General features: G+C 38.2%; 1 long non-coding RNA gene and 1 other non-coding gene across 2 annotated transcripts; both read left to right on the top strand.

Moving 5' to 3' along the window:
• The first annotated feature begins 17,342 nt into the window (after positions 1-17,342).
• LOC122690953 lies at positions 17,343-17,449 on the top strand. The gene has a single exon (XR_006340206.1). It is a non-coding gene; the product is annotated as a U6 spliceosomal RNA (small nuclear RNA).
• A 41,880-nt stretch (positions 17,450-59,329) lies between these two features.
• LOC122690178 lies at positions 59,330-80,567 on the top strand. The gene is made up of 3 exons (XR_006340000.1): positions 59,330-59,342; positions 60,071-60,076; positions 80,425-80,567. It is a non-coding gene; the product is annotated as an uncharacterized LOC122690178 (long non-coding RNA).
• Positions 80,568-144,179: the final 63,612 nt, after the last annotated feature.

Genomic DNA, 144,179 nt, shown 5'->3' with positions numbered 1-144,179 from the left:
TATTAGCCATCTGTATGTTTTCTTTGAGGAGGTGTCTATTTAGGTCTTCTTCCCATTTCTTGATTGGACTGTTTATTTTTTTGATACTGAGTTCCATGAGCTGTTTATTTAAGAGGTGAGTCCTTTGTCCATTGCTTCATTTGTAAATATGTTATCCTATTATAAGGGTTATTTTTTTTTCTCTTGTTTATTGTTTCCTTTGCTGTGCAAAAGTTTTTAAGTTTAACTAGGTCCCATTTGTTTTTGTTATTGTTGTTGTTGTTGCCATTGCAAGGGAAAAGTAAAGGAATAAAATACATAGAAAGAAACCTACCTAAGAACTTCTCTGGTTGCTCAGATGGTAAAGAATCTGCCTGCAATGCAGGAAACCCAGGTTCAATCCCCAGGTTGGGAAGATCCCCTGAAGAAGGAAACAGCAACTCACTGTAGTATTTTTGTCTGGAAAATCCCATGGACAGAGAAGCCTGGCAGACTATAGCCCATGGGTTGCAAAGAGTCAGACACAACTGAGTGACTAACACACATAAATCTACCTAAAGAGGCAAAAGACTTTTACTCAGAAAACTACAAAACACTGATGAAAGAATTCAAGGGTGACATAAATGGGTGGGGAAATATACCATGTTCTTGGATTGGAAGAAACAATGTTGTGAAAATGACTATACTACCCAAAGCAATTTACAGATTCAATGTAATCTCTATTAAAGGCATTCTTCACAGAATTTGAACAAAAATTTTATAATTTGTATGGAAACACAAAGACCCCAAATATCCACAGCAATCTTGAGAAAGAAAATGAAAATGAAAGAAACAAGCTCCCTGATTTCTGACTATACTACAAAGCTACAGTAACCAAACAGTACAAAGACTTCCTCAGTAATCCAGTGGTTAAGAATCTGACTTGCAATGCAGGTGATATGGGCTCAATCACTATTTGGAGAACTAAGATTCCACATACGATGGAACAACTAAGCCCGTGCTCCACAACATGCTCCAGAGACTATGTGTCACAACTAAAGAGTCTGTGCACAACAAAGAAAGATCCCATATTTTTCAGCAAAGATTCCACATGCCAAAACTAAGATCTGACACAATCAAATTAAGAAATAATGGTACTGGCACAAAAGCAGAAGTATACATGGTACAGGATAGAAATCCCAGAGATAAACCCACACATCTATGGCCACCTTATCTATGACAAAGGAGGTAAGAATATACAGTAGAGAAAAGACAGACTCTTTAATAAGTGGTGTTGGGGAAACTGGACAGATTCATGTAAAAGAATGAAATTAGAATACTACCTAATGCTAAACACAAAAATAAACTCAAAATGAATCAAAACCTAAATGTCAGATTATATAATATAAAACTTTTAGAAGAAAACATAGGAAAAACACTCTTTGATATAAACCACAGCAAGGTCAGAATGACTGCCATCAAAAAGTCTACAAATAATAAAAGTTGGAGAGGGTGCAGAGAAAAGGGAACCCTCTTACACAGTTGGTAGGAATGCAAACTAGTACAGCCACTATGGAGACAGTGTAGAGATTCCTCGAAAAACTGGAAATAGAACTGCCATATGACTCAGCAATCCCAGTGCTGGGCATACACACTGAGGAAAACAGAATTGAAATAGACTCATGTACCCCAACGTACACTGCAGCACTATTTACAATAGCTAGGACATGGAAGCAACCTAGAAGTCCAGTTGCAGATGAATGGCTAAGGAAGTTGTGGTACAAAAACACAATGGACTATCACTCAGCTATTAAAAAAAATGCATTTGAGTCAGTTCAAATGAAGTGGATGAAACTGGAGACTATTATACAGAATGAAGTTAAGTCAGAAAAAGAAACACCAATACAGTATATTAATGCATGTATATGGAATTTAGGAAGTCAACAATGACAACCCTATATTCAAGACAGCAAAAGAGACACCAGTGTAAAGAACACACTTTTGGTCTATGTGGGAGAAGGTGAGAGTGGGACGATATGAGAAAATAGCACTAAAACATGTATATTTCCATATTTAAAATAGATGACCAGTGCAAATTTGATACATTAAGCAGGGCACCCAAAGCTGGTGCTCTGGGACAACCCAAAGGGATGGGGTGGGGAGGGAGATGCAAGGGGTGTTTCAGGATGGTGGAACACATGTACACCCATGTCTGATTCATGTCAATGTATGGCAAATACCACCACAATATTGTAAAGTAATTAGCCTCCAATTAAAATAAATTAATTAATTTAAAATAAATAAAAATACCTTAAATCATTTAAGAAAAAAAAAAAAAAAACAGCAAGGTATTTTTAAATAAAAACAAAAATAGGGCAGTCCTAAGATGGCAGAGGAATAAGACAGGGAGACCACTTTCTCCCCCACAAACTCATCAAAAGGTCATTTGAACACTGAGAAAATTCCACAAAACAACTTCTGAATGCTGGCAGAGGACACCAGGCACCCAGAAAGGTGGCCCATTATCTTTGAAAGGAGGTAGGACAAAATATAAAAGTTAAAAAGAGAGACAAAAGAGTTAGGGGTGGAGACCTGTTCTGGGGAGGGAGCCATGAAGGAGGAGATGTTTCCAAACACCAGGAAATCCTCTCCCCAGCGGGTCTGTGGGGAGTTTTGGAAACTCAGAGAGCAACATAACCGGGAGGAAAAAAACAAAAAACAAAAAACCCACAGATTATGCGCCTAACCACAACTCCCAGTGGAGAGGTAGCCCAGGTGCTCCTGTCCACCAGCAGCGAGCAGGGGCTGAACAGGGAGGCACGGGCTGCATGCTTAGAGTAAGGACCAGGCCTGAATGCCCTGAGGACAATCGGAAGGAGCTAACATAAATGGCAACCCAAACTGTAGGATAGCCAGAGAGAGAGAGAGAGAAAAAAAAAGAGAGAGAGAGAGAGAGAGGGAACTTTCCTGCAAAAAGCTCTAAGGCACAGCCTGGCCCGCTCACTGAACAAAGGATTGAGCGAATACCATAGGAGAGCTAGCCGGCTGCAGACTGGCCCCCTCCTCCGCCAAAGCCAGAGAGGAAGGTGGTGACAGCAAGAGCCAGAAGGTGAGGTGCAATCTCGATCCCAGAAATGGCATCCTCCGCCAAACTATGAGCAGGCTCCCAGGTGCTAACCAATTCTTCCTGGGATACTGGACAGTTGACATCCACCAAGAGGGTCGCAGTCAGAGATCAGCTCCCAAGAGGAGACACAGCGCATACCTGAGACAGTGCTCTCGCTGCACACCCAGGAAAACAAGGGGCTGGGACTGGGGAGGTGATAAGACACATCACACACCTGGAAGAGTGTGCTCACAAAGCACCTGGTCGCCTGAGCTGCTCGGACCTGAGAAGAACAAAAAACACAGACCCAACCGAGTCTGTGCCTTTGTGGAGTACCCAAGAACATGAGGCTGAGTGGGTTAGCCCTGGGAAGTGCACACAACCCAGGACCTGCTTTATACAGTTCCCCTGCAGAGCAACCTGGAGCCTGAGCAGTGTAGACCAGGAAAGCACACATGCCGTGAGCAGGGGCAAACACAGTGTGGCCCAGACGCTGCGAACATTCCCCTCACATGCCAGTGATATTTGTTTACAGTGTTCCCCCCTCCTCCAGCACAGCTGAACAAGCAAGCCTAAATAAGTGACCAATCCGACCCCTTGTGTGAGGGTGGAAATTAGACCCTGAGAGACTTGCAAACAGAGGAAGCCAAAATAAACAAAGAAGAGTGAACAGCATTGGAAGTGACAGGTGCAACAGATTAAAACCCTGTAGCTAGCACTGACTACATTGGAAGGGACTTATAAACTATGAGAAGTATAAGGTGGAACAATGAATTATCTGAAACTGAACTGACCCCACACTGCCCTCAAGAGCTCCAGAGAAATTCCTAGATATATTTTACTATTACCATTTTTAATTTTTAACTTTTTTTATTTTAAGTTCTTTATTATTTCTTTAATTTTCATTTTTATAATCTACTATTATCTTGCCAAAAAGACCCTATCTTTAAAGCAAATTTCATATATATATATAATACTTTTTTGTGACTTTTTAATATTGTATTTTTGAGAGTCTAACCTCTACTCTAGATTTTTAATCATTGCTTTTGGGTATTTATTATCAATTTTGTACCTTTAAGAAACCAATCTTCAGTACACATTTTTACTTAGGAGTGTAAAACTGGCTTGATTGCTCTCTCCCCTTTTGACTCTCCTTTTTCTCCCTCAGATCACCTCAATCTCCCCCCTCCCCCCTCTCTTCTCTACCCAACTCTGTGAATCTCTTTGGGTGTTCCGTGCTGGTTAGAACACTTAGGGAACCGATTACTGGCTAAATGTGTCTCTCTCCTTTTGACTCCCCCTCTTCTCCTCCTGGTCACCTCTATCTCCCTCCTCCCTCTTCTCTTCTCCATGTAACTGTGTGAACATCTCTGGGTATCTCTCACTGTGAAGAATCTATTAACCACTAACCTAGATGTTTTATCATTGGTGCTGTATGGATGGAGAAGTCTTGAGGCTACTGTAAGAATAAGACTAAAAGCCAGAGGCAGTAGGCTTAAATCCCAAACTTGAGAACACCAGAAAACCCCTGACGCCTGGGAACAGCGAACAAAAAGAGCCCATCCAAAAGCCTCCATACCTACACTGAAACCAAACTCCACCCAAGAGCCAGCAAGTTTCAGAACAAGACATACCAAGCTAATCTTCCAACAACGCAAGAACACAACCCTGAGCATTAACATATAGGCAGCCAAAAGTTCACACCAAACCCATAGACACCTCAAAACTCACTACTGGACACTTCATTGCACTCCAGAGAAAAGAGATCAAGCTCCACCCACCAGAACACAGATGCAGGAAACCTTGACAAGCCACTCGTCCAACCCCACCCACAGGGAGGCATATCCACAATAAAGAGGAAACACACATTTCCAACATACAGAAAGTCCACCCCAAGCACAGCAATCTAAACAAGATGAAAAGGCAAAGAATACTCCACAGGTAAAGGAACATGATAAATGCCCACCAAACCAAACAGAAGAGGAGGAGATAGGGAGTCTACCTGAAAAAAATCAGAATAATGATAGTAAAAATGATCCAAAATCTTGGAAACAAAATGGAATTACAGATAAATAGCCTGGAGACAAGGATTGAGAAGATGCAAGAAATGTTTAACAAGGACCTAGAAGACATATAAAAGAGTCAATCAGTAATTAATAATGCAATAACTGAGATCAAAAGCACTCTGGAGGGAACCAATAGTAGAATAACTGAGGCAGAAAATACAATAAGTGAGGTGGAAGATAGAATGGTGGGAATAGATGAAGCAGAGAGGAAAAGGAAAAGAGAATTTAAAAAATGAGGACAACCTCAGAGACCTCTAGGACAATGTTAAACTCCCCATCATTCAAATCATAGGAGTCCCAGAGGAAGAAAACAAAAAGAAAGGCCATGAGAAAATACTTGAGGAGATAAGAGTTGAAGTCTTCCCTAAAATGGAGAATGCAATAGCGACACAAGTCCAAGAAACCCAGAGAGTCCCAAACAGGATAAATCCAAGGCAAAACACCCCAGGACACATTTTAATCAAATTAATGAGGATAAAACATAAAGAACAAATATTAAAAGCAGCAAGGGAAAAACAACCAATAACACACAAGGGGATTCCCATAAGGATAACAGCTGATCGTTCAATTGAAACTCTTCAGGCCAGAAGGGAATGGCAGGACATACTTAAAGCCATGAAAGAGAAAAAACTACAACCCAGATTACTGTACCCAGCAAGAATCTCATTCAAATATGAAAAAGAAATCAAAAGCTTTACAAAGAAGCAAAAACTGGCAGAATTCAGCACCAACAAACCAGCTCTTCAACAAATGCTAAAGGATCTTCTCAAGACAGGAAACACAGAACAGGTTTATAAACTCGGACCCAAAACAACAAAGTAAATGGCAATTGGATCATACTTATCAATAATTACCTTAAATGTAATTGGGTTGAATGCCCCAACCAAAAGACAAAGACTGGCTGAATGGATGCTAAAACAAGACCCATATATATGTTATCTGCAAGAGACCCACCTCAAAACAAGGGACACATACACACTGAAAGTGAAGGGCTGGAAAAAGATATCTCATGCAAGTGGAAACCAAAAGAAAGCAGGAGTAGCAATACTCATGTCAGATAAAATAGACTGAAATAAAGGCTGTGAAAAGAGACAAAGAAGGACACTACATAACAATCAAGGATGAATCCAAGAAGAAGATATAACAATTATAAATATATATGCACCCAACATAGGAGCACTGCAATATGTAAGGCAAATGCTAACAAGTATGAAAGGGGAAATTTCCAGTACCACAATGATAGTGGGAGACTTTAGTACCCCACTCACACCTATGGATAGATCAACTGAACAGAAAATTAGCAAGGAAACTCAAACTTTAAATGATACAATGGACCAATTAGACCTAATTGATATCTATAGGACATTTCACACCAAAACAATGAGTTTCACCTTTTTCTCAAGTACACACAGAACCTTCTCCAGGATAGACCACAATTTAGGCCATAAAACTAGCCTTGGTAAATTCAAAAACATTGAAATCATTGCAAGCCTCTTTTCTGATCACAATGCAATTAGATTAGATGTCAACTACAGGGAAAAAAAAAACTATTAAAAATACAAACATATGTAGGCTAAACAGCATGCTGCTGAACAACCAACAAATCACATAAGAAATTAAAAAAAAAGAAATCAAAATATACATAAAAACTAATGAAAATGAAAACACAACAACCCAATACCTATGGGATTCAGTAAAAGCAGTGCTAAAGGGAAGGTTCATAACAATACAAGCTTACCTCAAGAAACAAGAGAAAAATCAAATAAATAACCTAACTCTACACCTAAAGCAACTAGAAAAAGAAGAAATTAAGAACCTCAAGGTTAGTAGAAAGAAAGAAATTATAAAAATTAGGACAGAAATAAATGAAAAAGTAACAAAGGAGACCATAGCAATAATCAACAAAGTTAAAAGATGACTCTTTGAGAAGACTAATAAAATTGACAAACCACTATCCAGACTCATCAAGAAACAAAGGGAGAAGAATCAAATCAACAAAATTAGAAATGAAAATGGAAAAATCACAACAGACAGCACAGAAATGCAAAGGATCATGAGACTACTATCAGCAACTATATGACAATAAACTGGACAACTTGGAAGAAATGGACAAATTCTTAGAAAAGTATAACTTTCCAAAACTGAACCAGGAAGAAATATAAAATCTTAACAGAACCATCACAAGCATGTAAATCGAAACCATAATCAGATCTTCCAGCAAACAATAGCCCAGAACCAGACGGCTTCACAGCTGAATTCTACCAAAAATTCAGAGCAGAGCTATCGCCTATCCTACTCAAACTCTTCCAGAAAATTACACAGGAAGGTAAATTTCCAAACTCAATCTATGAGACCACCATCACCCTAATACCAAAACCAAAGATTCCAGAAAAAAATAAAACTACAGGTCAAAATCACTGATGAATATAGATACAAAAATCCTTAACAAAATTCTAGAAAACAGAATCCAACAACACATTACAAAGATCATACATCATGACCCAGTGGGCTTTATCCCAGGGAGGCAAGGATTCTTCAATATTCACAAATCAATCAGTGTGATACACCACATTAACAAATTGAAAGATAAAAAACATATGATTATCTCAGTAAATGCAGAGAAAGCCTTTGACAAAATATAACATCCATTAATGATAAAAACCCTCCAGAAAGCAAGCATAGAAGGAACATACCACAACATAATAAAAGTCATATATGATAAACCCACAGCAAACATTATCCTTAATGGTGAAATATTGAAAGCATTTCCCCTCAAGTCAGACATAAGACAAGGGTGCCCAATCTCACCACTACAATTCAACATAGTTTTGGAAGTTTTAGCCACAGAAATCACAGAAGAAATAGAAATAAATGAAATCCAGATTGGAAAAGAAGAAGTAAAACACTCACTGTTTGCATATGACATGATCCTCTACATAGAAAACCCTAAAGACTCTACCAGAAAATTACTACAGCTAATCAATGAATACAGTAAAGTTGCAGGATTTAAAATTAGCACACAGAAATCCCTTGCATTCCTATGCACTAACAATGAGAAAACAGAAAGAGAAATTAAGGAAACAATTCAATTCACCACTGCAATGAAATGAATAAAATATGGTATAACATACTGATGAAATAAATCAATGATGACACAAATAGATGGACAAATAGATGACACAAATACCATGTTCATGGATCAGAAAAATCAATATGAAAATATGTATACTACCCAAAGCAAGCTATAGATGCAATGCAATCCCTATCAAGTTACCAACGGTAATTTTCACAGAACTAGAACAAATAATTTCACAATTTGTATGGAAATACAAAAAACCTCGAATAACCAAAGCAATCTTGAGAAAGAAGAATGGAACTGGAGGAATCAACCTGCCTGACTTCACAAAGACAGAAATATAGATCAATGGAACAAAATAGAAAGCCCAGAGATAAATCCATGCACCTATGGACACCTTATTTTTGACAAAGGAGACAAGAATATACAATAGAGAAAAGGCAACCTCTTTAACAAGTGGTGCTGGGAAAACTGGTCAGCCACTTGTAAAAGAATGAAACTAGAACACTTTCTAACACCATGCACAAAAATAAACTCAAAATGGATTAAAGATCTAAATGTAAGACCAGAAACTATAATCCTCTTAGAGGAAAACATAGGCAGAACACTCTCTGACCTAAATCACAGCAGAATCCTCTATGGCCCACCTCCCAGAGTAATGGAAATAAAAGCAAGGATAAATAAATGGAACCTAATTAAACTTAAAAGCTTTTGCACAATGAAGGAAAATATAAGCAAGGTGAAAAAGCAGTCTTCAGAATGGGAGAAAATAGTGGCAAACTAAGCAACCGATGAAGAATTAATCTCAAAAATATACAAGCAGCTCATACAGCACAATTCCAGAAAAATAAGCGATCCAATCAAAAAATGGGCCAAAGATCTAAACAGACATTTCTCCAAAGAAGACATACAGATGGCTAACAAACACATGAAAGGATGATCAACATCACTCATTATCAGAGAAATGCAAATCAAAACCACAATGAGGTACCATCTCACACTAGTCAGAATAGCTGCTATCAAAAAGTCTACAAACAATAAATGCTGGAGAAGGTGCAGAGAAATGGGAAACCTCTTACGCTGCTGGTGGGACTGCAAACTAGTACAGCCACTATGGAGAACAGTGTGAAGATTCCTTAAAATACTGGAAATAGAACTGCCAGCAATCCCACTGCTGGGCATACACACCGAGGAAACCAGAATTGAAAGAGACACGTGTACCCCAATGTTCATTGCAGCACTGTTTACAATAGCCAAGACATGGAAGCAACCTAGATGGCCATCGGCAGATAAATGGATAAGAAAGCTGTGGTACATATACATACTGGAATATTACTCAGCTATTAAAAAGAATTCATTTGAATCAGTTCTAATGAGGTGGATGAAACTGGAGCCTATTATAACAGAGTGAAGTAAGTCAGAAAGAAAAACACCAATACAGTATATTAATGCATATATATGGAATTTAGAAAGATGGTAACAATGACCCTATATGCAATACAGCAAAAGAGACAGAGATGTAAAGAACAGACTTTTGGACTCTGTGGGAGAATGCGAAGGTGGGATGATTTGAGAGTATAACATTGAAACATGTATATTATCATATGTGAAATGAATTGTCAGTCCAGGTTCGATGCATGTGACAGGGTGCTCAGGGCTTGTGCACTGGGATGACCCTGAGGGATGGGATGGGGAGGGAGGTGGGAGGGGTTTCAGGATGGGGAACACATGTACACCCATGGATGATTCATGTCAATATATGGCAAAATCCACTACAATATTGTAAAGTAATTAGCCTCTAATTAAACTAAATTAATAAAAATAAATAAATGAAAGCAAAAATAAACAAATGGGACCTCTAAGAGTTTTTGAGTAGTCTTACACTTAGATTATTAATCCATTTTGAGTTTACTGTTTTGTGTGTCATAAAAGAATGTTCTAATTTCACTCTTTTACATGTAGCTGTCCAGCTTTCCCAGCATCATTTATTAAAAAGACTTGTCTTCTCTATTGTATAGTCTTTCCTCCTTTGTCATAAGTTAATTGAGCATAGGTGTATGGGTTTATATCTAGGCTTTCTATCCTTTTCCATAGATCTCTATGGTAAATATTTAGAGAAGAGTTAAGACCTATCCTTATGAAAGTATTTAAAAATTTCGGAGGAAAGAACACTTCCAAACTCATTCAATTAGGTCACCACCACCATGATGCCAAAACCAAAGACACCACAAAATAAAAATTACAGGCCAAAATAACTGTTGAACATAGGCACAAGAATTCTCAACAAAATACTAGCAGGCAGGATCAAACAATACATTATAAGGCATGATCAAATGTGATTTCACCCAGGGATGCAAGGATTTTTCAGTATTCAAAAATCAATTAGTGTGATACACCATATTAGCAAACTGAAGCATAAAAACAATATGATCATTTTAACAGATGCAAAAAAATCTTTTGATAAAATTTAATACTCAATTATGTTAAAAAAAAATCTGCAGAAAGTGGGCATAGAGGGAACATGCATCAACATAAAAGGCCATATATTACAAACCAACAGCTCAGTGATAAAGAGCTGAAAACATTTCCTCTAAGATCAAGAACAAGACAAAGTTATCCACTCTCACCACTTTTATTCAACATTGCTTTGAACTTCCTAGCTATGGCAATGAGAGATGAAAAAGAAATAAAAAGAACCCAAATTGGAAAAGAAGTTAAACTGTCACCGTTTGCAGATGACATGATACTATACATAGAAAATCTTAAAGATGCTACCAGAAAAATACTAGAGCTCAACTATAAATTCAGAAAATTTTCAGGATATAAAATTAATTCACAGAAATCTGTTATATTTTTATACACTAACAACAAAAGATCAGAAAGAGAAATTAAGGAAACAATCCTTAATCCATCAAAAATCCTTTTCCCATCAAAAAGAACAAAATAGAAATAAGCTTACCTAAGGAGGCAAAAGGCCTGTACTCTGAAACTATAAGATTCTGATGAGAGAAACTGAATATGACACAACAGATGTTAAGATATACAATGTTCTTGAATTAGAAGAATCAATATTGTGAAAATTACTATACACACCATAGAAATTTGTAGATTCAGCACCATCCTCATCAAATTGCCAATGGCATTTTTCGCAGAAGTAGAAAAAAAATTTCACAATTTTTATGGAAATAAAATACCCCAAATAGCCAAAGCAATTTTTGGGGAAAAAATGGACCTGCAAGAATCAGGCTCCCTGACTTCAGATGACATGATGAAGCTACAGTAATCAGAGCAGTATGATACTGGCACTAATACACCTATTCATTTTCATACCCTTCTCCTTCTGTCCCCTACAACCTCAGTCCTTAAGATAGAATTAATTTCAAAACAAATGCTCTTATTTTGTTTAGCTTATATTTTTACTAATTTCAAAGGTAGCACATGTACCCTGTACAAAACGTACAAAATATTTATATTATAAAATAATGATCAACTGATGTTTCATTTATTTTGTCTTGGAATTGTTGTTTGTAAATGTATTTTTAATATTAGTCTCCCTCTATCCTAAGTCAATCATCATTTTCAAGAGATTCTCATTGTTAACAATTCAGTACCTTTGTAACATTTTTTATATTTCATTCATTTTATTTTATATTGTTTTTGTTCAGTTGGTAAGTCACGTCCAACTCTTTGCAACCTTATGGACTGCAGTAAGCCAGGTTTCCCTAGTCCTTCACTAACTCCCTAATTTGCCCAAACTCATGTCTACTGAGTCATTGATGCTATCCAACCAGTTCATCCTCTATTACCCTCTTCTTCTGTCCTCAATCTTTCCCAGCATCAAGGTCCTTTCCAATGAGTCAGCTCTTCGCATCAGATGACCAAAGCATTGGAGCTTCAGCATCAGTCCTTCCAATGAATATTCAAGGTTGATTTTTAATAGGATTGACTGATTTGATACCCTTTCAGTCCAAGGGGCTCTCAAGAGTCTTCTCCAGCTCCACAATTCAAAAGCATCAATTCTTTAGCATGCAGCCTTCTTTATGGTCCAACTCTCACATCCTTATGTGACTACTGGAAAAAAAATAAAACAAAACAAAACACATAGCTTTGACTATACAGACCTTTGTTGGCAAAGTGGTATCTCTGCTTTTGAATACACTGTCTAGGTTTGTCATAACTTTCCTTCCAAGGAGTAAACATCCTTTAATTTCATGGCTGCAGTCACAACCCACAGTGATTTTGGAGCCCAAGAAAATAAAATCTGTGACTGCTTCTACTTCTTCCCATTCTATTTGCCATGAAGTGATGAGACTGGATGCCATAATCTTAGTTTCTTGGATGTTGAGCTTTAAGCCAGCTTCTTCAGCCTCCTCTTTTGCCCTCATCAAGAGGTTCTTTAGTTCCTCTTCACTTTCTGCCATTAGACTGGTATCATCAGAATATGTGAGGTTGTTGATATATCTCCCTGAAATCTTGATTCCAGTTTGTGATTCATCCAGCCCAACATTTCTCATGATACATTAGATTATATAGAATATTTCATATATGTCATGGTCAAATGCTGTTAGAAAAGTTGGCTGGCTCAAGGGAGAGCTGAACTGTTTTGAAGACTTGCAACCAATTGTTATAGCCTCAAGACAGAGAAAATTCCTATTGGAGTGGTGGCATTAGTTGATTGGTTAGGGTGGACAGTAGAGTGTGTATTTTACATAATATGGGGTCAGGGAACTGGCTGGTTTAGATCTGGAGGCTCCAGGCAATAGTTGCTATGGGGGTTGTTCAGTTCCAGAGAGTTTTTAATCCTGTGACCTTGGTACAGGGATCCATACCTGTGACCTTTGTATAGGGCTCCACAATATGTTATATATTTTATATTATATTTATCATTCTTGCATATACATAAATGTACATGTAGGCATATACATATCTAATCCTATAAAAATAGGATCATACTATTTTTATGTTGCATGAATTAATTTTTTCACCAAAGTCAAAATACTATGGACATTGTCTCAAGTTACTTCATGTAAATCTACTGCATTTATTTTAATTTAACAGTTTCATAGTATTTGATATATATTTTAACTTATTAATTTATTACCTAACTAGTAAACAAATGACTTTTGGCTAACATCTTGTTGTATTATTTTAGAAAAGAATAGGAATATAACTAAATGGATATGACTTTATAAGATAATAGAATTCCAGAATTAATTATTATTCTGGTTTAGGATTTAAAATTTCTTCTTTCAGGAACTAGCCAATTCATTACTGGTTTCCAAAGATCAGGAAAAACATAGTTTTATTACCTCCTCCCAAAACTGAATAGATGTAAAATTGTTTTCAACTAGTGTTTTATTTTTCCTGTTTTTATTTTATTTATTTTTAATTAATTAATTTATTTTAATTGAAGGCTAATTACTTTACAATATTGTAGTGGTTTTTGCCACATATTGACGTCAATCAGCCATGGGTGTACATGTGGCACCCATCCTGAAACCCCCTTCCATCTCCTTCCCCATCCCATCCCTCAGGGTTGTCCCAGTGCACTGGCTTGAGTGCCCTGTTTCATGCATCAAACTTGGACTGGTGATCTGTTTCACATATGGTCATATACATTTTTCAATGCTATTTTCTCAAATCATCCCACCCTCGCCTTCTCCCACAGAGTCCAAAAGTCTGTTCTTTACATCTCTGTCTCTTTTGCTGTCTCACATATAGGGTCATCGTTACCATCTTTCTAAACTCCATATATATGCATTAATATACTGTATTGGTGTTTTTCTTTCTGACTTACTTCACTCTGCATAATGGGCTCCAGTTTCATCCACCTCATTAGAACTGATTCAAATATATTCTTTTTAATAGCTGAGTAATATTCCATTGTGTATATGTACCACAGCTTTCTTATCTATTTGTCTGCTGATGACCATCTAGGTTGCTTCCATGTCTTGGCTATTGCAAACAGTGCTGCGATGAACATTGGGGTACACGTGTAATTCTACCACTTCATTTTGGCAGGACAGTAGACTGGCTCAAGTTTTTCTGATACTTCAGAGGGTCTGCCACATGCCCTTTAATTTTCAAACAGCAGGATTCTGAATCCCACTGCCATTACAGTAACAAGAGGCACAGTGACTATCTTTTAATGACACCATATAACGAGTTCTATAATGAGACAATAATAATGGTGAGAAATTTCAAGGTCAACAGTGTTTAGTTTGAGAAGCACCCAGCAATAGCTCTGAAGAGCCCTTCAAGTGCATCTGGCATCTATATGCTCTATCTGCAGTTAACCAAGGCTTCCTTTCCTTTTACCTCGTCTTCAGTAATATATGTGAAGCAAAATAATTTTGGTCCCAAAAAAGTGATAACCCCTGATGTTAACATATCAAGTCTGGATTGAAAGGAAAGCTTAAAATAAAACAGACAATATTGCATTCTGACAATTTTCCCAATGATTTAGGGTGTGAACTTGAACCAATAACTTTGTTTTCCACAAAAACAAGAAAAGCATGATCCAGGAACCCTTGGTAGAGAGTCTAAAACTATAGAAATGTTGATTAAAGTCACTTGGAGCTATTCTGTGCAGAGATTTGAAGGCATTCACTGTCGCCAGTGAATCACATCTAAAATTAGAAAACTAGAAGGAAAAAAAAAAAACAAAAAAAAAAGCTAACTACTTCCTGCACAGGGCAATATAGTTTAAAATGAATTTCTAAGAAAACAGCTAATCATGTTAGGCCAATTTCATGAGGAAAATTAAAATGACAAAGAAATAGAATGAGAAAGAATCAATCTTAAATTAAGACTAAAAACTTATTTGCATGGAGAGTAAAGACCAGATAGTCTACAAATTTTCCATGCAGTTAACCATTTTCAATTTTTAAAAGTGCCAGGAAACATCTCTGAATGCATTACATTCATCTCTTAATTTTTTTTTTCTTAAGCATCTACTCAATAGAAACAATAGAATAGGAAAGACTAGAGATCTCTTCAAGAAAATTAGAGATACCAAGGGAATATTTCATGCAAGAATGGACACAATGAAGGATGGAAGCAGTATGGACATAACGAAACAGAAGATACTAAGAAGAGGTGGCAAGAATACACAGAACTATACAAAAATATCTTAATGACCAGATAACCACGATGGTGTGATCACTCACCTAGAGCCAGACATCCTGGAATGTGAAGCCAAGTGGGCCTTAGAAAGCATCACTATGAACAAAGCTAGTGGAGGTGATGGAATTCCAGTTGAGCTATTTCAAATCCTAAAAGATGATGCTGTGAAAGTGCCGCACTCAATATGCCAGGAAATTTGGAAAACTCTGCAGTAGCCACAGGACTGAAAAATGTCTTTTTTCATTCCATTGCCAAAATCGGGCAATGCTAAAGAATGTTCACAGTACTGCACAATTGCTCTCATATCACACACTAGCAAAGTATTTCTCAAAATTTCCCAAGCCAGGCTTCAATAGTACATCAACCAAGAACTTGAGATGTTCAAGCTGGATTTGGAAGTCAGAGGAACCAGAGATCAAATTGCCAATATCTGTTGTATCATAGAGAAAGCAAGAGAGTTCCAGAAAAATATCTACTTTTGCTTTATTGCCTATGCCAAAGCCTTTGACTGTGTGGATCACCACAAACTGTGGGAAATTCTTAAAGAAATGGGAACCCTGGACCACCTTGTCTGCCTCCTGAGAAATCTTTATGCAGGTCAAGAAGCAACAGGTAGAACCGGAAATGGAATAACAGACTGGTTCCAAACTGGGAAAAGAGTACGTCAAAGCTGTATATCGTCACCCTGCTTATTTAACTTATATGCAGAGTACATCATGAGGAATGCTGGGCTGGATGAAGCACAAACTGGAATCAAGATTGCCAGAAGAAATATCAATAACCACAGATACACAGATGACACCACCCTTATGGCAGAAAGCAAAGAAGGATTAATGAGGCTTTGATGAAAGAAAAGAGTAGAAAAAGCTGGCTTGAAACTCAACACAGTAAAAAACAAAGATCATGGCATCCAGTTCTATCACTTCATAGCAAATAGATGGGGAGACAGTGGAAATAGTGTCAGACTTTATTTTATTGGGCTCCAAATCACTGCAGACAGTGACTGCAGCCATGAAATTAAATGATGCTTGCTCCTTGGAAGAAAAGCCATCACAAACCTAGACAGCATATTCAAAAGCAGAGACATTACTTTGCCCACAAAGGTCCATCTAGTCAAAACTATGGTTTTTCCAGTAGTCATGTATGGATTTGAGAGTTGGACTATAAAAGAAAAAAGCCAGGCACTGGATAATTGATTCTTTTGAACTATGGTGTTGGAGAAGATTCTTGAGAATCCCTTGGACTACAAGGAGATCAAACCAGTCAATCCTAATGGAAATCATTCCTGAATGTTCACTGCAGGAAATGATGTTGAAGCTGAAACTCCAATACTTTGGCCACCTGATGCAAAGAACTGACTCATTCAAAAAGACCCTGATGCTGGGAAAGATTGAAGGCAGGAGGTTTAGAGAACGACAGAGGACGTTATGGTTTGATGGCATCACAGACTCAATGGACATGAGTTTGAGCAAGTTCCAGGAGTTGATGGACAGGGAAAGCCTGGCATGCTGCAGTCCATGGGGTCACAGAGTCAGACACAATTGAGTGACGGATCTGAACTGCCTGAAGTATCTACCCAAAGTTACTATGAAGTAGAGAGGGGAAGCAAGTTACTGTGTATTCCTATTCACTCTCTCTCTTTTTTCTCTCTCCCTCACCCATTCTCTTGGTCTTTGTACTTCATTTTTTCTCTCTTTCTCATAAGATAGGACTGAAGCAAAGTGTGTGTGTGTGTTTATGTCTGTTTATCTCCTTACTCTCTCTCTGTCCATAATGCATGCCTTCTTTCAAAAGTGACTGTAGTTGGTTTACATGTGGCTTGCTTGAAGCTATATACCAAGTCAACTCATGATAAAAGACTCAAGAGAGAATAGAGTGTTTTTCAACTATTAAATCTAGACTAATGCACACTACAGCATCAAAAATTATTAGAGAGCAAAAGTACCTTACTGACACTTCTGTTCATTTTATGGATGAAACTGAGGCTCAACCAGTTAAAAACAAGAATCCAGTGCTCGCTTCGGCAGCACATATACTAAAATTGGAACGATACAGAGAAGATTAGCATGGCCCCTGGGCAAGGATGACACGCAAATTCGTGAAGCGTTCCATATTTTTCCAATGATCTTTTCTGACCACAGTGCAGTAAGATTAGATCTCAATTACAGGAAAAAAATTGTTAAAAATTCAAACATATGGAGGCTAAAAAACATGCTTCTGAATAACCAACAAATCATAGAAGAAATCAAAAAAGAAACCAAAATATGTATAGAAATGAATGAAATTGAAAACACAACAACCCAAAACCTATGGGACGCTGTAAAAGCAGTGCTAAGGGGAAGGTTCATAGCATTACAGGCTTACCTCAGGAAACAAGGAAACAGGCAAATAAATAACCTAACTCTACACCTAAAGCAATTAGAGAAGGAAGAAATGAAGAACCCCAGGGTTAGCAGAAGGAAAGAAATCTTAAAAATCAGGGCAGAAATAAATGCAAAAGAAACTAAAGAGACCATAGCAAAAATCAACAAAGATAAAAGCTGGTTTTTTGAAAAGATAAACAAAATTGACAAACCATTAGCAAGACTCATTAAGAAACAAAGAGAGAAGAACCAAATTAACAAAATTAGAAATGAAAATGGAGAGATCACAACAGACAACTCTGAAATACAAAGGATCATAAAAGACTACTACCAGCAGCTATATGCCAATAAAATGGACAACTTGGATGAAATGGACAAATTCTTAGAAAAGTATAACTTTCCAAAACTGAACCAGGAAGAAATAGAAGATCTTAACAGACCCATCACAAGCAAGGAAATCGAAACTGTAATCAGAAATCTTCCAGCAAACAAAAGCCCAGGACCAGATGGCTTCACAGCTGAATTCTACCAAAAATTTAGAGAAGAGCTAACACCTATCTTACTCAACTCTTCCAGAAAATTGCAGAAGAAGGGAAACTTCCAAACTCATTCTATGAGGCCACCATCACCCTAATTCCAAAACCAGACAAAGATGCCACAAAAAAAGAAAACTACAGGCCAATATCACTGATGAACTTAGATGCAAAAATCCTTAACAACATTCTAGCAAACGGAATCCAACAACATATTAAAAAAAAATTATACATCATGACCAAGTGGGGTTTATCCAAGGAATGCAAGGATTCTTTAATATATGCAAATCAATCAATGTAATACTCCACATTAACAAATTGAAAGATAAAAACCATATGATTATCTCAATAGATGCAGAGAAAGCCTTTGACAAAATTCAACATCCTTTTATGATTAAAACTCTCCAGAAAGCAGGAATAGAAGGAACATACCTCAACATAATAAAAGCTATATATGACAAACCCACAGCAAGCATCACCCTCAATGGTGAAAAATTGAAAGCATTTCCCCTGAAATCAGGAACAAGACAAGGGTGCCCACTCTCACCACTACTATTCAACTTAGTTTTGGAAGTATTGGCCACAGCAATCAGAGCAGAAAAAGAAGTAAAAGGAATCCAGATAGGAAAAGAAGAATTGAAACTCTCGCTGTTTGCAGATGACATGATCCTCTACATAGAAAACCCTAAAGACTCTTCCAGAAAATTACTAGAGCTAATCAATGAATATAGTAAAGTTGCAGGATATAAAATTAACACACAGAAATCCCTTGCATTCCTATACACTAACAATGAGAAAAGAGAAAGAGAAATTAAGGAAACAATACCATTCACCATTGCAACAAAAAGAATAAAATACTTAGGAGTATATCTATCTAAAGAAACAAAAGACCTATACATAGAAAACTATAAAACACTGATGAAAGAAATCAAAGAGGACACAGATGGAGAAACATACCGTGTTCATGGATTGGAAGAATCAATATTGTCAAAATCTATAGATTCAATGCAATCCCTATCAAGCTACCAACGGTATTTTTCACAGAACTAGAACAAATAATTTCAAAATTTGTATGGAAATACAAAAAACCTCGAATAGCCAAAATAATCTTGAGAAAGAAGAATGGAACTGGAGGAATCAACCTGCCTGACTTCAGACTCTACTACAAAGCCACAGTCATCAAGACAGTATGGTAGTGGCACAAAAACAGAAATATAGATCAATGGAACAGAAGAGAAAGCCCAGAGATAAATCCACGAACCTATGGACACCTTATCTTTGACAAAGGAGGCAAGGATATACAATGGAAAAAAGACAACCTCTTTAACAAGTGGTGCTGGGAAAACTGGTCAACCACTTGTAAAAGAATGAAACTAGAACACTTTCTAACACCATACACAAAAATAAACTCAAAATGGATTAAAGATCTAAATGTAAGACCAGAAACTATAAAACTCCTAGAGGAGAACATAGGCAAAACACTCTCCGACATAAATCACAGCAAGATCCTCTATGACCCACCTCCCAGAATATTGGAAATAAAAGCAAAAATAAACAAATGGGACCTAATGAAACTTAAAAGCTTTTGCACTACAAAGGAAACTATAAGTAAGGTGAAAAGACAGCCCTCAGATTGGGAGAAAATAATAGCAAATGAAGAAACAGACAAAGGATTAATCTCAAAAATATACAAGCAACTCCTGAAGCTCAACTCCAGAAAAATAAATGACCCAATCAAAAAATGGGCCAAAGAACTAAACAGACATTTCTCCAAAGAAGACATACAGATGGCTAACAAACACCTGAAAAGATGCTCAACATCACTCATCATCAGAGAAATGCAAATCAAAACCACAATGAGGTACCATTACACGCCAGTCAGGATGGCTGCTATCCAAAAGTCTACAAGCAATAAATGCTGGAGAGGGTGTGGAGAAAAGGGAACCCTCTTACACTGTTGGTGGGAATGCAAACTAGTACAGCCGCTATGGAAAACAGTGTGGAGATTTCTTAAAAAACTGGAAATAGAACTGCCATATGACCCAGCAATCCCACTTCTGGGCATACACACTGAGGAAACCAGATCTGAAAGAGACACGTGCACCCCAATGTTCATCGCAGCACTGTTTATAAAAGCCAGGACATGGAAGCAACCTAGATGCCCATCAGCAGACGAATGGATAAGGAAGCTGTGGTACATATACACCATGGAACATTACTCAGCCGTTAAAAAGAATTCATTTGAATCAGTTCTAATGAGATGAATGAAACTGGAGCCCATTATACAGAGTGAACGATAACCCTATATGCAAAACAAAAAAAGAGACGCAGAAGTACAGAAGAGACTTTTGAACTCTGTGGGAGAAGGTGAGGGTGGGATGTTTCGAAAGAACAGCATGTATATTATCTATGGTGAAACAGATCACCAGCCCAGGTGGGATGCATGAGACAAGTGCTCGGGCCTTGTGCACTGGGAAGACCCAGAGGAATCGGGTGGAGAGGGAGGTGGGAGGGGGGATCGGGATGGGGAATACGTGTAACTCTATGGCTGATTCATATCAATGTATGAGAAAACCCACTGAAATGTTGTGAAGTAATTAGCCTCCAACTAATAAAAAAAAAAAAACAAACAGAAATCCAAACTTATACAACTAGTTAATGGAAGATCTGTCCTCGTTTTTTACATGGTAGATTTCAGTGATGCTGCAAGGCCATCTGAAATACTTCTTGCACAGCATTCCAGATGTTTTGAAATTCCAAAGGTCAGAACTTTCATCTGAATTATTAATATTCTGCTGTCCCAAATGTTATCATGGACGAACTATCCAATACTTTTATCTGACATCAGTTCTCTCCACTTTTGTGCAAAATCCCATCTCTTTTCACCTACTTCAGAAATTAAACATCTTTCTCCATTTCTTGTAATCTTCTTTTCTTTCTTTTTTTTTTTTTTTTTTTTTTTCATTTAATGGATCATGACAGCAAGAGTGAACATCAACTTTTTAGGAATCAATGAACTAAAATGGATGGGAATGGGCAAATTTAATTCAAATGACCATTTTTATTTACTACCATAGGCAGGAAACCCTTAGAAGAAATGGAGTAATCCTCATATTCAACAAAAGAGTCCAAAATGCAGTACTTGAGGTTCATTCTCAAAAAAGACAGAATAATCTTGGCTCATTTCCAAGGCAAAATATTCACCATCACAGTAATCCAAGTCTATGCCAAAACCACTCACGCCAAAGAAGCTGAAGTTTCCTGGTCAGGGAACTAGACCCCACGTGCTACTTAGACCCAGTGCAGCCAAGTAAATAAATATTTAAAAAATAAAATCTCTATGTAAATATTACCCGTATTTATATTTCCAGGCCAAACATCTCTTCCAAATTTAAAACTTGTATATCCAACTACCTTTCCACCATCTTCACTTGGGTATCTAACAAATAGTTCATCTCTAAAACTGAATTTCTAACCTTCTTCACATCTTAATTTTCTCCATCCTCAATCTTCCATCATTCATTAAATGCTAAGTCTATCTTTCCAGTCGTTAGACCAAAAACTTTAAAGTCACTTTTTTTTCTCTCTTTCTCTCACATCCCGCATCTAATCAGCCTGAAAGACCTGTTGAAACTACCCTCAAAATTATATCCAGAATCGGACCACTATTCATTAATTTCATCTCTCATCTGTATCACTACACTAATTTCTCTGCTGCTGCCTTTTTTTTTCCTGCTATCATTTCTTTAATACTTATCATTTAATACATTTAATACTTATCTTTAATGCATATCATTTCTTTAACACTATCTGTTTTCTTACCCTGGTTCACTCTATTGTAATCACATTGGCTTCCCTCTCCTTTCTCTCTCTCTTTTTTTTTTTTTTTTTTGTAATCGCCATACATTCACTATTCTTAAAGCCTTTCGTGCTGCTTGGAACACTTTTCCTCCAAATAACCACATGACTCACTTCCTCAGTTCAGTCGCTCAGTCATGTCAGATTCTCACTTCCTCAAGTCCTTCAAGTTCAGTTTTCTCATATCACCTATCCTAATTATTTTAACACCGTTTTTCTTTTTTTTCAATAACACTAATTTTCTATATGATTTATGACTATATGGCTTACTTATTCTATATATTGCTTGCGAATCTTCCACTGTGAATCTAGAAACTCTGTAAGTGGCGGGAGGAATCTTTGTTCACCTTTATATCCCAAGGCCCTAGAATGGTACTTGGCACATTTCAGCCATACAATAAATAGTTGTTAACTGAGTAAGTTAATGACCTTTTCTATGTGTATATAACTTCATAATATTCAAAGTCTTATAAGTACTTCATTTAATCTTTAGCAATCTTGTTAAGAGCACAGATTTTATTTATATGTTTTTATGGATGTGGAAACTGAGGTTCCAAGGTAATGATTCTGATTATGTCCTAAATGCTTCCAGTAAAAAGAGGTATGTTGCCAGGAAAATACAGTAGATTAATAATTTGTCAGCCATTAACTCTTTGGCAAGACTTAATTTATCAGAAGTAATCAAGGCTCTGGGAGAATGAATCCAAGTCAGTTTTGATGGGCCCAATTACAAGGTATACTTTTGCAATAACTGCCTTGAACAATAGGAAAAAATTAAGAAGCAAGGATTAGGAAACAAATATATATATATATGATTTATATGATAGAAAAAAATAATGTAAGTTTTCTAAATTAAGTTCCATATGCAGGTAAATAAAAAGTTCAGGATTGTTTGAATGAACACAGCATTACTTTTATTCCTCTTAAACTGTGTGTGTCGATGTATATTTTTAAGATATTTGTAGAATTTTACTTTTTTAAATCATAATTCAAAATTTTTAATGTGTAGACATCTTGTCATTTACTATAAAAGACCTTTTCAATCTCTAGTCTGTAGATTCTTTCAGCTAAATCTGAAGTGGGAAAGAAAGCCCACGTGGGGAAAATTTTAAACATTGATTTCTGCAATCTGAATTTTAACAGGTTCTGTCAGAATGTACAGATATGTTCATTAATGATGGCAATGCTCACTTAATGAGTGCTTACATTTTAGCATACCTTGTTAAATGCTTTTAGTGGAATATCTATCTAACTATCATGAAGATCTATGAATTAAGTACTACTATTTTGACCATTTAACAGATTAGGAAACTGAGGAACAGAGTGATTTAATAACTTGCTCACATGTAGATTCAAGCCTCATATGTTAAAATCAAAAGCTCAGCTTTTAAACAGTGTATCATGAATGACTGAAGTAGCATAAACCCTCTAATTTCATGTCAAGTAGTTTTGATTACTTTTTCTATACAATATTTACAAGAAACAAAGCAGAATTTTAAAATCAGTATTTAGTAATTAGTCAGTGCTGCTTCATTTATTTATATAATGCCATTTATAAAATGGCACTTGAATATTGTCTGTCCATGTATTTTGACAAAGTGAATTCATGCTCAACATGATTCATACCAATACTTTGTCATCTCTGAAGATAATTCAGAGAAAATTAAATGTTGAGTCAATGGGAATAATCAAATCACATGAGTTATCCTATTTTTTTCTAGTTTGCTGATTGTAAAATTTAACTATTTATTTTTTCTGAGATTTCAGCATTATGCATCTTTTAGTAACTTTAATATACAGTAAAAAGTTGAGAAGTGTAGTTGTTCTTTTCCAACAATAAAAATAAATCACACTATTATGAAACTGTCCCATGATAAAATCTTGCTAAGTAGTTTACCAGTGACACCACATTGAAGATGCATTGGTTTAAGGAGTATAGAAATGATAAGGATAGAAAAAATATAAAACAGTAAAGTTTTATGAAATATATAGTTAAACTCATGAGCTGTGGTGTACACAACTTCTTATTTCAACTAAAACATGTTCCAGTTCTGACTTTCTATTAAGACCTTAGCTGATTCTCCAGTTGGAATTTCAACTCTCTCTCCCCCTTGTAGACTCTAAGTGGCAAACAGGTAAAATATCAACTGAAATGCTGTGCTAACTGGAAAAGCCCAGCTGGGTAGATGACTTCTAGGGTGTGGGGTTTACTTTCAGTAGGTCTTAGTCACAAGGATGTCCTTAAAGCTAAATGAGATATTCAATAAAGTCAAAATATAATACTTTAGTTTTCTAGGCATAAGCAATGGACTTCAAATGAATTCAGACACATTTTCTGTTGAAATGTACCAGTTTAATGTCCTTAAGTCACTCATGGGTCATTATTCATATACTCTTTTGGAACAGTATTTGTCACGTACTTACCCACTTTTAAGACTTTAACCTGATTAATTTCCTTGTCTGCTGTCTTTCATTTCCTATTCTTCATCTTACAGCCACACCTTCAAACTGGACCTTTACCTAGGATACATGGTATTGTCAAAGACATTCTGCTTATGTGTAGTTTCTGACATTAATATTATATATTGCTAAAATATTTGTTGTTTTGTTCAACTAAGACTATGAGACAGGAATGGCAGTGTACATTTGGAAAAAAGTGTGGTCTCCTCCTAGTAGAATCTTAGAGATAAAAGTGTTTTAAGAATCGATCCAGAATAAATAGCTACCCACCAAATGTGCTAATTTCCTCTACAACATGATATGCAGAAGGTCATCCAAACTCAGCTAAATCATTTCCAGGGAAAATGAGGAAGCTGACATGGTATATGCATGTGTAATAAGTCGCTTCATTCATGTCCAAATCTGTGACCCCATGGCATGCTATGAGAAGCAGAATATTCAATTGCTAGGTTTTAGAAATGTGTTCTTGTACTCAACTTAAATCTGGTTTCCTGTACTTTTCTTCTATTTTTCTATGTATGCTCCAATTTTCTTAAAGCAATTCAGACTAAGTCTAAATTTATAATACAGTAGTATAATTTGAATTCCTAAAAATAAACATCAAGTTATCTTCTCAAAATACCTCTTCTCCAGACTAAGCTTTCTCTATTTCTTTAAGTTTCTCTATGGGCTTCTCTATGGGCTTCCCTCATAGCTCAGTTGGTAAAGAATCCACCTACCATGCAGGAGACCCCGGTTTGATCCCTGGGTTGGGAAGATCCCCTGGAGAAGGGAAAGGCTACCAATCCAGTACTCTGACCTGGAGAATTCCATGGACTGTATAGGCCATGGGGTTGCAAAGAGTCAGACATGACTGAGCGACTTTCACTTCACTTAAGTTTCTCAGACAACATTCCTTTTTCTAGCAAGTTTCTCATCTTCCGAACTCAAGTTTTTCACAAAATATGGCACACAAATGCTAACTTTCAATATCCACCACATTATTTATCATGTAAACATAACTTACACGTTTGCTTTAAGGTCTTTATTTTTTAAATTCAGCTTGATAATGTCAAGTACACAGTTTGGGTCATATTACCAGAATTTAGCCTTCATATTGTCAATATCCCATTAATACTTTTAGTATAGAGTAATCTAATCAGTCTTATCAAGCCAAAATACATAAACCTTTCCCACTATAACAAAATATTTTGTCCAATGTATTCCTAAAATCAAGAATAATATAAATCTAGCAAGCTTACCATAAAAGGAAATGAAGTATGGTGTGGCATTAGTAAGATGGTAAAGAGGAAGCCCTGGACCCTGCTTTCTCCAACAACACATCTATTCAGCAACAATTCATGGACAATTCTCTCCCTTTGTGAGAAATCCAGAAATGAATAGAAAGATTCCTGCATACCAGGTAAGCATGAAACCAGACTCACTGAAGTCAGTAGGGAGATTCAGGACACTCTCTCACCAGGATCCTTATTCCTAGCTTAGTGACATATGATCAGGAAGAGATCCCCTAGCAGTCAGGTTCTCCCAGGGTAGAGAAAGAGTTGGTTAACACATGAAGTGTCCAAACTTATCCAAGAAGCCTCCCCAAAGGACTGGATTCTATCTTGCCAGTCCTGGAGCTCTGATAAAAGTAGTAGAAGCTACAGTTCTTCCTTGCTGTTCAGCACAGAACAAGTGGATGAAAATATCCCAGCTTTCAACTTCTCTCTAGGAAGGGAAAAAGTTAATCCATGCATGCAGTGTCCCAATTTTTCTAAGACTGTCCAAAGAACTGGCATCTGTCTTGTCATTTTTGGAGCTCAGACAGGCCCAACACAGTCTATCAATCTTGGGGAGAATTGAAACAGTGGCTTGAGATGCTAAAAGCCATGGCTACTTTCCCTGGCTCAGTACAGAGTAGGCAGACAAAAAACAGAGCTGTCTGCTTCTCCTTGAAGAGGGAAAATGCTGGTTTGATCAAAGCCAAAACTTATCTGAGGGATGCCCAAAAGACTGGGTTTTTACTTTCCTGTATCAGATTGCTAAAGGGACCTGACATAACCTGTAGGAAAGTGAGAGCAGAAATGAATATTTGATATGGCAGTTGACAGCAACCCACCACAACTGCCACAGAGTAAACAGACAAAAGCCCAGATTCTCCCAGGGGAAGTAAAGAGTTGAACGAGGTATCCAATGATCCAACTTTTCTGGGGAACTGGTTTTAGTCTCTCTTGTACCAGTGCACTGATGGGACCTAGCATACCTTGGATGCAAGAAGGGTGCAAAGAAAAAATAAACTGTATTAAACTAAACAGAAAGCTTTGAATGCCTTCCAGAAAGAATCTCTAGCTTAGTTGACTGGTAAAAATCTTCTCCTGCATGATGCCAGAAGAGGTGGCTTCTTTGCCTGATGCACAGGGTCCAACACAGAGATTCAAGGAAAGTGAAGAATCAGCCAAAGATGTTCCAAAAAAAAAAAAAAAAAGAAGAAGAAGAATTGCCAGAAATTGACTCAGTTGGAATACAATTATATGGTTTACCTGACAGAGAATTCAAAATAGCAGTCATAATGATGCTCACTGAAGTCAGGAAACTGCATGTGAAAGTGAAAGTTTCTCAGTCATGCCCGACTCTTTGAGACCCCATGGATTATATAGTTCATGGATTTCTCCAGGCCAGAGTACTGAAGTGGGTAGCCTTTCCTTTCTCCAGGGGATCTTCCCAACCCAGGGATTGAACCCAAGTCTCCTTCATTATGGGCAGATTCCTTACCAACTGAGCTATGAGGGAAGCCCAACAATGCATAAACAAAATGAAAATTTCAAGAAAGAGATTAAAAAAAATTATTTTAAAAGTACCAGACAGAAATCATGGTGCTGAAGAACATAATAACTGAGTCAGTTGAAGTGAGTTGAATTAATCTAGAGTCTCTTATACAGAATGTAGTAAGTCAGAAAGAGAAATAAATATTGTATTGTTGTTGTTGTTCAGTCGCTAAGTCGTGTCCGACTCTTTGCTAAAGAATCTGCCTGCTAATGCAGAAGCCCCAGGAGGTGCTCTGGTTTGATCCCTGAGTCAGGAAGATCCCCTGGAGAAAGAAATGGCAAACTACTCCAGTATTATTGCCTGGAGAATTCTATGGACAGAGGAGCCTGAGGAGTCATGGGATCACAGAGTTGGACAAGACTGAGCGACTAACACACATCCATGCAGGACTACTGGAAAATCCATAGCTTTGCCTATACAGACTTTTGTTGACAAAGTGATGTCTCTGCTTTTTAATATACAATAGATATTGTATATTAATGAATATATGTGAAATCTAAAAAAATGGTACTGATGAACATAGTAGAGAATGGACCTGTGGACACAGTGGAAAAAGGTGAGGGTGGGATGAATTGAGAAAGTAACATTGATCTATATATACTATCATATGTAAAACAGTTAGTGGAAAGTTGCTATAAAACACAGGGAGCCCAGCCTGATGTTCTGTGATGACCTAGAGAACTGGGAAGGGGGTGGAGAGGGAGGCTCAAGAGGAAGGGAATATATGAATAATTATGGCTGTTTCACATTGCCATAAGGCAGAAACCAACACAACATTGTAAAACCATTTTCCACCAATTAAAATATAATGAAAAAAGAAATCATTAATGGGAGAAAAACAGAAATTTACTAATATGTGGAAATTATATGACACATTCCTGAACAATGAATGAATTAAAGATGAATTCAAAAAGGGTATTATTTCAAGACAGAAGTGAAACACAACATAAAAAAAAAAAACTTATAGAAGTTAGCTAAAGTATATCATCACCTTGCTTATTTAACTTATATGCAGAATCCATCATAAGAAACGCTGGTCTGGATTAAGCACAAGCTGGAATCAAGATTGCTGGGAGAAATATCAATAATTTCAGATATGCAGGTGATACCACCCTTATGGCAGAAAGTGAAGAACTAAAGAGCCTCTTGATGAAAGTGAAAGAGGAGAGTGAAAACGTTGGCTTAAAGCTCAACATTCAGAAAACTGAGATTATGGCATCTGGTCCCATCACTTCATAGCAAATAGATGGGGAAACAGTGGAAACAATGGCTGACTGTATTTGGGGGGCCTCCAAAATCACTGCAGATGGTGACTGCAGCCATGAAACTAAAAGATGCTTACTCCTTGGAAGGAAGGTTATGACCAACCTAGATAGCATATTAAAAAGCCAAGACATTACTTTGCCAACAAAGGTCCATCTAGTCAAGTTTTTCCAGTAGTCATGTATGGATGTGAAAGTTGGACTATAAAGAAAGCTGAGCACTGAAGCATTGATGCTTTTGAACTGTGGTGTTGGAGAAGACTCTTGTGAGTCCCTTGGACTGCAAGGAGATCCAACCAGTCCATCCTCAAGGAGATCAGCCCTGGATGTTCATTGGAAGGACTGATGTTGAAGCTGAAACTCCAATATGTTGGCCACCTGATGAGAAGAGCTGACTTGTTTGAAAAGACCCTGATGCTGGGAAAGATTGAGGGCAGGAGGATAAGGGGACGACAGAGGATGAGATGGTTGGATGGCGTCACCGACTTAATGGACGTGAGTTTGGGTAAACTCCGGGAGTTGGTGATGAACAGGGAGGCCTGGCGTGCTGCAGTCCATGGGGTCACAAAGAGTCAGACACGACTGAGCAACTGAACTGAACTGAAAGTAGTATTAAAAGGGAAATTTGTAAGGATAAGCACCTTTACTAAAAAGAAAGAAAGATCTCAAATAGATAATGTAAATTTACACCCAAAGGGGTAGAAAAAGAACAAACTAAGGCCCAATTCAATATTGAAAAGAAACAACAAAGCCTTGGGCAGAAATAAATGAAATAATGAATAGAAAAATAGTAGAAAAAAATCAGTGAATCTAAGAAGCTTACTTTTTGAAAATATAAACAAAATTGAACAACCAATAGTTAGACTAAGTAAAAAGAGATTAAAAATGAGTAAAATCAGATAGTAAAGAAGAAACATTAAGACTGATATCACATAAATAAAAGGATCTTAAAAGACTACTGTGAAAAAAAAAAAGACTACTATGAACAGTTATATGCAAACTGGATAATTGAAAATAAATATAGTCAAACCTACTAAGACTGAATCATAAAGACATAGAAAGTTGAACAGACCTATAACTAATAGGGAGAGCAAATCAGTAATCAAGTATCTCCTGACAAAGAAAAGCCCAGACTAAATGGTTTCACTAGTGAATTCTCCAAAACATTTGAAAAGGAAATATTGCCAATTCTTTTCAAACTCTTCCAAAAGGTAAAGAGGAGTGAACACTTCTAAACTCATTTTACGAAGCCCAAGTTACCCTGATAGCAACATCAGGCAAAAGCACTACAAGAAGAGGACTACAGTCCTATAATCTTGATGAATATAGATGCAGTAATTCTCAATATAATGCTAGCAAACCAAATTCAACAGCACATTAAAAATACTATACACAATGATCAAGTGGGATTTATCCCTGAGAAGCAAGGATATTTAAAAACATGAAAATCAGTTATAGTGAGACACCACAATAACAAAAAAAAGGGAAAAACTTTTTGTTCTCAAAACATGCATGAACACACTTGATAACATTCAACACACTTTCATAATAAAAACTCAACAAACTAGGAATAGAAGGAAACTAGGTCAACATAATAAAGGTCATATATTAAAAGTCAACATCTAATCATACTCAGCCATGTAAAATTGAAAACCTATTCTACAGGTTCAGAAAAAGGCAAGAATGCTCATTCTTGCTACATCTGTTGAATATAATTATGGAACAGCTAGTTAGAGCAATTAGGAAAGAAAAGGAAATTAAAGGCATCCAAATCAGAAAGGAAAAATTGAAATTTTTCCTGTTTGTAGATGACATGGTCTCATATAAAACTGTAAAGTCTCCAATAAAAAAGAAAAAATATTACAACAAATAAATTTAGTAAAGTTTCAGGATAGAAAATCAGCATACAAAAATCAGTTGCATTTTTAAACAACAACAACAAATTATCAGAAAAGGATACTAAGAAAATACACTTACAATAAAATTAAAACACCTAGGAATAAACCCAGGTGGTGATGATTTGTATACTGAAAACTAGAATACATTGATGAAAGAAGTTAAACAAGACACAAAAACCTGAAAGGCAACCTGTGTTCATGGATTGAAAGACCTGATATTGTTAAAGTGTCCATACTGCCCAAAGTAATCTACAGATTAAATGCAATCCCTATCAATAAAGGCCATGAATAACCAAATTAATCTTGAAAAAGAACAACAATATTGGAGGCATTTCACTTACTGATTTCAAAACAGATTATAAAGCTACAGTATAACCAAATCCCTTTGTTATACACCAGAAGCTAACACAACATTGTAAATCAACTATACTTCAATAAAAAATTAAATCAAACTAAAATAAAAAAAGTATGGTACTGGAATAAAAAACAGACATATAAACCAATGGGCCAGAAGACCAGAAATGGAGCCACGTATCTATGGTCAACTCATCTTTGACAAAGGTACAAGGAATATAAGATAGGGAAAAACAGTCTCTTCAACAAAATGGTGTTGGGAAAGCTGGATATTCACGTGCAAAAAAAATGAAATTGGAACTTCATCTTATACCATATACAAAAATTAGCTCAAGTTACTTAGGTAGTAAGTCCTGATTTCTCAAGGAAAAGGTATTTTTCTGTTTATTTAAAGTTGCATCTATAGAAGATGGATGCTCATTGAACCTACTGTGGTAATCATTCTGTGATTTATGCAATTCAAATCATTATTTTGTACATCTTACATTGTACAGTACTGTACATCAATTATATCTCAATAAAACTAGAATGAAACAAAATGAACTTACAATGGAATAAAGACAACACAATTGAAACTCTAAAACTCCTGGAATAAAACATGTAGGAATTGAATCTGCTCAATACTCTGTAATAACTTAATGGGGAAAGAATTTGAAAAATAATAGATACATGTATATGCACAACTGAATCACTTTATTGTACACCTGAAACTAACAAAAATTGTTAATCTACAATCTTCAATATAGAAGAAAATTTAAAAATAAAAATAAAATGTGGATTACATTGTAAACAAATATGGGAAATTTTTCATGGTCTTGACAATCATTTTATGGGTATGACGCCAAAACCACAGGCAAAAATAGACAAATCTACATCAAACTATAAAACCTCATTACAGCAAAGGGAACAATCAATACAATAAAAATGTAACCTAGAGAATGGGAGAAAATATTTGCAAGCCATATATAGGATAGGCTGATTTGTGAATGTATGGCAAAACCTACCACAATATTGTAAAGTAATTAGCCTCCAGTTAAAATTTAAAAAAAAAGATAAGAAAAGCTCAACATTCAGAAAACTAGAAAAAAAAGAATTAATCTGCAAAATATTTAAGGAATTCATACAACTAAATATCAAAACAATAGCCTGATCTTTAAAAATGAACTAAGAAAGGTATTAGACATCTCTCTAAAAATACATACAAATGGCTAGTGAATGTATGAAATAATGTGCAACATTAGTAATCATCAGGAAGGCACAAATCAAAACCACAGTGAGTTATCATCTTACATTTCTCAGGATGGCTGTTTATCAAAAAATAAATACAAATACAACAGAATACAAATACAGAAGACAACAACTAAGAATGTGGAGAAACTGACCCTTGTACACTATTGATGGGAATGTAGAACATTTTAACTACCAAGGAAAATAGGTTGGAGTTTCCTCAGAAGATTACAAATAGAACTACATATGATCCAGCAACTTTTGAGTATTTATCTAAAATAACTGAAATCAGGATTTTGAAGAAAAATTAGAACTCTCATGTTCATTGCAGCACTATTTGCAATAGCCAAGATATAGAAACAACTTATTTGTACATGAACAGTTTAAATGGCATAGAAAATGTGGTATATATTTACAATGGAATGAATATTATTCAGCCTAAATAAATAATTATTTTTTTAGTAAAAAAAAATTCAATATGCAGCAACATGGATAAAACTTGAGGTCATTACCCTAAGTGAAAAAAGTCAACTGCAGAAAGACAAATACTGCATCATTTCACTTATATGAAAATATGGTCAAATTCATAGAATCAAAGAGTTCAGATGGTTGCCAGAAGATAAGAGGGTAGAAATGGAGAGTTACTAATCAATGAGAATAAAATTTCAGTTAAGTAAAATGAATAAGTTATAGAGATGTGTTTTCTAACAATTTACCTATAACCAAAATATTGTATTTTGCACTTTAAAATTTGTTATGAAAATAGATCACATGTAACCTACTACTACAGTAAACTAAAATTTAAAAAGGAAATTTTTTAAGTTTAGCATGTAGTTTTATAAGTCAATTTGCATAAGTTCTAGTAATTAATGACCTCTGTTTAATAAAGTAATTCCAAAATTTAACAGTGAATAAGCTGTATTACATGTGATGCCTTTTCTTTTGAAAATTAGGACACATTTTATCCATCATCACACTGCTTATATCTGTGTATATTATGCATATATCACTGTGTATATCATGCATTCTCAAAGATATTACCCTTTTACTGGAAGAAACCACATGGTATAGATTTATTTCAGCTGCTTTTGAAAATTTAAAGTATTTTAAGCACACTAAAGGTAATGAAAATGTACCTGGGGCTAACTGTACACCACTATATTTTACTAAGAAGTTTTCAGATAATACCTTGAATGTTTAAATTTCATAGAAAAAGTAAGCAGCATAGTGAAAATAGTGAAGTCTATTCATCTATGGATAGAACTGACCACCAACAGGAGTAATCATGTCTAAACAATAAAGTTAATTTCAGAATGGATTGTCCAGTTTACTGTCCAGGTATAAAACAAAAGATGGAAACAAGAATCATCTACAGTAGCTGTGTCTTGCAAAACATCATGGGAAGCTCTCCATTCTAAAAACTTACACTCTGAAGTGAATAAAGCACTCTGAGGGATTCCTATACAGGAGTTTCTACAAGATCATACTGAAGCTAAAATGACCAGTAAGCTTATCTATTTATTTGTCTATTGCCTCATTTGAATATCATATTTTATGAACACCTAAGATTTGGATATTAACATTTTCAGAATCAAATGCAAACCCAGCCAAATACCTTTTAGCTACCTAACACATATATGATTTTAAAATGTAGTTAAAATAAAAAGTCCTTAATGTTGAATATTAATCATAAATTTTAGTTGAATCTGTGTTCTTTATTGACATTTTGATGTTAAATAAATGCATTTAAGTCTAAGCAGGTCGATTTAATGACATTCACATAGTAATTTACTAGCTATGGGAAACTTTTTCATTTCCATTTTCAACTTTAACCTCTTGCAAATAACTCAGATATTATTCTTCAAATGGGCACAAAAGCACCTGAATGCTTCTGGTAAAAGAAAAATTTTCCAAGTCCTCTGTGAAGATGAAAGTCAATATCTTGCCTTCAGTCATTTGCTTAGATTTTACAAAAGGAGGATGTAATGTCTCAGTTTACTTCAGCAAGTCCTCAGTGTATGTAATAAATAAGGCATGTGCTAATCAAACAGAGGAGTGTGATTAAGGAACTGATTTAAGAGAGAAAGTGACATTGTCAATAAGATTATTATAAAAATTGATGTAAGTATATTAAAAAAATCAGGAACCAGTTCAAACCAAAGTTATATAAATTGTAGAAGCTTCATAATAAAATATTTATAACTCTCTGCAGTGTTTGAAAAATTAAATTATTAAAAGCAAATATTATAGCAAATAGAATCTCATCAATTTCAATAAAAGTTACACTTCACTATCACTGTCACATGATTACATTTTTGCTTTCAGTCTTTCAAGATTGAACAGAATTGAAACAAATTCTGGTAAGAAATCAAAGGTTTTCAGTGTCATTTACTTTGTGAGTAATTTCTAATTGATTCAGACTGATGAAACTGTACAGTTTGATGTATTGCTGAAGCAAGAGATACTTTGAACTAAGTAAATTTATAAGCTCCTCTTCTTCAGAAAAAAATGGCTGCTATATTTTATGTTGTCATTTTTTAGTTTTAACAATGTAGTTATATATCTATATGGATTTTTACAAAAGAATACCAAACAATGTGTACAACTGTAACTGTCTCACCCACCTACCAATTTCAGATTCAGCAGGCCCAACCTTCTATTTGCTCAAAGTGAAAGATTTAAACAAAATGTAGAATTAACCCAACAGGGCCAATCTCATATATAAAAAGCAAAGCTGCCTAGCAACATCACTGTAGTTCAGAATTAATTTCTTGTTAACATCACTAAAATTAGAACAATGCAATGACTTGGATTTTTGTTTTGGTTAGATCATTTCTGTTGCTGCTGAGACTGCTTTGTGCATTGCTCAAAGACCCTGAATAATATTTTGCAGAAATATTATTCTAGACATGGATCATATGTTTTGGAAATGAGAGGAGGGGAGAAGGATTGTGCTTTGTGTCTTATATGCTCAAAAGGTCAGAAGCACTTCACCTCAATTCACTGAAAAATTGCCATATTTTACAGCAGATGTAACACTTGAATTTGAAAAGAGATATGCGTGACATAATTTGGATTTTAATTAAGGATCCCCATAAAAATGTGTATGGTTATTGGCTGATAGAATTTTTTTTTTTTTTGATGTGTTTGGGTGGGTTCAGTTCAGTTCAGTTCAGTCGCTCAGGAATGTCCAACACTTTGCTACCCCATGAACCACAACACGCCAGACTTCCCTGTCCATCATCAACTACTGAAGTTTACCCAAACTCATGTCCACTGAGTCGGTGATGCCCTCAAATCATCTCATCCTATGTCGTTCCCTTCTCCTCCTGCCCTCAATCTTTTCCAACATCAGGGTCTTTTCAAATGAGTCAGCTCTTCTCATCAGGTGGCCAACCTATTGAAGTTTCAGCTTCAACATCAGTCCTTCCAATGAACACCCAGGGCTGATCTCCTTCAAGATGGACTGGTTGGATCTGCTTGCTATCCAAGAGACTCTCAAGAGTCTTCTCCAACACCACAGTTCAAAGGCATCAATGCTTCTGTGCTCAGCTTTCTTTATAGTCCAAAACTCACATCCATACATAACTACTGAAAAAACCATAGCCTTGACAAGATGGACCTTTGTTGACAAAGTAATGTCTAGGCCTTCTAATATGCTGTCTAGGTTGGTCATAAGTTTCCTTTAAAGGAATAAGCGTCTTTTAATTTTATGGCTGCAATCACCATCTGCGGTTAATTTGGAGCCCCCCCAAAATAGTCAGCCACTGATTCCACTGTTTCCCCATCTATTTCCCATGAAGTGATGGGACTGGATGCCATGATCTTCGTTTTCTGAATGTTAAGCGTTAAGCCAACTTTTTCACACTACTCTTTAACTTTCATCAAGAGGCTCTTTAGTTCTTCAATTTCTGTCATAAGGGTGGTGTCATCTGCATATCTGAGGTTATTGATATTTCTCCTGGCAAAACTGATTTCAGCTTGTGCTTCATCTCACTCAGCATTTCTCATGATGCATTCTGCATATAAGTTAAATAAGCAGGGTGACAATATACAGCCTTTATGTACTCCTTTTGCTATTTGGAACCAGTCTGTTCCGTGTCCAGTTCTAACTGTTGCTTCCTGACCTGCATACAGGTTTCTCAAGAGGCAGGTCAGATAGTATGCTATTCCCATCTATTTCAGAATTTCCCACAGTTTATTGTGATCCACACAGTCTAAGTCCTTGGCATAGCCAATAAAGCAGATATAGATATTTTCTGGAACTCTCTTGCTTTTTCCATGATCCAGCAGATGGTGGCGATTTGATTTCTGGATCCTCTGCCTTTTGTAAAACCAGTTTGAACATCTGGAAGTTCACAGTTCACGTATTGCTGAAGCCTGGCTTGGAGAATTTTGAGCATTACTTTACTAGTATATGAGATGAGTGCAAATGTGCAGTAGTTTGAGCATTCTTTGGCATTGCCTTTCTTTGGGACTGGAATGAAAACCGACTTTTTCCAGTCTTGTGTCCACTGCTGAGTTTTCCAAATTTGCTGGCATATTGAGTGCAGCACTTTCACAGCATCATCTTTTAGAATTTGAAATAACTCAACTGGAATTCCATCACCTCCACTAGCTTTGTTCATATGGATGCTTCCTAAGGCCCACTTGACTTCACATTCCAGGATGTCTGGCTCTAGGTGAGTGATCACACCATTGTGATTATCTGGGTCATGAAGATCTTTTTTGTACAGTTCTTCTGTGTATTCTTGCCACCTCTTCTTAATATCTTCTGCTTCTGTTAGGTCCATACCATTTCTGTCCTTTATTGATCCCATCTTTGCATGAACTGTTCACTTGGTATAACTAATTTTCTTGAAGAGATCTCTACTCTTTCCCACTTCTGTTGTTTTCCTGTATTTCTTTGCATTGATCACTGAGGAAGGCTTTCTTATCTCTCCTTGCTATTCTTTGGAACTCTGCATTCAAATGGGTATGTCTTTCCTTTTCTCCTTTGCTTTTTGCTTCTCTTCTTTTCACACTTATTTGTAAGACCTCCTCAGACAGCCATTTTGCCTTTTTGCATTTCTTTTTCATGGGGATGGTCTTGATCCCTGTCTCCTGTACAGTGTCACAAACCTCCATCCATAGCTCATCAGTCACTCCGTCTATCAGATCTAGTCCCTTAAAACTATTTCTCACTTCCACTGTATAGTCATAAGGGATTTGATTTAGGTCATACCTTAATGGTCTAGAGGTTTTCCCCACTTTCTTCAATTTAAGTCTGAATTTGTCAATAAGGAGTTCATGATCTGAGCCATAGTCTGCTCCTGGTCTTTTTTTTCTGACTGTATAGAGCTTCTCCATCTTTATCTGCAAAGAATATAATCAGATTTTGATGTTGACCATCTGGTGATGTCCATGTGTAGAGTCTTCTCTTGTGTTTTTGGAAGAGGATGTTTGCTATGATCTGCGCGTTCTCTTGGCAAAACTCTATTAGCCTTTGCCCTGCTTCATTCTGTATGCCAAGGCCAAATTTGCCTGTTACTCCAGGTGCTTCTTGACTTCCTACTTTTGTATTACAGTCCCCTATAATGAAAAGGACATCTTTTTTGGGTGTTAGTCAAAAAAGGTCATGTAGGTCTTCACAGAACCCTTCAACGTCAGCTTCTTCAGCTTTACTGGTCGGGACATAGATTTGGATGACTGTGATATTGAATGGTTTGCCTTTGAAGCGAACAAGGATCATTCTGTTGTTTGTGAGATTGCATCCAAGTAGTGCATTTCAGACTCTTTTGTTAAATATGATGCCTACTCCATTTCTTCTAAGGAATTCCTCCCCACAGTAATAGATATAATGGTCATCTGAGTTAAATTCACCCATTACAGTCCATCTTAGTTCTCTGATTCCTAGAATGTCGATGTTCACTCTTGACGTCTCCTGTTTGACCACTTCCAATTTGCCTTGATTCATGGAACTAACATTCCAGGTTCCTATGCAATATTGCTCTTTACAGAATCGAACCTTGCTTCTATCACCAGTCACATCCACACCTGGGTGTTGTTTTTGCTTTGGCTGCATCCCTTCATTCTTTCTGGAGTTATTTCTCTACTGATTTCCAGTAGCATATCTGGCACCTACTGACCTGGGGAGTTCGTCTTTCAGTGTCCTATCTTTTTGCCTTTCATACTATTCATGGGGTTCTCAAGGCAAGAATACTGAAGTGGTTTGCCATTCCCTTCTCTAGTGGACCACCTTCTGTCAGACCTCTCCACCATGACCCCTCAATCTTGGGTGGTCCCACATGGCATGGCTTCGTGTCACTGAGTTAGACAAGGCTGTGGTCTGTGTGATCAGATTGGCTAGTTGTCTGTGATTGTGGTTTCAGTCTGTCTGCCCTCTGATGCCCTCTCTGCCTACCATCTTACATGGGTTTCTTTTACCTTGGACGTAGGGTATCTCTTCATGGCTGCTCCAGCAAAGTGCAGTCACTGCTCCTTACCTTGGACGTGGGGCCTTGGATATAGGGTATCTCCTCAGGCTGCCGCTCCTGACCTTGGATGTGAGGTAGCTCTTCACAGTCTCTGCTCCTGACCTTCAACGTGCAGTAGTTCCTCTGGGCCACTCCTGTGCCGCACAGCTGCAACTGCCGCTCCTGTGTGAGTGGGGGAGGACAAAAATAACAATTTTTCATCTTTTCTCACGTCATCCATTCCAGGATGGTATAACCCCAGAGGCCTAAGTCTGGAGGGCTTTCTTCACATCTCAGAACACAGTGGAAACCTTTCTATGGAGATCTTATTCCCCTTCAGGTATACATTATCCCATCTGGCTAAGAAGTCACCTGTTATCTCTGCTGTTCCCTGATATCTTAAAACAGGAGCTGTCCCTAGACCTAAAAAAGATTTGAAATGCAGTGACTCTCTTTACATGCTTCCAATATGTCAAAGGTTGTAACAATACTAGTAAGGCATAGATGAATAACTGTGGAACCGTAATGGGATTTCAAGACCGTTTCATGACCCAGTTCTTCATAATTCCAAAAAGTGACTTGGTATTAAATATGAAACTCTTGACTTTCAATTGTAACGGTGTAGTAGACAATCAGTTCAGTTTAGTTTAGTCACTCAGTCATGTCCGACTCTTTGCGACCCCATGGACTGCAACACACCAGGCCTCCCTGTCCAACACCAACTCCCAGAGTTTCCCCAAACTCATGTCCATTGAGTCAGTGATGCCATCCAACCATCTCATCCTCTGTCATTCCCTTCTTCTCCCACCTTCAATCTTACCCAGCATCAGGGTTTTTTCGAATAAGTCAGCTCTTTGCATCAGGTGGCCAAAGCATCGGAGTTCAGCTTCAACATCGGTCCTACCAATGAATATTTAGGACAGACTGGTGGGATCTCCCTCCTCTCTAAGGGACTCTCAGGAGCCTTTTCCATCACCACAGTTCAAAAGCATCAGTTCTTAGGCACCCAGCTTTCTTTATGATCCAACTCACATCCATACATGACTACTGAAAAAAAAACCATAGCTTTGACTAGACAGACATTTGTTGGCAAAGAAATGCCACTGCTTTTTAATAAGCTGTCTAGGTTGGTCATAACTTTTCTTCCAAGGAGCAAGCATCTTTTAATTTCATGGCTGCAGTCACCATCTGCAGTGATTTTGGAGCCCCCCAAAATAAAGTCTGTCACTGTTTCCAATGTTTCTCCATCTATCTGCCATGAAGTATATAGGATGAATGAGAAAACAATTATTTATATAATTTAGAAGAGTAAACTGTGCATTTTCTGCTTAATATAAAAATTTTAGGCATTCTTCATTATAAGTAATTTAAACTTCCTCTCCATTCCTTCCATCCTTGCCATTTCCAGACTCCTTCCTTTTCTTTTTGAATATGACCACTATTTTGAAATTTAAAACTCTGGGTTCATTTTTGAGTCATTGTTTTTCTTAACCCCTCTATCAAGCTTAATCTCTCTATCAAAAAACAATTTCTGTTTTTTTTTCTTTCAGGAATGCCTCAGCACTTCTGCATTCCAACAGTGTTAGTCCTGAATGTCACAAAACCCATAACTGAATTTTTGCCACTCCCAACTCATTTATTGTTCTAGAATCATGGCTCTCTTATCTGCAGTTCATTTTGATTAGCACCATTTGGATGTATTTCCTAATTTACCTGCAAACATGAGTATGTTCCACATTGACTTCTGCATCAAGACTAGACGCTTTGGTTTATTATCCTTCAGACTCATTATGTTTATTCCTGTGCTTTTTCATGCTGCTCCCCTCAACTGAAATGTCATAAATCTTAACCTTCACTTTCTTATGGTTGATAATTTGTCAAGGTCTAAGTTAAGCCTCACTTTCACAAAACATATTTCAATCTACTTTATTTTTCCCACACATAAACCTAGCATGGCAGTGAGTACTTAATGCTTCCTGAAAGAAGTCAACTATATGATTTCAATATCTTAATTTTTCTGTTATATCATTTACTGTATATGAAATACATTACTTGACATTAATGAAGGTTCAAATTAAAATGTATTTAAATGTAGTTTCAAAAGAAAAGAAACAAGTCACAGAGAAACACTACATATAGGAACATATAATTATGAAAACACATAGGAAAAGTACAGGAAGGATGTTAGCTTCAAATCATAAACAGTGGTTATCACCAAGCAAGGGAGCAAGATTGAAAAAGAAAGTAAGGGAAATCTGTCAAGTTTTACTTTAACTATACCTGTACAGCTAGAGCTTTTCTGAGAAAAAATATTCAGATTTTAATTGTGTGATTAAAAACAAGATATATGAAGGGAATAATAAAGTTCCCAGAGAGTCATCCTAAAGCCTCAAGAAATGCATTATACTTTTCCTCTTATATATGCACAGAAGAGTCATTCCCCTTTAATTCATAACCTGTTGCAGCCTGAGACAGCATTCTAAATAACCTTATATCTTTGCTGTTTCTATATCTCCACTTCCCTTCAGCTGAGACCAGCTTGTTCCCTACTCAAAATCAGTAGATTTGATAAATTCCTGGGAAACCTAGTTCAAACACCTAAAAGAGCTTCATTTTTCTTGCTGTAGGAAACCCATGCAAAGGATTGATAAAAGCTGAGTAATTTTTTTTCCCAATGAATTCTATTAAGATGTGAATTTCTCCTTTAAACCAAAAATTATTGTCAAACAACAAAAAAGAAAAATATTTCCGATTTTCCTATACATTTATATATTTATTTTTGAATATCACTTTAGAACAAATGGCTTTCTGCTAAATATATAATTTTAAAATATATTTTCTTTGATTTCAATCTTGGTGACAAAATATTTTCTGTTATTTTCTCTGTCTTTTTCCCCCCTCAGATTTATTTACTTATATATGACATATAACATTGTCTAAGTTGTACAATGTAATGATTTAATAGACATATATATTGTAAAATATTTACCACAATAAGGTTAGTTAACACATCCTTCACCTCATATAATTAGCATTTTGATGTTCTTACTAAGAGAACTTTTTAAATCTAATCCTATAGCAAATTTTAAGTATTCAACACAATATTGTTAACTCTAGGCATCATACTGTATGTTAGATCCCTGCGAACTTGTTCCTCTTAAAACTGTAAGTTTGTATACTTTTACCATCTTTACTTCATTTCCTCTACCCCAAAGCCCCTGACAAACACCATTATATTATACTATCTGCTTCTATGTGTTTGGCTTTTTCAGATTCCACATGTAAGTGATGTCATAAAGTATTTTCTTTTCTCTGCCTGAATTATTACACTTAGCATAAAGCTTTTGAGGTCTATCCATCGTGTTGTATTTCCTTTTTGTGGCTGGATAATATTCTATAAAATATCTATATTTTATATCTCAATCATATTTTCTTTTTTAAAAATTAATTAATTTATTTTAATTGGAGGCTAATTACTTCAAAATATTGTAGTGATTTTTGCCATATATGAAATGAATGAATCAGCCATGGGTGTACGTGTTGCCCATCCTGAACTCCCCTCCCAGCTCCCTCCCCATCATCCCTCAGGGTCATTCCAGTGCACCAGCCCTGAGCACCCTGTCTCATGCATCAAACCTGGACTGTTTCACATATGATAATATATATGTTTCAATGCTAATCTTTCAAATCATCCCACCATCGCCTTCTCTCACAAAGTCCAAAAATCTGTTCTTTACATCTGTGTCTCTTTTGCTGTCTCACACATAGGGTCATCATTGCCATCTTTCTAAATTTCATATATATGCATTAATATTCTGACATACTTCATTTTGTATAGGATCCAGTTTCATACACTTCATTAGAACAGATTCAAATGCATTCTTTTAAATAGCTGAGTAATACTCCTTTGTGTATATATACCACAGCTTTCTTATCCATTCGTCTGCTGATGGACATCTAGGTTGCTTCCATGTCCTGGCTATTGTAAACAGTGCTGTGATGTACATTGGGGTACATGTGTCTCTTTCTTTTTTTTTTTTTTTTTTTTATGTGTCTTTCAATTCTGGTTTCCTCAAGTGTGTATGTCCAGCAGTGGGATTGCTTGGTCATATGGCAGTTCTATTTCCAGGTTTTAAGCAATCTCCACACTGTTCTACATAGTGCCCATATTAGATTGCATCCCCACCAACAGTGCCAGAGGGTTATCTTTTCTCTGCACCCTCTCCAGAATTTATTGTTTGTAGACTTTGTGATAGCAGCCATTCTGACCAGTGTGAAATGTTACCTCATTGTGGTTTTGATTTGCCTTTCTCTGATAATGAGTGATGTTGAACATCTTTTCATGTGTTTATTAGCCATCTGTATGTCTTCTTTGGAGAAATGTCTGTTTAGTTCTTTGGCCCATTTTTTGATTGGGTCATTTATATTTCTGGAATTGAGCTGCTTGAACTGCTTGTATATTTTTGAGATTAATTATTTGTCAGTTGCTTCATTTGCTATTATTTTCTCCAATTGTGAAGGCTGTCTTTTCACCTTGCTTATAGTTTCCTTCGTTGTGCAAAAGCTTTTAAGTTTACTAAGGTCCCATTTGTTTATTTTTGCTTTTATTTCCAATATTCTGGGAGGTGGGCCATAGAGGACCCTGCTGTGATTTATGGCAGAGTGTGTTTTGTCTATGTTTTCCTCTAGGAGTTTTATAGTTTCTGGTCTTACATTTAGATCTTTAATCCATTTTGAGTTTATTTTTGTGTATGGTGTTAGAAAGTGTTCTAGTTTCATTCTTTTACAAGTGGTTGACCAGTTTTCCCAGCACCACTTGTTAAAGAGGTTGTCTTTTCTCCATTGTATATTCTTGTCTTCTTTGTCAAAGATAAGGTGTCCATAGGTTCATGGATTTATCTCTGGGCATTCTATTTTTTCCCATTGATCTATATTTCTGTCTTTGTGCCAGTCCCATACTGTCTTGATGACTGCAGCTTTGTAGTATCGTCTGAAGTCAGGCAGCTTGATTCCTCCAGATCCATTCTTCTTTATCAAGATTGCTTTCGTTATTCGAGGTTTTTGTATGTCCATAGAAATTGTGAAATTATTTGTTCTAGTTATCTGAAACATACTGTTGGTAACCTGATAGGGATTGCATTGAATCTATAGATTGCTTTAGATAGTATAGCCATTTTCACTATATTGATTTTTCCAATCTAAGAATATGCTGTAATTCTTCATCTATTTGTGTCATCTTTGATTTCTTTCATCACTGTTTGATACTTTTCTGTATATAGGTCTTTTGTTTTTTTTAGGTTGATTTATTCCTAAATATTTTATTCTTTTCGTTGAAATGGTGAATGGAATTGCTTCCTTAATTTCTCTTTCTGTTTTCTCATGTGTGTTAATTTTATAGCCTGCAACTTTACTATATTTATTGATTAGCTCTAGTAATTTTCTGGTGGAGTCTTTAGGTTTTTAGAGATACCAAGGGAAAATTGCATGCAAAAATGGGCTCAATAAAGAACAGAAATGGTATGGACCTAACAGAAGCAGAAGATATTAAGATCAGGTGGCAAGAATACAAAGAAGAACTGTACAAAAAAGATCTTCATGACCCAGATAATCACAATGGTGTGATCACTCACCTAGAGCTAGACATCCTGGAATGTAAAGTCAAGTGGGCCTTAGAAAGAATCACTATGAACAAAGCTAGTAGATGTGATGGAATTCCACTTGAGCTATTTCAAATCCTGAAAGATGATGCCGTGAAAGTGCTGCACTCAATATGTCAGAAAATTTGGAAGACTCAGCAGTAGCCACAGGACTGGAAAAGGTCGGTTTTCATTCCAATCCCTAAGAAAGGCAATCCCAAAGAATGCTCAAACTACGACACAATTGCACTCATCTCACATGCTAGTAAAGTAATGCTCAAAATTCTCCAAGCCAGGCTTCAGCAATACGTGAACAGAGAACTTCCAGATGTTCAAGCTGGTTTTAGAAAAGGCATAGGAACCAGAGATCAAATTCCCAATATCCGCTGGATCATCAAAAAAGCAAGAAAGTTCCAGAAAAACATCTAGTTCTGCTTTATTGACTATGCCAAAGCCTTCGACTGTGTGGATCACAATAAACTCTAAAAAAATTCTGAAGGAGATGGGAATACAAGACCACCTGACCTGCCTCTTGAGAAACCTGTATGCAGGTCAGGAAGCAACAGTTAGAACTGGACATGAAACAGACTGGTTCCAAATAGCAAGAGGAGTACATGAAGGTTGTATATTGTCACCCTGCTTATTTAACTTATATGCAGAGTACATCATGAGAAACGCTGGGCTGGACAAAGCATAAGCTGGAATCAAGATTGCCGGAAGAAATATCAATAACCTCAGATATTCAGATGATACCAACCTTATGGCAGAGAGTGAAGAGGAACTAAAAACTCTCTTGATGAAAGTGAAAGAGGAGACTGAAACAGTTGACTTAAAGATCAACATTCAGAAAACTAAGATCATGGCATCTGGTCCCATCACCTCATGGGAAATAGCTGGGGAGGCAGTGGAAACAGTGTCAGACTTTATTTTGGGGGGCTCCAAAATCACTGCAGATGGTGACGGAAGTCATGAAATTAAAAGACACTTACTCCTTGGAAGGAAAGTTATGACCAACTAGATAGCATATTAAAAAGCAAAGACATTACTTTGCCAACCAAGGTCCCTCTCGTCAAGGCTATGGTTTTTCCGGTAGTCATGTATGGATGTGAGAGTTGGACTGTGAAGAAAGCTGAGTGCCGAAAAATTGATGCTTTCGAACTATGGTGTTGGAGAAGACTATTGAGAGTCCCTTGGACTGTAAGGAGATCCAACCAGTCCATCCTGAAGGAGATAAGTCCTGGGTGTTCACTGGAAGGACTGATGCTGAAGCTGAAACTCCAATCCTTTGGCCACCGCATGTGAAGAGTTGACTCATTGGAAAAGATCCTGATGCTGGATGAGATTGGGGGCAGGAGGAGAATGGGACGACAGAGGATGAGATGGCTGGATGTCATCACCGACTCGATGGACATGAGTTTGAGTAAACTCCGGGAGTTTGTGATGCACAGGGAAGCCTGGCTTGCTGTGATTCATGGGGTCACAAAGAGTCAGACACAACTGAGCGACTAAACTGACTGACTGACTGATTTAGAAGATCGTATCATCTGCAAGCAGTGCGAGTTTTACTTCTTCTTTTCCAATCTGGATTCCTTTTATTTCTATTTATTCTCTGATTGCTGTGGCTAAAACTTCCAAAACTATATTGAATAGTAATGGTGAGGGTGGGCACCCTTGTCTTGTTCCTGACTTTAGGGGAAATGCTTTCAATTTTTCACCACTGAGGTTAAAGTTTGCTGTTCATTTATCTTATATGGCTTTTATTATGTTGAGGTGTGTTCCTTCTATGCCTGCTTTCTGGAGGGTTTTTATCGTAAATGGATGTTGAAATTTCTCAAAGGCCTTCTCTGCACCTATTGAGATAATTACATGGTTTTTGTCTTTCAGTTTGTTAATTTGGTGTATTACATTTATTGATTTGCACATATTGAAGAATCCTTGCATCCATGGGATAAAGCCCATTTAGTCATGATGTATAATCTTTTTAATATGCTGTTGGATTCTGTTTACTAGAATCGTTAAAGATTTTTGTTCATCAGTGATATTGGCTTGTAGTTTTCCCTTTCTGTGCCATCTTTTTCTGGTTTGGTATTAGGGTGATGGTGACCTCAGGATGAGTTTGGAAATTTACCTTCCTCCGTAATTTTCTGGACGAGTTAGAGTTGGATAGGTGTTAGCTCTTCTCTGAATTTTTGGTAGGATTCAGCTGTGAAGCCATCTGGTTCTGGGCTATTGTTTGCTGGAAGATTTCTGATTACAGTTTCAATTTACATGCTTGTGATGGTTCTGTTAAGATTTTATATTTCTTCCTGGTTCAGTTTTGGAAAGTTATACTTTTCTAAGAATTTGTCCATTTCTTCCAAGTTGTCCATTTTATTGGCATATAGTTGCTGATAGTAGTCTCTTATGATCCTTTGCATTTCTGTGTTTTCATGATTTCTCCATTTTCATTTCTAATTTTGTTGATTTGATTCTTCTCCCTTTGTTTCTTGATGAGTCTGGCTAATGGTTTGTCAATTTTATTTGTCTTATCAAAGAATCAGCTTTTGGCTTTGTTGATTTTTGCTATGGTCTCCTTTGTTACTTTTTCATTTATTTCTGCCCTAATTTTTATGATTTCTTTCCTTCTACTAACGTTGAGGTTCTTCATTTCCAATTGCTTTATGTGTAGAGTTAGGTTATTTACTTGATTTTTCTCTTGTTTCTTGAGGTAAGCTTGTATTGTTATGAACCTTCCCTTTAGCACTGCTTTTACTGAATCCCATAGGTTCTGGGTTGTTGTGCTTTCATTTTCATTCATTTCTATGCATATTTTGTTTACCTTTTTGATTTCTTCTGTGATTTTTTGGTTATTCAGCAGTGTGTTGTTTAGCCTCCATATGTTTGTATTTTTAATAGTTTTTTTTTTTTTTTTTTCCCCCGGTAGTTGACATCTAATCTTACTTCATTGTGCTCAGAAAAGAGGCTTGCAGTGATTTCAGTTTTTTTTTTTTTTTTTAATTTACCAAGGCTAAATTTATGGCCCAAACTGTGGTCTATCCTGGAAAAGGTTCCGTGTGCACTTGAGAGAAAGATGAAGCTCATTGTTTTGGTGTGAAATGTCCTATAGATATCAACTAGGTCTAATTGGTCTATTGTATCATTTAAAGTTTGTGTTCCTTGCTAATTTTCTGTTTAGTATATTCATCCATAGGTTTGAGTGGGGCATTAAAGTCTCCCGCTATTATTCTGTTACTGTTGATTTCCCCTTTCATACTTGTTTGCATTTGCCTTACATATTGTGGTGCACCTATCTTGGGTGCATATATATTTAAAATTGTTATATCTTCTTCTTGGATTCATCCTTTGATTATTATTTCAAAGTCTATTTTATCTGACATGAGTATTGCTACTCCTGCTTTCTTTTGGTCTCCACTTGAATGAAATATCTTTTTCAGCCCTTCACTTTCAGTGTGTATGTGTCCCTTGGTTTGAGGTTGATCTCTTGCAAACAGCATATATATGGGTCTTGCTTTTGCATCCATTCAGCCAGTCTTTGTCTTTTGGTTGGGGCATTCAACCCACTTATATTTAAGGAAATCATTGATAAGTATGATCTCGTTGCCATTTACTTTGTTATTTTGGGTTCAAGTTTATAAACCTTTTCTGTGTTTCCTGTCTAGAGAAGATCCTTTAGCATTTGTTGAAGAACTGGTTTGGTGGTGCTAAACTCTCTTGGCTTTTTCTTGTCTGTGAAGCTTTTGATTTCTCCTTTATATTAGAATGAGTTCCTTGCTTGGTACCGTAATATCGGTTTAGTTTTTTCTCTATCATCACTTTATGTGTGTCCTGCCATTCCCTTTTGGCCTGAAGAGTTTCTATTGAAAAATCAGCTGTTATCCTTATGGAAATCCCCTTGGGTGTTATTTGTTTTGTCTTGTTTTTCCCTTGCTTCTTTTGATATCTGTTCTTTTTGTTTGATTTTCATTAATTTGATTAATATGTGTCTTGGGGTGTTTCTCCTTGGGTTTATCCTGTTTGGGACTTTCTGTGTTTCTTGGACTTTCGTGGCTATTCCTTCCCCATTCTAGGGAAGTTTTCAACTCTTATCTCCTCAAGTGTTTCCTCATGGCCTTTCTTCTTGTCTTCTTCTTCTCCTATGATGAGAATGTTGGGGTGTTTGACATTGTCCCAGAGGTCTCTGAGGTTGTCCTCATTTCTTTTAATTATCTTTTCTTTTTTTCCTCTCTGCTTTATTTATTTTCACCATTCTATCATCTTTCACCTCACCTATCCTAACTTCAGCCTCAGTTATTCAACTGTTGGTTCCCTCCAGAGTGATTTTGATCTCAGTTATTGCATTATGTATTATTCTTTGACACTTTTTTATTTCTTTTTGGTCCTTGTTAAACTTTTCTTGAATCTTCTCAATTCTTGTCTCCAGACTATTTACCTGTAACTCCATTTTGTTTTCAAGATTTTGAATCATTTTTACTATCATTATTCTGAATTCTTTTTCAGGTAGACTCCCTATCTCCTCCTCCTTTGTTTGGTTTGGTGATCATTTATCATGTTCCTTTACCTGCTGAATATTTCTCTGCCTTTTCATCTTGTTTATTGCTGTGTTTGGGGTGCCCTTTCTGTTTGCTTGAAGTTTGTGGTTCCTCTTTATTGTGGAGGTTCCTCCCTGTGGGTGGGGTTGGACGAGTGTATTGTTAAGGTTTCCTGCATCTATGTTCTGGTGGTTGGAGTTGGATCTCTTCTCTGTGAGTGCAATGAAGTGTCCAGTAGTGAGTTTTGAGGTGTCCATGTGTTTGGTGTAACTTTTGGCCGCCTGTATTTTTGTGCTCAGGGTTATGTTCTTGTGTTGTTGGAGAATTAACTTGATATTACTTGCTCTGAAACTTGTTGGCTCTTGGGTGGAGCTTGGTTTCAGTGTACATATGGAGGCTTTTGGATGAGCTCTTGTTGACTAATGTTCCCTGGAGTCAGTTTTCTGACAAACCCACAGCAAGCATCACCCTCAATGGTGAAAAATTGAAAGCATTTCCCCTAAAATCAGGAACAAGACAAGGGTGCCCACTCTCACCACTACTATTCAACATAGTTTTGGAAGTGTTGGCCACAGCAATCAGAGCAGAAAAAGAAGTAAAAGGAATCCAGATAGGAAAAGAAGAAGTGAAACTCTCTCTGTTTGCAGATGACATGATCCTCTATATAGAAAACCCTAAAGATTCAACCAGAAAATTACTAGAGCTAATCAACGAATATAGTAAAGTTGCAGGATATAAAATTAACACACAGAAGTCCCTTGCATTCCTATACACTAACAATGAGAAAACAGAAAGAGAAATTAAGGAAACAATACCATTCACCATTGCAACAAAAAGAATAAAATACTTAGGAGTATAATTCCCTAAAGAAACAAAAGACCTATACATAGAAAACTATAAAACACTGATGAAAGAAATCAAAGAGGGCACAAAGAGATGGAGAAATATACCGTGTTCATGGATTGGAAGAATCAATATTTTCAAAATGGCTATACTACCCAAAGCAATCTATAGATTCAATGCAACCTGCCTGACTTCACAAAGACAGAAATATAGCTCAATGGAACATAATAGAAAGCCCAGAGATAAATCCACAAACCTATGGACACCTTATCTTCGACAAAGGAGGCAAGGATATACAATTGAGAAAAGACAACCTCTTTAACAAGTGGTGCTGGGAAAACTGGTCAACCACTTGTAAAAGAATGAAACTAGAACACTTTCTAACACCATACACAAAAATAAACTCAAAATGGATTAAAGATCTAAATGTAAGACCAGAAACTATAAAACTCCTAGAGGAGAACATAGGCAAAACACTCTCCGACATAAATCACAGCAGGATCCTCTATGACCCACATCCCAGAATATTAGAAACAAAAGCAAAAATAAACAAATGGGACCTAATGAAACTTAAAAGCTTTTGCACTACAAAGGAAACTGTAAGCAAGGTGAAAAGACAGCCCTCAGATTGGGAGAAAATAATAGCAAACAAAGTAACAAAGGATTAATCTCAAAAATATACAAGCAACTCCTGAAGCTCAACTCCAGAAAAATAAATGACCCAATCAAAAAATGGGCCAAAGAACTAAACAGACATTTCTCCAAAGAAGACATACAGATGGCTAACAAACACCTGAAAAGATGCTCAACATCACTCATCATCAGAGAAATGCAAATCAAAACCACAATGAGGTACCATTACACGCCAGTCAGGATGGCTGCTATCCAAAAGTCTACAAGCAATAAATGCTGGAGAGGGTGTGGAGAAAAGGGAACCCTCTTACACTGTTGGTGGGAATGCAAACTAGTACAGCCGCTATGGAAAACAGTGTGGAGATTTCTTAAAAAACTGGAAATAGAACTGCCATATGACCCAGCAATCCCACTTCTGGGCATACACACTGAGGAAACCAGATCTGAGACATGTGCACCCCAATGTTCATCGCAGCACTGTTTATAAAAGCCAGGACATGGAAGCAACCTAGGTGCCCATCAGTAGATGAATGGATAAAGAAGCTGTGGTACATATACACCATGGAACATTACTCAGCCGTTAAAAAGAATTCATTTGAATCAGTTCTAATGAGATGGATGAAACTGGAGCCTATTATACAGAGTGAAGTAAGCCAGAAAGATAAAGACCATTACAGTATACTAACACATATATATGGAATTTATAAAGATTGTACTGATAACCCTATATGCAACACAGAAAAAGAGACACAGATGTATAAAACAGACTTTTGGACTCTGTGGGAGAAGGCGAGGATGGGATGTTTCAAGAGAACAGCATCGAATCATGTATATTATCTAGGGTGAAACAGATCACCAGCCCAGGTTGGATGCATGAGACAAGTGCTCGGACCTGGTGCACTGGGAAGACCCAGAGTGATCGGGTAGAGAGGAAGGTGGGAGGGGGGAGTGAGATGGGGAATACATGTAAATCCATGGCTAATTCATGTCAATGTATGACAGAAACCACTACAATACTGTAAAGTAATTAGCCTCCAACTAATAAAAATAAATGAAAAAAAAAAGCAAAATCACTATTTTATATATATATGGAACTTGTTTTAAAAATACGGTCTTTTTTGCAAGGTAATAGGTTATAAAAATGAAAATTAAAGGAGTAATAAAGAGCTTAAAAATAAAAAAAAATTTAAAATGTTAATAGTAAAATATATCTAGGAATTTCTCTGGAGCTGTTGAGGGTAGTTTGGGTCAGTTCATTTTCAGATAATTCTTTGTTCCACCTTATACTTCTTCTCAATGTCTATTGTCCCCTTCCAGTGTAGTCAATGCTATCTAAAGGGTGACTGTCACTTCCAACGTGGTTCCCTCTTCTTTGTTTATTTTGGCTTCCTCTGTTTGCAAGTCTCTTCAGTGTTTAATTTCCACCCTAACACAAGGTGGCAAAAGTGGTCACTTATTTAGGCTCGCTGGTTCATTTGTGCTGTTGTGGGGGTGGGGGGAGGAACACTGCAAACAAATATCAGTGGTGTGTGTGGGGAGTGCTCGCATTGTCTGGGCCACACTGGGTTTGCCCCTGCTCACGGTGTGTGTGCTTTCCCGGTCTACACTGCTCAGGCTCCAGGTTGCTCTGCATGGGAACTGTCTAATCCAGGCCCTATGTTGTGTGCACTTCCCAGGTCTAAGCTGCTCAGGTTCATGTTCTTGGGTACCCCACAAAGGCACAGACTCAGTTGGGTCTGCATTTTGTGCCCTTCCTAGGTCCGAGCAGCTCAGGTGACCAGGTCCTTGGTGAGCACACTCTCCCAGGTGTGCAGTGTGTCTTATCACCTCCCTGGTCCCAGCCACTTCGTTTCCTGGGTGTGAAGCAAGAGGCCATCTCAGGTGTACTCTGTGTCTCCTCTGGGGAGCTGATCTCTGACTACGACTGTCCTGGTGGATGTCAACCATCCAGGATCCCAGGAAGACTTGGTTAGCAACTGAGAGCCTGCTCACAGTTTGGTAGAGTGTGCTGTCTCTGGGGCTGAGATTGCTCCTCGCATTCTGGCTCTGGCTGCCACCTGCCTGCCTCTCTGCCTCTGGTGGGGGTGGAGGGTGGGGCAGTTCATACCCAGCTAGCTAGCTCTCCTCTGGTACTCCCTCAGCTCTTTGTTCTGTGAGCAGGCCTGACAGTGCCTTAGATTAGAGCTTTGTGCAGGAAAGTTCTCTCTCTCTCTCTCTTGTTTTTCTCTCTTTCTCTGGCTATCCCACAGTTTGGGTTGATATCTCACGTTGGCTCCCTCAGATTGTCCTCAGGGCATTCAGGCCTGGTCCTTACACTAAGCTCACAACCCGTGTCTCTCTGTTCAGCCCCTGCTCACTGCTGGTGGACACAAGCATCTGGGCTACTTCTCCGCTGGGGCTTGTGCTTAGGCGCATATTCTGTATTTGTTTGTTTATTTGTTTAACCCCTGGTTATGTTGCCCTCTGAGATTCCCAAACTCCCCACAGACCCGCTGGTGAGAGGGTTTCTTGGTGTTTGGAAAATTCTCCTCCTTCACGACTCCCTCCCCAGGACTGACCTCCATCCCTAACTCTTTTGTCTTTCTTTTTATCTTTTACATTTTGTCCTACCTCCTTTTGAAGAGAATGGGTCACTTTTCTGGGTGCCTGGTGTCCTCCACCAGCATTCAGAAATTGTTTGGTGGAATTTGCTCAGTGTTCAATCGATCTTTTGATGAATTTGTGGGGGAGAAAGTGATCTCCCCATCCTATTACTCCACCATTTTAGGACTGCTGCCTCTCAATCATGTTTTCTTAATGCATTTATCCATCAAAGTACACTCAGGCTGTTTCCATGGCTTAGTAGTATGATAATATTGCAGAGAACATGGGGGTGAAAATATATAGTGAATATATTGGTTTCATTTTCTTTGAATATACACCCAGAAGTGAGATTGCAAAATCATATAGTAGATGTATTTTAGTTAGTCTTTTGAAGAACATCCATATCTTTTCCATAGTGTCTGCATGAAGTTACAGTTTTCTTTTCATCAAAATCACCAGCATTTCTTATATCTTGTCCTTTTTATAATATCTATTGTAGCAGGTGTGAGATTGGTACTCATAGTGGTTTTGATTTTCATTTTTCTGATTATTTGCAATTTTGAGCACCCTTTCATGCACTTGTTGTCCATTTGGGTTTTTTTATGAAAAGTATTTTTAGCTCCTCTGCCCATTTTTAGATGGATATTTTTTTGGGTTTCTATTTGCTATTGAGTTTATGAAAACCTTATATCAACACATTTTGAATATTATCCTCTTTTTTAAATTTATTTATTTTAATTGGAGTCTAATTATTTTACAATGTTGTGGCGGGTTTTGCCATACATCAACATGAATCAGCTGAATATTATCCTCCCATTAGACATCTGTTTTGCAAATACTTTCTCCCATCTCATACATTGCCTCTTCCCTTTTGACATTCCAACTATCTGATTTTTGTTGCAAAATCTTCTATACATGCTGACCCCTCCCTTATTTTTTTGGAATAGTCCCTCAGAGCTATCTGAAAGGCTGTCTTCCAGTCTCAAATCCTCAGAAAGTCTGCTGAATAAAACATAATTCTCAACTTTTAGGTTGTGTATTTTTTTCATTACATATCCTAGTAGCTACAGAGTGGATTTTCTGAAGTGTGCAAAGAATGAAATCAGGAGAAGGAAATAAGAAATCATTCCAATAGTTCCAGAAAGAGAAGATGATGGCTTAAACCAAGTAGTGACAATGGAGATGATGAGATGTTATCAGTTTTGAGAAGTCAAGATGACTTGAACTCAAGATAATCCTAAGGTTTTTGTCCTGAGAAATAGGGATAAATGAATTTGTCATTGATTGAAAGAGGGAAGAATTAAAGCAAGTTTGAAGGAGATGGAGAATCAGAAGTTTGCTTTTAGGCATGCTACTTTTGAATGGTCTATCGGTATCCTCAAAAGGAGATGTTGAATAGATAATAAGATATATATGTTGGTATTTCAGGGAGAGAGAAGAGGAAAAGATATATATAGCTGAGAGTCATTGGTATACAGGAAGTATGTAAAGCCATGAGAATGGATACTGATATGGCTTAACACAATAAATAAGAATAAGAAGTGGCAACAAGTAAACAGAGGAACTGTGCAAAAACCCAAATAACCACAATGGTGTGGTGACTAGAGCCAGACATCCTAAAGTGTAAAGTCAAGAGAGGCTTAGGAGACATTACTACAAACAATGCTAGTGTAGGTGATAGAATTCCAGCTGAGCTATTTCAGATTCTAAAAGATGAAACAATTAAAGTGCTGCACTCAATACATCAGCAAATTTGGAAAATTCAGCAGTGGCCAGAGGACTGGAAAAAGTCAATTTTCATTCTAATCCCAAAGAAGGGCAATGTCAATGAATGAAAATATTACTGTACAATTTTGCTCACTTCACATGCTCAAAATCCTTCAAGCTAGGTTTTAGCAGTATGTGAACCAAGAACTTCCAAGAGGTACAAACTGGATTTAGAAAAGGTAGAGGAACTAGATATAATGCTGGCAACATTCCTTGGATCATAGAGAAAGCAAGGGAATTGCAGAAAAATATCTGCTTCATTGATCATGCTAAAGCATTTGACTGTGTGGATCACAACAAACTGTGGAAAACTCTTAAAGAGATAACTTCTGCAGCAGAGACAGTCCATGTCCTGGCACACTTGGCACCGCCAGGGTCCCTGCAAGTCAAGCAGCTGTGCCACCTTCTCACTCAACTCTCACTGAGGCAGAGCTGCCACAGGCAAAAAAAAAGTCTTGTGTCTATGCACCCAGGGTCGCTTCTGTCATGTCCAACTCTGCGACCCTATAGACTGTGGCCTTCCAGGCTTCTCTGTCAGGGAAAGGGGGTTCTCCAGGCAAGAATACTGGAGTATATTGGTCAGTACTTGTTGCCATACACTTCTAGAGCATTATATTTCCTGCTGCTTTAGCCGCTGACTCCTCTGAGTACCTGGTGCTGCCAGAACCCCTGCACCCCAAGCAGCTGCTCTATCTCCACACCTGGCCCTCACAGGGGCAAACCCAAGACCTCCAGGACAGCCTCAGGAGCAAACCCCAGAGGATGATCCACATGCAGAGGTGGAAATAAAACGACAATTGAAACTCAGGGTCAGTGAGGCTAAGAAAGAATACCCAAAATCTTTCCACCAACTGTACAAACTTCAGATTAAATCCACACCATCAACTAGGCAGACTCTGTGTCAATGGAATGTATAAAAGATCATTGAGAGTTCCCACAAAAGAAAACATACTAGTTCTGATAGCTGTGAATGCTGGAGGCAAGAACACATAGGAGTATGATCCAATTAGAATCTGAGCTACCCCCAACAGCAGGTCCAGAGATCAGCACAGTGTTGGAGGACATCCTAGGGAGGTGAGGCGGACTGTGACTCCCAGCAAGGGAAAGGACTCTGAGAGCAGTGATTCAGGAAAAGTATTTATTCTTCTTATGTTTTGACTTGCTCTATAGATTCTTTGGGATTTTTTTCCCTCCCCTCCTCCTCCATTTTAGTTGTTGATTTTATTGGCACTATAAAATCTAATTAAGCTTTTGAGATTTCTTTTCCTCAGTCACATTTTTTATTGCTGTTATAAACCCCTGCATCTACGTTTGGCTTTTGCAGTTCTGTTGAGTTTTCCTTTTTTTTTTTTTTTTTTTCAATTTCTCTCTCTCTCTCTTTTTAATTTTTTAAACCTATTATTAATTTTTCTACATTTATTCCCTTGTTTGCTTTTCTTGGTGTTCTTTTCCCCTTGCAGTTAATCTTTAATGTATATAAATCTTTATCTACCTCTATTCAACTTTGCACATCTATTCTTTCATTCTTTCCTTTCATCTCAACATATTTGTTAGTTTTATTTTCATTGCTTTATTCCCCAATTGGCACCTTGCTCTAGTATTGTTTTCCAGTTTGTGTTTTATTAATTATGTTCTGGTAGATACAATTTTTGGTTTCCTTTGTTTGCTGGGTCAAACTATTGTACTTTATTTTTTTTTCCTTTTTTTTAATTTTTTTTTTTTTATTAGTTGGAGGTTAATTACTTCACAACATTTCAGTGGGTTTTGTCATACATTGATATGAATCAGCCATGGATTTACACGTATTCCCCATCCCGATCCCCCCTCCCACCTCCCTCTCCACCCGATTCCTCTGGGTCTTCCCAGTGCACCAGGCCCAAGCACTTGTCTCATGCATCCCACCTGGGCTGGTGATCTGTTTCACCATAGATAGTATACATGCTGTTCTTTTGAAACATCCCACCCTCACCTTCTCCCACAGAGTTCAAAAGTCTGTTCTGTATTTCTGCTTTTTAATATGCTATCTAGGTCAGTCATAAGTTTCCTTCCAAAGAGTAGGCATCTTTTAATTTCATGGCTGCAATCATCATCTACACTGATTTTGGAGCCCAAAAAAATAAAGTCTGACACTGTCTCCCCATCTATTTCCCATGAAGTGATGGGACCAGATGCCATGATCTTAGTTTTCTGAATGTTGAACTTTAAGTCAACTTTTTCACCCACCTCTTTCACTTTCATCAAGAGGCTCTTTAGTTTCTTCACATTCTGCCATAAGGGTGATGTCATCTGCATCTCTGAGGTAATTGATATTTCTCCCAGCAATCTTGATTACAGCTTGTGCTTCCTCCAGCCAAGTGTTTCTCATGATGTACTCTGCATATAAGTTAAATAAGCAGGGTGACAATATACAGCCTGACATACTCCTTTTCTTATTTGGAACTAGTCTGTTGTTCCATTTCCAGTTCTAACTGTTGCTGCCTGACCTGCACAGAGGATTCTCAAGAGGCAGGACAGGTTGCCTGGTATTCCCATCTTTTTCAGAATTTTCCACAGTGTATTGTGATCCACACAGTCAAAGGATTTGGCATACTAAATAAAGCAGAAATAGATCTTTTTTCTGGAACTCTCTTGCTTTTTTGATGATCCCAGCAGATATTGGCAATTTGATCTCTGGTTCCTCTGCCTTTTCTAAAACCAGCTTGAACATGTAGAAGTTCACGGTTCACGTATTGCTGAAGCCTGGCTTGGAGAATTTTGAGCATTACTTTACTAGCATGTGAGATGAGTCCAATTGTGTGGTAGTCTGAGCATTCTTTGGCATGGCCTTTCTTTGGGATTGGAATGAAAACTGACCTTTTCCAGTCCTGTGGCCACTGCTGAGCTTTCCAGATTTGCTGGCATATTGAGTGCAGCACTTTCATAGCATCATCTTTTAGAATTTGAAATAGCTCAACTGGAATTCCATCAACTCCACTATCTTTGTTCGTAGTGATACTTCCTAAGGCCCACTTGACTTTACATTCCAGGATATCTGGCTCTAGGTGAGTGATCACATCATTGGGATTATCTGGGTCATGAAGATATTTTTTTGTACAGTTCTTCTGTGTATTCTTGCCACCTCTTCTTACTATCTTTTGCTTCTGCTAGCTTCATATCATTTATGTCCTTTATTGAGCCCATCTTTGCATGAAAAAGTATCTCTAATTTTCTTGAAGAGGTCTCTAGTCTTTCCCATTCTATTGTTTTCCTGTATTTCTTTGCATTGATCACTCAGGAAGGCTTTCTTATCTCTCCTTGCTATTCTTTGGAACTCTGCATTCAAATGGGAATATCTTTCCTTTTCCCCTTTGCTTTTTACTTCCCTTCTTTTCACAGCTCTTTGTAAGGCCTCCTCAGAAAGCCATTTTGCTTTTTTGCATTTCTTTTTCTTGGGGATGATCTTTTTTTTCCCATTTATCTTTATTCGTTGGAGGCTAATTACTTTACAATATTGTACTGGTTTTTGCCATACATTGACATGAATCAATCATGGATTTACATGTGTTCTTGGCGATGATCTTGATCCCTGTTTCCTGTACAATATCACAAACCTCTGTCCATAGTTCATCAGGCACTCCGTCTATTAGACCTAGTCCCTTAAATCTTTAGGTTATACCTGAATGGTCTAGTGGTTTTCCCCACTTTCTTCAACTTAAGTCTGAATTTGGCAATAAGGAGTTCATGATCTGAGCAACAGTCAGCTCCCAGTCTTTTTTTTTTTTTTTTTTTTTTGCTGACTGTATAGTGCTTCTGCATCTTTGACTGCCAAGAATATAATCAATTTGATTTTGGTGTTGACCATTTGGTGATGTCCATGTGTAGAGTCTTCTCTTGTTGGAAGAGGCTGTTTGTTATGACCAGTGCATTCTCTTGGCAAAACTCCATTGGCCTTTGCCCTGCTTCATTCTGTATTCCATGGCCAAATTTGACTGTTACTCTGGGTATCTCTTGACTTCCTACTTTTATATTCCAGTCCCCTATAATGAAAAGGACCTCTGTTTTGTGCGTTAATTCTAAAAGGTCTTGTAGGTCTTCATAGAACCGTTCAACTTCAGCTTCTTCAGCATTGCTGGTCGGGACATAGACTTGGATTATCATGATATTGAATGGTTTGCCTTGGAAACGAACAGAGGTCATTCTGCCATTTTTGAGAATGCATCCAAGTACTGCATTTTGGACTCTTTTGTTGACCATGATGGCTACTCCATTTCTTCTAAGGGATTCCTGCCCACACTAGTAGATATAATGGTCATCCGAGTTAAATTCACCCATTCCAGTCCATCTTCGTTCGCTGATTCCTAGGATGTCGACTTTCACTCTTGCCATCTCCTGTTTGATCATTTCCTATTTGCCTTGATTCATGGACCTAACATTCCAGGTTCCTATGCAATATTGCTCTTTACAGCATTGGACCTTGCTTCTATCATCAGTCTCATCCACACCTGGGTTTTGTTTTTCCTTTGACTCCATCCCTTCATTCTTTCTGGAGTTATTTCTCCACTGATCTCCAGTAGCATACTGGGCACCTACCGACCTGGGGAGTTCACCTTTCAGTGTCCTATCTTTTTGCCTTTTCATACTATTCATGGGGTTCTCAAGGCAAGAATATTGAAGTGGTTTGCTGTCCCCTTCTCCAGTGGGCCACATTCTGTCAGACCTCTCCACCACGATCCGTCCACCTTGGGTGGCTCCACATGGCATGGCTTAGTGTCATTGAGTTAGACAACCTGTGGTCCATGTGATCAGATTGGCTAGTTGTGATCATTGTTTCAGTCTGTCCACCTTCTGATGTCTTCTCTCAGCACCTACTGTCTTACTTGGATTTCTCTTACCTTGAATGTGGAGTTTCTCTTCATATCTTCACCGAGCAAAGTGCAGCTGCTGCTCCTTACCTTGAATGTGGGGTAGCTCCTCTCGGCCGTAGCCCCTGAGCTTGGGCATGGGGTAGCTCCTCTCAGCCCACCCCTGACCTTGGGGGTGGGGTAACTCTTCCCGGCCACTCCTTGGACATGGGGTAGCTCCCCTTGGCCTCTCCTGCGCCGTCGCATAGCAGCCACTCCTGCACCAGTGTGTAGGATTAATTTCCAAAATATACAAGCATCTCATACAACTCAATGCTGGAAAAACAAACAACCCAGTCAAAAAGTGAGAGAAAGACTTAAACAAACATTTCACTAAAGATAACATGCAGATGGCTAACAAACACATGAAAAGATGCTCAACATCACTCATTATTAGAGAAATGCAAATCCAAACTACAATGGGCTATCACCTCACATGAGTCAGAATGGCCATTATCAAAAAGTCTACAAACAAATGCTGGAGAGGGTGTGGAGCAACGGGAATACTCTTGCACTGTTGATGGAAATGTAAAGTAATACAGCCACTATGGAAGGCGGCAGGAGACTCATTAAAAAACTAGGAATAAAACCACCATATGACACAACAATCCCACTCCTAGGCATATATCCTGAGGAAACCTAAATTGAAAAAGACACATGTACCCCACTGTTCAATGCAGCACTATTTACAATAGCTAGAACATGGAAGCAATGTAGATGTCCATCAACAAATAAAGAAGTTGTGGTACATATACACAATGGAATATTACTCAGTCATAAAAAGGAACACATCTGAGTCAGTTCTGATGAGGTGGATGAACCTAGAACCTATCATACAGACTGAAGTGAGTCAGAAAGAGAAAGATAAATATCGTATTCTAATGCATGTATATGGATCTAGGAAAATGGTACCAAAGAATTTATTTACAGGGCAGCAATGGAGAAACAGACATAGAGAATAGACTTATGGACATGGGGAGAGGGGAGGAAAGGGTGAAATGTATGGAAAGAGTAACATGGAAACTTACATTACCATATGTAAATAAGATAGCCAACGGGAATTTGCTATATGGCTCAGGAAACTCAAACAGGGGCTCTGTATCAGTCTAGAGGTGGGGGGATGCTGGGGGGGGGGGGATGGGAGGGAGGTTCAAAAGGGAGGGGATGTGTGTATCCCTATGGCTGATTCATGTTGAGCTTTGACAGAAAACAGCAAAATCCTATAAAGCAATTATCCTTCAATAAAAAATAAGTTTAAATAAAAGCAGGACATCACTTTGCAAACAAGGTCTATATAGTCAAAGGTATAGTTTTTCCAGTAGTCGTGTATGGATGTGCGAACTGGACCATAAAGAATTGCAAGTGGTGAAGAACTGATGCTTTCCAATTGTGGTGCTGGAGAAGACTCTTGAGAGTCCCTTGGACAGCAAGGAGATAAAACCAGTCAATATGGAAAATTAACCCTGGATAATGGAAATTAACCCTGAATATTCATTGGAAGGACTGATTCTGAAGCTTCACTACTTTGACCACCTGATGTGAAGAGCCAACTCGTTGGAAAAGATCCTGATACTGGGAAATACTGAAGGCAAAAGGAGAAGAGGGTGGCAGCAGATGAGATGGTTAGATACCATCATTGACTCAATGAACATGAATTTGAACAAACTCCAGGAGATAGTGAAGGACAGGGAAGCCTGGCGTGCTGCAGTCCATGGAGTTACACAGAGTTGGACATGACTTAGTGACTGAACAACAACAAAAACAACAATTGCTATAGTAAATAAAAGACTTTGTGATATGAAAATGTAAATAAGAGATGTCTACCTATAATGACAACCAGTTTTGAAAGAAAGTTTGAGGAAGACAGGAGAAAAATTGAAATATATGCTGAGAACAACAAAAACAATAGGAATCAGCTAAAATGAATGCTGAAGTGAAGAAGTGAAAGTCACTTAGTCGTGTCCGACTCCTTGCGACCTTATGGACTATACAGTCCATGGAATTCTCCAGGCCAGAATTCTGGAGTGTGTAGCCTTTTCCTTCTCCAGGGGATCTTCCCAACCCAAGGATCAAACCCAGGTCTCCCACATTGCCGGCAGATTCTTTACCAGTTGAGCCACAAGGGAAGTTCAAAAAAAAAAATAAAAGTTGAGGAAAGTGTTTTAAAATTGATTCAAAGGTTCTTTCTTTCTTGACCTTTAACCTAAATTGTATGATGTTGCAAGGGAGCAACTGGGGAAGCTCTTTCTCATATCCTCTAATCTTCACCAATCTCTTCAATCACAAGTATGTTGGAGTCCTTCCCTAAGTTGGTATGTAAGCAACTTAGGAGTTAAGAAGGCGAGTAGGATGAAGATCCAGGGATTTCCTATATATGTGGAATGAGATACATAGCATAATTTCAAAATAAATGAAATTTCAAAAAATCAGATTACAGTGTGAAACTATCTCCTGCCAAATTTGCAGTGAAATATTTTTAAGGACTTGAGGGAAGAAATTAATTCTTGTATTTAATTGCTATGGATATTTATCATAAAAAGAAAGGGATGCAAAACCTGAAGGTAGCATTGTGGCCCTCAGGATCACAGAACTTTAGAGATAAAAGTTGGTTTGCTTTCATCCAGTCTTCTCATCTTCTCATTCCCCAGATGAGTAAACTGAGATCCAGAAATGTTGCCATAAAATCAGATGGCAATCCTTCATAGGATGAGTTTTTGCCTTTGAATTGCTTCTTCCTTTTAGGATTGTTTTAGAGGAGTCAGGGTCCCAGTGGAAAGTGAATACTGATAAACAAACCAGAGTCTGTATTTCTGGCAATGGCTTGGATGTTAACTGATTACAATTTTTAAAAAGAAAGACAGAAAAAAAAAAAGAAAACTCCTTTATGGAAGTTTTTAGACAGCCCTATTGAAATTTAAGGAAAATAGGTTTAGTGGTTTGAGATTTCACTGTTGTATCTGTTCTGTTCTTATTATATCTTCATTTTGAGTCTGTTGGTATTAGACTTCAGAACTATTGATGATATGCTGCCTACTCCATCACAAGTCACAGCAAAAGCTCTTAAGATGAAAGACTGTCTTTAATAATGTAAGTTCTCAATACTGAACTTTTAGTGTCCCATGCACAGTTATTTTGAATTTACAAAATGACACTAGTTGGTCCTATTAGCAAATTCTGTTATGCCAGTAGCTCAGTATTCTCACTTTGCTTTTTCTGACATGTAGCTGAGGGGGTTAAGAATGTTTGAAACAGGAGATCTGGAAAACTATCACCAGTACAAGTGATGGAGAATGAAAGGATAGGCTTAGAAGTTTTTAGAAACAATATTATGTTATCACTGGAGTTGCTCTCTATTCAATTATTAAATAAGAAATTTTATATATAGCATATAGATACCCATAGTGTGTACTTGTGCATATGTGAATATACATTTTATCTTGTGTTTGAAGACAAACAGTGACATTTATTACTGAGTGATATGTAAGACTGAAAGTGAAAGTGTTAGTTGCTCAGTCATGTCTGACTCTAGCCCACCAGGCTCCTTTATCCATGGGATTCTCCAAGCAAGAATACTGGAGTGGGTTGCCATTCCCTTTTCCAGGGTATCTTTCTGACCCAGGAATCAAACCCAGGTCTCCTGCATTGTAGGCGAATTCTTTACCATCTGAGCTTCCAGGGAAGCCCAAGGGATCTATAAAATCATTTGCCTTTACTGTCCAATCTCTCTACAGCAGAAGACACAACAAAAAAAGTCCTTGAAAAGGATTATATTATAGTTAACAGCCTGATAACGTTTGGTAGAGTCCAGCTGCCCAACCCAATTTCAGGTGTATATAGATCAGGAATGATCCATCTAGATATGTAGTAAATTATGATGAACAGTAATAGTTTATTAAGATGGAAAATACAGATATATCAAGATTAATAGACCCTTTGTTCCTTTTTCAAAAGCATTGTAGAGGAAAATAAGAGTGGTTCCTATGATCTTACTCTTCTATACACACCATTGTTGAATGAAAATCATTTAGAGATTAAAAACAGTGCCTATCTCCTGAAAGTATGTTGGAAGCATGTCATCAATTCTTATAGTGGGGATAAAATTTCCTATTTGTACATGGAGAAAGGAGATAAATAAAATGTTGCATAAATATTAAATGATAATCTGCCTCAGCAGCATATTAACATAATGATTTATGGCCATCATGTGCTCATCCTAAGGGTTCCTGGCAAAGGGGAACAACAGGATCTATTTCACAAAATTCAGAGTTTACATTTCTCTGACTGATACTGAAATTCTAGTATGTGTGGTTCTCCAGAGAGTTGGATATTTTAACCATAAAAAGTTATCTCTACAAACTCTCATACCTTTTCAAAAGCTGCTTTTTAATTGCACATTTTTCATAAGATGACAAATTAAAATTGAAGGGGCTGGCATATAAGATGTGTAATTTCTACATGGATTTTGTACACATAAGATGTGTATATACTAGATGTATCTTGTAAATATCCTCATAATTACAAGACTTGTCTTTGAAAACCAAATATTAGACAGATTCCCCATAAATATGACTCAGTAGGTGGTGGAAATATGATATTGGTAAATGAATTTTAAAATAAATATGTAATAAAGATATGAACTGTTTTGTTTTTCAAGCACTGTACATTTGTCAAAAACATTTGGAAATATTTCCCAAAGAAGACTTATAAAATGATTGAAGGGTTTTGGGAAAAGGCATCACTTGCTGATCATTCTTGCCTAACCCAAGTTCCAGCCTGCAGTTGGGTGGAGAGTTATAATCAGCCTCCTATCAGATTGTGTGTCATAATGAGAGCTCAGTGCATCACTGGAAATGCAGAGCTGCATTTCCTCCTCATATGACAACAAGATAACAATGCAATCAGAGCTTCTCAAACTCTTTGCAAAAAGAAAAGCTTAAATAGAAAACAGCAGCAACAACAGGTGGCATGGATTCCAAAATGGGCTTGCACCCAATAGGAGAAACAACACTGATTAATGAGCATAGCTACAGGGCCTGGTACCAAGCCAGATTCAAATCCCTCTGGTTTTAGAAGAGACTTTAATATTTTATCATCTTATGAAATGGAAGTGAATTAGATGTTGATAACTGGAAGAACTGTTCATTTTATTTTATTTTATTTCTTTTTGCCTGAGTCTAACAACCCCAGGTCCAAGAAGCAGCAGCTTCGTGGGTGCAGGAGGGCCGAGAGGAGCTACTCCACGTTCAAGGTCAGGAAGGGCGGCCATGAGGAGATACCCCTCATCCAAGGTAAGGAGCAGCAGCTGCGCTTTGCTGGAGCAGCCATGAAGAGATACCCCAGGTCCAGGGTAAGAGAAACCTAAGCAAGACGATAGGTGTTGCGAGAGGGCATCAATGGGCAGACACACTGAAATCATAATCACAGAAAACTAGCCAATCTGATCACAGGACCACAGTCTTGTCTAACTCAATGATACTAAGCCATGCCGTGTGGGGCCAACCAAGACGGATGGGTCATGGTGGAGAAGACTGAGAAAATGTGGTCCACTGGAGAAGGGAATGGCAAACCACTTCAGTATTCTTGCCTTGAGAACCCCACGAACAGTATGAAAAGGCAAAATGATAGGACACTGAAAGAGGAACTCCCCACGTCTGTAGATGCCCAATATGCAACTGGAGATCAGTGGAGAAATAACTCCAGAAAGAATGAAGGGATGGAGCCAATGCAAAAACAATACCCAGTTGTGGATGTGACTGGAGATAGAAGCAAGGTCCGATGCTGTAAAGAGCAATATTGCATAGGAGCATGGAATGTTAGTTCCATGAATCAAGGCAAACTGGAAGTGGTCAAACAGGAGATGGCAAGAGTGAACGTCGACATTCTAGGAATCAGCTAATTAAAATGGACTGGAATGAGTGAATTTAACTCAGATGACCATTATATCTACTAGTATGGGCAGGAATCCCTTAGAAGAAACGGAGTAGCCATCATGGTCAACAAAAGAGTCCAAAATGCAGTACTTGGATGCAATCTCAAAAATGACAGAATGGTCTCTTTTCATTTCCAAGGCAAACCATTCATTATCACAGTATACCAAGTTCATGCCCCAACCAGTAATGCTGGAGAAGCTGAAGTTGAACGGTCCTCTGAAGACCTACAAGACCTTTCAGAACTAACACCCAAAAAAGATGTCCTTTTCATTATAGGGGACTGGAATGCAAAAGTAGGAAGTCAAGAAATACCTGGAGTAACAGGCAAATTTGGCCTTGGAGTACTGAATGAAGTAGGACAAAGGCTAATAGAGTGTTTGCAAAAGAACGCACTGTTCATAGCAAACACCCTCTTCCAACAACACAAAAGAAGACTCCACATGGACATCATCAGATGGTCAACACTGAAATCAGATTGATTCTATTTCTTACAGCCAAAGATGGAGAAGCTCTATACAGTCAGCAAAAACAAGACCGGGAAGTGATGGTGGCTCAGATCATGAACTCCTTATTGCCAAATTCAGACTTAAATTGAAGAAAGTGGGGAAAACCACTAGACCATTCAGGTATGACCTAAATCAAATCCCTTATTACTATACAGTGGAAATGAGAAATAGATTTAAGGGACTAGATCTGATAGAGTGCCTGATGAACTATGGACAGAGGTTCAAGACATTGTACAGGAGACAGGAATTAAGACCATCCACAAGAAAATGAAATGCAAAAAGGCAAAATGGTGGTCTGAGGAGGCCTTACAAACAGCTGTGAAAAGAAGAGAAGCAAAAAGCAAAGGAGAAAAGGAAAGATATTCCCATTTGAATGCAGAGTTCCAACGAACAGCAAGAAGAGATCAGAAAGCCTTCCTCAGCGATCAATGCAAAGAAGTAGAGGAAAACAATAGAAGGGGGAAGACTACAGATCTCTTCAAGAAAATTAGAGATACCATGGGAACATTTCATGCAAAGATGGGCTCAGTAAAGGACAGAAATGCTATGGACCTAAGAGAAGCAGAAGATATTAAGAAGAAGTGGCAAGAATACACAGAAGAACTGTACAAAAAAGATGTTCATGACCCAATTAATCACGATGGTTGATCACTCACCAAGAGCCAGACCTCCTGGAAAGTGAAGTCAAGTGGGCCTTAGAAAGCATCACTACAAACAAAACTAGTGGAGTTGATGAAATTCCAGTTGAACTATTTCAAATCCTGAAAGATGATGCTGTAAAATACGCCAGCAAATTTGGAAAGCTCAGTAGTGGCCACAGGACTGGAAAAAGTCAGTTTTCATTCCAATCCCAAAGAAAGGCAATGCCAAAGAATGCTCAAACTACCGCACAACTGCACTCATCTCACACACTAGTAAAGTAATGCTCAAAATTCTATAAGCCAGGCTTCAGCAACATGTGAACCATGAACTTCCAGATGTTCAAGCTGGTTTTAGAAAAGGCTAAAAGAATAGAAAAAGGCTAGAGGAACCAGAGATCAAACTGCCAACATCCGCTGGATCATTGAAAAAGCAAGAGAGTTCCAGAAAAACATCTATTTTTGCTTTATTGACTATGCCAAAGCCTTGATTGTGTAGATCACAATAAACTGTGGGAAATTCTGAGAAAGATGGTGTGAGGCTGTCACGGCTAACGCCATGACAGGCAGCCTAGATTAGGAGTAGGCCTGGTTTACCGGGGTAACATAATTATCAGGCCTCCTGGAGCTAGCCAATCAACATATGCCTAGCAAGAAAAAGGGAACCTATCAGGGGAAAGCTGAAAGCCCCACGTTGGGCCAACAAAAATTGCCTTGCAACTGTGTAACCAATCCACTTGCGCCAACTACCCGCTGTGTAATCAATCCGCTTGCGCCAACTACCTGCTGCTTTTTTTGACCTAATAAATACCCGAGAGAACTGGGGCTCGGGGCCTTTTCATCCTCACACCCTTGGTGAGGGTGGGAGGCCCTGGCTCAAGTCAGTAATAAATTCCCCTATTGCAAGTTGCATTGTTTTGAGGAGTCTTCTTTCCCGACCGGGGACTCTGACTATGGGCAGAACATTTGGGGGCTCATCCGGGATCCCTTGACTGGGGAAGAACGCTCTTTGGAACAAAGAGGAAAAAGGACAGGTAATAGCACTGGTGCTCAGGCAGGTCTGGAAAAGTCCAGTGTAAATCCGAGGCCCTGTTAAAAGGCAGAAAGGTGTCTGGTGTGAGGGAAAGCTTTCCATGAGGGAACGGATTGGCCGTTCCGGCCGGTGTGAGGCTGAGGCCAGTGAGCACACTGGAAGGCAGCCGGCTCTGTGGGAAGGAGACCTCCTCTCCTAAGCCCAAATCTGGGGAACAATGGACGCCATTCAGTAAGGTGACCCTTGTTCCAGAGGATAGGGAGACTCAGGGGGTCCTGCCCCCCAGTTCTGTGTTGCCAGCCGATGTGTGTCTGTCTATGTGTTTTTCTACGCCCTTTCTGCATCTGTATAACTGCTGGCATTGTCTCCTGTCTCGTTGTTCTTTGGTGTGTTCTTGTCTACTTCCTCCTATAAAGGCTTGGAGCCTCATTTCTGTTTCTGAGAGTTTCAGTGAACAGGCAGACAGTTGTCGGGGCAACTGACGAGTCCCAGCCAGGGCTACTCCCTGGCGGATTCTGAAGGCCTCCCAACAAGTCAGCCCCAGTAACGGGAGCCCGAGAAGGTGAAACTCTTTTCTTTTTTTCTCGTATTCTAAACCGAGAATCTGGCCAAATAAAAACCCATCTGTGTGGGCACGGGACAGGAACTTAAGAGCCGATAGGGCGCCTGCCACTGGAAGACTCCCGTGAAAGGATAAGGGGGTCACGGAATGGGCTAGAAACCCTTAGGGTGCCCGCCCCCAACAAGAAAACTTCCGCGCAACGACTAAGGCACTCAAATAGTTCCACGAAGCATACCACAAGCCCAACCTCCTGGCCGCCACCACTCCCGATAGGATTTTTTGGTGGTAATTCTCGGTGACTTTCTTCTGACTCTCGCTATGGGGCAAGGAGAATCCACCCCTCTCTCTCTCATGACTGATCATTTCTCAGATGTCAGGGCTAGAGCGTATGATCTGTCGCTGCTGGTTACAAAGAGTAAATTAATAATCTTTTGTTCTGCAGAGTGGCCCGCCTTCCAAGTTGGATGGCCTCCAGAGGGAACTTTTCAACCTTCTATTATTCGGGCAGTGAAAGAGAAAGTTATGGCTCCTGATCCCTGGGGCCACCCGAGCCAAGTCCCATATGTTATGGTCTTGCAAGATCTAGTAGAAGATCTGCCCAAGTGGTTAAAACCTTTTGTTCACAAACTCCCTGATTCTCCTAATGTACAAGCCCTGGTTATGGAAACCCCCACTCCCCCAGAGGAAGCCAAGAAGAATAAGGGCCCAAAACCGGTCTTGCAGGAATCCTCGTACTGGAACCTGATTGACTTGGAGACGGAAATTAGGCCCCCACCATATGCCCCTCCTCCGTTGCAGGTTCTCCCGGGGGGAAGAGCGCCCCCCCCCCCAATGAATCAGAAGGGATAAGGGAACCCCGACCCCAGAGAAGAAATAGAGGAAATAGGGGTGAGCAAGATCATGGGGACCCAGAGTTACCTTCATCTACTGTACAGGCACTCCCCGTCCGGGTGGGACCAGCTAACCCGGACAGAGAATGAACCTATCAGTACTGGCCCTTTTCCACGAATGATCTGTATAATTGGAAAACCCAAAATCCTCCTTTTTCGGAGAAACCCCAAGGCCTCATTAACCCCTTAGATTCCATTTTGTTCACTCACAACCCCACCTGAGATGACTGTCAGCAGCTGTTGCAGGTGCTCTTCACCACGGAAGAATGGGAGCGAATCCTGGCAGAGGCACAGAAACAGGTCCTGGGGGTCGACGGGAGACCAACCGCCTAGCCTCATCTCGTAGACGAGGGGTTTCCTCTGTTGCAGCCTAACTGGGATTTTGAGCGAGTGGAAGGTAGGGAGCGTCTCCGAGTGTACCGCCAGACTCTAATGGCTGGCCTGCGGGCCGCAGCTAGGAAGCCAACAAATTTGGCGAAGATAAATTTAGTAAGGCAAGAGCCCACTGAGAGCCTGTCAGCCTTCCTAGAGAGGCTAATGGAAGCCTTTAGGCAATACACACCTATGGACCCCCAGGCTGAGAAATCACGCGCTGCAGTTCTACTAGTGTTTGTGAATCAGGCAGACCCAGATATTAGGAAGAAATTACAGAAGATAGAGGGGTTAGGAGAACAGACAATACAAGACTTACTGAAAGCAGCTGAAAAGGTATTTAATAATAGGGAGACCCCAGAAGAAAGGGAGGAACGACTTTGTCGGGAGAAAAAGAGAGACCAAAAAGGCAGGCCCTAAAGAAAGATCAGTGTGCTTACTGCAAAGAATGGGGGCACTGGAAAAATGAGTGCCCTAAGAGGGACCCGAAGAGAGGAACAACCCAGAGAGAGAGAATTTCCCCTGGAACTCGAGTTCTATATGCAGGGGAAGACAGTGGCTAGGGGAGTCAAGACTCGGCACCCCTCCCCGAGTCCTGGGTAACCATACATGTGGAGGGAAACCCGTTGGCTTCATGATGGACACTGGCGCCCAACACTCTGTTTTAAATCAAAAACTGGGACCAATGTCTAAGAAAACCAGCTTGGTGCAGAGAGCCACAGGGACAAAAAAGATATTGTTGGGCCATGGAACAGAAAGTAAATCTGGGGACCCACCAGGTGTCCCATTCGTTTTTGGTGATACCAGAATGCCCAGCCCCTCTACTTGGACGGGACTTGTTGACTAAAGTTAATGCTCAGATCCATTTTGGCCCTGGGGGAATGTCAGTCACAGATGGACTTGGACAGCCGATACATGTCTTGTCTCTAGCTTTAAGAGATGAATACAGACTTTTTGTGCCTAAGCCTTCAGAGGTTATGGCACCAGATATACAACCGTGGGTCCACAAATACCCGTTGGCATGGGCAGAAATAACAGGAATGGGACTGGCTAAACAGAGACATCCGGTCGTCATTGAACTAAAAGCCTAGGCGACTCCTGTGAGGGTGGGGCAATACCCTATGAGCCAGGAGGCTCGGCGGGGGATCACTCCCCACATTCGACGGCTCATGGATGCCGGAATTCTCAAGTGGTGCCAATCCCCTTGGAACACCCCCTTACTACCGATGAAGAAGCCAGGGAGTACGGATTACAGACCTGTCCAGGACCTACAAGAAGTCAACAAGCGGGTGAGTGACACACACCCTACTGTCCCCAACCCGTATACCCTCCTGAGCAGTCTGCTGCCTGAGTACACTTGGTACACTGTGTTGGACTTGAAAGATGCTTTTTTTAGCCTACCCCTGGCGGCCCAGAGCCAGGAGATATTTGCCTTTGAGTGGACTGAGGGGAAAGGCCAACCGGTAGTACAACTAACTTGGACCCGCCTCCCACAAGGGTTCAAAAACTCCCCTACCTTGTTTAATGAGGCTTTGAGTGAGGAATTCTATGAATATTGGACTCGCCACCCAGAGGTCATCCTGCTGCAATATGTGGATGACCTTATGTTGGCTGGAACCACAGAGGAGGCATGCAGCCGTGCCACCGGTGACCTCTTACAGACTCTAGGCACCTTGGGATATCATGCTAGCGCAAAGAAGGCGCAAATATCCCGGCAAGAGGTCACCTATTTGGGGTATAAGATCAGGCAGGGGCAAAGGTGGCTAACTCAAGCCATGAAGGAAACAATATTGCAGATACCAGAGCCCAAGACTCTCCGCCAGGTGAGAGAGTTTTTGGGGACTGTTGGATATTGTAGACTGTGGATCATGGGGTTTGCTGAGAAGGCCCAGCCCTTGTATGAAGGAAGTAAAGAGACCCCAAACTGGACTTAGACTGAGCCAATGAAACAGGCTTTCCAGACACTCAGATGGGCCCTACTAAAAGCCCCAGCCCTTGCCCTGCCTAACCCAAATAAGCCATTCCAGCTGTTTGTAGATGAAAAGCAAGGAATAGGAAAGGGGGGTCTTGATGCAACAATGGGGACCATGGAAGCGGCCGGTGGCATACCTTTCAAAATGATTGGACCCGGTGGCCTCTGGGTGGCCCCCTTGCCTCCGCATCATTGCAGCCACTGCCCTCCTCTTCCACAACGCCAACAAGTTGACGTATGGACAGCAACTCTGGGTTTACACCCCCCACGCCATCGAAGGGCTTTTAAAGCAGCCGCCGGGTAAGTGGATCTCCAATGCCCGTTTGACACATTACGAGGCCCTGCTGCTTGATGCCCCACGGGTGCGTTTTCAGACCCCTTGCTTCCTGAATCCTGCCACGCTTCTACCTAACCCAGAAAAGGACCGCCCTCTCCATGATTGCAGTGAGATACTGGCTGAGGCCCTGGCGGCTCGAAAAGACTTAACTGATGTGCCGCTAAACAACAGTGAGCTAGTATGGTTCACTGATGGGAGCAGCTATGTAAAAGATGGACAAAGGAAGGCGGGAGCCTCTATAGTTGATGATTCAGGACAGATAATATGGGCTGAGACACTTCCCCCAAAGACGTCTGCACAAAAAGCAGAGTTGATTGCCCTAATACAGGCTTTGGAACAAGCAAAAGGGAAGAGAGTCACCATTTTTACGGACAGCCGATATGCTTTTAGCACTGTCCATATTCAAGGTCCGATATACCAGGAAAGGGGATTTAGAACAGCGGAGGGAAAAGAAGTCAAGAATTTGCCTGAGATCCGCAGGCTCCTGAAAGCTGTTCAACTGCCCCAGGCAGTAGCAATTGTACATGTCCCCAGTCACCAGAAAGGAGAAGACCCTAGGGCACGGGGCAATCGGGCTGCTGATGCGGCCGCTCGAGAAGCGGCTAGCCGGGACTACGCCACCCCCATATTAGCCGTGGGACTTCCACCTCCTGGTATGGGGACTCTGCTGCCAGTCCCCGACTATTCCCTCCCTGACCTCATTTGGATTAACGAGGATACCACCCTCCAGAAGGATGACAAAGATGGATGGTACCGAGATCAAAACAACAACCTGATATTGCCTGCCATCCTGGGCCATCACCTATGTGAACACCTGCACACAACTACACACTTGGGAGAGAAAAAGACCTTGACACTTCTCCAGACGGCCTGCCTGAGGTTCCCTCCACAAAATGCAACTGTACGAGAGATAATCCAGGCTTGCAAAGCGTGCCAGCTGATGAGCACAGGGAAAAGGCAGCACACTGGAATGAGGTACCGAGGGGAAGAGCCAGGGCAACACTGAGAGATAGATTTCACTGAGGTAAGACCAGGCAAGTATGGGTTGGTTCTGGTAGATACCTTCTTGGGGTGGGTAGAAGCCTTCCCCACTAAGGGAGAGACAGCAACAGTGGTTGCTAAAAAGATCTTAGAAGAGATAGTGCCTAGGTACGGGCTGCCAGTGACTATGGGCTCTGATAACAGACCTGCCTTTGTGAGCCAGATTGTACAAGGGCTGGCCCAAGCTCTGGGGACAAAATGGAAGTTACATTGTGAATATAACCCCCAGAGCTCAAGACAGGTTGAGAGAATGAATCGGACCCTAAAAGAAACTCTGACAAAGTTGGCAATAGAGACTGGCGAGGACTGGGTGACCCTCCTTCCCTTCGTGCTCTTTTGAGCGCATAACACCCCTTATAAGCTGAATCTTACCCCTTTTGAGATTCTGTATGGAAGACCCCCTCCTGTGTGTCCTATATTCAAGGGAAAATGCCTACCACCCCCTACCTTGGAACAATTCCAGCAAACACTGATGGCATTAAGTAAGGTGCATAGCCATGTTTGGAAATTAATTCAAGAGATACACGAGGGAACAAGCAAGGGGACCATCCCCTCACATAATATTGGCCCGGGTGATTGGTTTGGGTAAAACGACACCAATCTAAAGCATTAGAACCTAGATGGAAAGGCCCTTATGTTGTTCTCCTTACCACTCCTACTGCTGTTAAGGTCGACGGGATCGGGCCCTGGGTTCACTGCAATCATGTGCGGAAAGCCACCCCGGAAGAACAGGAGAAGGCGCAAGCAGAATGGGAGGCAAGACCTCACCCGTCAAATCCTTTGAAACTGAAACTCATACGACGGGAGCCCTCTTAACTCTCCTGCTGATAACAGTTTTCATCGGCCCAGGAGCAACCAGCCACAACCCCCATCAGCCAGCTAACCTGCCTTGGATGATCTACAATCCTGAGACTGGAGAAGTGCTTAATTTGAGCTCCAACGTGACCCCCAAAGGGACATGGTGGCCAGTACTGACCTTTGATTTGTGCGTGCTGGCGGCTGACGGTAATGGGTTTGGTCCCCACCAACTAACCAAGTTCTTTGCCCACGGCTCTTTCGGTCTGTTCACCTGTAACTGTGAGCGAAAAGGCCCACAGTACTATGAACAAGTGCCTGTCTATGTTTGCCCGGGGGGAGGAAGGGATCGGAACCAAATTGAAAAATGTGGGGGAGTTGACTCTTTTTATTGCACCACTTGGGGTTGTGAAACCACGGGAACAGTCCATTTCACACCTCCAAGAATCCTTGAACTCCTTGGCTGAAGTAGTGTTACAGAATAGGAGAGGTTTAGATTTGTTGTTTCTGCAACAAGGAAGATTATGTGCAGCACTGGGAAAAGAATGCTGTTTCTATATAGACCATTCAGGGGTGGTACAAAAATCTCTCCAGAAAGTAAGAGAGGGACTAGCCCAGCGGAAGAGAGAATGAGAAGCCCAAAAAGGCTGGTTTGAATCTTGGTTTCAGCGCTCCCCCTGGTTGACCACTTTGATTTCCACCCTCCTGGGTCCACTCATAATATTAATATTGTTACTGACCTTTGGTCCATGCATTTTAAACCGTCTAGTCTCATTTATTAGGGAGCGCCTAAATACCATCCAAATTATGGTATTGAGACAACAGTATCAGTCAATTTCACAGGATGAAGAGAAAGATTCCTCTACAAAAGTACAAAGACAGGGGGGAAATGTGAGGCTGTCATGGCTAACGCCATGACAGGCAGCCTAGATTAGGAGTAGGCCTGGTTTACCGGGGTAACATAATTATCAGGCCTCCTGGAGCTAGCCAATCAACATATGCCTAGCAAGAAAAAGGGAACCTATCAGGGGAAAGCTGAAAGCCCCACGTTGGGCCAACAAAAATTGCCTTGCAACTGTGTAACCAATCCACTTGCGCCAACTACCCGCTGTGTAATCAATCCGCTTGTGCCAACTACCTGCTGCTTTTTTTGACCTAATAAATACCCGAGAGAACTGGGGCTCGGGGCCTTTCATCCTCACACCCTTGGTGAGGGTGGGAGGCCTTGGCTCAAGTCAGTAATAAATTCCCCTATTGCAAGTTGCATTGTTTTGAGGAGTCTTCTTTCCCGACCGGGGACTCGGACTACGGGCAGAACAGATGGGAATACCAGACCACCTGACCTGATTCTTGAGAAACCTATATGCCAATCAGGAAGCAACAGTTAGAACTGGTCATGGAAAAACAGACTGGTTCCAAATAGGATAAGGAGTATGTCAAGGCTGTATATTGTCACCTTGCTTATTTAACTTATATGCAGAGTACATCATGAGAAATGCAGAGCTGGAAGAAGCACAAGCTGTAATCAAGATTGCTGGGAGAAATAATAATGTCAGATATGCAGATGTCACCAGACTTATGGCAGAAAGTGAAAAGAAACTGAAAAGCCTCTTGATGAAAGTGAAAGAGGAGAGTGAAAAAGTTGGCTTAAAGCTCAACATTCAGAAAACTAAGATCATGGCCTCTGGTCCCATCACTTCATGGGAAATAGATGGGGAAATAGTTTAAACAGTGTCAGACTTTATTTTTGGGGGCTCCAAAATCACCGCAGATGGTGATTGCAGCCATGAAATTAAAAGACGCTGACTCCTTGGAAGGAAAGTTATGACCAACCTAGGTAGCATTTTAAAAAGGAGAGACATGTACATCTGTGTCTCTTTTTCTGTTTTGCAAATAAGGTTATTGTTACCATCTTTCTAAATTCCATATATATGTGTTAGTATACTCTATTGGTCTTTATCTTTCTGGCTTACTGGGAAGACCCAGAGAGATCGGGTGGAGACGAAGGTGGGAGGGGGGATCGGGATGGGGATTACATGTAAATCCATGGCTGATTCATGTCAATGTATGACAAAAACCACTACAATATTGTAAAGTAATTAGCCTCCAACTAATAAAAATAAATGGAAAAAATAAATAAAAAGGAGAGATATTAGTTTGCCAACAAAGGTCCATCTAATCAAGGCTATGATTTTTCCAGTGGTCGCGTATGGATGTGAGAGTTGGACTGTGAAGAAAGCTGAGCACCGAAAAATTAATGCTTTTGAACTATAGTGTTGGAGAAGACTTTTGAGAGTCCCTCGGACTGCAAGGAGATCCCACCAGTCCATCCTGAAGGAGATCAGTCCTGGGTGTTCATTGGAAAGACTGATGCTGAAACTGAAACTCCAATACTTTGGCCACCTCATGCGAAGAGTTGACTCATTGGAAAAGACCCTGATGCTGGGAGGGATTGGGGGCAGGTGGAAAAGAGAATGACAGAGGATGAGATGGCTGGATGGCATCACCAACTCGATGTACATGAGTTTGAGTAAACTTCTGGGGTTTGTGATGGACAGGGAGGCCTAACTGCTGCGATTCATGGGGTCACAAAGAGTCAGACATGACTGAGCGACTGAGCTGAACTGAACTGAACTGAACATGAATCTAGAGAGGATAGGTCTTTCTGCCTCACAAAAACAGTTGCTCACTCTAGAACAAGCCTGGAGCACATAAACTTTGCTTGACTGAGAGCACCATGATACAGCTTTCCCAAGGGAGTCTCTTTTTACTTTCTCTTAACCTGAGGGTAATATGCTTTCAAAGTGGCATGCAGATGATCTATCAAAAGATAACTTGAATGTTCCAAAAGTGAAAATTTATCTCAGATTATTAGAATAATTTCTCCAATGAGGGGAATGTATATAAACATCTTTATGTTCCTGAAAAAGACACTGAAAGCTGGGTAACTTGTCTCTGGATCTACTCACAAATTACTTTGAAATTATTTGTAAGTTATTGGCCAATGACCCAACAGTTCAAAAAGAATAAAGCCACAAAAGAATTTAAATTTGATGAATAAGATCAAAAATGAATAGAAGAGGAAAGAGATACAAATCAAACAGAAAAAAAATGGAAAGGATTGATGTGTTTCTGTGTGACCTTGAGGATGTTTTGTAACCTCTCTGCTTTACTTTCCTTATTCCTCATCTGTAAAATGAGGATAAAAACAGTAACTATTTCAGTTTTTTTTTTTAAGATAATTTGCACTTATGTCATATATAGAACATCACAGTCCCTGATACATGCTAAACATTTAATATATATTTAGCAAAAATAATAATCATTAATGAAATGGTACTTACACACCAGGCTTTGTGGTCACTGTAGTGTAATATTTAACATTATTGGAGTAGTAAATGGCAACCCACTCCAGTATTTTTGCCTAGAAAATTCTATGGACAGAGGAGCCTGGCAGGCTACCATCCATGGGGTCACAAAGACTCACAGAGCCAGACAGGTCTTTAATCACTTAATCCTTACAATATTTCTTAAGGTATCTTTAAAGATGAGGAAAATTTTGTAACTTACACAGGGCACACAGGTGGCAAACAGCAAAGCCAAAATTAGCATCCAGATTTTAGTGTTTCTATAACTCATACCTTCTAGATCAAGCTGCATCTACTGTTACCAAACAATTTTCTGTGTCTCTTTTGTGAAAGAAACTGAATCATTCTCAAAAATGTAAAATATAAGATTGTATTTGGTAAATTTCACACATCCTTTTTGTTATACCAAGTGTATTAATTTTCTCTTGGAAGTTAAATTAGGTATGATGAGCTTTGATAATCTCCAGAACATATCTGGAATCTGTTAAACATCATTAGTGCAAGGAAATTAGATAGCACTATAGGGTATCTGTCATTATTCTTATCTACTAGTAATAGTAATGAACTCTAGGTGTTCTAGGAAATAAAAAAGTGTTCATTGGAAGTTTGTATTGAGTACTATTATGTTGGCTGAGAAAACTGACTTCTAAGACTGGCAGAAGCCAAATGAGATTCAAAGGGATAAGAAGCAAAGAATGAAACAGTCATCTTTTAGCTGAAATAATCTGGCCAGGACAGACACCAATATATTCAGTTAACACTACCTCTAAACACCACCACAAGTACCACCAGACATGGTATCAACTTCCCTAAATTAATTATCCATCATTTCAATCTTGTGTTACTCACTTTAGATTCATAAAGTGATTTGTTCATCTGAGTTGGTAGCATCTAATTTGCTGAACCTAGGTTATATATTCATTACCTGACTACTAAGGGAAGAGAAAACCTTTGATTCTGAATGGAAGATGAAATACAATGTCCAATTTGTATATAACCCAGTGAATAGTTGCACAATGGACAGTCAAAAAAGCAACAAGTTTCCACAACATCTATTCAGGTGGATCTGAATCCTTTTTCTTAATGGCCTTCATATTAAACGGTTAGTTATTTTATAAATTACCAGGTTTAATTTAAAAACTGATAATACAACACATTGTACATGCTGCTATTTTTTATGGTTTCCTGGAACTTATTATAAACCAAAGAATATATCTCTTGTACTGGCATATAGATCACAAGATTTTATGCCTAAGACACCCCCAGAAAATAAATCAAAAGATGACATTTTGTGCATGTATGATTCAAACTTCTTTTCCATATGCTTCCATTTTTTTCTTTCCGTGTCATTTGAACAACAATAACAATCTACAATTGGCCTGTATCTTCAAAAGTTGGTATTATTTTATGTTTGTAAAAACATTTAAATTCCATTACTGACAAAACTCAACCTTGTAACCACCTTTTCATCTTTACCATAGTTCATGTTAAGTGGAAAAAATAATCCAAATAATCCATTTGTTGCTATGTTAAATGTTCAGAAAAATTAAAATAATATTCATAGGAAGAATTAAAGTAATTTATTTATAGATATACTGGGACCATAGAATATAGGCAAGTTATATATTACCCACGGACAAAATATTAATTAAATGTTTAAGAAAGATTTAGGTGTCTAGAAACAAAAAAAAAATATTGAAATATGTCCTTTCTCACTGGATTTGAAATGTATGAAATTGTCTAACTCTTACATGACATCGTTTGTTAATAATATGATTGGATTATAAGTGATGGGTCTCCTGAGACCAGCATGGACAACCAAAATGAGTTCTGCTTTAAATAATGAATGGTGACAACAGCAAACTGATTGGCTCACTTTTGCTAATTCACTCATTAAAATAATATCATGCCATATAATTTCATAGGAATTGCAATAAATATTACTTTTATGCTAAGAAGCTTGGAATTATACTACCCACTCAAGTCAAGTCCTGATGGATTTGATTAGTACAAATGAACTTCCAAACTGGCAAAGAGGAATACTGAGGAGAAAGAAGACACTATCATACATTTTTGTATGTGGCTTCATGGTACTACCATTTGCTCTTGCTGTGTCCAGAGCCATGGAGAAGTAAATCTTCAAAGACATTTCAACTTGGCATTTGTATCCAGGATCATTTAAGAGACCCAAGATATACTTGGACATAAAGCTAATGTGCTGGTGTCTCAGCTATTTGTCTGCATTTTTTTTTAATGACAGACATTAAGAAAATAGAGGCATATGGAAACCATCAAAGCATAGTTTTTTTTAGAATATTGCAGACTTACTTTATAATAGAAATTAACCATTCTGCACACATTAATAAGTATTCAAGTAGAATAATAGGAAATATCTTTAGAAAACTGTCTCCCTACAGTATCCTTGATAGAAAAAAACATGCCTAAAGAAAAAAAAATTGTTCTTCACTACATTAGATTCATAAGCATCTGCTCACCAAAGAAACTTCAAGGAGGGAAGATAAACCAATTAAAGAAAATATAGCCATCATAGCTTTTTTGAGTTTATAAGAAAAAAACATCTTGCAAAAGAGGATGATCACTATTTCTTAAAATGCTGAATTATATATTGGGTTGGTCAGGTTCTTCTGTAACTTTTTGGCCAACCCAATATTACTCAAGAGCATTATTTGAACTGAGCTTTCCTGGTGGTAAAGAATGGGCCTATTATTGCAGGAGCTGCAGGTTTGATACCTTGGTCGGTAAGATCCCCTGGAGCAGAAAATGGCCATTCACTCCAGTATTCTTGCCTGAGAAATCCCATGGACAGAGGAGCCTGGCAGGCTACTGTCCACGGGGTTGCAAAAGAGTCAGACATGACTTACTGACTAAACAATAACAAATATGAGAACTATATAACACTTGGTTTAGTTTCATTTATTCTTGACCAATATAGAGTTAAAGTTGACTTTCCCCCAAACATCATATGGAAGTGTATATGATCTCTTAAAACCAGCGTATATAAAGACAAAGGAAGCTACTGCAGCCCACATAGAAGAACCATAAGAATCAAAAAAAGCAAGGAAAGATATATATGATGCATTTGTGATGTATGTATGATAGTAGGAGACAAAAAGCACTTGTTAAGAAAGAGGCTTTTAAATAGCAGGGCTTCGAGGTACCATACAACCAACAGAATTTTTTTTTTTCCTACCTAAGTAGAGCATTATAGACTCCCATTACAGATGCATGTGCATTTTAAAAAGGGCATTGGCAGAACAAATTCATATCAGATGGAAGCTGTACACCTGGCTTTCCTTCTATACGGATTTGTGGAACATGTAACAGAAACATAAAACTATACATAGCTTTAAGAAATGTGGTTGATACACATTTGCAATATATCACAAAGACTGAAATATGAGCAAGTATGGACCAAAAGACAGAAGCATCTTTTAAAGTATCAGATTAATATCAGTCAAGATACAAAGACCTGACTAGTTTGATGGGAAGTATGATGTGGCATTTCACATGCTAGCATTATACTACATTTCACATGCTATCAGGGTTATGCTCAATATCCTTCAAGTTGGCTTCAGCAGTATGTGAATCAAGAATTCCAGATGTACAAGCTGGGTTTCGAAGAGGCAGAGGAACCAGAGATCAAATTGCCAACATTAACTGGATCATGGAGAAAGCAAAGGAGTTCCAAAAAAATATCTACTTCTGCTTCATTGACTATGCTAAAGCCTTTGACTGTGTGGATCACAAATTGTTGAAAAATTTTAAGAGATGGGAGTACCACATCACCTTATCCATCTCCTGAGAAACTTGTAAGTGGATCAAGGAACAACATTTAGAACCTTGTATGGAACAAAAGATTGGTTCAAAATTAGGAAAGGAGTACAAGACTAGGCTGTATATGGTCACCATGTCTATTTAACTTCTACTTAGAGCATGTGCTAAGTCACTTCAGTCTTGCCTGACACTTTGCAACCTTGTGGACTGTAGCCCGCCAGGATCCTCTGTCCATGGGATTCTACATGCAAGAATATTGAACTGGGTTGCCATGCCCACCTCCATGGGATCTTCCAGACCCAGGTATCAAACTCATATCTCTTTCATTTCCTGCATTAGCAGGCATGTTATTTATCACTAATGCCACCTGGGAAGCCCTCTATGCAGAGTACATCCAGCAAAATACTGGCATGGATGAATGACAAGATGGAGTCAAGGTTGCTGGGAGAAATATCAACAACCTCAGATATGCAAACGATACCACTCTAATGGCAGAAAGTGAAGAAGAACTAAAGAGCCTTTTGATGAGCATTAAAGAGGAGAGTGAGAAAAGTGGCTTGAAACTCAACATTAAAATAAATAAATAAATAAAATAAAGCTAAGATCATGGCATTCAGTCCCATTTCTTCATGGCAAATAGAAGGAGAAAAAGTGAAAGCAGTGGCAGATTTTAGCTTCTTGGGCTCCAAAATCACTGTGGACAGAGACTGCAGCAATGAAATTAAAAGATGCTTGCTCTTTGGCAGAAAAACTATGACAAAACTAGACAGCAGAGACATCATTTTGCCAATAAAATTCCTTACAGTCAAAGCTATGGTTTTTCCAGTAATCATACATGGATATGAGAGTTGGACCATAAAAAAGTCTGAGTGTCAAAGAATTGATGCTTTTGAACTGTGGTGCTGAAGAAGACTCGAGAGTCACTTGAACAGCAAGGAGATCAAATGAGTCAATCCTAAAGGAATCAACCCTGAATATTCATTGGAAGGACTGATGCTAAAGATGAAGTTCCAATACTTTGGCCACCTCATGCAAAGAACTGACTCATTGGAAAAGACCCTGATGCTAGGAAGGATTGAGGGAAGGAGGAGAAGGGGTAGCAGTGGGTGAGAAGGTTGGATAGCATCACTGAATCAACATGAATTTGAGCAAACTGGCAGAGATAGTGGAAGACAGAGGAGCTTGGTGTGCTGCAGTTCATGGAGTCACAAAGAGTTGGACATGACTTAGCGACTGAATAATGACAGCAGCAATGATGTGACATGGTGAAACACAGAATGTGAAACTGTGTGATATAGAACCAAGTCTACAAAAAGAAATATACTATCAGAACCATTCATTTATTCATATATCCTTCATGTTTTATTGGCTAATAGCATTATATGTTTTATGTGTATATTACATTTTTAGCTTCTGTACACACTACAGCATGCTCACCAACAAAGGTTTAGTTTCTATCCATCATCATACAATTGACCTCTTTTATCCATTTTACTCTCCCCTCTTCTCCAGCAACCACTATCCTGCTCTGTTTCTATGTGTCTGCTTTGGTTTGGTTCAGTTTGTTCATTTATTTGTTTATTTTTATTCCCTATTTTAAGTGAAATCATATGGTATTTGTTTTTCTCTGTCTAACTTATTTCACTTAGCGTAATACCATCCAAGTCTATATATTTGTAACAAAGGTAAAATTTCATCTTTTTATATGTAATACTACATTATATATGTATATATGTATATATATACATACACACACACACACACACATATATATATATATATATATATACATATATATATCTTGGCTATTATAAATAAGGCTGAAATGAGCATGCTATGCTAAGTCGCTTCAGTCATGTCCGACTCTGTGTGACCCCATAGACGGAAGCCCACCAGGCTCCGCCATCCCTGGGATTCTCCAGGAAAGAACGCTGGAGTGGGTTGCCATCTCCTTCTCCAATGCATGAAAGTGAAAAGTGAAAGTGAAGTCACTCAGTCGCGTCCAACTCTTCGTCACCCCATGGACTGTAACTTACCAGGCTCTTCCGTCCATGGGATTTTTCCAGGCAAGAGTACTGGAGTGGGTAGCCATTTCAATGAGTATAGGGGTGTATATATCTTTTCCAATTAATATTTTCACATTGTTTGGATAAATACATACAACTGTAATAGTGAAGGAAATGGCAACCTATGCCTATATTCTTGCCTGGAGAATCCCAGGGACAGAGGAGCCTGGTGGGCTGCCATCTATGGGGTCGCACAAAGTCAGACACGACTGAATCGACTTAGCAGCAACAGCAGCAGCAGTAATAGTTGAATCATATGACAGTTCTATACTTAATGTTTTGAAGAATCTCCATGCTGTTTCTATAGTGGCTGCACCAATTTACATTCTCAGATCATCCAGCATGCATTAAGTGAGCATCTGTGATAAAGCACCAAAACACATTCATTACCACATGTAAAATAGCTAGTGGGAATTTGATATATGATGCAGCGAACCCAAAGCCAGTACTCTGTGACAACCTGAAGGGTAGGGGTGGGGAGGGAGGTGTAAGAGAGGTTCGGGAGGGAAGGGACACATATATTCCTATGGCTGATTCATTTATGCCATGGATGTACGGCAAAAACCTTCACAATATAGTAATTATCCTACAATTAAAATAAAAAAATATTTTTAACAAAGCATGAAGTGCAAGAATATGAAAATGTAAAAAAAAAAAAAAAGACATTAGTGATCTCCCAGAACTCATGGTGAGAAGAATAGAGATGTAAACCAGTAACTACAACACAACTTAGCAAACTCCTCCATCACTGCTCCCAGTTATTTAATCTTCCAGTGATAATATCATGGTAAAAAAAAAAACAAAAAAACAGGAATATCTTGGTTATGCATGTTTATTAGTTTTAGTTGAATGTATGTAAATGACACACTTAAATAATGAGAAAAAAATCTACTCCCAGAAATAATTGCCTTTTACTTGCATAAGATTCTACTAATTGCAAAATTATGAAACAGCCCCACCCCCCCAAAAAAAAAGAACCAAAGTTCAGGACCAGATGGCTTCAAAAAACATTCAAAGAAGCATTAACATCAATCCTCCTCAAACTCTTCCAAAGAGTAGAAGGGAAAGGAACACTTCTAAAATCATCTTATAAAGCCAGTATTACTCAGATACCAAAACCATACAAGGATTCCACAGGAAAAGAAAATTACAAGTCAATATTCATAATAAACAAATATGAAAATGTTCTCAATAAAATATTGACAAACTAAATTCAGCAATACATTAAAAGGAATATGCACCATAATCCAGTGAGGTTTATTCCAGGGATGCAAATATGATTTAATTTAAAATTAAATTCAAAGTTAAAAAAGTAATTATGCAAAGCACCATTTCTTCTTCCAAGGTGAGAAGTCTTTGGTATTATAATCTTTTAACGGGATGTTCATGGTAAAATATAATCCTATGAATGCATATTTCAGTATTATTTAAGTCATGTATTGGGGGAGTATTGGGGGAGAAAACAGTAAGATCAGAAAATAAAGTTTAAAAAGAAACTAAAGTAAATCAGGAAAAATGTGAAAGAAATAGATGATGAAAAACTCTAGGAAATACTACAATACTTCCAATCATTTAGTAACACCTTGTCAGTTACAGACAGAAGGGGCTACCTTATAGAAGAGCTGAATCAGGCATCAGGAAGGAAGGTGAAACCAAGTCCATATTAAATAATGTGTGAAAAAATAAATAAATAAATAAATAATGTGTGGTGGTAACTCCAGGGGGCTGGCATCTGAAGCCAGAATGAGTTTTCAAATCACTTTTATTGAAACTCTTCAGCTGCATATAGTAGCTTAAAAGTGGCTGAATATGTAGATTTAAAGAAAATGCAACCTTACTGTGTAGCTGTCTCCCTTGACTCCCTGGCAGAAATCCTTGAGACTGTTTCTTCCACCTCTTGTCCAGCACATTTTCTTGCCTTTCACATATTTCCTCCTCTCCTTCCTAGTATTGCTAGATCTTGGAAAGACAAATTACTCCCTCTTACAGTTTTCTTATATTACACTTCTACATTTCACACAAAATTTTGCAATTATACAAAATAGCATCTAGACAACACAGAGTCCACCGAATCTCTTGCTTAATTTACTTTGAACAAATCACATTGCCCTTAAATTTCTGCCTGCCAGGGATCATTAGTGCTGACTCTGGTTATCAATCAACATAAACCTGGCTTCATAACTATTTTGGTTTGAATAATCCAACTTAGGTTCAGGCGAGTACATAACATACATGCAAGTACATAATATCTCTAAACCCTAGAGGAGCTATCTTTTGTGGAAAATACCTTAGGTTCAATGTTTATATTTCTACCCTTAAGATAATAAAATTATGTACATTGTGTACATTAAATTTAAAACCAGCAAACTGTTAATTTACACAAAATAATGATCTATGTTTGTCTTGATTATTATAATGAAAAAAAAGCTGAATAACATGTGCTGCTGCTTTAATCTTCAGCTTTTTCACACTTGTTGTCTTCTCAAAGAACTACCCAACCACTTGCCTGCTTCCATGGGCTTCTCTCTGGACTCTGAGGGCATACTGAATAAAAGACACCAAAATGACAAGAAGAGAAGCTCTGCCACAGAAAGGGCTTGCTCATGCCAGTAACCCTGGCTGCCTCCAGGGTTAGTTCAATCTAAGGGGAATGGAACTTTTAACATTTCTGCTATCCTGACATTAGAAACCAACTTCCAGTGACCCCTTACTCATATATTTTATTACAAATTGTCCCAATTCAAAGTTTCATTCATTCATGCCTAGGGAAAGAAATTCTATTGAAATCTGGAGAGAAAAAAATCTTAAAATTTGGACTAAATAAAACATATTACTTTCCCAGTAAGGACATCCAATAAGTATATCATCTCTCTTTTAATTAGGGTATACAATTATTTACCTCTCTTCCTAATTGCTTTACAAATAGTTTTAAAATAATCTTGGTATTGTAAATAGAATTGCACTTTGCTTAGTGCTATTTTTTTTATTCAGTACAAAATACATAAATTATTAAAAATAGCATTATGGCCTATGATGGGCTTCCCTGGTGGCTCAGTGGTAAATAATTTGCTTGCAATGCAGGAGAGGAAGGAGACATTGGATCGATCCCTGTGTCAGGAAGATCCCCTGAAGGAGGAAATGGCAACCATGCCAGTATCCTTGCTGAGAAAATCCCATGGACAGAGGAGCCTGGCAAGCTATGTTCCATGTGATCATAAAGAGTTGGACACAACTGAGCGACTGAGCATGCACACATACAGCCTATTACAGCTGATTGTTATCTACTCACACAGAACGTAAAAACTAAAAGGGAAGCATAATGGAGAAGTTTCTTTTAACATCATCTGTAGCAACTGCAGCAGAGGCATCAAAAACAAGTGTGTAGTACTATAGAGTTTATGTAGGACATTCATAAGATATATATTAAGTATCACAAACACCTCATGAATTGATATGGCAAGGATTACTCTTACCCATTTTTTAGAGATAAGCCTCTGACAGACTTTATATGTAAATTCAGCATTCTTTTACTGCCACGTTGCTTCCCATATTCATATGATGAAACACATGAATCAATTATAAAAGCACTTTGAACAAAAATGTTGTCAGGGCTTATGCAAAAGTGTAAGGGTGTAAGATGTTAAACAGTACATGACAGCCAAGCAAATTAACCTCAACTGCCTAGTCACAACATAGATGGATGATACAATTTTGATAAGGAAAGATTCAGATTTCCATGAAAAAATGTGGAGGTCCAGTCTTTCACTGGACTTCACAGGTGGTGCTAGTGGTAAAGAACCTCCCTGCTAATGCAGGAGACTTAAGAGACACAGTTTCAACCCCTGGGTCAGGAAGAAACCCTGAAGAAGGGCACAACAACCCACTCCAGTATCCTTGCATGGAGAATCCATGGAGCCTGGTGGTCTAAGGTCCATAGGGTCTCAAAGAGTCAGATATGACTGAAGCAACCTGGCAGGCACAATCTTTCACTGAGGCCTTCTGCTCACACTACTTCAGATATGCAAAAGCTTCTTCCTTTATGTGGGAAGTTTACAGGCATTCCAGGGAATCAAAACGATACAATGGGAGAAGAAGCTCCAGGTAAAGTGATGGTTTGGGCCTTGAAAATTTGCTTAGAGATACTATAAAGGAATATTTCTATTGTTGCTATACCCTCAACCTAAAATCAGTTCAGTTTTTTAACCCACAAACATGGTTTAGAAAATGATTGTATATGTGCATCAATCAGTATCTGAGCATAAAATCAGGTAGTTCACAAATAGAGTATGAAATAAGAAATATTTTCAAAGATGTGACCAGTTTGTAGGAATACCACTGGAAATAATAACACAAACCCCTGGGGCCAGTAAAGAATGAGGAGAGATTTAATGGGCTATAGGTGGTGAATGGTGACAACCGTCTTGAGATGAAGTAGCTATGTGGCTTATTTACAGATGCACCTAGTCCATGGTGATCCCAAAGGAAAGATAGAAACTAATCCAATGTCACTGTCTTTGATCTAATTAATCTCCACATTCCCTGTTTTGTACTAATCCAAAATGAAGTCAGAAGACAAGGTATCTTTTAAGGTAAACAATCTGGTAGCACTTTCAAGGTGGAAAAGATGAAATGGGGATTAGTAGGGACATTTATTGAATTTTGAATTGTTTTTTAAGTGTAGTGGACAGAAAGATAAATTAATTAAAACTAAAACACTGTGTGATTCTCTTGGGACCTAACTTTACAATAGAAATGGTAGCTACATAAACATAAGGCAAGCATTCTTAGTTTATTAATAGTCTAATATTCCCAAAGTGTTAGTAAAAATACAATGGTATAAATTGCTCTTATATTCCTTGTTCAACTTGCTAAAAGTTCTTTAATCCATAATGTCCATCAAATAATGTGCCTAATATTAAAGCAATGTTCAGTTCAGTTTAGCCACTAAGTCATGTCCAACTCTTTGTGACCCCACAAACTACAGAAAGCCAGACCTCCCTGTCCATCACCAACTCCCAGAGTCCACCCAAACCCATGTCCATTGAGTCGGTGATGCCATGCAACCATCTAATCCTCTGTCATCCCCTTGTCCTCCTGCCCTCAATCTTTCCCATCATCAGGGTCTTTTCCAATAAGTCAGCTCTTCGCATCAGGTAGCCAAAGTATTGGAGTTTCAGCTTCAACATCAGGCCTTCCAATGACACCCAGGACTGAGTTCCTCTAGGATGGACTGGCTGGATCTCCTCACAGTCCAAGGAACTCTCAAGAGTCTTCTCCAACACGACAGTTCAAAAGCATCAATTCTTCTGCACTCAGCTTTCTTTATAGTATAACACACACATCCATACATTACTATTGGAAAAACCATAGCCTTGACTAGACCCACCTTTGTTGGCAAAGTAATGTATCTGCTTTTTAATGCGCTGTCTAGGTTGGTCATAACTTTCCTTCCAAGGAGTAAGCATTTCTTAATTTCATGGCAGCAATCACAATCTACAGTGATTTTGGAGCACAGAAAAATAAAGTCTGACACTGTTTCTACTGTTTCCCATCTATTTCCCATTAAGTGATAGGACCGGATGCCATGATCTTAGTTTTCTGAATGTTGAGCTTTAAGTCAACTTTTTCACCCTCCTCTTTCACTTTCATTAAGAGGCTCTGCAGTTCTTCTTCACTTTCTGCCATAAGGGCGGTATCATCTGCATATCTGATGTTATTGTTATTTCTCCCAGCAATCTTGATTACAGCTTGTACTTCCTCCAGCCCAGTGTTTCTCATGATGTACTCTGCATATAAATTAAATAAGCATGGTGACAATACAGCCTTGATGTACTCCTTTTCTATTTGAAACCAGTCTTTTGTTCCATGTCCTGTTCTAACTATTGCTTCCTGACCTGCATACAGGTTTCTCAAGAGGCAAGTCAGATGGTCTGGTATTTCCATCTCTTTCAGAATTTTCCACAGCTTATTGTGATCCATACAGTCGAAGGCTTTGGCAGAGTCAATAAAGCAGAAATAGATGTTTTTCTGGAACTCTCTTGCTTTTTGGATGATCCAGTGGATGTTGGCAACTTGAATTGTGGTTCCTCTGCCTTTTCTAAAACCAGCTTGAACATCTGGAAGTTCAGGGTTCAGGTATTGCAAAGCCTGGCTTGAAGAATTTCAAGCATTACTTTACTGGTGTGTGAGATGAGTGCAATTGTGTGGTAGTTTAAGCATTCTTTAGGATTGCCTCTCTTAGGGATTGGAATGAAACCGGACCTTTTCCAGTCCTGTGGCCACTGCTGAGTTATCCAAATTTGCTGGCAGATTGAGTGCAGCACTTTCACAGCATCATCTTTCAGGATTTGAAATAGCTCAAATGGAATTCCATCACATCCATTAGCGTTGTTCATAGTGATGCTTTCTAAGGCCCACCTGACTTCACATTCCAGGATGTCTGACTCTAGGTGAGTTATCACACCATTGTAATTATCTGGTTCATGAAGATTTTTTTGTACAGTTCTTCTGTTTATTCTTGCCACCTCTTCTTAATATATTTTGCTTCTGTTAGGTCCATACCATTTCTGTCCTTTATTGAACACATCTTTGTGTGAAATATTCCCTTGGTATCTCTAATTTTCTTGAAGAGATCTCTACTCTTTCCCATTCTGTTGTTTTCCTCTATTTCTTTGCATTGATCACTGAGGAAGGCTTTCTTATCTCTCCTTGCTATTCTTTGGAACTCTGCATTCAAATGGGTATATCTTTCCTTTTCTCCTTTGTTTTTTGCTCCCCTTCTTTTCTCAACTATTTGTAAGGCCTCCTCAGACAGCCATTTTGCTTTTTTGCATTTCTTTTCCATGGGGATGGTCTTGATTTCTGTCTCCTCTGCAATGTCACGAATCTCTGTCCATAGTTCATCAGGCAGTAAAGGGACAAAGCAGTATTAGATACTCATTAATTAAAAGTATGAGGTTTGGAGGGAGGAGCCAAGATGGCGGAGGAGTAGGACGGGGAGACCACTTTCTCTCCTACAAATTCATCAAAAGAATAACTGAATGCAGAGCAAACCTCACAAAACAACTTCTGATCGCTAGCTGAGGTCATCAGGCGCACAGAAAAGCAGACCATTGTCTTCGAAAGGAGGTAGGACAAAATATAAAAGATAAAAAGTGAGACAAAAGAGCTAAGGACGGAGACCCGTCCCGGGAAGGGAGTCTTAGGCGGCCTTGTTTGGGCTAGGGTCCGGGCCTGAGTGCCCTGAGGACAATCGGAGGGAGCTTCTGTGAGGTGCCAACTTGAACTGTGGGAGACCAAAAGAGAGAAAATTAACCGGCCGGAACACACTGCCGGCCGTTCGCAGAACAAAGGGACGGAGAAAGTCCCAAGAAGAGGTCGCAGGCTGCGGACCCGCCCAGCCCCGCCGGAGGCAGGAGGCAGGGGGGAGGGGAAGGTCGCGGCGAGACACAGGGCGCAGGCACCCGACCGGCGCGGGCGGGGACTGGGGCTGGGGACGCAGAGGGCGGAAGGCGCGCGCACCCGACTGGCGTCAGCGGAAACTGAGACTGGTCCGCGGAAGGGAGTGAGTGCGCCACACCTGGGTAGAGTGCGCCCACCAAGCCCCTGGCTGCCTGGACCGCTCTGACGGGGAAGGCACAGAGAGCAGGCGCAGCTTTTCCTTCCGCGCTTTTGTGTAACACCCGAGGGCTGAAACCTAGCGCAGCGCGTGGCGCGCCCCATATAGAACAGCCGGGAGCCTGAGCAGCAGCAGACGGAGAAAGCAGCGTCAGCCCCTCCCGGCAGCGCCAGCCCGCCCCCGCAGGGCCAGCCCCTCCCCGCAGCGTCAGCCCCGCCCCGCAGCGCCAGCCCATCCCGCAGCGTCAGCCCCTCCCAGCAGCGCAACGGAACTAGCTAACTGAATAAGAGCCCACCTCCGCCCGCCTGTGTCAGGGCGGAAATGAGGCTCTGAAGAGACCGGCAAACAGAAGCCAAATAAACAAAGGGAACCGCTTCAGAAGGGACTGGTGCAACAGATTAAAATCCCTGTAGAAAACACCGACTTCACCGCAAGGGCCCTGTAGATATCGAGAAGTGTAAGCTGGAACGAGGAGCTATCTGAAACTGAGCCGAACCCACACTGACCGCAGCAGCTCCAGAGAAACTCCTAGATATATTTTTACTTTTTTTTTTCTAAGTAAGGAAAAAAAAAAAAAAAAAATTTTTTTTTCTTTTTATACTTTTTTTTTTATTTTTTCTCTTTTATTTTCCTTTAAAATTCCCTATTACTCCCCCATTACTCCTTAACTTTCATTTACATAGATTTTTACGATTTTTTTTAATTAGGGGGAAAAAAAAATTTTTTTTTTCTTTCTTTCTTTTTTTTTTTTTTGTTTTTTTTTCTTTTTTTTCTTTTTCTTTTTTTCTTTTTTCTTTTTTTTTCCTTTCCGTTTTCTCTTTTATCTTCTATTTTTCTTTTTCTCTTATTTCTTTTAAAGTCCTCTAGTACTCCTCCACTACTCTTCATTTTCATTTTCACTACACTATAACCTTACCAAAAAAAAAAAAAAGAGAAGCCCTATCTTTAAACCGAAGATTATTCTCTCCCAATCTTGACTCTCTGTTTTCTACCTCAGAACACCTCTATTTCCTCCTTTCCCCTTCTCTTCCCAATCCAATTCTGTGAATCCTTGTAGGTGTCTGAGATACGGAGAACACTCTGGGAACAGACAGCTGCGTAGATCTGTCTCTCTCCTCTTGAGTCCCCCTTTTTCTCCTCCTGCTCATCTCTATCTCCCTCCTCCCTTTTCTCCTGTTCATGTAACTCTGTGAACCTCTCTGGGTGTCCCTCACAGGGGAGAATCTTTTCGCCATTAACCTAGAAGTTTTATTATCAGTGCTGTATAGTTGGAGAAGTCCTGAGACTACAGGAAGAATAAAACTGAAATCCAGAGGCAGGAAACTTAAGCCCAAAACCTGAGAACACCAGAAAACTCCTGACTACATGGAACTTTAAGCAATAAGTGACCGTCCAAAAGCCTCCATACCTACACTGAAACCAACCACCACCCAAGAGCCAGTAAGTTTTAGAGCAAGACATACCACGCAAATTCTCCAGCAACACAGGAACATAACCCCGAATGTCAACATACAGACTGCCCAAGGTGACACCTAACACATAGACCCATCTCAAAACTCATTACTGGGCACTCCATTGCTCTCCAAAAAGAAGAAATCAAGTTCCACGCACCAGTACACTGACGCAAGCTTCCCTAACCAGGAAACCTTGACAAGCCAATCGTCTAACCCCACCCACTGGGTAAATCCTCCACAATAAAAAGGAACCACAGACCTCCAGAATACAGAAAGTCCACTCCAGACACAGCAATCTAAACAAGATGAAAAGGCAAAGAAATACCCAACAGGTAAAGGAACATGAAAAATGCCCACCAAGTCAAACAAAAGAGGAGGAGATAGGGAATCTACCTGAAAAAGAATTTAGAATAATGATAATAAAAATGATCCAAAATCTTGAAAACAAAATGGAGTTACAGATAAATAGCCTGGAGACAAAGATTGAAAAGATACAAGAATTGTTTAATAAAGACCTAGAAGAAATAAAAAAGAGTCAATTAAAAATGAACAATGCAATGAATGAGATCAAAAACACTTTGGAGGGAACCAAGAGTAGAATAACGGAGGCAGAAGATAGGATAAGTGAGGTAGAAGATAAAATGGTGGAAATAAATGAAGCAGAGAGGAAAAAAGAAAAAAGGATCAAAAGAAATGAGGACAACCTCAGGGACCTCTGGGACACTGTGAAACGTCCCAACATTCGAATCATAGGAGTCCCAGAAGAAGAAGACAAAAAGAAAGGCCATGAGAAGATACTCGAGGAGATAATAGCTGAAAACTTCCCTAAAATGGGGAAGGAAATAGCCACTCAAGTCCAAGAAACCCAGAGAGTCCCAAACAGGATAAACCCAAGGCGAAACACCCCAAGACACATATTAATCAAACTAACAAAGATCAAACACAAAGAACAAATATTAAAAGCAGCAAGGGAAAAACAACAAATAACACACAAAGGGATTCCCATAAGGATAACAGCTGACCTATCAATAGAAACCCTCCAGGCCAGAAGGGAATGGCAGGACGTCCTGAAAGTAATGAAAGAGAATAACCTACAACCTAGATTACTGTATCCAGCAAGGATCTCATTCAGATATGAAGGAGAACTCAAAAGCTTTACAGATAAGCAAAAGCTGAGAGAATTCAGCACCACCAAACCAGCTCTTCAACAAATGCTAAAGGATCTTCCCTAGACAGGAAATGCAGAAAGGTTGTATAAACGTGAACCCAAAACAATAAAGTAAATGGCAACGGGACCACACCTATCAATAATTACCTTAAATGTAAATGGGTTGAATGCCCCAACCAAAAGACAAAGATTGGCTGAATGGATACAAAAACAAGACCCCCATATATGCTGTCTACAAGAGACCCACCTCAAAACAAGAGACACATACAGACTAAAAGTGAAGGGCTGGAAAAAAATATTTCATGCAAATGGAGACCAAAAGAAAGCAGGAGTCGCAATACTCATATCAGATAAAATAGACTTTCAAATAAAGGCTGTGAAAAGAGACAAAGAAGGACACTACATAATGATCAAAGGATCAATCCAAGAAGAAGATATAACAATTATAAATATATATGCACCCAACATAGGAGCACCGCAATATGTACGGCAAACACTAACGAGTATGAAAGAGGAAATTAATAGCAACACAATAATAGTGGGAGACTTTAATACCCCACTCACAACTATGGATAGATCAACTAAACAGAAAATTAACAAGGAAACACAAACTTTAAATGACACAATGGACCAGCTAGACCTAATTGATATCTATAGGACATTTCACCCCAAAACAAGCAACTTCACCTTTTTCTCAAGTGCACACGGAACCTTCTCCAGAATAGATCACATCCTGGGCCATAAATCTAGTCTTGAGAAATTCAAAAAAATTGAAATCATTCCAGTCATCTTTTCTGACCACAGTGCAGTAAGATTAGATCTCAATTACAGGAAAAAAATTGTTAAAAATTCAAACACCTGGAGGCTAAAGAACACGCTTCTGAATAACCAACAAATCATAGAAGAAATCAAAAAAGAAATCAAAATATGTATAGAAATGAATGAAAATGAAAACACAACAACCCAAAACCTATGGGACACTGTAAAAGCAGTGCTAAGGGGAAGGTTCATAGCATTACAGGCTTACATCAAGAAACAAGAAAAAAGCCAAATAAATAACCTAACTCTACACCTAAAGCAATTAGAGAAGGAAGAAATGAAGAACCCCAGAGTTAGCAGAAGGAAAGAAATCTTAAAAATTAAGGCAGAAATAAATGCAATAGAAACTAAAGAGACCATAGCAAAAATCAACAAAGCTAAAAGCTGGTTTTTTGAAAAAATAAACAAAATTGACAAACCATTAGCAAGACTCATTAAGAAACAAAGAGAGAAGAACCAAATTAACAAAATTAGAAATGAAAATGGAGAGATCACAACAGACAACACTGAACTACAGAGGATCATAAGAGACTACTACCAGCAGCTCTATGCCAATAAAATGGACAACTTGGATGAAATGGACAAATTCTTAGAAAAGTATAACTTTCCAAAACTGAACCAGGAAGAAATAGAAGATCTTAACAGACCCATCACAGGCAAGGAAATCGAAACTGTCATCAAAAATCTTCCAGCAAACAAAAGCCCAGGACCAGATGGCTTCACAGCTGAATTCTACCAAAAATTTAGAGAAGAGCTAACACCTACCTTACTCAAACTCTTCCAGAAAATTGCAGAAGAAGGTAAACTTCCAAACTCATTCTATGAGGCCACCATCACCCTAATTCCAAAACCTGACAAAGATGCCACAAAAAAAGAAAACTACAGGCCAATATCACTGATGAACATAGATGCAAAAATCCTTAACAAAATTCTAGCAAACAGAATCCAACAACATATTAAAAAAATCATACACCACGACCAAGTGGGCTTTATCCCAGGAATGCAAGGATTCTTCAATATCCGCAAATCAATCAATGTAATACACCACATTAACAAATTGAAAGATAAAAACCATATGATTATCTCAATAGATGCAGAGAAAGCCTTTGACAAAATTCAACACTCATTTATGATTAAAACTCTCCAAAAAGCAGGAATAGAAGGAACATACCTCAACATAATAAAAGCTATATATGACAAACCCACAGCAAGCATCACCCTCAATGGTGAAAAATTGAAAGCATTTCCCCTGAAATCAGGAACAAGACAAGGGTGCCCACTCTCACCACTACTGTTCAACATAGTGTTGGAAGTGTTGGCCACAGCAATCAGAGCAGAAAAAGAAGTAAAAGGAATCCAGATAGGAAAAGAAGAAGTGAAACTCTCACTGTTTGCAGATGACATGATCCTCTATATAGAAAACCCTAAAGACTCTACCAGAAAATTACTAGAACTAATCAATGAATATAGTAAAGTTGCAGGATATAAAATTAACACACAGAAATCCCTTGCATTCCTATATACTAACAATGAAAAAACAGAAAGAGAAATTAAGGGAACAATACCATTCACCATTGCAACAAAAAGAATAAAATACTTAGGAGTATATCTACCTAAAGAAACAAAGGACCTATACATAGAAAACTATAAAACACTGATGAAAGAAATCAAAGAGGACACAAACAGATGGAGAAACATACCGTGTTCATGGATTGGAAGAATCAATATTGTCAAAATGGCTATTCTACCCAAAGCAATCTATAGATTCAATCCAGTCCCTATCAAGCTACCAACGGTATTTTTCACAGAACTAGACCAAAGAATTTCACAATTTGTATGGAAATACAAAAAACCTCGAATAGCCAAAGTAATCTTGAAAAAGAAGAATGGAACTGGAGGAATCAACCTGCCTGACTTCAGACTCTACTACAAAGCCACAGTCATCAAGACAGTGTGGTACTGGCACAAAGACAGAAATATAGACCAATGGAACAGAATAGAAAGCCCAGAGATAAATCCACGAACCTATGGACACCTTATCTTTGACAAAGGAGGCAAGGATATACAATGGAAAAAAGACAACCTCTTTAACAAGTGGTGCTGGGAAAACTGGTCAACCACTTGCAAAAGAATGAAACTAGAACACTTTCTAACACCATACACAAAAATAAACTCAAAATGGATTAAAGATCTAAATGTAAGACCAGAAACTATAAAACTCCTAGAGGAGAACACAGGCAAAACACTCTCCGACATAAATCACAGCAAGATCCTCTATGACCCACCTCCCAGAATATTGGAAATAAAAGCAAAACTAAACAAATGGGATCTAATGAAACTTAAAAGCTTTTGCACTACAAAAGAAACTATAAGTAAGGTGAAAAGACAGCCGTCAGATTGGGAGAAAATAATAGCAAATGAAGAAACAGACAAAGGATTAATCTCAAAAATATACAAGCAACTCCTGCAGCTCAATTCCAGAAAAATAAATGACCCAATCAAAAAGTGGGCCAAAGAACTAAACAGACATTTCTCCAAAGAAGACATACAGATGGCTAACAAACACATGAAAAGGTGCTCAACATCACTCATTATTAGAGAAATGCAAATCAAAACCACAATGAGGTACCATTACACACCAGTCAGGATGGCTGCTATCCAAAAGTCTACAAGCAATAAATGCTGGAGAGGGTGTGGAGAAAAGGGAACCCTCTTACACTGTTGGTGGGAATGCAAACTAGTACAGCCACTATGGAAAACAGTGTGGAGATTCCTTAAAAAACTGGAAATAGAACTGCCATATGACCCAGCAATCCCACTTCTGGGCATACACACTGAGGAAACCAGATCTGAAAGAGACACATGCACCCCAATGTTCATCGCAGCACTGTTTATAATAGCCAGGACATGGAAGCAACCTAGATGCCCATCAGCAGATGAATGGATAAGGAAGCTGTGGTACATATACACCATGGAATTTTACTCAGCCGTCAAAAAGAATTCATTTGAACCAGTCCTAATGAGATGGATGAAACTGGAGCCCCTTATACAGAGTGAAGTAAGCCAGAAAGATAAAGAACATTACAGCATACTAACACATATATATGGAATTTAGAAAGGTGATAACGATAACCCTATATGCAAAACGGAAAAAGAGACACAGAAATACAGAACAGACTTTTGAACTCTGTGGGAGAAGGTGAGGGTGGGATGTTTCAAAAGAACAGCATGTATACTATCTATGGTGAAACAGATCACCAGCCCAGGTGGGATGCATGAGACAAGTGCTCCGGCCTGGTGCACTGGGAAGACCCAGAGGAATCGGGTGGAGAGGGAGATGGGAGGGGGGATCGGGATGGGGAATAAGTGTAAATCTATGGCTGATTCATATCAATGTATGACAAAACCCACTGAAATGTTGTGAAGTAATTAGCCTCCAACTAATAAAAAAATTAAAAAAAAAAAAAAAAATAAAAGTATGAGGTTTGGAATCTGACAGACATGAATTTGAAATATTACTCAGTTGGCAATTTATCATGTGATTTTCAGAAGTTACATGACTTCTCTACGTACCATTTCAACATCTATGAAATGGCAATACGTGAATGGCAATTATTTCATACATCTAAGATGATTAAATAAGTTAAGATAAAATATCTAACCCAGTTTTTGTTACATAAAATGTCCTCAGTCAAGTTTAGCTCCCAGTTATATTATTAGTAGTAGCTCAGCTATATCTAATTACTTTGTACATCTAGATGAGATATGGTATCTCCCTAGGAAAATTCCTTCCAAATATTGCTTTTACCAGGACTGGGAGAGCCATGTTGATTCTCTAACATATGAGCATTGGTGTATTCATAATTTATTAACCAGTCAGTCTCTATTACTCAAAACCTCTCTACACTAGAAATGAGAGCTAAGCAACATACTTCCATAATGTGTCAGGGATAATTGTATCAAGCTTTTATGATATGTTAGGATAGGTCACTCAGGACATTTTGCAGAGAAACCATTTCTTCTACATGTGGTATTTTTGATATTTTCTGCTGTGAATATGAGCTTCATTTAACAATATCAAAATATTGGGGGAAAATATTTGATTCTGTGTTTCTCTATGGTCACCATCACCCATAAGTTAAATTTAGTTAGTAATCCAAAAACTACAGTTCTATGAAGACCTACAAGACCTTTTAGAACCAACACCCAAAAAGATGTCTTTCTCATTATAGGGGACTGGAATGCAAAAGTAGGAAGTCAAGAAACACCTGGAGTAACAGGCAAATTTCGCCTTGGCATGTGGAATGAAGCAGGGCAAAGGCCAAGAGAACGCACTGACCATAGCAAACACCCTCTTCCAACAACACAAGAGAAGATTCTACACATGGACATCACCAGATGGTCAACACCAAAATCAAATTGATTATATTCTTTGCAGCCAAAGATGGAGAGGCTCTATACAGTCAGCAAAAACAAGACCAGGAGCTGACTATGGCTCAGATCATGAACTCCTTATTGCCACATTCAGACTTAAATTGAAGAAAGTAGGTAAAACCACTAGACCATTCAGGTATGATGTAAATCAAATCCCTTATGACTGTACAGTGGAAGTGAGAAATATATTTAAGGGACTAGATCTGATAGACAGAGAGCCTGATGAACTATGGATGGAGGTTTGTAACATTGTACAGGAGACAGGGATCAAGGTCATCCCCATGGAAAAGAAATGCAAAAAAGCAAAATGGCTGTCTGAAAAAGGCCTTAAAATAGCTGTGAAAAGAAGAGAAGTGAAAAGTCATGGAGAAAAGGAAAGATATTCCCATCTGAATGCAGAGTTCCAAAGAATAGCAAGGAGAGATAAGAAAGCCTTCCTCAGTGATCAATGTAAAGAAATAGAGGAAAACAACAGAATGGGAAAGACTAGAGATATCTTCAAGAAAATTAGAGATACCAAGGGAATATTTCACACAAAGATGTGTTCAATAAAGGACAGAAATGGTATGGACCTAACAGAAGCAAAACATATTAAGAACAGGTGGTAAGAATACACAGAAGAACTGTACAAAAAAGATCTTCATGACCCAGATAATTACAATGGTGTGATCATTTACCTACAGCCAGACATCCTGGAATGTGAAGTCAAGTGGGCCTTAGAAAGCATCACTATGAACAACGCTAATGGATGTGATGGAATTCCATTTGAGCTATTTCAAATCCTGAAAGATGATGCTGTGAAAGTGCTGCACTCAATCTGCCAGCAAATTTGGATAACTCAGCAGTGGCCACAGGACTGGAAAAGGTCCGGTTTCATTCCAATCCCTAAGAGAGGCAATCCTAAAGAATGCTTAAACTACCACACAATTGCACTCATCTCACACACCAGTAAAGTAATGCTTGAAATTCTTCAAGCCAGGCTTTGCAATACCTGAACCCTGAACTTCCAGATGTTCAAGCTGGTTTTAGAAAAGGCAGAGGAACCACAATTCAAGTTGCCAACATCCACTGGATCATCCAAAAAGCAAGAGAGTTCCAGAAAAACATCTATTTCTGCTTTATTGACTCTGCCAAAGCCTTCGACTGTGTGTATCTCAATAAACTGTGGAAAATTCTGAAAGAGATGGGAATACCAGACCACCTAACCTGCCTCTTGAGAAACTTGTATGCAGGTCAGGAAGCAATAGTTAGAACAGGACATGGAACAACAGACTTGTTCCAAATAAGAAAAGGAGTAAATCAAGGCTGTATATTGTCATCCTGCTTATTTAACTTATATGCAGAGTACATCATGAGATAGAAGAAGCATCTGGGCTGGAAGAAGCACAAGCTGGTATCAAGAGTGCCGGGAGAAATATCAATAACCTCAGATATGCAGATGACGCCACCCTTATGGAAGAAAGTGAAGAGGAACTAAAAAGCCTCTTGATGAAAGTGAAAGAGGAGAGTGAAAAAGTTGGCTTAATTCAATATTCAGAAAACTAAGATCATGGCCTCTGGTCCCATCACTTCATGGGAAATAGATGGGAAAACAGTGGAAACAGTGTCAGACTTTATTTTTTGGGGCTCCAAAATCACTGCAGATGGTGACTGCAGCCATGAAATTAAAAGACGCTTACTCCTTGGAGGGAAAGTTATGATCAACCTAGATAGCATATTAAAAAGCAGAGACATTACTTTGCCAACTAAGGTCCATCTGGTCAAGACTATGGTTTTTCCAGTAGTCATGTATGGATGTTATAGTTGTACTGTGAGGAAAGCTGAGCGCCGAAAAATTGATGCTTTTGAACTATAGTGTTGGAGAAGACATTTGAGAGTCCCTTGGACTGCAAGGAGATCCAACCAGTCCATCCTGAAGGAGATCAGTCCTGGGTGTTCATTGGAAGGACTGATGCTGAAGCTGAAACTCCAATACTTTGGCCACCTCATGCAAAGAGTTGACTCATTGGAAAAGACCGTGATGCTGGGAGGGATTTGGGGCAGGAGGAGAAGGGGACGACAGAGGATGAGAAGTCTGGATGGCATCACCGTCTCAATGAGCATGAGTCTGAGTAAACTCCGTGAGTTGGTGTGCTGTTATTCATGGGGTCACAAAGAGTCAGGCACGACTGAGAAACTGAACTGAACTGAACGGATGGTCTTAAATTTTATTCAAATTTTAAGTCAAGATAGACCCCTGGAATGAATGAATAAATTATTGAATTAATGAAATTCAGTAATAGTTGAAAAAGATAAAAGTATAAAAAGTAAGTTTAAAATCACCCATAAATTTCTAAAATATAATACATATGCTTATATATGCATGCTAAGTTGCTTCAGTCATGTCCGATTCTGTTGAACCTATAAACTGCAAACTGCCAGGCTTCTCTGTCCATGGGATTCTCTAGGGAAGAATATTGTAGTGGGTTGCCCTGCCCTCTTCCATGGAAACCAGGATCAGTCCTCCGTCTTTTATATCTCCTGCATTGGCAGTTGGATTCTTTACTTCTAGAGTCACCTGTGAAGCCCCATGCTTATATATATATATATATATGTGTGTGTGTCACACACACACACACTATGTATGTATGTGTGTAAAAATCTGACCCCCACAGCTCAAACCATACTTTCCAGTGGAAAGCACTGAGGATATTGTGGTTTTTGTCCTTCCTATTTTTCCTAAAGGTTTTATAAACATAAATTATATTCATATTGGCATCAACATCTTGTATAGAGTTATTTTGAAGTAAATATGCAAGAATATGTGCTTTATTTACAAAATGGTTTCATATGATAAATTTACATTCTCATTAACAATATGATATGAACAACTTTCCAGTATAACACTTATAGTTCTATACCATTCTTTTATAATGACGATATACAAATCCATTGGGTATCTATAGCATCACTTTTTTATGAACATTTAAGTTCTTCCCAGTTTGGGGTATGTTTTTGTTTTATTATCATGAAAAAGACTTAAAGAGTTATCCATAGACATAAATATTTTTACTTATCTATATTAGTACAGTTTTTTTCCTAAAAATTAAAGCTTATAGGTGAGATTGCTAATTGGTTGCATAGTATAGTTTGAATTTTAATAAGTACTTCCCAACTGCTTTTCAAGGAGCTTATATTAATTTACACTCCCTCCCTGCCAAGAGTGTATGAGAGAACTCTGGCATTTGTGTTTTTCTGGACTAGAAAGCATTCTTTTTTTTTATCTCAAAGATTACACTGGTACAGATGTTATCTCTGTATGTAGAGTAATGATATATTTATATGTACATGTGTTCTATTGCATCCCCACATTTATATACTATCCATGTTCGGTAATATTTTAAATGTGTTGGCAGTATGGACTATGTCTAACACTAATGGTGTAAGTCTCATGGAGTCAAGCATTCTGTGATGTCATGCATTCTGTGGACAGGTCAGCAACTGTTTGCTTTGATGTTGAGAACCACATTCTGCCAGAGTCTGTGCTGACAGACAATAGTCATCCAGTCTGTTCCACAGGACTGAACTGTTTGTTGAAATAAGCCATTAGGAGTAATGAAGCAATGTGAAACTAAGATAATTTCTCTTGAGTTTGCTAATACTAAATAAATACATACTGTCAAGGCAACCAGTATGAGACCTGCTGCTTATTTGAGCTCATAGATGGTAGCAAAATCAATTAGCCTTTTCTACCCATGGAAAGTTACTGATATTGACCCAGTTTATAAAGCTACATGTATTTAATTGGTTAAAAATCTTCAATTCTGTATTTTTCTATAGAAATGATAAGAAGTGATCCAGTTCTCTAAACTTCATTGTAATAAAAACAACTCATTTTAATGGCCTAACTTTCTCTGAGGTACCAAAATGTCTCATCAATATTACCTCAGGTCTCACCATAACTTTGATCAAGACATAATACAAGCTGATCTTGGAGAAGTAATAAAGACTAAAAATGTATTTGATATTATCCTCCTCTTCAAAATAAAGGCAAAGTAGTTATGGAGTTTTTCATTATCTTCATAGTGGCATCATTTAAAGATTGCAAAATGTTAGATATAACTGGAATATCCAAAGGTTATGTATTGATTGAGTAAATAATGGCACAGGCTAAGAAATATTTTGAAGTCTAGTAAAAAGAGATACTTTGAAAGAGTTTCTTACGAGATGGAGACTTTTTCATGATAGGCTTTTTAGCTTACAAAAGGAGTATGTTGAATAAAATATGTATTTGTGTGTGTGTGTACTTAATCATGTCCAACTGACTCTTTGCAATATGTATGTGCTGAGTGAGTACTAAGTCGCTTTCAGTTGTGTCTGACTCTCCGCGACCCTATGGACTATAGTCTACCAGGCTCCTCTGTCCATGGTATCCTCCAGGCAGGAATACTGGACTGGGGTTCCATTGCCCTCCTCAAGGGAACCTTCCCAACCTGGGGATCAAACCCATGTCTCTTATGTCGCCTATCTTGACAGGTGTTGTTCTTTAACATTAGCACCACATAAGGAAACCCATTGCAATATGTATAGTTGAATTTTATTCTGTAGAACAAAATGTACTTAAGTATCCAGAAATAGTACTATAGGTTAACAATAGTTATTGCTAGTTTGTAGTGTGGTGAAAGATTTATATTTTCCTCTTAGTTTTTTTCAAATATTCTGAAGTAATTCCAAATGTATTTATATAAGACATAAGGAGGAAATTTTTAATCTTCAAATGAAAAAGCACTGGAAAGAGCTATCAAAAAAAGTTGCAAGGCTTCCATCCTGGGGATTGTTGAAGATGATGATAGGCTTAGACATTTTTTTTTTCTTAATCTGAGTGTGGATAACTTGGACCTGGTGTATTACATGGGCTTTGACATCAGACCTGGGTACAAATCTCAGCTCTGACATTTACAGGCTAAATTACTTTGGACCAATTTTATCCCCAGTTTGAGCTATACTTTTCTTATCCACTAAATGGGTATAATAAAACCAATCCTGCACAGTTTCTGTGGGAATTAAAAATGTAAGAAAAATCACTACCTACCTAGCACCTGTGTGCATGTGCTTAGTTGTTCAGATGTGTCTGACTTTGTGACCACATGGAATGTAGCCCTCCAGGCTCCTTTGCCCATGGGACTGGAGTGGGTAGCCATTCATTTCTCCAGGGGGTCTTTCTGACCCAGGGATCAAACCCACATCTCCTGCATTGCAGGCAGATACTTTACTGACTGAACCACCAGAGAAGCCCTACTTAGCACATGCCCAGCATATATTAGGTATGGAGAGAAGGAATATTTATCCACCAAGCCTGTTTCCCCATCTTTTTAGGTGCACAGCTAGTCTACATTTCTCAGCCTCAAGTGCATTTAAGGGTGATAACTTTACAGAGTTGTGGAAATTGTAGTCTAGGCAGATATGTTGTATGCCAATTACAGTTCCACAATATTAAAACCTCCTGCAAAATCCTCCAGTCTCCCTGGATGTGCTAGGTGGAAGGTGATGCCACTAGTTGAAGGTTGCAGAGCCTCTGACAGCCTGAGTTTTTAAATTACTAAATCAGGAATGCCTCACTTCCTTCACCTAATGAACATTAGGAGAACAATGAATTTTATTGTGTGAAGTTACTGGAATTCTTAAATTTATTTTTATGCCAGTTAGTGTTAAAAGCAAAGAGGAACTAAAGAGCCTCTTGATGAGGGTGAAAGAGGAGACTGAAGAAGCTAGCTTAAAACTCAACATTCAAAAAACCAAGATCATGGCATCCAGTCCCATCACTTCATGACAAATAGATGGGGGAAAGGGGAAACAGTGATAGGCTTTATTTCCTTGGGTTCCAAAATCACTGCAGACAGTGACTGAAGCCATGAAAGAAATTAAAAGACACTTTTTCCTTGAAGAAAAGCTATGACAAACAGTATATTGAAAAGCAGAGACATCGCTTTGCCAACAAATATCTGTTTAGTCAAAGCTATGGTTTTTCCAGTAGTCACGTGTGGATGTGAGAGTTAGACCATAAAGGCTGAGTGCCTGAAGAATTGATGCTTTTGAATTGTGGTGCTGGAGAAGACTCTTGAGAGTCCCTTTGACAGCAAGATCAAACCAGTCAATTCTAAAAGATATCAACCCTGAATATTCATTGGAAGGACTGATGCTGAAGCTCCAATACTTTGGCCACCCGATGTGAAGAGCTCATTCACATACCCTGAGGCTAGGAAAGATTGAAGGCAAAAGGAAAAGAGGGCAGCAGAGGATGAGGTGGTTCAATGGCATCACCAACTCAAAGGACATGAGTTTTAGCAAACTTCAGGAGATGGTAAAGAACAGGGAAGGCTTGCATGCTGTAGTACATGGGATTGCAGAGTTAGACATGACTTAATGACTGAATAACAAGCAATGTTACCTTAACTAATAGAAAGTACCCAATAAATGATAATGATAATAGCTGTTTGGTGACTCAGTGGTAAAGAATCCTCCTGCCAATGCAGGCAATGTGTTCAATCCCTTGGTTGAGACGATCCCCTGGAGAAGCAAATTGCAACCCACTCCAGTATTCTTGCCTGGGAAATGCCATGGACTGAGGACCCTGGGGAACAATCTATGGTGTCACAAAAAAAGTCAGAAATGACTTAGTGACTAAACAGCAATAACATAATAATTACCATCCTCTCTTCTAAGATTTCCTTATTTATATTTGAGTTGAAATGCAAGGAAGTAGAAGAGAAGTAGGGACCAAAATTAGAGAGTTGAGGGTAAGGCTAGGAAATGATCTATGGTGACTAACTTGTCACCTGATTCCTAAAATAGAAAGGAAAAGCTCATACAGAAATGTGGTCTAGTGAGGCAAGTGTTTCAAGGAGGGTACATGATATTTTGTCACATCCATCGCAAGGTTTACACAAAAGTTTCCTACTTAAAGAACAAAAGCTCACTAACCACTCCAAAAGTATCTTCAAACTGCTGCTATCCAGTTGAAACATGTGACCTTTTCCTTCCTGTAGAATATAGAGACAAACTGTTCCAAAATTAATGTATGCATTGCCTTTGTCTTTAAGTCAGAAGCGCAAAGATCTGGCTACTTGTGGTCATGAAAGATACCCTAGACTCATTCCCAAAGCAGGATATTTTTCGCTGTTAAGGTAATCCCTGCACATATCTAGTTTGCAAAGCCTTTGGGATGCAAAGTGTTCTGTAATTGTCAGATGTTCTTTAAATTATTAGGCAGTACACAGGATAAAAGTGGTTCTAAATGCTACAAGTATCAAAGGATATAGTCAATGCTCTGTAAAAAATTGCAATAAGCCATGCAAACCCTCTGCTACAGGCATGATAATAGAAGTTCAGTTTTTGATTGTCCTTCCTGTAAAGCCTTAGTCTTATTTAGGCATAGAATCCATGTTCTAAGTTGGTATACAATGTTCAGATGATGATAATTTCAGCTATTTTTAAAACCTGGTGAAAATGTCTATTGCTTCTATACACTTGAAGTGAATACTTCAAATCCCCATAAGAATGATGTATGTAATTACATTACTGTATAATAAGTGCAGTTGTGAGATGAAATGGAATAAGTTTCAGGAGAAGAGTTCAAGAATTTCAGTATATAATGATACATTCTCAGTTCTGCAGTTCAAAAAGAGATATAATATGGCACAGACTTCCAAAGATCCACATTAGAAAAAAAAAAGCCTCAAGCAATAGACTGATGTGATGAATACTAACAAAAATATCTGAATGCTACACTGTGATTATCAAATTCTGTGCTTAATTTGGACACCACCATCCCCAAATAGGGTCAAAAGTTTAAATGGAACATTAGAGAAAATTAGACATTAGAGAAAGTTGTAACTAACTAGGTCAGAAGTGTTCAGAGTGTCAAAAATCAGAATATCTATAAAAGGGCAGGGAAATGTCACCAGCCTACAAGAAGAAAGTGATGACTGCATAAAATTTCATTATTCTAAAAGATAGTATTGTTGGGAGAAAGCAAGAAAACTAATTCCTGGCAGTTAAAGAGTAAAAATAAAGATAACTTACCTGCCCTAAAGGTTTCCCCAAAATTATATACTAAATAAATTAAAGCAATTACCAGGCCAGTATCTGTGAAAATTGTGCTGAAGAAGGATCCCCTCTCTCAATATGTCCTAATTTATTTCTGCTATCTTCTAGGTCTCTAACTTAATATTGTGAAATCGCTGAAGAAGACTGTCATTTGAAAATCCACTTGCGATCTGTTTAAATATGCCTTTTAAAGTTTAGAATGAAAGCTACCTAATTATACATGTTTATTCATATGTCTCTACTTCTTGATTTAAGTATGTTGCTTCATATTTAACTAAATATAATATCTTTGTTACTATAAAAAGAAAGAACCTATTTTATAGAAAAACCATTGCTTTAAAGGTATGTACGAAGTTTCATCTTGTAGTATTCAGTATATGTAACTCCTCAAATAGACATATCTGATTATTTTGAAGGGGACTTATAGGAAATAAATAGAAAATATATTTTGGTCCAGGAAGCTTAATCTGCTGGTAGTGGTCAGGCAAAGGGACTGTTGGGGTCTGCAAGTGACCAAAATAAATAGTATCTCTCTTCACCTTAATTCCTTTAAAAGCTAATCTGAAAGAAATATAACTTTATAATATTCAAATTTAGAATCAGTCAGTTTAACACCACCACCCCACTCACCAGTCATATCAGCAGTCTACTAGGAGAAGTGCTTTCACGTTGAGTGGAGGAGAATGCATTTACTTTGCAGGAAGGCAACCTACCTAGGGAAAGAAGAAATTGCATAGATGTTGAGCATCTTTTCATGTGTTTGTTAGCCATCTGTATGTCTTCTTTGGAGAAATGTCTGTTTAGGTGTTTGGCCCGTTTTTTGATTGGGTTGTTTATTTTTCTAGAATTGAGCTGCATGAGCTGCTTGTATATTTCTGAGATTAATTCTTTGTCAGTTGCTTCATTTGCCATCATTTTCTCCCATTGTGAAGGCTGTCTTTTCACCTTGCTTATAGTTTCCTTCGTTGTGCAGAAGCTTTTAAGTTTACTTAGGTCCCATTTGTTTATGTTTGCTTTTATTTCCATTACTCCGGGAGGTGGGTCATAGAGGATCCTGATGTGATTTATGGCAGAGAGTGTTTTGCCTATGCTTCCCCTGAAGAGTTTTATAGTTTCTGGTCTCACATTTAGATCTTTAATCCATTTTGAGTTTATTTTTGTGTATGGCATTAGAAAGTGTTGAGAGAGTCATTTCCTAGGTAGGTTGATAAGAAGTCTAGGGGTCTCCAAGGAGAGAGGGGTCTGGGATTCTCAAGGAGGAAGAAAGAACAAACTTTTTTCCCCTCTACATTCCTTAGGATTATATAACAATAATTTATCCTTCCTGAGGACAGTCTCTGGATTAAACCTTCTGGCTAACCCTGTTATCTTAAAATGTAAATTATGGGAGTAGGTCTGGTGAGGTCTTTACAACCTTCTTTGGATTCATTGGGGAGTATATAACACCATTGCTAACACTAGCAAGGGGGTACTCTTTCTGCCTCCTTCTGCTGTTTATGTCAGAAGCTTTCTCTACCCCTTTTATAATTTAGTAAACTCTATTGCACAAAAGTTCTGAGTGATCAAGCCTCGTCTCTGGTCATGGATTGAATTCTTCTCCTCCAGAGGCCAAGAATCCTGGCGTCTTTTCGTGGGTTCAGCAACAACCTTTAAGTGTTCTAGCTTCATTCTTTTACAAGTGGTTGACCAGTTTTCCCAGCACCACTTGTTAAAGAGATTGTCTTTTCTCCATTGTATATTCTTTCCTCCTTTGTCAAAGATAAGATGTCCATAGGTGCGTGGATTTATCTCTAGGCTTTCTATTTTGTTCCATTGATGTATATTTCTGTCTTTGTGCCAATACCATACTGTCTTGATGACTGTAGCTTTGTAGTACAGCCTGAAATCAGGCAGGTTGATTCCTCCAGTTCCATTCTTCTTTCTCAAGATTGCTTTGGCTATTTGAGGTTATGGTATTTCCATAAAAACTGTGAAATTATTTGTTCTAGTTCTGTGAAAAATACCGTTGGTGGTTTGATAGGGATTGCATTGAGTGTATAGTTTGCTTTGGGTAGTATATTCATCTTGATATGCTTTTAACTTCTAGACTTCAAAGAAGGCCACGTTAAACATTTTGCAAAGAAAAAATTAGAAAATAGATGGTCTGATTTGTTTTCCACTCAGGATCCTGGTAGGGAACAGAATTCATTCAGATGGTTTGCACACTTTAATGAGGGTTCTATATCTAAAGACGTAGGCAGGGAGTCTTTGTCAGCCAGGCTGCTATAATAAAAAACAATAGACTGTGTGTACTAGTCTTCTATTTATGCATGATAAATTACAACAAACTTAGCAACTTTAAATGACAAAAAATTATTATCTCACAGTTTCCATGGATCAGTGTTAGTTGCTCAGTGGTATCTGACTCTTTGAGATTCCATGGACTGTAGCCCACCAGGCTTTTCTGTGCATGAAAGTCTCCAGGCAAGAATACTGGAGTGGATAGGCATTCCTTTCTCCAGGGGATTTTCCAGACACTGGGATTGAACCTTGGCCTCCTGCATTGCACATGGATTAACAAGGCTTCCAAGGTGCTAAAGAACCCACCTGCCAATGCAGGAGACATAAGAGATGTGCATTTGATCCCTGGGTCAGGAAGATTCCCCTGGATAAGGGTGTGGCAACCCATTCCAGTATTCTTATCTGGGGAGTCACCTGGACAGAGGAGCCTGCTGGGCTACAGTCCATAAGGTCACAAAGCATCAGATATGACTGAATTGACAGACACACAAGCATACACATCCTGAAATTAAGGTGTTGTCTAGACTTTCTTATATGGAGGATGTCGGGGGAAAGCTTCTGCCACAGTCTTTCTTTCATAGGGAGAATTTGGTTCCTAGTGGTTGTAGGACTGAAATATTCTTGTCTTTACTGGCTATCAGTCACATTTCTTCCCTTGTAACCCCCTTCATCTTCAAGTCATCAACATTGCACTAAATCCTTCTTATGCCTTAAAGCTCTGACTTCTTCACTCTAAATTCTAGATCCAGTTTTAGATGATTAAGTCAGTCCCATATAAATAATACCCCACAGCTGTCATCAACCTTTTTGGCACCAGGGACTGGTTTCTTGGAAAACAAGCTTTCCATGGACCAGGGAAGGGGTGGCGGTTCCAGGGTGATTCAAGCACATTACATTTATTGTGCACTTTATTTCTGTTATTATTTCTTTATGCTATATAATGAAATAAGTATGCAACTCATCATAATGCAGAATCAATGGGAACCCTGAGGTGTTTTCCTGGGGATGATGGGAGCCGGTGATGCTGAAAGTGTGTTGCTTATGCCCATTCTACTCCGTAATCTTGTCTCAGTTCCTGTCGCTGCAGAAAAGCCTACTTCAGAAAGATAGGGTGTTGGAAATGGAAGCAGACTTTTCAGTGATTATTGTGGTAATCTCAGGATATTCCTGTTTGACTTTAATCCAGAATGTATGAAGATGATTTGAAGTTTTCTCAAAGATACTTTTGCAATCTCAAGCAGTTGATCCTCTTCTAGCATGAACAAAGTTGATTCACCTGGCTTATTCATAATTGAGTCTTGGATCCATTCCTTCTCAGTTCGGGGATATTTTGTGGTCAGGAAATAAAGCTCAAACTCTCCTGAAAGCTGTGATAGGTGATTATGCACCAGCTGGGAGAAAGATGGCTCTGGTTCAATCTCTTTCAAAATCTCTGCTAATGTTTGAAACATGTCCAAAAGCCTAATGTTTACTCGTCAGCTTCACAATTCCTATTTGGCTTTGAATGCAGCCATTTTACCTGCCAACTTGAACACAGTTGTCATTCTCCCCTGAAGTAACAGATTGAGTTTGTTGAGCAGGTTGAATATATCACACAAATAAGCAAGTTTTGACCCACTCTGTGTCACTGAAATGTGCAGCCAGTGGAGACTTTTATTCTAAATCTCTAGAGTAGTTCTCATAATTCAATAACTCTGGCCAGTGATCTGCCTTAGAAAACCATCTCACTTCCATGTATAAGAGAAGATGTGTGTACTCTGCATCCATCGCCTCACAGAGCTGTGTGACCAGATATGAATTAAGGGCATGTACTTTAATATGGCTGATAATTTTAATCACATTCTGCAAAACGTTGTTAAGTTTAGGTGACATTTTTTGGGGGGCTAGCCAGCATTTGTCTATGGATGACACAATGCATAGACTCACATTCAGACGCAACCTCTTGGACCCGACTAGTGAAACCAGAGGGCTTTCCAGGTGGCTCAGTGGTAAAGAATTTATTCTGCCTGCCAAAGCAGGAGACATGGAAGGCACCAGTGACAACAATTTGAACCATGGTCAGAAGATCTCCTTGAGCAGGAAATTGCAAGCCATTCCAGTATTCTTGCCTGGGAAATCCTATGAATAGAGGAGTCTGGCAGGCTACAGTCCATACGGTCACAGAGTCAAACATGACTGAGTGACTGAGCACTTCCAGTGAAACCAGAAAGTCATTTAATCGTAGCAGCTGCTTCGTCCACATATATACCAACATAAGATGGTCAATTCAGTTTTCCTGATATGTTATGATATGATATTCAAAACAGGCTTCCCTGGTGCTCAGTGGTAAAGAACCCACCTGCCAATTCAGGACATGTGTGTTTGATTGCTGGGCCAGGAAGATCCCTTGGAGAAGGAAATGGCAACCCACTCCAGTATTCTTGCTTGGGAAATCCCATGACCAGAGGAGCCTGGCAGGCTACAGTCCATGGAATCACAGAAGAGTCAGACACAACTGAGCAACTTAACAACAGTCATTCAAAGATTTGGATAGTTCTGCAGCTGTGGTGTTGGTTGGCAACAAAAGCGCACAAAACATATCCTCATGCACATTCTCCTGAAAAATATATCTCACAAAAACAAATATCATTGCCTTGTTGTTAACATCAGTAGACTTGTCAACCTGAATTATGTATCATGGTGACATTATACCTCTCTAACAATTGTGCCTCAATATCCTCTGCTGTTTCATCAATTCATCTAGTTATGGTACTAGCTAAGAGAGGAGCATGTGCCATCTTTTGAACTGCAGGCTTTCCTAAAAGTTCATAACAAATGTCCTTAGCAGCAGACAGAATCAACTCTTTGCTAATAGCAAAGGGCTTCTTTGCTTTAGCAATGCAATCAGGCACTAAGAATGATGCTCTCACTGCACATACACTTGATGAAGTGGTAGCCTTCAATAATTCTTTCTGTCTTGTGTGTTCACATTCTTTTCTTTTGAAAAATTCCAAAGGTTTATCTTTTAATACAGAGTGGTCTCCACATGGCAAAGAAATTTCAAAGGTTTCATGACTTCGTTGGATAGACAGTAGCCAAACATATTATGGAAAGCTTGGAGAACATGAATCAACTTTTGCAATGAGCTGTAATTTAAGCAAGACTCTTGGTGTTTTCTTTTTTAAAATTTATTTATTTTTTAATTAAAGAATAATTGCTTTACAGAATTTTGTTGTTTTCTGTCAAACATCAACAAGAATCAGCCATAGGTATACATAGGCCCCCTCCTTGAACCTCTCTCCCATCTCCCTCCACATTCCATCCCTCTCCATTGTTACAGAGCCCCTATCTGAGTCCCCTGAGTCATACAGCAAATTCCCATTGGCTATCTATTTTACGTATTGTAAGTTCCCATGTTACTCTCTCCATACATCTCATCCTCTCTCTCCTACCCTCCGCTGTGTCCATAAGTCTGTTCTCTATATATGTTTCTCCATTGCTGTCCTGCAAATAAGTTCATCATTACCGTCTTTCTAGATTCCATATATATGTACTAGTATATATTTATCTTTCTCTTCCTGACTTACTTCACTATTTTCTTTTTTATTTATTTATTTTTTCCCATTTATTTGTATTAGTTGGAGGCTAATTACTTTACAATATTGTAGTGGTTTTTGCCATACATTGATATGAATCAGCCATGGATTTTGGACTCTGTGGGAGAAGGTGAGGGTGAGATGTTTAGAGACAACAGTATCAAAACATGTATATCATAGATAGTATACATGCTGTTCTTTTGAAATATCCCACCCTCACATTCTCCCACAGAGTTCAAAAGTCTGTTCTGTACTTCTGTGTCTCTTTTTCTGTTTTGCATATAGGGTTATCATTACCATCTTTCTAAATTCCATATATATGTGTTAGTATGCTGTAATATTCTTTATCTTTCTGGCTTACTTCACTCTGTATAAGGGGCTCCAGTTTCATCCATCTCATTAGGACTGATTCAAATGAATTCTTTTTAATGGCTGAGTAATATTCCATGGTGTATATGTACCACAGCTTCCTTATCCATTCATCTGCTGATGGGCATCTAGGTTGCTTCCATGTCCTGGCTATTATAAACAGTGCTGCGATGCACATATTATCTATGGTGAAACAGATCTCCAGCCCAGGTGGGATGCATGAGACAAGTGCTCTGGCCTGGTGCACTGGGAAGACCCAGAGGAATCGGGTGGAGAGGGAGGTGGGAGGGGGGATCGGGATGGGGAATACGTGTAAATCTATGGCTGATTCATATCAATGTATGACAAAAAAAAAATAAAAAATAAAAATAAAAAAAAATTAAAAAAAAAAACCATTAAATTGGAAAAAAAAAAACCATGTATATCATCAAGGGTGAAACACTATTTTCTCTTAAATGCAGCTTTCCTTTTGTTGGCAGTCTCAGAGTTCTGCTGTCTCATCACTGGGTCTTTATCCCTTTTCAAAGAAGTTCTCCAGCTATGTTTGTTTTTTATTCATTTTGGCTAGGACTATCTTGTGGGTTTATGAAAACTGTGACTAAGACAAGTGCACAGTTTGGGAAAGAGGCATGGATGGAAGTGGTAAGTAAAATAATGAGCAGGCCACATTCAGACTAAAATTAAGTGTCAGATTCTGACTTAAAGCCTGACACCAGATGCAGCTATACAATTGATGTACATCAACTCATTTACCACTATAAAGCTTCTTACAAGATGCAACTTATTTGTCATTTGCCACTCACTGATAATGTTATAATGAGTCTGCAAGCGATTGATTAATTATGGTCTCTGTGTAGTCAAACCTCTCGGGAAATGATAATATGCGTTTGCAGCCACTCCCCAGTACGAGCATCACCAGTCCAGTTCTACCTCAGATCATCAAGCATTAGATTCTCATAAGGAGTGTGTTGGTCCTTTAATGGACCAGAACCTGGTGATCCGGAGTTGGTGATAAGAAAGTAAGAGAGAGAAAGAGGCTGATATCCCCTGGTTTACGCAGAAAACCAATAAAGCCCTGTTAGAGCTCATGCTGATGCACGTAGGCACCAGGCGCCCTCTCAAGTGGGTGAAGGCACTGTGTGCCTTCTCGAGAGGGTCTTAGAAGCCCAGGCAAGAAAGTGAGCTCAGTGGGCCTCTGCACTCCAAGGAATTAGCCTGAAAGAGAGAGAGAAGGAAAGAAAGAAAGAAAGACATGGGGACCCAAGCTCTGATGGAGCAAAGGTGTTTTAATCAACATGGTGTGGGCATATACACTGTCTTACAAGGTAGTTATTCTCAGCAAAAATAAAGATTAAAATTCCAGACTTACAAAACATAACTCGATCCCTATCAAAGAGACAGTTGCAAACAATCACTTTTTACCATACGGTTCAGAAAAAGGAAGAGGGTACCTATCACTGTAATGAGAAATGCCTGGATTCCTCAGCCCTGGGAAAGGCATGCCTCCCCTCTTAATTCCTGAATATTCAGGAATTAATTAGGACCAGAGGATTCCTGACAGACCCAAAACAGCACACAGGAAGCCTCTTGTTAAATGCTTTCTGATAATTCCCCCTATTTTATTATATTTGCAAAAAAAAAGTCCTGACCAAATGAGTTTGGTTAGTATTAACCAACCTTATAGAAAGGCGACAATAAACAACAAATACAATTATCAAGACAATCACCAAAGTTACATTTCCAGACCGGATGCTGTGAGTAATACTTTGAAACCATCCTCGTGGGTCCAGCCCAGATAATCGATCAGCGAGCTGTCCAGCTGAAAGTTTTCAAATTAGTGGAAGAGGGCAGACGTTTAGAAAAGTTTCAAAGATTTCCTTTTGCAGTAATTGTACATTCAGAGAGGCATTATCATGTAAATGGATTTGATTTGTTCCCAGTTGTAGGTACTATGATTGAATTGAACAGGAGTAACACAAATTTGGAGAAGGCAATGGCACCCCACTCCAGTACTGTTGCCTGGAAAATCCCGTGGATGGAGGAGCTTGGTAGGCTGCAGTCCATGGGGTCGCTAAGAGTCGGACATAACTGAGCGACTTCACTTTCACTTTTCACTTTCACGCATTGGAGAAGGAAATGGCAACCCACTCCAGTGTTCTTGCCTGGAGAATCCCAGGGACGGGGGAGCCTGGTGGGCTGATGTCTATGGGGTCGCACAGAGTTGGACATGCCTGAAGAGACTTAGCAGCAGCAGCAGCAACACAAAATTGGCAATTAATACAAGTTACAGGTTAGATCACAAGTGGGACACAGGCCTGTATAAAATATGACTGATTATAGTGAAAAAAAAATAGTTACTATGATCACGACTGGTCCCTGTGAAATGTCTGGTCTAAGTTCCAAGTTTTTCGGTGCTGGCAGCAAGTTTCCAAATGCCCCATTGTTCAGGCGTAATTCGTTTATCGAGGATGATTCGAGGAGGAGGAGGTGCTATTCCACAGTCAAGTCAGCCAAGAAGTCCTTTGTCTTGGTAATGTTTCAATGTAGTATTAGTAACCTTTTACACAATGTTTTTTGTTCTTTCCCTAACTCTTTCCCTAAAGTTTCAGTAGTAAACATGGTTCACAGACAGAAAGGGCAGCAAAGTTCAAAAGTTTTCTTTTGGAGGCAGGATGAAAGCCCAAGTTTGTCGGCTGATGTTTATGCATAATTCTGCTGGGCCCATACACAAAGGAAGGACTTCATAACGTAAAGAAATGTTAATTATTTTTTCTTACTCCCCAGGGTGTGAGGGTTCCAGGGAGGGGGCATATGGGTGGAGTCATTGGTTGATATGATCAGTCTTTTCTCCATCTATTTTATGACCTGCAAAAAAAAGGGGGGTTGGGTAAGTCCAGTTGAGTCTGATTAATAAGAGCTCGAATGAGGGGGATGCACAGGTTAGCAAGCTGAGCATTGGAAAATGTATTCAGGACTCCGAGGCATTCCCTGTCAAGAGATCAAATCTTCAGCTTTATTAGTGAGGGTTTTTATTTGGCCCCAAGTGGGGAGATCATAGGGTTGATGCCGCTGAATGTGGCGCTTCCTGGAGATCTTTAGAGCCACCATGGCCCATATTGGAATTTCTTCCTTCTGGTGTTCTTGTTGTTTTGTCTCCATTTTGAGTGCCAGGGGCCCCCTTGGGTCGAATCTTTCGGAGAGGAAGCCATGTGAGTTTGTTGGATCCATCTGGGGAAATACAAGCATATCCCTTTCCCTGTAAGATTAGTTTCCCAGATTTCCATTGTTTCATTAACCTGTCTTGGTACCAAATGGGCAGAGGAAGAGAAGTGTCCTTCAATTCCTCGAAATGTCTTTCTGCCCTTGTTAAAATATTTCCCTGTGACAGATTTAAAACAAATAAAGTTGTATTAACAATAGTTATGGGTTTAGAAAATATCTTATGTTGGAATCTAGTAAAGCCTGCTTTGGATAAGGAAGACAGTAGTGTTCCTGTTTATTCCCCCTTTTTAATTTTTTTTTATTTGTAACTTTAGTGTATGATGTGCTCATTCAACTGTGCCTTGTGTCTGTAGATTATAAGGAATACCTGTAATATGTTTAATAGAAAAAGATTGTAAAAATTGTTTAAAGTGTCTAGAAATATAGGCAGGACCATTGTCTATTTTAATAGAGCTAGGTGTTCCCATTACAGCAAAACAAGCTAACAAGTGAGTGATAACATGTTGTGTAGCCTCACCACGAAGAGGTGTGGACCAGATAAAAGAGGAATTTGTATCAATACAAAGGTGTAGGAAAGAGGATGGAGAAAGTTCAGGGCAATGAGTTACATCCATTTGCCATAGTTCATTAGGTTGTAAACCGTGAGGATTAATACCTTGTACGATGGGTCGAAGATGTAGGGGTCTACAAGTGGAGCAATTACTAACGATTTCTTTAGCCTGGCAGTATGGGATTTTCCATAGCTGGTGTAGGGAGCCAGAACTGTTATGCAACAGAGCATGCTGTTCCTCTGGAGTAGCAAAAGAGACCAGTTTATCAGCTTTCTCTTTACCATAGGTCATCGGGCCGGACAGACAAGAACACGCTCGAATATGTGTAATATAAATGGGAGAATTGCAGTTTCTAACAACAGATAGTAGTTCAAAAAAGAGTTGTTGAATAATAGGTTGATTGGAACTTATGGTAGAGGTTTCTATATTTTTTTAATAAGAAAACTGAATATATAAATCAAAGACTATATTAATGGGGTAAGGATGTAGGTAAACAACTTGAATAAGAGCATATAATTCATTTTGTTGAGCAGAGTGAAATTTATTATAAAAGACTTTATATTCCTTAAGAGACCAGAAAGAAGCTTTGGTGTTTTTAGTCCCATCTATATAAAAAACTTCAGCTTGTGGTATAGGCTGTGAGGTGATTATGTGAGAAATAATAAATTCAGTGTTTTTGAGGAAATTCCACAGCTTACCAGAAGGATAATGAAATGGAATTTCTCCAAAATATTTCAGAAAAGCTATTTAAAAATCAGTAGAAGTTTGTAATGTGTTCTTAAATTGAGATTTGTTGATAGGTATTACAATTTTATGAGGATCTGAGCCAATCAGAGTTTTAGTCCTATTTCTTCCATTTATAATGATTAGAGCAATTAAATCAAGGTAGGATGTAAGTGACTTTATTCCCCTAAAACGGGTATAGATTCATTCTAGTGGGTGTTCTTGTTGGGCAAGAAGTCCTGTGGGAGAATGAAGAGAAGGGAGTACAAATAATACTAGAGGCAAATCTAGTTTGATGCGAGTAAGAAATTGTTTTCATAATTTATTTTGCACCAAATCGAGTTCCTCTCGTGCCTCTTGAGAAAGTGAACGAGGGCTATTTAAATCAGGATCTCCTTTTAAAGTATTAAATATGTTATTCAGTTGATAATTAGCAATGCCTGAAGAAGGTCTAATCCAATTTATATCTCCTAAGAGCTTTTGAAAATCATTTAAGGTTGATAATTTATCAGTATGGATCTGGGTTAGTTGGGGAGTAATACGTTGTCTATTAACAGCAGACCCTAGGTAATGGTAAAGTGTAGAGGTTTGAATTTTTTCAGGGGCAATGATTAATCCAGAGTTTTTTAAACATAGTTGAGCTATATCAAGCATGTGTTGAGTTTCTAAAACAGACAGAGCCAAAAACAAAATATCATCCATGTAATGGATAACAAGAAATTCAGGAAATTGTTTTCTCACAGGCTCAAGGGCTTTAGCTGCGTAATACTGACACATGGTGGGAGAATTCATCATCCCTTGTGGCAGTACAGTCCATTGGTATCATTTATGAGGTCCAATATGATTAGGATAAGAGAGAGAGAAGACGAATCTCTCTCGGTCTAATGGGTGTAAAGGTATATTAAAAAAGCAATCTTGTAAATCAATAATAATAATGTGCCAAGTTTGAGGAATAGTGGTAGGTGGTGGAATTCCTGGTTGTAATGCACCCACAGGTTTCATAGATGCATTAACTTTTCTAAGATCTGTTAGGAGACGCCATTTATTAGATGTCTTTTTTTTTTTTTTTTTTATAACACAAGTAGGGGAGTTCCAAGGAGAACAAGATTCCTCAATATGCTTTAATTCTAGTTGTATATCTATGAGTTCCTTAGTCGCCTGTAATTTCTCTTTCATGAGGGGCCACTGCTCTGTCCAAATAGGCTCTCCATTCTTCCAAGTTATTTTAATAATTGTATTATTTGCTAAATGAGCAGTGGCCCCTAGGAAAAATGTAGAATGTATATCTGAGTTTGCCATTGCGTAAGTAAGTCCCTTCCTATTAGATTAAGGGGTGCATCTATCACATAAGTTCTTAATGTTGCAGGTTGGCCTTCTGGTCCCTCACATGAATAAATCTGAGTACTCTGATAAACCTCTTGTACTTTGGTTTTAGAAATCCCTGCAATTTGGCAAGAGATTTTTTTGTATAGGCCAGGATTTGGGCCATAAATGTTTTGATATAATAGTAATAATAGATCCAGTATCAAGGAGACCAGAAAAATTTTTACCATTAATTTTGATGTTTATATTTGGTCAGGAAAATTCAGATGCCAATGATGTCCATAAGGACTGTTTTTGATCTGTACTGCTAAATCCACCCCTCCGTACATTATTAGAAGAATTAATGTAAATGTAAGGCAGAAGGAGTAATTGAGTGATTTTATCCCCCCCCCCCTTTTTTTTTTAATCTGAGCTGACATCACAACTTGAATTTCTCCTTTATAATCTGAATCAATTACTCCAGGGTGAACAGTAATTCCTTTAGAAGTCAAACTAGATTGGCCAAGTAAAAGACCAAAGGTTTGTGGGGGCAGGGGTCCAAAAAGTCCAGTAGGTATTCTAGAGGGGACTGCTTGAGGGTAAAGGAGAAAGTCATTTAGGGCTGGTATATCGACAGCAGCACTGCTGGATGTTGAAGGTTTGAGGGAAAAGATGGAATTTGCCCCTGGTTTTTGTTGAAGGGGACCTGGGAGGGTCCCCTGTTTGGAGTTTCCTGAAATAGGTTTTCCTTCAATATCAAATTTAGATTTATACTCTTTGGCCCAATGCATTCCTCTACAGCAGGGGGGCAGACTTATGGAGGTTTTTTATTAACTTACTTAGGGCAGTCCCTTTTAAAATGGCTCTTATCTCCACATGCAAAGAATTCTTCATTTCCTTTATTAAAGTGAGCAGTCATTGTCTCAGCTAACATTTGCATTTTTTGAGTTTCTGATTCTAGATTGCGGCAAGCCTTCAAATAATCAAAAATAATCCCTGTACCACGAATTGGGGCTATAGCCCTTTGGCATTCCTGATTTGCATTTTCATAAGCAAGTAATTTCTCTAGTTGCTTTATAGCTTCTTCTCCAATTGCTGTACGGGAAATAGCAGTTTCTAATCTAGCTAAGAAATCGGCATACATTATCATTAGGTCCCTGCAATATTTTAGTGTAGCTACCTGTAGGCTCCCCTTGAGGAGTAATTTGATCCCAGGCTTCAAGGGCCACTGTTTTTAATTGATCATGCAACAAAGGAAGGCATTATATTTGAGCTTCTATAGCATCAAATTGTCTGGTGCCAGTTAACATGTCAAAAGTAATTTGGTTTTGAAGAGCACAGGTCGAGCATTTTTGTTAGCATGATCTCTGGCTATATCTTGAAACCACATTGTCCATTGAAGATACTCTCCTGGTTTAAGAAGAGCTTTTATTAAAATTTGCCAATCATAAGGAATAAAGGTTCCCTATGATGCTGTGAAAAATTCTGAAGGAGATGGGAATACCAGACCACCTGACCTGCCTCTTGAGAAACATTCCTGCAGGTCAGGAAGCAACAGTTAGAACTGGACATGGAACAACAGACTGGTTCCAAATAGGAAAAGGAGTATGTCAAGGCTGTATATTGTCACCCTGCTTATTTAACTTATTTGCAGAGTACGTCATGAGAAACGCTGGGCTGGAAGAAGCAAAAGCTGGAATTAAGATTGCCAGGAGAAATATCAATAATCTCAGATATGCAGATGACACCACCCTTATGGCAGAAAGTGAAGAGGAACTAAAAAGCCTCTTGATGAAAGTGAAAGAGGAGAGTGAAAAAGTTGGCTTAAAGCTTAACATTCAGAAAATTAAGATCATGGCATCTGATCCCATCACCTCATGGAAAATAGATGGGAAGACAGTGGAAACAGTGTCAGACTTTATTTTTAGGGGCTCCAAAATCACTGCAGATCGTGATTGCAGCCATGAAATTAAAAGACGCTTACTCCTTGGAAGGAAAGTTATGACCAACCTAGATAGCATATTAAAAAGCAGAGACATCACTTTGCCAACAAAGGTCCATCTGGTCAAGGCTATGGTTTTTCCAGTGGTCATGTATAGATGTGAGAGTTAGACTGTGAAGAAAGCTGAGCACCGAAAAATTGATGCTTTTGAACTGTGGTGTTGGAGAAGACTCTTGAGAGTCCCTTGGACTGCAAGGAGATCCAACCAGTCCATCCTGAAGGAGATAAGTCCTGGATGTTCATCGAAAGTACTGATGCTGAAGCTGAAACTCCAATACTTTGGCCACCTCATGCAAAGAGTTGACTTATTGGAAAAGACCCTGATGCTGGGAGGGATTGGGGGCAGGAGGAGAAGTGGACAACAGAGGATGAGATGGTCAGATGGCATCACCAACTCGATGGACATGAGTTTGAGTAAACTCCGGAAGTTGGTGATGGACAGGGAGGCCTGGCATGCTATGATTCATGGGGTCACAAAGAGTCAGACACGACTTGAGTGACTGAACTGATCTGATGATTCCATAGCATTTAGAATCTCTCTAGTAAAAGGCAAATGTGGGCCATACAAATTTATGGCCTTTTCACTTGTTTCATGTGAAAAAGTTTAATACCTTCATATTGAAGTATTATCTGCCCTTGAGTGTCAACATTTTTTAAAACTGGAAAGGCAGAGAAACCTTCAGCTTCAGAGACTTGTGACTTGCAAAACCAGCAATTCAGAGGGGCTCTGTCGCGAGGGAGGTAGATTATTGTTATTCAGAAAGGTGTTGTTGGTTTTAATGTTAAAAGGTGTCTTAAGGGAGTCTTTGTCAGAATCATTAGGTTCTATCTAGGGAGAGACTTTGGGATATGTGCCCTCCAGCAAGGGAGGAGTACTTGGAGCAACCAGGGTAGGGTTGGTAGGAAAATCCTGAAATATCTTATGCTGTTCTAATTGGGCCTTTCGTAAGGTATCATCATCTAATTCATATTCATGTAATGAGTGTTCTTCCTGTTGCTGAATATCAGGAGGGCTAGAACTACCTTGTAAGGACCGAATTGTGGCTATAATGAGAGCCCATAGGGGCCAGAAATCTATCAGAATATTTTTTCCCTGTCTGATGGCTCGTTCAACATTCTCTTTGACCTGCTGCCAAATTTCTAAATCAAAACTACCTTCATCAAGGAAGCAAGGGTTACATTCAAACACTCTCTGAAGGCAAGCCTCTATTCACTGGTGTGAAACCGAAAATCCCTGAACTTTAAATTAGTGATGAAGTAAAGTAGAAAAGTGATGGAGCTTTCCAGCCGTTTGACCCATGTCTTAATACTTACCGGCCTCAATAGGCCCTGGGGGTCACTACATCCGAATCTGTCACGTGTACCAAGTCCCTGTTTCTGGGCGCCACTTGTTGGTCCTTTAATGGACTGGGACCTGGTGGTCCAGAGTTGACAATAAGAAAGTAAGACAGAGAAAGAGGCTGATATCCCCTGGTTTACGCGGAAAGCCAATAAAGCCCTCTTCTTAGAGCTCGTGCTGCTGCACGTAGGCACCAGGCACCCTCTCGAGTGGGCGAAGGCACAGTGCGCCTTCTTGAGAGGGTCTTAGAAGCCCAGGCAAGAAAGTGAGCTCAGCGGGCCTCCATGCTCCAAAGAATTAGCCTGAAAGAGAGAGAGAAGGAAAGAAAGAAAGAAAGACACGGGGACCCAAGCTCTGATGGAGCAAAGGTGTTTTAATCAACATGGTGTGGGCATATACACTGTCTTACAAGGTAGTTATTCTCAGCAAAGATAAAGATTAAAATTCCAGACTTACAAAACATAACTCGATCCCTATCAAAGAGACAGTTGCAAACAATCACTTTTTACCATACGGTTCAGAAAAAGGAAGAGGGTACCTATCACTGTAATGAGAAATGCCTGGATTCCTCAGCCCTGGGAAAGGCATGCCTCCCTTCTTAATTCCTGAATATTCAGGAATTAATTAGGACCAGAGGATTCCTGACAGATCCAGAGCACACAGGAAGCCTCTTGTTAAATGCTTCCTGACAAGAGTGCACAACTTAGACCCCTCAAATGCACAGTTCACAGTAGGGTTCATGCTCCTATGAGAATCTAATGCCACCACTGATCTGACAGGAGGTAGAGCTGAGGCAGTAATGCAAGCAATGGGTAGTGGCTGTAAATACAAATGAAGGTTTGCTTGCTCACCCACTGCTCACCTCCTGCTGTGTAGATCTATTTCTTACAGGCCATGACCCCGGGGGTCAGGGACCCCTGATCTTCAGGTCTTAAGCAGAACTAACTGGGACAATTCATTACATCTGAAAAAAAAAAATATATATATATATATATATATTTACCATATAATGCAAAATAATCAACAGAATGATATCACATTATATTCAGAGATTCCATCCACACTCAAGAGGAGGAGATTATACAGGGTATGCATACCAGAGAGAAGAAATCTGGGGAGTCATATAAGAATTTTGTGTACCACACTGTGAGAGATCTATAAATCCCTATCAGTTAACCTAATTCTTTCATTAATTCTAATTTTCCTGTCCTTCAGCCTCCAGGAAAAGAAAACATGTTAGCTGATCATCTGTAAAATGCACCATCCTATTACTGCAAACCTTAAATTATGACACATATGTTTTGAACGTATGGTTAAGTAATTCCAACTCCTGTAAACTTTTCAACATAATAAAAGCTACATATGACAAACCCACAGCAAGCATCACCCTCAATGGTGAAAAATTGAAAGCATTTCCCCTGAAATCAGGAACAAGACAAGGGTGCCCACTCTCACCACTACTATTCAACATAGTGTTGGAAGTTTTGGCCACAGCAATCAGAGCAGAAAAAGAAGTAAAAAGAATCCAGATAGGAAAAGAAGAAGTGAAACTCTCTCTGTTTGCAGATGACATGATCCTCTACATAGAAAACCCTAAAGACTCTACCAGAAAATTACTAGAGCTAATCAATGAATATATAAAAGTTTCAGGATATAAAATTAACACACAGAAATCCCTTGCATTCCTATATACTAACAATGAAAAAACAGAAAGAGAAATTAAGGAAACAATACCATTCACCATTGCAACAAAAAGAATAAAATACTTAGGAATATATCTACCTAAAGAAACAAAAGACCTATACATAGAAAACATATGCTCACTTTCAAATACAATTTATTTCCTCTCTTCAATTTTTTCATGTCTCTCACATTGAGAAAGGTTTAAGAGCTTTGCAAGTTATCTTTCATGGTGTCACTGAGTCTGAGATCTTTGTTCATCTCAGTTGCTTCATATCTGCAACTGGTTTTCATGATTTCCTATTCTTGCTGACACTTTAAACATTTTATTGAAGTATAGTTGATTTAAAATTTAGTGTTAGTTTTAAGTGTATAGTAAAGTGAATTAGTTATACATATATATATGTATATACACACATATATATACATGTATACACACACACATATATATACACACATAAATATATATATATATATATATATATATATATATATATATATATATATATATATATATAATTTCTTAATGGCCCTGAGTATAAAAGAAAACAAAACAAAACTGTGGATAACTGCACTGAACTTTTACTACGTTTTTAACTAAAATCAAATAATCAGTTGAAAATCACTTAAAGTAACAGTTGAATTATAGTGAAAACTGATCTGAGAATAGTTTCTCTCTTTTCTGTTTCAATTAGTGATTGATAGATTTAAATGACTTGTTCTCTGGGATCTCTAAATTAGAATTCAGATGGAAAAATTTAAACTGCTCCAGAAAGCATCACATAATCCAACTGCCAATGATTACATTTTTCATGATAGTTTTAGTTGACAGTCCATAACACAACACTCCCTGTGAAAGAAGGCATGTCAAATACTGCCTTACTATTTTGGCAGAAATATTCATTATTCTACAAGATTTACACTCATGCCTTGAGGTCCTCCAAAGAGAAAGTCTTCATGCAAAAGATTTTCAATGTTTTCTTTTTTTAAAAAATTTGTTAAATGATTAGCTTTTGCAGTGGAACATAAGGTGTCACAATTAAAACCTAGTCGTGTTTTCCAGGCTATGTTTAAATATTTAATGATCTGGGCAAAAAAAATTACTCAATGTACAGTATGAAAAACGTTCAGCATTTCTTGCCTGGGAGATTATTATGTAAAGAGTAAGACAGCATATAAATATGATATAACATTTCAAACAGAATTGTTCTGAATTGCTTTACTAAAGAAGGCAAAAGAAACAAGAATAGTTAATGAGAGAATCATCAAACTCTGAATCACTATTCAAATTCAAACCAAATCAGTAGTGACCAGATGCTTTTACTAAGTGATGATGTGTTTTGACCTATGAAAAATGAGCCTGTCCAGTTCCTAATCTACATTGATTAGCACTGTTTTAGGAATGAATGGGCAGATCCTTATCATCCTTCTCACCTCTAGGGATTGCTTTCTTTTCCCCCAGTGGCATATTATGGCCCATTAATACACCAGTTGAGAAAATTGCATGAAGATGCATCTGTATGACTGTCTACGGACAGTTGCCCCCTAAGTCAAATTTCAATTGACCCAGGTTATCTAAAAAGGTTGATAAAATTAGTTCACTTAGTTATGAATAAAGCATGGCTTCCTTTCTGAAATGAGTTAAAGAAAACTTTCAGAGGAACAGGAAAGAAAGACAGGAGATGATAATACATGTTCTGTCAGCTACCTATGAGTGACTAAGAATTATTAAATTTCCATTCAACTATAGAAAAAAACCGCAACTACTGTGACACCAATTGTTAAATTTCATTAGAAGCAATGACAACTAGACCTGCACATATACAGATACAAAAGATACTTTCTTCTGACGTACTGAGCAGTGCACACACACACACACACATTAAGTATGGGGTAAAATTCATTCTATGGGATGCTACTACTAACAGATTTTTAACTCCAGTTTCTAACAAATTTTCAGGTCATCTTGAAAGAAGTAAGCCAAAACTACACTGGATGCAGCCTTCTCTCACTCCTTTGCCCAAAGGAGACATTACTGCTGAAGGGATCTGTCTTAGTGATGAGTTTTGTTGACTTGGAGGAGGAGAAGATACAGGCAAAAGTAAAATTACTCTTCCTATAGGTGTCAATGTGGCTCTTCTCTGTCCTGTGTTCTAGAACGCTACAACTTCTTAGCTGAATTATGGGGTTCTCTCAAAATTATGCAGTCTGAATATGTTTAACAAAATTTCTGTAGGGACATGAGGGCCAGGGTGTGGAGAAGTTGAAACCTGTACATGGTAAAAATAAGAAGTGCAAACTACTGTTGCCACTATGGGAAACTGTTCCTCAAAAAGATTAAGCTCTGGTGGCTCAGTGTAGGACTTCATGCTCTCACTGCCGAGGACCTGGGCTCAATCCCAGGTCAGGGGAATAAGATCTTACAGGACAGGTGGTAGACCAATGAAAAAGAAAGAAAGAAAAAATAGAGCTACTGTGTGTTCCATCAATCTTGGATCTTGAATATATAGCCCAAAGAATTGAAATCAGGATCTTAAAGAGAAATCTGCACTCCTGTGTCCATTGCAGCTTTATTCATAATAACCAATAATAACAAATGTGGAAAAAACCCACATGTTCATGGACAGACAAATGGATCAAGAATATGATGTTGTATATACATACAATGGAATAGTACTAGGCCTCCAAAAACGAGAAATTCCTACTATTTGCAACAACATGGTTAGATCTAGAAAACATTATGATAAGTGAAATAAGCCAGTCACGGAAGGACAAATACTATGTGATTCTTCTTATAGGAGATATCTAAAAAATCAAACTGATAGAAGTATAAAATAGAATGGTGATTGCCAAGGGATGGGAGGAAGAGAAAATAGTTACTTTTCAATAAGTACAATGCTAATTTGTATAAGATTAATAAGTTTTAGAGACCTGCTTTACAACATAGTGCTGATAATTTACAGTGCTATGTACATAAAAAAAATGTTAAGTGAGTTAGATTTCATGTTAACTGTTCTTATCACACACAAAAATGCATATGGACACAAGGAAATTTTGGAGGTGATAGATGTGTTTATTACCTTGATTATTATGACAGTATACTGAGTATACCCCTATGTTGAAATTCATCAAATTATACACATTAAATATGTGAATTTTTAAAGGAATATTGCAAAATTATGGCCTTAGGTGCTCCTCTTTTAAGTGGATTGAGTACACTTAAAGACAATAATGTGGGCACTCAGTAGATGAAAAGACAATCTACGGAAGACAAAAATCCAAGACTGAAAACTACATTTCTTCTGACTGAAATTAGTCAGGGCATGTAACCGCCAGTTTGCCACAGGTTCCACTGTTTCCTACTATCCTACACCAGGCTTCCTACATGCACATTATATGTCTGTTTCTTAAGGCATTTGACTTTATTTCCATAAATAAAAGCATTTCAGACTCTCTTGTACCACATTGCCTGTGCCTTTCTTTGGAGCCCTTGCATACATTCCATGGATATGGCTCCAGACATTGCCTGACTTTTAAACCTGTTTTTTTCAATTACTAACTATGTGATAGTGGACAAGAGACTCAAAATTTATGAGCCTCAGTTTCCTTTACCCTAAAATGAGAATAGAGATAATGTTAATACCTAACTCATAAGGTGTTAACCTAATTCATAAGGCTGTTGTAAAAATTAAGAGTTATTAAGATACTGCCTGGAATATAGTAAGCACTAGAGAAATGGTTGTTATTATTATATTTCTTATAAGATAGAGGTAGGGTGCTCTTGAACTGCCCAAAAGCTAGAAGGTGGTGACATAGGAAGACAGAGAAAGCCAAAAGAAAATAAATATTGATCAGGTTAATTGTATGTGAGTCAAAAACGAGTACCAGTGCCAATGAACATGAGGTCAGACAAGTGTTTTTGCTAAATGGAGACATTAAATCTTATTTCAGGTTCTTTGAGCCCTTTATTGGATTTTGAGAGAGACAGATTCTCCCACTGAAGGCAGCTTTTATTCATTTCGTTGTCAGAATAAATGATATCACTCATCTGAATGCGCACTCGTGAGACCTACCTGACAGTTTTGTTTCCTGAAGAAATCTTCTTTTTTTTTAATTATACATGTTTTTATCATAAAAGTTTTCTTGCTATTGGAAATCAAGACATGTCCAAAAGCAATCTATTTTTAAAGTTTTACTTTTAATGGAAGTTTTAATGTCAATAATTTATCAAAGAATATGGAGCAGTTTAGAAATCTATTCAAAGTGTTTGAGAAAATATTCATTCACCCAACAACATTCAAAAGTTTTTTTTGTGTGTGTGCCAAATATATGGACATGGTTGTAGTAGCTCATATTAGTGATTTCCCAAGCTAGTGAAAGGAAGTCACCATGTATTATAGGCACTTTAAAGAAAAGAAAAAAAAAAAAAAGAGAGAGAGAGAGTCATAAAGTGAAATGATTCAAAGAAAGACAAATATTTTATGGTATAACTTATATATATAATATAAAATATATAACAAACTAGTGAGTGAATACAGCAAAAAATAAGTAGATTCACAAATATAGAAAACAAACTAGTTGTTACCAGTGGGGAAAAGGAAAGGGGAGTGGCCATATAGGTTTAGGAGATTAAGAGGCAAAAACTATTATGAATGAAATAAGCTACAAAGATATATTGGACAGCACAGGTAATATAGCCAATATTTTATAATAACTATGAATGGAGCATAACCCTTAAAAATTGTGAATTGCTATCATACACTTGTGACATATAATATTGTACACACTCTGTGCTATGCTCAGTTATGTCCAACTCTGCAATCCCATGGACCATGGCCTGCTGTTCTCTGTCTCTGGGATTTCCCAGGCAAGAATAGTGGAGTAGGTGGCCATTCCCTTCTCCAGTGGATATTCCTGACCCAGTGATCGAAACTGGGTCATCTCCTACATTGGCAGGCAGATTCTTTACCACTTCTCAGTGCCACCTGAGAAGCCCTTACTTACACTAACTTTCAATGAAAAAAAAAAAAAAAGGATAGAGCCTGAGATAGTAAGCTAACAAATTTCAAAATATGATGTGTGGATTCCTCCATTTTAGGAAAGGAGGATGCTATATAAGTCAGCATGAACTAGGTTGTGATGAGGGAACAAGCAACTTCAGAGTTATGTAGCTTAACACAATAAATGCTTTATTGCTTGCTCATGTTTCATGTCCAGTATAGGTCAGATAAAAGTGTTGCTTTTTATAAACACTTGTGACGCACACAGACAGCGATTCTATGTCAACAGTGTGGAAAATCATGCTCTGGCTATTGAGGTTTCTACTTTGAAAAGACACCTCAATTCAGCTTATATTTCATTAGTTGCAATCAGTCACATGACCATACTGAAGTTCAGGAGGACTGGGAAGTGCAATCCTACCATGTGCTGAGAATGATGAGGTCTAGAATATTTATGAACAGCCCTAATTACTACCACAGATGCTCATCTAATTTACAAGAAAATTAGAAGCCTGTGTCAGATTGCAGCACTTTTAGAAAAATTAGGTCTGATTGCTTTTGCTTCAATACCCTTTCTTTTCTAGGTTCCCAGAAATTAAAGTCTTATGCACAAGTTCTGTGTAACTAAAGTTCAGAAAGTGCAATTTCAAAGTAGCTGAGATGAGGGAAAATGGAAATGTGATAGGAGAATAAGAAGAATAAATATGAGAGAAGGCATTAATATATGGTCACTAATAGGTATCAAGCCCAATAGATTACTTAATATTTTGGTACCATATTATGAGAAATCATATAAGCTATTGTATCACAGAACTATGTGACAGAGAAAGGAAGCATTTTATGCACTGGCTCCAATCTCCCATTGACCTAATTTTATTCTGAGGGACATTTAATCCCTTGCACTGTTAGCTTGTGCACATATAGCTGCTGATTAGGTCCTGTGTCACCTCATCCCTAATTCATAATGCAGAATTCCCAGAGCAGGAGTTTAGAGGTAAATGATCTGAGCATGAGATAATATGTTGATTGTGTCTATATGAAGTTGAGTAATTTTCACTTCAACTTGATCAAGTTGGAACAAGTGGTCCATCAAGGTGGAACAAGTGGTCATAGTCCCTGGAGATAAATGAGACCAAGATGATCTAATGTAGCACCTAAGAGGTTTCTAATAAAGCTCTCATCCCTTCTCGTAAGGACACAATTCTCTTGAAAATTATGGTTTCTCAATCAAAAGTCAAATACCATGGTATTCATATTTGTCCCAAATACTTAGCCCTGATGGAAAGGTTGGAGAAAACAAACAAGAAGAGATTAACTTCTAAAAGGAAGTTACAGTGTCTCCAAAAGGAAACTTAAAATTATCCAACAATTAATAAATATTTGTAAGGGAATAATGGTTACAAGACAGTCTTTTTTTTTCTTAAAAACAAAAACCCTTGATCTGTCATTTATGGAGGTAAAAAATAAAATGTTAATATATCTGCATCATTTTAATAACTTTCATTTCCCATGATCAGTGGACAAAAAAAGTTAAAAATTCAAACGGAAGAGTTTTCACGATGTGGAGAAGTGAAAAGGACATAACATGGTAATAATGATACAGTAATATGTGTGCATGTTAGTGAAGATAGCAATGGAATTAGAACTACCTCACACCTCAACTTCACCTCAACTTTCCACCTCAACTTCAAGCCTTGCTTTTTATAAAAAGCCATTTTTTAAAATGGTAGTGCCATTGAATCTCTCCATTGACTTTTCTCAGCTTAAATGTTTAAAATTTCATTTGACTGTAACTTAACTCAATATTTATTGATCTAAAGAGATACAAGATTTTTTTTAATGTATAAATGAACAATTTCTTTTTAAAACTGGGCAAACACTTTTGCTGGTTAAAGGAAAAAAAATCTTGTTTTCCTTCTTCTTATGATCCTACAACTACAACTGGTAGACAAAGAAAGGGAGAATAATAGGTTTGAATTATACCTTTCAAAACCCAACACATTTGAGACTGTTCAACAATTATATGAGAGATTTTTCAGCATTAACTTGTGGGTGACTAAGAAATGCTAGCTCTCATCCTTGAAGGTGAGATGGCCAGACTTGTATGACCCACCATTGAAAAATTTCCAAATTCGCAACCCTTTATAATGACTATATTCTCCAGGGCTTAGTGTGTCTGTTTTTTTTTCCTGTTTCCCATGCTTAAGAATGGACCAGTCAATAAACCAGCACTGTAAATCATCACAGTTTTTCTTCTCCAGTTGTATCAGCCAGCATCAGATGCCAAAATAGAACACATACCAAGTAAGGAGATAAGATTATAATATCATCTACTTTAGTCAGGGAATCAGGGAGAACAAAGAATGAGAGAGTGATTGGTGACGTACATAGTCTTTTAAAATTCATCCCATGACTTTGAGAGAAAATGTTATCACACTTGTAAACTAATAGAAAAGAGTTGAAAGCCCAAAAAGAAACCCACATAGATGTGGTCAATTTGGCTTCCCTTGGTTGCTCAGATGGTGAAGAATCTGCCTGCAATGTGGGAGACCTGAGTTTAATCCCTGGGTCAGGAAGATCCCCTGGAGAAGGGTATAGCTATCCGCTCCAGTGTTCTTGCCTGGAGAATTCCATGGACAGAGAAGTCTGGTGTGCTACAGTCCATGGGACTTGACTGAAAGACTAACACTTTCACTTTCAGACATGGTCAATGAATATTTGATAAAGGAACCAAGAATACTCAATGGGAAATAATAATGTTTTCAATAAATGATGTTGGGAAAACTGGATAATCACATGCAGAAGAATGACATTGGACCATTATTTTACACAACTCACAAAAGTTAACTCAAAATGAATTAAAGACTTAAATGTAAGACCTGAAGCTGTAAAACTCCTAGAAGAAAACATAAGAAGAGACTTACTGACATTTGCTTTGGCAACAATTTTTGCCTATGATACCAAAAGCATAAACAACAGAAGCAAAAATCAACAAGTAGGATTATATCAAACTCTAAAGCTTTTGCATAGCAAAAGAAAAATCAACAAAATAAAGATTCAATCTATATAATGGGAGAAAATATTTTCAAATAATACCTTATAAAGAGTTAATATTAAAAATATATGATGACTTCATAAAACTAAAAAAAAAATCCAATTTAAAAATGGGCAGATGAACTGACTAGACATTTTTCAAAGAAGATATACAAATGACCGACAAGCACATGAAAAGTTACTCAACATCACTAATAACCAGGGAAATGTAAATCAAAACTACAATGAGATATAACTTCACAACTGTTAAAATGGCTATTATCAAAAAATAAATAAATAAATAAAATCAAGAAATAACAAGTCTTGACAAAAGATGTGGAGAAAGGGAAACCACATTCAATGTTGGTGGAGATATAAATTGGTAGAGCCAGTATGGAGAAATTTACGGAGATTCCTCAAAAAAAAAAAAAAAAAAACTAGGACTACAATATGATCTAGTAATCCCACTTTTGGATATATGTCCAGAGGAATTGAAACCAGGATCTTGAAGTGATATCTGCACTCCCATGTTCATTGCAGGATTATTCCAATAGGTAAGATATGGAAACAATCTAAATGAAGTTCACCAATGGATGAATATTGTTCAGCTTTAAAAGAAGGAAATCCTGTCATTGTTACAACATGAATGAACCTTGAAGGTGTTGTGCTAAGTGAAACAAATCAGACAGAGAAAAGCAAGTACTGTATGACCTCATCTATCCATGGAATCTAAAAAGTAAATGATAATTGTGCTAGGGGCTGAAGGGAGAGAAAATGAGATGTTGGTCAGAGAACACAAAAGTTCCAGTTGTAATATGAATAAGTTCTAGAGATCTAGTATACATCATGATGTATACTATGTAAACTATGATATTGTATTATATACTTGAAAGTTGCTAAAAGAGTAAAACATAAATGTCTCAAAAATATCATAGTTATGTGAGATGATGAATGTGTTAATTAACCTTATTGTGGTTATCATTTTTCAATATACATGTGTATCAAATCATGTTGCACATCTTAAATTTATACAATGTTATATGTTAATTATAACTCAATAAAACTGGAGAAGAAAAATTAGTTTAGGAAATCTACTCTTTGTAAAACTTCCCGTAATTTTGCTTAATATAGGTTGATCAGCAAAATCCTGCTCAGGTAGCTATCATAACAATTATATGAGGCTTTTCTAGTTTACAGTATGGCTTAGTAATATGTTTCCCATAGCATTAGAAAAAGACTGAATCTGTAAACATAATCTATATTGTATCTGGTCCTGCCTTCCTGTCTAACTTCATCTTCTATGACTGTCTCTCTCCCTTTGTCCCAGTCATATGGGTCATTTTTATGCTCATGAATGAGCACAAACTTATTTCTACCTCTGCTGGTAAATCCCTTTATGCAGATCACTGGGTTAACTCCTTTATCATTTAGGTCTTTGATCAAATATGACTTGCTTATTAAAGACCTTCCCTGAATACTCTATCACACATAATTACCTCTTCCCTTTCATCCATCACTCTCTATTCCCTTATTCTACTTTATTTTTTTTCATAGTACTTATCTCTGCATGATATCTTATTATACATATGCTTATTAGTTTACTGTCCTTCTCTACTGAAATGTATGTATTGCAAGAGGAGAAAGCAAGTTTTTTTTTTTTTTTTTCTTTCTGGTGCAAACCAGAAACTGGGTGTGCGTCCAGTATATAATGCATGCTAAGTAAATATATATTGAATTAGTGATCATAATTTTACAGTCCCTGATCTTTAAATACTTTTGATGAATTTTCAGACTCTCTCAATTATTAATTCACTCAATTAGATATGTAGCATGATTCTTCACACTTCTGTTTCCAACTTTCTCTTTCATTCTTTGTTGTAGCTTAGCACTGTGGGAAAGGTCACGGCACTCATGTTTCTTGGACCAACTTGCTGTTTTTACTACTTAGGAGGACTCTCTTGGAACCTGAAATATTTATGTCATTCAATTCACTTCATATCTTAAGTTGGGAAGTCAATCAAAATTTAGTAGGTACCTATTAGCCACTTAACAGAACCCAGAGAATATCACTCATGCATAAGCTCTTTTTCAATATCAAGTAAAATAAGATAGGATAGATTTAGTGATTATCAAGCAAGTTTTGCAACCTACAACTCAAATCACAATGAAATAAAAGAAATCAGTATTCATTTCCAGTTTTTTAAGGAATATCTACATTGTTCTCCATAGTGGATGTACTAGTTTGCATTCCCACCAACAGTGTAAGAGGGTTCCCTTTTCTCCACACCCTCTCCAGCATTTATTGCTTGTAGATTTTTGGATAGCAGCCATCCTGACTGGCGTGTAATGGTACCTCATTGTGGTTTTGATTTGCATTTCTCTGAAAATGAGTGACATTGAGCATCTTTTCATGTGTTTGTTAGCCATCTGTATGTCTTCTTTGGAGAAATGTCTGTTTAGATCTTTGGCCCGTTTTTTGATTGTGCCATTTATTTTTCTGGAATTGAGCTGCAGGAGTTGCTTGTATATTTTTGAGATTAATCCTTTGTCTGTTTCTTCATTTGCTATTATTTTCTCCCACTCTGAAGGCTGTCTTTTCACCTTGCTTATAGTTTCTAGCAATTCCACTCTTGGGCATACACACCGAGGAAACCAGATCTGAAAGAGACACGTGTACCCTAATATTCATTGCAACACTGTTTATAATAGCCAGGACGTGGAAACAACCTAGATGCCTATCAGCAGACGAATGGATAAGAAAGCTGTGGTACGTACACACAATGGAATATTACTCAGCCATTAAAAAGAATACATTTGAATCAGTTCTAATGAGATGGATAAAACTGGAGCCCATTATACAGAGTGAAGTAAGCCAGAAAGATAAACACCAATACAGTATACTAACGCATATATATGGAATCTAGAAGATGGTAACGACAACACTATATGCAAGACAGAAAAAGAGACACAGATGTATAGAACAGACTTTTGGACTCTGGGAGAGGGCGAGGGTGTGATGATCTGAGAGAACAGCATCAAAACATGTATATTATCAAGTGTGAAACAGATTGCTAGTCCAGGTTGGATGTATGAAACAAATGCTCGGGGCTGGTGCACTGGGATGACTCAGAGGGATGGGATGGGGAGGGAAGTGGTAGGGGGGTTCAGGATGGGGAACACATGTAAATCCATGGCTGATTCATGTCAATGTATGACAAAAACCACTACAAATATATTGTAAAGTAATTAGCCTCCAACTAATAAAAATAAATGGGGAAAAATAAATAAAAGTGAGCTCTGCAAAAAAAAAAGAAAGAAAGAAAGAAATCAATATCCATATATTTTATGTGACTAGTTTCAGGTCTGGTATCTGTAAGTAGAATGATAACTCAGGTAACTGTCTTAAAAGCATTCCATCAGTGTGCTCCATGGCCCCACATCTACCATCCTTGCCTCACATTCCCCAAGAATTTACTATTGTTCCTTAAATGCTTCCATTATCCATAACTTCAAAAACATTGCCTTTTTTTCCTTATAATGAACCAAATTCATGGAAAGAAAGAAGTGAGCCAAAGACCAGCTATGAATTTTAGGAACTTGGAGAAAGCAGAGGAAGTAAGGACCAGTCTTCTGAATTCCTATTTGGCATTTTGTAATAATATGTAGAAAAGTTTAAATATTGCCATCCTGAAAGATAAAGAATTGGAAGAGGTTAATTTAACAATTGAAATTCAATCCTCTACAAATCTTTTCCAAGACTACTTTTCAACATTGTGTTTTTCTCAGTATTTGATCTCTCAGAGATCATAGATATTTTGTCAGGAAGGCAAATTTCTAGGAAATTATTAAATGCTGTGCATTATAGAGTTGATATCTCTGTTAAAGAGAATCCAAGCTTTGGTTGTGAGTTTAAATAAACATTAAATATAAGGTTTTATAAAAATCTAGGAGTCCTTTATTTATCTAGAGACCATAATTTGCAGTGAGTATTAAAAAAGCTGATATGTAGTATCTCTTTTCTCATAATCTGTCTCTGTTTGTCTCTCTTTCTTTACTCTTTAAAGAAAATCAACCAAGTTTACACATTGGTAAGGCTGGCTTTCATAACAACCTGACCACTTCCCAAGGCAGGCAAATGAGAAAGCAAACATTTATGGTGAATAGTAATAACCACCTTTTTCAGTTTTATTCAGACATACAATACTTTGTGTTCCAGCCTGATTACTTAACTAGGTCTGTGACCTTAGGTAAATTACTTAACTGCTCTGAACCGCAATTTCCTAAAATATAAATTGTATATAATACTTCTCTTAGCTGTTGTAAAGATGAAACAATATGAAAGTAAAACAAGAAGTACAGTGACTGGCACATAAAAAAGTTAGTTTTAATTCCCTTTAAATCTAGTTTTTTTGCCTCTATCTGATTCTTCTTTAAAGAGATATATTACGGTACATATATGCAATAGCTCTTTTCACTTCAAGATGGTAGATTGTTTAGGAGTATGAGTTTTGAAGTCCAACAGATCTAGATTCCAATTTTCGCTTCTTTATTTGGTATGTAACTTTGAGGTAATTCCTTAACCTTTCTAAGTTGCTGTTTCTTCATCTATAAATACCATCTACCTCCAAGTTGTTATCAAATGGGATAAGCAGGTAAAAGAAACTGAATGACCCACTAGCTGGAAGTGCTCAATACATGTTAGCTATTGTATCTCTATTGCTAATATTTGTAACATAATTATTATTACATTTATAAGTATCATTTTAGATCAGTGTTTCCTAATTTCAGGCTGAGGATGAGCAAACATTTTTATGTAGGTTGTTTTTTAACTTGTCTCTTAGAGACAGTGATTGTAGCTCTGTTTCTTCTTTCCCTGACTTATTGTAGGGATCTGAAATGGAGAATGCAACTAACATGGGGGAGGAAATAGTATTTTGAATGACTGAAATCTGTGAAACTGTGAGTTACTAACAAAGAAATGACTCTCCACTGACTAAAAAAGTCCCTCTGAGCTTGGCTTATATGAGGCAGACCACAAAGAAGGCTCTTTTATAGTCCCTTCTCACTTCTAAAATAGCAAAAACTAAATTTAAGAACAAAATAGAATGCAAGGCTTGGAGGCTATCTGCTCATGGTGCACTGTCATTCAGTGAAGATGCCGCTGTTGCTATCACTAGGCACATATCACAGCTTGCCACTGATTACCACCAATTTTGGGAACTGGACACTAAAAATAGACATTGCCTCATGAATTGGTTCAGATGATGAACAGCTAAAAAGAATAATGAGCTATTTACATACTAGTATCTCATCTGGTCATTTTGAAAGTTTATTATGCTAATACTTTTGCTCTTTCTTTCTTTCTTTCTTTTTATTTCTTATCATACTTCCTCCAACAACTCTCTCTACACCCAATCTCCATGGGCTGACATTGTGCTGAAAAGTCCCTTTACCCTTTAATTCAAATTTTACTGCTTATTATCTTTCTAAATCTCTACTTCTTTTCTATGTCTAAGCCACTAATACAAGGGTAAAGATATGTGTTTTACCTGGGGTAGTGGTAGCAAGGAGCTTGCCTACTAATTTTTTTTTTCTCTCTCTAATGAAGATGGATAAATATTATATTAGAGCTTAACAACATTGTTAGCTAAGTGAATTATAGCTCTTTCACCAAAAGTCAAGCTAATAACAGAAAAAGAAGCAATGGGTTTAAGGTCACCTTGGTAGGAACTACAGGCAACGCCCAATATGGGCAAAAGTAATTCATGGTCCATAATCACAAAGCACCAACCAAAGCAACACACTTCACAGGTAGAGGAAGTAGGATGTGGTAGTCTGTTCTGAACTGGAGTTTGAAATAGATACTGGTCTCCTGGTGCTGTTGAATGAACACAAGGGAAAATACAACTTAGAGACAAAACATGGCAAGCCTTTTAATCAGTCATTTAGTACTTCAGCAGTAGAAAGTATAACCCATGCTTTAATAGTAATAGTAAGTCCAAGTTCCTATTGCTGACAGAGGTTGACCTTCATAGCTAAAAATCTTTAAAGTCCTCCAAAGAGCCCTCAGACTCCATGCCCATCATTCTAAACTAGAAATTTCCTTAGTTGTGCATTGGCATTTCAAGCTTAGAAACTGCCTCTCTGATAAAGCAATGGGTTAGAAAGTAGGAAGCATAATCCAATTATGTCCAAAACAAGAATTACCACCACCATCAAACCCTCCACAACAAATCCCAGTACTTTTAAGAAGTCTGTGGAATAAGAAGGACCTAACCAACAGCATGTTGAGGGTTTTTGTTGTTGTTGTTGTAACAGGGATTTAAAGGAAGGGAAAGGATAGTGACCTACTGTTGGGGGAAGAAGGACAAAAAATATTACTTAGACGGCACATAGTTTGAAGACATGCCATTTGATTTTATTACATTCCTGCTGTTTTAGGCTTTACTGAAAAAGTGGCATTTTCTATTTCTTGTTTTTTAGCCCCTTTTCTATAATCTCTTTCTCTAAGATTCCTTTTCAAAACTGTAATGATAGTAGCCTTTAAAATGTTTATACTCATTTGCTACATAGTATAGCAAAGAAGAGCTTCCCTGGTGGCTCAGACAGTAAAGAATCCACCTGCAATGTGAGAGACCTAGGTTCAATCCCTGGGTTGGGAAGATTCCCTGGAGAAGGGCATGGCAATTCACTCCAGTATTCTTGCCTGAAGAATTCCCATGGACAGAGGACCCTGACAGATTACAGTCCATGGGGTCTCAAAAAGTTGAACACAACTGAGCGACTAGTCACAAAACATAGTATATAAAGCAACCATTTTTAAAGACAGCAAGTTTCTGTTTTGCATATAGGATTATCATTACCATCTTTCTAAATTCCATATATATGTGTTAGTATACTGTAATGGTCTTTATCTTTCTGGCTTACCTCACTCTGTATAATGGGCCCCAGTTTCGTCCATCTCATTAGAACTGATTCAAATGAATTCTTTTTAATGGCTGAATAATATTCCATGGTGTATATGTACCACAGCTTCCTTATCCATTAATCTGCTGATGGGCATCTAGGTTGCTTCCATGTCCTGGCTATTATAAACAGTGTTGCGATGAACATTGATAACCCTATATGCAAAACAGAAAAAGAGACACAGATGTACAGAACAGAATTTTGGACTCTGTGGGAGAAGGCGAGGGTGGGATGTTTTGAGAGAACAGCATCGAAACATGTATATTATCTAGGGTGAAACAGATCACCAGCCTAGGTTGGATGCATGAGACAAGTGCTCAGGCCTGGTACACTGGCAAGACCCAGAGGGATCAGGTAGAGAGGGAGGTGGGAGGGGGGATTGGGATGGGGAATACATGTAAATCCATGGCTGATTCATGTCAATGTATGACAAAAACCACTACAAATATATTGTAAAGTAATTAGCCTCCAACTAATAAAAATAAATGAAAAAAAAAGACAGCAAGTTACAAGAGGGAAAATAAAAAGATCGTTAAGAAAGACCATTAGAATATTACAAGGAAAGCTTGGCTTTCCCATGTGGTGATGGTTTGTTGCTCTTTTGAAACTAGTAACCAATTTGTTCACTAACTGTTCACAGTATAACACTGAATATTGTACTGTCACATCATGAAGAAAACTTACAAAATACTTCAAGTCACTAATGGGATAGAAGATAAATTTTAATGGGTTATATGAGAAAAGGAGATCCCCTGGAGGAGAGCATGCAACCCACTCCAGTATTCTTTCCTGGAAAACCCCATGGACAGAAGAGCCTGGCAGGCTACAGTTCATAAGGTCACAAAGAGTCAGACACGACTGAAGCGACTGAGCACACACGCGTGAGAAAAGGGAGTCTTTTTTCTTAATCTCAAGCTCCTCTACCATTCCTATTCCTCTAAATCCTAATTATCATCTACCCATCTTTTCATTTCTATTGCCACATCTGATCCACATCTACATTGCAACAGTCTCCCTATCTCCAATTGCTTCTCACTGAAATTCATTGCTAACATAGTTGCCCAAGAAACACTAGTAAAATATTACCCTTATTATGACTCCTTATATTAAGAAATATCTAATAGTTCCTCATCACTAGTTAAATAAACTCCACAACCCCTAGTCAAAGCTTTCTATGACTTTCTCTTTGATTATCTGTCCACCCTATCTCTCATACGATGTTAAGTCTAATTAATTCAAACTAGAATAACCAATTTTCCAAAGCTAATGTATTTTCTCTTACAGAAATTTAGAAGCAATCTCAAAATCTACTCTCAATGAAGTCTTTACTAATGTGATCACTACTCTCCATATCACAATAGCATCTTATTTGTACCACCATTACAGCACTGACAAACTCTGACTTACATTAAAGTTGCTCATTTACTCAAAAGTGCGCTTTTAACATAGTCATTGATCAATAAATACTTATTGAATTAATTAGTAAATGTCTTTTCAAAGTATTAACTATACATGTTTAGATTAGGTACATAAAGGAGACAGGATAGTTCTCTAATTGGAAAGGATCCTGTTACTGGTCTGCACAGTTACTGAACAATGCCAGGTTATTATCCCAGGATAAGACATAAAGCTCAAATATTATTAACTTGTAGCCACACTTAATATGTGATAGGGCTTCAGCATTAGTTTGATGAAAAGTAGAAAATATGGGTCACATTTGAAGATACAAGTATCTTTTATATGTATTTTTCTATTGAAGAGAGGAATACCAGAGCTAAAATCAGCATTATGAAATATTACAAGCTGAAGCAGGTCTCATGTTGCAAACTATACAAACTAAAGTTTTTGTTTTTGTTTTTCATTTAATATATGTGTAAGTATCACTAGAGCTAATTACATTACAGATATAGAGCTGTCAGTTATTCTTTCCATTTCTGAAACCTTTCACTTCAAAAATCTATAAATGAGCTATAGGAGGGCCCTTGTGCAAGCAGAGAGCTAAAATTTTTATGTTTGCTTTTAAGTTGCATTATTAGCAAACACCTTTTTTCTTTTGCAATGAAGAGTACATGTGGGAACATATTCCAATGGGGGATCAAAAGACATCTGTGCAAAAACAAACAAACAAGAAACTCCATCTGTTTCCTAAAACTATAGATTATCGGGCAGTGGCAACAAATATGACTTTGTGGCTTCCAATCCAGTTCACCAGTGAAATCTTGTGACTTTTTTGAGCTAGTGAAGGATGAAAGATGTGATCCCCTTCAGAGCAAATGTACTGATCCCCTTCAGTACATTTTATCCTTCGGAACAAAGTTATTTCAATATAAACAATTTATGATTGCTTCAAAGTTATAACCTCTGAAAATCAACCACTGGTCATGTATGATGCATTATTTCTTATAGTACACCAAAGAACTCTTCTTCATATTTTCATCTTGTTATCATCATAACGCTTTTTTGAATGCCCATAGCAGACATAGCGTCATACTAAGAAGCAAAGGAGTACACATGAGGACCAATCAATCCTATTCAAACATGTTTTCCTGCTCACAAATCTGAGGGGATGCAATACCATTGACTGGGGCATTGGGATAGAACTTTAAAGTGATCCCCTCTAATGAGTCTACTATCCTGCCTTCAAATGTAACCCTTGAATTCAAGGATCCCTGTTCTTTCCCCAAAAGACTGTATCTATAAAGAGAAAACATATTGGCTAATGAATTATTAGCACAAACACGTTTTCCCTGAATGAGTAATCTTACCCACCTCAATATTTTTAGTACCACAAACATATAATTGACTTCCAAACCTGTATTTCTAATCTTCCCTAGCCATCTCTCCCATGATCTCTAAATTCACAGAGAGTGAAAGTGTAGTCACTCAGTCTTGTCCGACTGTTTGCAACCCCATGAACTCCAGCCCTCCAGGCTCTTTTGTCCATGGAATTCTCCAGGCAAGAATACTGGAGTGGATAGCCACTCCCTTCTCCAGGGGATCTTCCTGACCCAGGGATCGAACTTGTGTTTCCCTCATTGCAGGCATCTGAGCTATCAGGGAACTCACAGTACTGCTTATTAGACAATAATAATTGAATATCCCATGATTACATCAATATCACCCAGCATAAACTGAAATTTTAATCTTTCTACACTAAAACCTCTGTTTAACCCTATGTTATCTGTCCTAAAATATAGATATAAATATATTTCATGTATCCAGTTTCCCAAGTTGTAAATATGAGAGTCATCCTCAATAACAACTCATCAACCAATTATTAAGTCCCATCAAATGAATAACTTTGCAACTGACCCTCTTAGTACTCTACTGAATGATGGGGTGGAGTTAGAAGTAGAAAATAAAATATTGAAAACTGAAAATTTGTCAGACATATTCAACTCAATATGTCTAAAATTTGACTCATTTCTTAATTATCACCCCACTGGCCAAATCAATTTTTTGAATTATTTTTCCAATCTCATTTTGAATTAATGGCACTGTAATTATTCAATAGTTAAGTTAAAGAACTCAGAATCTTTTGTCAGGTTAAAACTTTTCAAACTCATCCTATTGGTCATGGGGAGCTAGTGAATGTTAATAAAATAATTATATCAGGTTTAAAAAAAATCATGACTCTGCCAATGGTGGGAATAACAGATTAAAGAAGAGACTGCTGAGAAATATTTAAGAATCTGTGGAAATAGTCTTGAACAGAAATGATGGGGGATTTGCTGACAAAGGTCCATCAAGTCAAAGCTATGGTTTCTCCAGTAGTCATGTATGGATGTGAGAGTTGCACCATAGAGAAAACTGAGCACTGATGAATTGATGCTTTTGAACTCTTGAGAGTCCCTTGGACAGCAAGGAGATCAAGTAAGTCGATCCTAAAAGAAATCAACCCCAAATATTCATTGGAAAGAATGATACTGAAGCTGAAGTCCCTACACATTGGCCACCTGATGCAAAGAACTGACTCATTGGAAAGGATCCTGATGCTGGGAAAGACTGAAGGCAAGATGAGAAAGGTGAAGACAGAGGATGAGATGGTTGGATGGCATCACCTACTTGATGGACATAAGTCTGAACAAGCTATGGGAGTTGATGATGGACAGAGAAGCCTAGCATGCTGCAGTCCATGGGGTCACAAAGAATCGGACACAATTGAGTGACTGAACTGAACTAAGGAAATGCAGTGGAAATGAAGTGAGATCTATCCCACTTGAAAATTTGTATATTAACCTACATTTTATATTGCCCCAATAAGGAAGGTTTAATGAAACACACATGTTTTGATTTGGATTAAAAAAAATGAAGAAAATACAATGCAAGAGGAAAACAAAATTGTTCTAGGGATCTCAAATAGATAATTATGTAACAGGGGCAAATCTATGCTGAGACAAAATGGAACAGCTTAAAAGTTCTTTTACAGCAAAGATGCCACAAAAAAAAAAAAAAAGAAAGAAAGAAAGAAAACCACAGGCCAATATCACTGATGAAAATAGATGCAAAAATCCTTAACAGAATGCTAGCAAACAGAATCCAACAACATATTAAAAAGATCATACATCATGACCAAGTGGACTTTATCCCAGGGATGCCAGGATTCTTCAATATTCACAAATCAATCAATGTGATACATCACATTAACAAATTAAAAGATAAAAGTCATATGATTATCTCAATAGATGCAGAGAAAACATTTTTCAAAATTCAACGTCCATTTATGATAAAAAAAAAAAAACCCTCCAGAAATCAGGCATAGAAGGAACATACCTCAACATAATAAAACCCATATATGATAAACCCACAGCAAACATTATCCTCAGTGGTGAAAAATTGAAAGCATTTCCCCTAAAGTCAGGAACAAGACAAGGGTGCCCACTCTCATCACTACTATTCAACTTAGTTTTGGCCACAGCAATCAGAGCAGAAAAAGAAATAAAAGGAATCCAGATAGGAAAAGAAGAAGTGAAACTCTCACTGTTTGCAGATGACATGATCCTCTACATAGAAAACCCTAAAGACTCCACCAGAGAAATACTAGAGCTAATCAATGAATATATAAAAGTTTCAGGATATAAAATTAACACACAGAAATCCCTTGCATTCCTATACACTAACAATGAGAAAACAGAAAGAGAAATTAAGGAAAAAATTTCCATTCATCATTGCAAAGAAAATAATAAAATACTTAGGAATATATCTTCCTAAAGCAACAAAGACATCTATATAGAAAACTATAAAACATTTGATGAAAGAAATCAAAGATGACACAAATAGATGGAGAAATATACCATGTTCATGGATCAGGAGAATCAATATAATGAAAATGAGTATAATACCCAAAGCAATCTATAGATTCAATGCAATCCCTATCAAGCTACCAATGGTATTTTTTCAAGACCTAGAACAAATAATTTCACAATTTTTATGGAAATGCCAAAAAAAAAAAAAAAAAAAAAAACCTCAAATAGCCAAAGCAATCTTGAGAAAGAAGAATGGAACTGGAGGAATCAACCTGCCTGACTTTAGGCTATACTACAAAACTGCAGTCATCAAGACAGTATGGTACTGGCACAAACACAGAATTATAGACCAGTTGAACAAAATAGAAAGCCCAGCGTTAAATCCAATGAACTATGGACACCTTATCTTTGACAAAGGAGGCAAGAATATGCAAGGGAGAAAAGACAATGTCTTTAACAAGTGGTGCTAGGAAAACTGGTCAACCACTTGTAAAAGAATGAAGCTAGAACACTTTCTAACACCATACACAAAAATAAACTCTAAATGGATTAAAGATCTAAATGTAAGACCAGAAACTTTAAAACCCCTAG

Source organism: Cervus elaphus, chromosome X (genome assembly GCF_910594005.1).
Source record: "Cervus elaphus chromosome X, mCerEla1.1, whole genome shotgun sequence".
Taxonomy (NCBI): Eukaryota; Metazoa; Chordata; class Mammalia; order Artiodactyla; family Cervidae; genus Cervus; species Cervus elaphus.
The sequence above is the reverse complement of the archived record's forward strand: the minus strand, read 5'-3'. Positions and strand labels throughout refer to the sequence as shown.